General features: G+C 50.1%; 1 protein-coding gene across 1 annotated transcript; it reads right to left on the reverse strand.

Annotated features, from left to right (window-relative positions):
* Nucleotides 1-59,022: 59,022 nt before the first annotated feature.
* Nucleotides 59,023-121,310, reverse strand: LOC147109398 (uncharacterized). The gene is made up of 6 exons (XM_086002309.1): nt 121,257-121,310; nt 118,838-119,013; nt 111,948-112,409; nt 111,339-111,461; nt 110,601-111,086; nt 59,023-59,050 (listed from the first exon to the last, which is right to left on the reverse strand). The coding sequence occupies exons 1-6, from the start codon at nt 121,308-121,310 to the stop codon at nt 59,023-59,025; spliced, it is 1,329 nt and encodes a 442-aa protein (XP_085858435.1).
* Between the last annotated feature and the right edge of the window lie 20,309 nt (nt 121,311-141,619).

Consider the following 141,619-nt stretch of genomic DNA (forward strand, 5'->3'; position numbering starts at 1 on the left):
AATCTATCAATATCCCTTTGTAATTTTATGCTTTCATCTATACTGCCTACAATGCTGCTTAACTTTGTGTCATCGGCAAATTTGGATATATGACTTTTTATGCCATCATCTAAGTCATTAATAAATACTGTGAATAGTTGAGGCCCCAAAACAGATCCCCGCAGGACACCACTAGTCACATCCTGCCAATTTGAGTACCTGCCCATTATCCCTACTCTCTGTCTCCTGCCGCTCAGCCAATTTCCTAACCAGGTCAATAATTTGCCCTCAATTCCGTGGGCTTCTACCTTAGATAACAGTCTCTTATGTGGGATTTTAAGAAATGCCTTCTGGAAGTCCATATAAATAACATCCATAAGCATTCCCCTGTCCACTACTTTAGTCAAAAAATTCAATCAGGTTTGTCAGGCATGGCCTACCCTTTACAAATCCATGCTGGCTCTCTCTGATCAACTGAAAATTTTCAAGGTGTTCAGTCACCCTATCCTTAATTATAGACACTAGGAATTTCTCGGTAACAGATGTTAGGCTAACTGGTCTATAATTCCGTAGTTTCCCCCTCTCGCCATTCTTAAAAAGTGGCATGACATGTGCAATTTCCTAATCTAAAGGGACAGTTCCTGAATCAAGAGAACTTTGGAAGATTATCATTAGGGCATCTGCAATGTGCTCACCTACTTCCTTTAATGCCCTGGGATGGAAACCATCTGGCCCTGGGGATTTGTCACTCTTTAGTGCCATTATTTTCTTCATTACTGTTATTTTATTTACGTTAATTTTATTTCGTCCCTGTGCCTGATTCAGTATTAGTTTCCTTGGGATTTCCGGCATGCTATCCTCTTCTACTGTAAATACTGACGCAAAGTAATTATTCAACATGTCCACCATTTCCCCATTATCATTGACAGTATCATCACTTTACGTTTTTAAGGGGCCAACATTGCTCCTGACTGAAGGGATAATTACAAGTCCTAGCCCCTTTAGGGCTACCCTGCATCAAGCATATTTCTCAAGGCTTTTACTTTCAACTAAAGTTTGAGGTAGCTGAACCCTAAAGTCGCTTAATTGGGTCTAAAGGTCTGGACTATCTGTTCCTAAAGGAAAGGAACAGACTGAAAATGTTACCATCCTCCAGATAGCACTTTTAATAAGTTTAGCTAGACTGTAACATTCCAGATATTATGAGGGTCTGGAAAACTCCCCCAGAATTCTGCAACTCCTCACCAAAGAGTGTACAGAGATTGAGTTTGCGAGCTTTTGATACAGAAGTCTTATGTGAGACAATTCTAAAAATATATAGATTTATTAAAGAACCGATATGTAATTTACAGTTGGTGAGTCAATCGTAACATTAACAGTTTCAAAAAGAGAAAACTTATAATCTTATTATCAGAGAACCTTACTTTCAAATCTTAACTTCGCTACAGATTTACAGTTCTTAAAGTCTACAGGATATCCACCAAAATCAAATACCTTTGATCCCTGAGGTACAAAGAGTGGTAGACTACAGAGATGCCTCTGAAGCCAAGAATCGCTTTGCCCGATTAAAGCGAGTCTACTATCCCATTTGAGAGTTCAATATTTATACCCTTTTCCAGTGGTATTTCCTTTAAGGTTTTCTGCTGATGCAAGCTAATTATCTGTAGTCATTTTTCTTCTGACCTCTGCAATTCTTACTGCCAACTCAGCCAGACTCTGTTTCATCTCGAGGTGTTCTAAGTTTACCATATAAAAAAACGGTGTGACAGCAGGTGTTTCTTGCTTGATGTCATCTTTACGAGGGCAGATGTTCCTTACTTTATGTGTTTCTTTATGAAGGGTAAATTAGAACACCTTATCCAGGGTGAACCATTGTTTCATTCCAAATGTTCAACCTTTCGGAGCACTTAACCTTCTGTTTCAATAAGGTTATTTACTCAGGGTCAACAACTACCTTATCTCAATAGCCAGAATGCTTTCATAGCTATTTCATAGTTAGGTTTCTAGATTTCCAAACCCAGTTTGTCATGTTTTAATAAGGCCAGAATTCTTTCAAAAGATAGTGTATTTTTCTGAATAGGTTTTATGGCTTATTCCTTCACACACCCCCCCCCCCTTGACCAAAAAATGAGCTCGAACATCAGGGCAGAGTTTGGTCAATGTTACAAATAAGGTTACAATAGTACATTAATTTCACGAGATTCACAAGAGCCTAATCATGTGCTACATGGAAATTCCTTTAAGTCATCCCAGGACAATGTTTTGCCTTATTTGAAATTGAACACAAATTAAAAGAATGATAGGTACATTGTCATGCAATTAGTGAAACAATATGTAATTAGAATGTCCATTTGACAGATGTACATTCCGTAGAGGTGAGTTATTCATACGAGTCAAGGAGACGTCATTTGGAACTGGCTGAAGCTTGACACGCTGCTCCATTGATCCAGCGTGAGGACAGATTCTTGTTTTCACAAAGGCCTTGCCAGATGCTCAGTTGATTTCTTTTCCATCTGCATTGTTTTCCTCCTTCATTGAAGTAACTTGTTGATCTTTACTTGTTTTGGTTGTGGCTTTTTGCGAATCATTGTGGCTTTTTGCGAATCCAATTCCTGAGGCGTTGCCAAGTATCGTGTGGAGGAGTCGGCGACACTGTCTGGCTGACCATCATCAGTAGTTCGATCACATCCATTTCCTGTGTTGTGCTCCAAGCTGGGTCTTGAAAGACAGTGTATGACTGCACCTTGTATTGTTCCTCCATTTCGGTGTCCTGCAGGACATCTTTTGAGATTGGCTATGGAGACAGTTTTAAGAATATACTTGCCATTCAGCTGATTAATATGTATTTTAACTGTTCTTTCATTAATAACAGAATGTATTTGAACAGGTTTTTTCCACTTCGGTCTTAAACCAGGTTTTTGCTCGAACCTCTTTTCCTGTACCCATTCTCCTGCTAGGGGCTGCCATGCTTTGTTCATCAATTTTTCCTGCTTATTTGCCTCCCTTATCCTTTGATCAATTTGATGAATCTCCTCTGTTACTTCTTTTTAAAAATCTAATTGTCTCTGTCGGGTCAAGGACTCAGAGTGTGTAGAGGCAATAAAAGAACCATGGGTAAGCGGTGTATGCATCTCAAACCCATACATTAGATAATATGGAGTTTTTGGGGACACTGTCCCTGATGCAGATGCGGGCACATTATTAAGTGATAGCTGCACCTCCGGAATGATGGTGGTCCACTTATTTTCCCTGATTCTCAACAGTTTGACCAATAGCTTTTTTACTTCTTGGTTTTCACATTCCACCAGCCCTGCTGATTGCGGATGACGTGGCGTGCTGTGTTCTAACCCAATCCCCCTTTGTTCGCAGTACTCTTTGAAGGCCTTGGAGACAAAGGCTCCGCCTTGATTGGAGTGTAAGATTTTGGATGCACCAGCTACAGTAATTATATCAGAAATAGCCCTGGTGAGTGCGTTTTCCAAAACAGTTTTTGTGGGGACCAGCCAGCAGAAGGAAGTGCATCCATCTACACAAACGAGAACATGTCTCTATCCCAAAGATGGGGGAAGTGGTCCAATGAAGTCAATAAAGAATTTTCCCATTAGTTCATCAGCCTTCACAGGAGCCAATGGTGGCGGCTTAATTAGTGATGACTTATTGGTTAAATTGCATGGCTCACAATTTGCCACGTATGTTTTACAGGCCTTAAGCATGCCTGGCCACCAATATAAGGGAGTCAATTTGCAGAATGTTGTTCTGGCACCAGAACATGCTTGACCTATGCCGCCGTGAGCTTCTTTTACAAGCTGTTCTCGTTTGTGTCTCGGGGGTTCTTCTCGGTTTCCCTTGGGCAACTTAAGTAACACAATACCAGTAGGGGTTTCTGAGTAAAAGTACTTTGATGGATATTCTGGTGGATTCTCTTTTGTTGGGTGTAATAGCTGAATCAGTTCCTCATCCTGATTAGCTGCCCATTCTGCCCTAGTGATAACACTAATATTGGCAGGCCCCTCTCAAGGGGGTGTCATGCAGACTGAATGTTTCGCTTGTTCATCTGCAAGACTGTTTCCTTTTGAGTGTACTGTCCCAGTGGTATGCCATTTACATGAATCACCTGACAATTCTGTTTCTCCATTCTTGAACGGAGAATGTCTTCCCACAATGACTTATGTTTTATGGGTTTACCCTTATGATTGGTAAAGTTTGTTTGTTCCCAGAAAACTAGATCTTAGTTATATCCTCTTTTACAATAGTCATTATCTGTACAGAGTAATGTGGGTTTAATAGGGCCTGCCTTTTCTAAAGCATACCGTAGTGCTGCGGCTTCAACATATTGTGCTGTCTTATAGCCAAGGGGTATGGACAGCAATTATTCTGGATAAAAAGAATAGGAATCTCGAAAAGTCCCTACTACTATCCCCATCCCAGCTGAGGATTGTTGGAATGTCCCTTTTTTAATCATCATTGACGATTCATCACAGTAAATGACTTGATGGTAGCAAACATTTAAATTTCCTAATAAAAAGACTTGGCCAATTCCAACAGGGTTTGCCATTTCATCAGGACCTAACCTCGGTTAGGATTTAATCTGAACTTAAAAAGAAATTCCTAGGCCTCAGTGGTATATTGAGGGAGTACTGATTTAAGTTCTACAAGGCCTGATCAGGGACTTGTCGTCTCTAGAGACTTAAATCTGGGTCTTAGTACCACTGTCAGTAAAACACTCCTTCTATAATTAACAATCTATGAGATGGATATAGATATAAATATAAGTATAGGGTTCTGTATCAACTCTTAAAACACACGTTGGCAGCCAACTGAAGGGATAATTACTAGTCTTAGCCCCTTTAGGGCTACCCTGGATCAGACGTATTTCTCAAGACATTCACTTTCAACTAAAGTTTGAGGTAGCCGAATCCTAAAGACGCTTAATTGGGTCTAAAGGTCCGAACTATCTCTTCCTAAAGGAAAGGAACAACCTGAAAATGCTACCATCCTCCAGATAACACTTTTAATAAGTTTAGCTAGACTGTAATGTTCCGGATATTATGAAGGTCCGGAAAACTCCTCCAGAATTCTGCAACTCCTCACCAAAGAGTGTACAGAGATTGAGTTTGCGAGCTTTTGATACAGAAGTCTTATGTGAGACAATTCTAAAAATATATAGATTTATTAAAGAACCGACATGTAATTTACAGTTGGTGAGTCAATCGTAACATTAACAGTTCCAAAAAGAGAAAACTTACAATCTTATTATCAGAGAACCTTACTTTCAAATCTTAACTTTGCTACAGTTTTACAGTTCTTAAAGTCTACAGGATATCCACCAAAATCAAGTACCTTTGATCCCCGAGGTACAAAGAGTGGTAGACTACAGAGCTGCCTCTGAAGCCGAGAATCACTTTGCCCGATTAAAGCGAGTCTACTATCCCATTTGAGAGTTCAATATCTATAACCTTTTTCAGTGGCATTTCCTTTAAGGTTTTTTACTGATGCAAGCTAATTATCTCTAGTCATTTTTCTGCTGACCTCTGCAATTCTTACTGCCAACTCAGCCAGGCTCATGTCTTATCACGAGGTGTTCTAAGTTTACCATATAAAAAATGGTGTGACAGCAGGTGTTCCTTACTTGATGTCATCTTTACGAGGGCAGATGTTACTTATTTTATGTGTTTCTTTACGAAGTGTAAATTGGAACACCTTATCCAGGGTGAACCATTGTTTAGTTCCAAAAAGTTCGACCTGTCGGAGCCTTTAACCTTCTGTTTCCATAAGGTTATGTACTCAGGGTCAACAACTACCTTATCTCAATAGCCAGAATGCTTTCATAACCATTTCCTCGTTAGGTTTCTAGATTTCCAAACCCAGTTTGTCTTGTTTTAATTAGGCCAGAATTCTTTCATAAGATAGAGTGTTTTAATGAATAGGTTCTATGGCTGATTCCTTCACCCCCTCCCCCCTTTATCAGAATGTAACTGTAAAAATTCTTCATATTGATTTTGATATTCCCTTGCAAGTTTCTTTTCATACTCCCTTTTTGTAGCTCTTACTCTGTTTTGTTACCCTTTGTCTGTTGTTTGTATCTTTCCCATTCACGAGGATCTGTGCTATTTTTGCATTTTTGTTTGCCCTTTCCTTTAGTTCTATGCTGTCCCTTGCCTCTTTCGTTGTACATGGCTGTTTTTTGGCAAGCAGTGCTCTTGCTCCTCAGGGGCATAAACTGGTTCTGTATCACATTTAACATCTCCCACTGATCTTCTGACATTCTACCCATTAACAGATTTGTCCAGTTTACTGTGGACAGTCTCTGCCTCATCCCACTGAAGTCAGCCTTACCTAAGTCTAGAATCTTAGGGCGCGATCTTTCCAGCCCTGGGGAGGCGGTTATGGAGGTGGGACTGCCAGGAAAATGGCAGAATTTGTGGGCGGCTGCCCAACCCACCCCCAACCCGCCTCCATGCCATCGTCCCAGGAGGCGGGTAGCTGTCCCACGCTGGGTCCTGTCTCCTTGAAGGCGAGAAGGGATTAAAGCCTATTAACTGCCTGTTAACAGGTAGTTAATAGGCAGAAAATAGGATTATCCCCTTTTTCCTTCACAAGTGCAGGCTTCCTGAAGGCTCCGAAACCCACTAGGTCAGCAAGGTGAGTAGTGGGTCTGCAGGGGTCAACGGTTGCAAAAGTGTGGTGTGAAGGTAAGTGATGGGTGCAAGTGTGGAGAGGTGAGTATCTGAGGTAAGTGTAAAGTGTTAGAAAAAGTGTACTTACCTTTGTTTCTTCCTGCAGACTTCAGTTGATGTGTATGCGGAGAGTGTCGCACCTCCGCATTGGAGATGACAGATGGCCGTTACATTCTCCAATGCAACAACCATTTCATTTCTGTAAAAGAAAGATGTTTGATGAGGTCTTGAATTCAAGACCTCATCAAACTACAGAGAATGTCACTGTTTGGCAGCTTTACAGAGCTGTCAAATGATGACAATTCATCTGTCAAAAAGTTTTGACAGATGAAACGTCATACGTTGACATTCTCTGCAACCGTCTTTCCCTTAATTGGCTTGCTAAGCCTGCTGGGCGGGCTTAACAAGGTCAATCAAGAGAAAATAGCGTGGGTTGGCCAGGAGTTGTTGGAGGCGGGACTGAAACCCGACAAGTGGGAGTCCTGTCTCCAAAAGCTCCCCATTGGCAAAATCACCCCCTTAGTAGCTGTTTCGTGTTTCTCCCTTTCAAACGCTACGTTGAACTTGATCAGGTTATGATCGCAATTGGATAAATGTTCACACACAGTTCGGCTGTTAACTAAATCTGGCTCAGTACTAAATCTCATATGGCTTACTCCCTTGTTTCCTTTAGGACATATTGTAGAAAACTATCCTGCACACACTCAAGAAATTCACTACCTTTCTGGCAGGTGCTAGTCTGCTTTTCCCAATCTATATGAAAGTTAAAATCCCCCATTAAATCCACTCTGCCTTTGTTACACGCTTGTCTAATCTCTGCATTTATACAATCTCGCACTTCACAGCTGCTACCAGGGGGACTATACACAACTCCCACTACAGTCTTAGATCATTTCCTATTTCTTCATTCAACCCATAAAGTCTCCACTGCCTGCTTACTTCTCTTTAAATCCTCTCTTATCATTGAAGTGATTTCATCCTTAATCACTAAGACTGCTCCTCCCCCTCTGCCATTTTCCCGATCTGTCCTGCAGACCTTATAACCTGGCATATTTAGTTCCAAGTCCTGACTGTCTTGCAGCCATGTCTCAGTAATGGCTACCATGTCATACCCTGTAATTTGAATTCGCGCCTGCAGTTCATTCAATTCATTCCTTATACTCCGTGCATTTGTATAAAGAATGCTTATTTGGGCAACACACCCTAGCCTGCCCTTCAGCTCTGATATTTTACTCACATGTTTTTTATTTCTCTTTCCTGGCTTAATCATTTTACATCTTTTAGTGTTCCCCTTACATGTAGTGATTTACAAATGTAAATCTGTTATGTTATATCTGAAGCGATTTTGTAGCTGTTTACAGTCAAGAATGCATAGTTCAGAAAATGGTAGCTGTGAATACCTCATGCACAAAATCAAATGATGACTCAAGTGTAGTCTATGGCCGCGATTTTTTCTCATGATGTGGCTTGGAGGCAGGACAGCTGCCTTCTGGGTTCCAATCCCACCCCCAACGACGTCCGACGTACAGACGTGATTTTGCATCAATTGGCCTTGTTAAGCCCACCCTGCGGGCTTACCAGCCAATTACGAGAAAGCTGGTGTCAGATGACATCAATTGATGACGCGGCATCTGTCGGTTTTCTTAAAGGGGCCACGCACATTTTTTTTTGACAGCTGATTTTTCAGTGTTTGACAGCATTGAGGTGCTGCAAACACTGACAATCACTGTACAAAGGTGAGCCCTTGCACCCAGGCTCTCCAGTGACTCCCACCTTAGGCTAGAACAGATGGCAGCTGCAGGTGAGGTTACAGAAGCGATCTGTCACTGGTGAGAGAGGTTCTCCCAATGAGGTGGGACTACACAAACAATTCCAAACTTGTCACCTACAGAAAAGTCTAAAATCATTAAAAATGAATTTCCCAACATTGTCTTACCTCTGAAACTCACCAGTGTACCATTGGATCCTTCACACCACTTCTGCAGCTGTCATCAATGCAGAAACATTACAGTAGACCCACAGCACACCACACTTACCCTGGCATGGTGTCCAGATGTCGGGAAGTCCACAGTAGACCAGTCAAAATTGCAAAAAGCCTCTTAACTGCCTGTTAACAACCTGTTAACAAGCAGTTAAGTGCCTATAATCCTCTTCCGACCGCTAGGTGTCGCATCCATGCACAAATCGGGGACCCGACACCTGGGAAGATTGTTTGGAGGCGGGATGATAGTGGGTTTCTGACCCGCTGTCAATCTTTGCGATTTTGCCAGATGTCCCACCTCCAAACCCGCCCCCTGAGTGGCAGTAAAATTCTGGCCTATGTCTCAAGTATTGGCCCTCTTAGACGTCACTGAATTAAAAAAAAACGTACAACATGACTCAGAAAACTATTCCATTATGTGTGAACTACAGGAAACTCTATTTTATCTGGCACCGACGGGACCGGCGTGGTGCCGGTTGATCAAAAAGTCCGGATTACAGAGAGGTATAGTTACCAAGGTACGAGAGCCCCATACACGGCCACAGGTGCAGGAGCCCTGGTTACACGGCACTTGTGCAGGATACCCGGGTACACGGCCACAGATCCAGGAGTCCCTGTTGCACGGCCACAGGTGCAGGAACCACGGTTACACGGCCACTAATATATAGTAAAACTTACCTGAACCTACTCCTGAACTTTGCCGGTTAAGTAAGGTTTTTGGATATTTAGGTGCCAGTTAAAAGAGAGTTTCCTGTATTGTGTTATGTGTTGACCAGTAAACAATTAAATGTGGACAAAAATAGATGCAATTCAACATTTTTGTTTCGTGCGAATGGATATTTCGTAGTGGGAGTAAGGAAAAGAGCGCTGCATGTTGTACTTTAGAAATGTTGCAAATATTTAAGTACCATTAATGGGGTGCAACTTTCATGCATTTTTGCAGCACTGCTCTGTCACAGGCCTCGATGTCCCAGCTATTAACTCCAACTCCGCAATCAGCTTCAGGTACTCCAACTACAAAATGACAATGTTACTGATGAGGAATATTTTCCTGCCCAGAATGACAGTCTCCCTGCTGAGATCAATCACGTTTCAGACAAGATGTGAAACATTCTCATTGAAAATATCATTTTACTGCCAAAGATGGACAACTGTTCCCCGATCCAATGAGTGCTTCTTTGCAACCATGGAAATATAAACCATGCTTTCAAAAAGAGAACTGCTTTAGCAATGGAGTGTGTCATCAGAAATGTTCCGGGTGCTGATGAATGCTGATTTTCTCTTCTGACTAACTAATTTAAACTTTAAAACCCTATACTGGAGGATTAATTCCTCACTGTAACTAATGGAATAGGAGAAAGCACAACAGTAAAGAATCAATATGAGAATCAAAAAAAATACGAATCAAAACTGCCTCATGCATTTATCAGGGAGAAGAATTATTCTGATTGCTGTATCTAGTGAAATGATAAACATGTTCTTTTGGAATGTGACGTAAGAAAACTACTAGGCACTTGGCCTAAGTGTTAAACAAAGCTTTAATCAACTGTTTTTCAACATGGAGATCTAGTTGTGTCCTTCACTAGTTCCTGTTAAGAATGTCCTGCGCAAGCTGGGCCTATACCTGGGTATTTATACTCTCCCTGGACAGAGCCACCCACAGGCCATTCAGTATTATTTCATAAGAACATAAGAAATAGGAGCAGGAGTAGGCCAATTGGCCCCTCGAGCCCGCTCCGCCATTCAATAAGATCATGGCTGATCTGATCCTAACCGCCAATCTACTATCACAGAACCATCTCCTGAATCTAACAGAATTAGACACACAAAATAGGAGCAGGATCAGGCTACACGGCCCCTGGGCCCGCTCCGCTACCCACAGGGCCATGTCCGATCCGAACCTAGACTCATGTCCAAATTCCTGCCCGCTCCCCGTAACCCTTAATTCCCTTTACTTCTAGGAAACTGTCTATTTCTGTTTTAAATTTATGTAATGATGTAGCTTCTACAGCTTTTTGGGGCAGCATATTCCATGGACCTACCACCCTCTGAGTGAAGTAGTTCCTCCTCATCTCAGTTTTGAAAGAGCAGCCCCTTATTCTAAGACTATGCCCCCTAGTTCTAGTTTCACCCATCATCGGGAACATCCTCCCCGCATCCACCCGATCCAACCCCTTCACAATCTTATATGTTTCAATAAGATCGCCTCTCATTCTTCTGAACTCCAATGAGTAGAGTCCCAATCTACTCAACCTCTCCTCATATGTCCATCCCCTCATCCCCGGGATTAACCGGGTGAACCTTCTTTGTACTGACTTGAGAGCAAGTATGTCTTTTCTTAAGTATGGACACCAAAACTGTATGCAGTATTCCAGGTGCGGTCTCACCAATACCTTGTACAACTGAAGCAATACCTCCCTATTTTTATATCTATCCCCCTAGCAATGAAAGCCAACATTCCATTGGCTTTCTTAATCACTTGCTGCACCTGCATACTAACCTTTTGAGTTTCGTGCACCAGGACCCCCAGATCCCTTTGTACTTCAGTACTTTCCAGTTTCTTGCCATTATGATAATAACTTGCTCTACGATTTTTCCTGCCAAAGTGCATAACCTCACACTTTCCAGTATTGTATTCCATCTGCCAAATCTCTGCCCACTTACTTAGCCTGTCTATGTCCCCTTGCAGGTTTTTTATGTCCTCCTCACTCACTACTTTCCCTCCCATCTTAGTATCATCTGCAAACTTTGATATGTTACACTCGGTCCCCTCCTCCAAATCGTTAATATAGATTGTAAAGAGTTGGGGACCCAGCACTGACCGTTGCGGAACACCACTAGTTACTGATTGCCAGTCTGAGAATGAACCATTTATCCCAACTCTCTGCCTTCTGTTAGATAGCCAATCCTCTATCCATGCCAGAGTATTACCCCCAATCCCGTGATTTTTTATCTTAAGCAATAATTTTTTGTGTGGCACCTTGTCAAATGCCTTTTGGAAGTCTAAATACACTACGTCCACTGGTTCCCCTTTATCCACCCTATATGTTACTTCCTCAAAGAACTCCAGCAAATTTGTCAAACATGACTTCCCCTTTATAAAACCATGCTGACTTTGTCCTATTAAATTATGATTATCCAAATGTCCTGTTACTGTCTCCTTAATAATGGACTCCAAAATTTTACCTACCACAGATGTTAGGCTAACCGGTCTATAGCTTCCAGCCTTCTGTCTACTGCCCTTTTTAAATAAGGGTGTTACATTAGCAGTTTTCCAGTCTGCCGGGACCTTTGCTGAGTCCAGGGAGTTTTGGAAAATTATTACCAATGCATCCACAATCCCTACCGCCACTTCCCTCAAGACCCTAGGATGTAAGCCATCAGGTCCAGGTGATTTATCCGCCTTGAGTCCCATTACTTTACAGAGTACCACTTCCTTAGTGATTTTGATAGTGTTTAGCTCCTCCCCCCCTATAGCCCCCTGTTTGTCCAGTGTTGGGATATTCTTAGTGTCCTCTACTGTAAAGACTGATACAAAATATTCATTCAGTGTTTTTGCCATCTCCATATTTCCCACCATTAATTTCCCGGTCTCATCCTCTAAGGGACCAACATTTACTTTAGCCACCCTTTTTCTTTTTATATAACTATAAAAACTCTTACTATCTGTTTTTATATTTTTTGCTAATTTACTTTCATAATCTATCTTCCCTTTCTTAATCAATCTTTTAGTTATTTTTTGCTGTCTTTTAAAGTTTTCCCAATCCTCTATCCTCCCACTAGATTTGGCTACCTTATATGCCCTTGTTTTTAGTCGAATACTATCCTTAATTTCTTTACTTAGCCACGGATGGCTGTCTTTTCTTTTACACCCTTTTCTTCTCAGTGGAATATATATTTTTTGGAAGTTGTAAAATAACTCCTTAAATGTACACCACTGATCATGTATCATCTTACCCTTTAATCTATTTTCCCAATCCACTCTACTCAATTCCGCTCTCATACCTTCATAGTCTCCTTTATTCAAGCTTAGCACGCTTGTTTGAGATCCAACCTTCTCACCCTCTAATTGAATATGGAATTCAACCATGTTATGGTCACTCATTCCAAGGGGATCCTTTACTAGGACATTTTTAATTAATCCTGTCTCATTACACAGGACCAGAAAGCCTTTCTTTCATGAATGACTGATTCATGTCAGAATGTATTTACGATGTCACTACACATAGTGACCAGAGTTATTCTTTACCTACTGTGCCCATGTGCTTCATTAATACAGAATTTCATTATATTACAGAAGATTTTCAATATCAGGAGCCAACTAATTTAATGTAATCCAGATCGACAGATTAATGAAATGGAAATGTTGAAATTTGTTTGCAGTACCACTGTCCACTTCATCAAGTCAACACCCTAAAACAAATGGATACTGTTGCTAAAGGAGAAAAAAAGAGGATTTTTTTGCTAACTATGGCTATAATTATAGTTGTCCTTTACTTTAAACCACACCAGACAACAAAGGCCTGAATGAAAAAGGAAATTCAATTATTAAGTCGATTTTAACTCCGCCTGCCCGGCAGGAATGGTATGGCCAGAGGGTTAAGGTGGCATCCCTGACACTTTCCCAATCCCACCATCTTATGTTACCTAGTAAGAGAGGATATTGGTACGGGAAAGCAATCAGTGGAGACTCTATGGTTAGAATTGAGGAATATGAGAGGCCTTAAAACAATAATGGAGTTGTCTACAGGCCTCCTGATAGCAGCAATGAAGTGACAGAATGGAGGGGAAATTCGGTTGGTTAGCACCTCCCGTTAGCACCTCCAGGGGGCGCTAATGACTTACCACCTGGGTACGGCGAAGTTAGCGCCGCCGGCAAAATTCACCTGGTGGTTTGCGGTGGCGTTAACCACTACCGCCACGATCTCCTGCGCCCGGAGATCGTGATGTCATCCAGCCGCACATTGCCCCGGTAGCACCCCGGACCGGAAATTCATTTTCGCCCCCGCCTCAGCGCCTGCCGTTATGAACGACAGGTAGAGGAGGCGGTTTGCAGTCGGCTGGGAGTTGCAGGAGCACTATTTAAAGGCATGTGCTCCCTGTTTTCTTTGTCGGCAAACAATGCTGCCTTGTCACTTTGACAGTAGCAGACAGGCGTTTTGACCCATGTTTTTGTATGTTTTAATCATTTTTAAAAATGTTAATTTAACATTTATTTTAACCCTTATGCTGCTTTTACCAGGCATAAGGGTTTTGTAGGCATTTGCTGGGCAGTAGTTGGGAAAATAGCCCAACTCTGCGCCAGCAGAAGTGTTTTTGGGGCATATGCAGATGATCTGCCCAGGCGAACCTTGACAGATCGCAAGTTCCGGGTTTTCACGTGTGCGCAGCGCATGCGGACACCCGGAACTTGCGGGGCCTTTTACAAGGCTGACGATGGTGTCGTAAATTCAGGCCCAATGTAGATCCAGGGGACCGGTAGAGATGTAAAGAACAGCAAAGGAAGACAAAAAGGATAGTAAGACCTGCAAAAAATAGTACGAAAAGAAACTTGCGAGGTATATCAAGATTAACACAAAAATGGGGTGAAATTTGATAAGGCCCGAAAATGGGTTTGGGCCCTGCATCACATGTGAGACATGCCCGTGCCCGTTCAGAAAGTGCAGGCACCACATCAGTTTGGTGCTGCCTGCTAATTAACATGGTATGAGTTCACAGTCCAGCGACGAATGCACTGCGGACAGGCTGTGCGCTCAGCAGGGGACCCAAGCTCGTGTCACTGGAGTGAGGCTGCCTGTACTTAAAGCTAGCCTGCTCCTTTTCAAGGCAGTCTGCAGCTCTTAAAGCTGAACTGCCTTCTGCACATAAAAAGTGCTAAAAGTGCTTCAGCACTAACACAAATGGCTCAACAGGCCAGGGGAAGGGTCACCCAGGATCTCGGATGCAGCACTTCAGCTTTGTGCAAGGGGTCAACACTGGAAGAGAGGTCCTCTACCCACAGGGGGCCAGGAGGCCCTCCAGAAAGAAGGATGTGGGACCAGATCACTGAGGCCATCACTGCCAGCAGTGTTGGCCCCAGGACCTGGCTCCAGTGCCCAAAGAAGTTTCATAACTTCAGACGAGTGGTCAAGGTCAGTGAATGCACCTTCAAAAGCCGTCTCCTACCAACTGCACCATTAGCCACATACACTGCTCAATGCACGCCCCCCTCCCCCCCCCCCGCAAATCACTCACTTTCCAACAATCTGTACCAAACACAAGGCTCACCTCACATTTCTAGCTTCACTTCACCCCCTTGGAGGAGACTGTGCAGCCTTTCTTGGCAGGGGCATGGCTGAGCCCTTGGCCAGCAGTGGGGCTGAAAGAATACAAGGTGCTGGTATCCTCATACTTTATCCTCCTTCTCACATCCCACTTCCCCCTCATCCCACAATATCTTCTGATTTACAAGCTGCACATGGTGTAAGAATGCACCTCTTGCTTTACATTCATCCCTTCACCACAACCCTACCCTTGTGCCTTCTTCATTTCAGACACCCAAGAATTCCAGACTGACCAGGCAGTAGTTGACCAATAAGAGGGAGAGGAGAATGAAGAAGAAACACCGTCACGCAATTTCACACTCCCAGCCATCAGCTCCTCAAGGTCGTCCTGCAAGACCATCTGTAGTGTCCCCCCACTGAAAGTCAGCAGCCTTTCACCAGCCAAGCTGCAGCCACTGGGGTAGCACGGCATGACATCACTAGGATAGGCAAAGGCACACGGGAACACTAAGGGAATGCACAAGGGTGATGAGTTGATTTTATGATGTAACATTGGATGCATACATGGATAAAGTTGGATTAGAAAGTTTGCTTTGTGGTGGCTTTTATTTCAGCAATGTGGCCAAGCAGATGCTGTGATGGCCAATAACAGAGGGAAGGTAAGGTGCGGGACAAATATTGAAAGGGGATTTGGGGTTGTGTTCAGTAGTACCGCAGGCAGATGATTCGATCCCAGAAAGGGGCTGCCTGGGTTGCCTCCTTCCTTCTGCCTTTTCCTCTTCTGCTTCCTCCTCTTTTGCTTCCTTCTCCCTCTGCGAGCAGCTTGCCCCCTTTGCTGCCTCTGCTTCATCTCCATATGATGTTGCAGCCCAAAGGGGGACTGCAACTAGAGCCGCCAGAACTGGGAGCAAGTGGTCTTCTCAAAGGCCTTCTTTTAAGAGCCAAATCTTGCAAATGTCCAGCAGCACTCCCTGCACACTTTAACAACTTTTTAAATATATTGCACCAAACCACTACTCCAATAAAATGTAAAAAACAAAGTCCAAAAGAAAAAGTCTCAACTTACCTGAAAGATGTGCGTGTCTCTTTGAGAAGCGCTGGCAGCATCTCTGTTGTACTGCTGCACGTGCGTTCTTCCATACATGGTTTGGAGGGCAGTATCAAGAGCGGCGACATCAAAAATCACAGATCAATTGAGGTGTTGCACGCTGATTGACGTCACGAACTGCATCATTTAAATGTGGGCGGCGAGTGCAGGCAACAGCAACGCTGCCGACCTGCCCAAAATGGCAGCCGCCGCGTTCTGCGCTGGAAGTGGGTAGAAGTGAGGCAGCTGCCATTTTTTCCAGCAAAATTGGCCTTAACGGCTGGCAGTAAACCTCCCAATTTCGTGGCCAAAGTTTTTTCAATTATATTATAATTATAAGGCCCTTTAAAAATAGAAGTTGGCAATATTGCAAATGAAAATAAGGAAATGGCAGACATGTTGAATAATTACTTTGAGTCAGTCTTCACAGTAGAGGAAGAGGATAATATACCTGACATTCCAGGGAAATTAATAATGGATCACGGACCGGAACTCACTAAAGCTATCGTAAGCATATTAGAAAAAATAATGCCACTAAAGATCGTCAAATCCCCAGGACCTAATGGTTTGCAACCGAGGGTTTATAATGGAAGTAGGAGAGAAGATTGCAGATGCTTTAGCCATAATCTTCCAAAGCTCTCTCGATTCAGGAATTTTCCATTATATTGGCAAACTGCTAATTAGTTAATTATCCATTATTTAAGGAAGGTAAGAGGGAGAGAAACCAGGAAATTATAAACCTGTTAGTCGAACATCTGTTGTGGGGAATTTATTGGAATCTATAATTAAGGACAGAGTGACTGTGCACTTAGAGAAATTAGAGCTGATTAAAGAGAACCAACATGGATTTGTAAAGACGAGGTCAAGTCTAACAGACGCAATTGAATTTTTGGAGGAAGTAACTAAAGTAGTCGACAGTGGAATGTCTATGGATGTAGTTTATATGCACTTCCAGAAGGCATTCAATAAGGTTCCACATGATAGACGGTTAGCTAAAATTAAACTCATAGAATGGAAGGCAAATTATTGACCTGGTTAAGAGATTGGTTAGGCGGTAGAAGACAGAGTCTAAGATTTTCCGGGGTGTCAGTGGGTGGGATCAGTGGCAGGTTGGGTGGGAAAATGGTTTATTTTGACAACGGGTTGGGAACCCGCTGTCAACCCGCTGCAATGCGCCTTTCCCAATGTTGGGTCTGTCAGTGCTGAGCAGATCCAACAGGCAGGGGTGGGTGATCCAGTTAAACTCATTGGCATCTAGTTGACAGATGATTGACGGGCTTTTTCAACTTATCTTTTGACTTTAACTTTATGGCCACGGGAACCACATTGTTCGGGGACCACGGCTATCAATCTAAGGCGGGAGTTCAGTAACCATTGCTCCAGCTGATTACTTGACAGTTTCAAATGTACAGAGAAAGCTCCCACCTGACAGATTATCACTTTCCTCAGCCACAAGCTGTTTCTCAGTCCATTTCCAGCACAGATTCTGCAGGCTTTCCACTTTCCACTCATTGGAAGAACTCTCTCACCATTGACTGATCGCTTCTGTCATCTCTACTTCACCTGCCATCTATTCCATCAACATGTGTGTCCTTTATACTGTCTCACCTTAGTCCTCAGAATCCCACTATGATCAGCCCCAACACCAGCAGCACCAGGCACACCAGCAGCACCAACAACAACACCAACTTTCACTGTAATCACCTGATGCTGCACAGGACACAGGGCATCAGCACCTGACCACATTGCTGCCCGGGAGGCCAGGGATGGCCTCACCATGGCCAGATTTACTTCACTTGATGCTGTACACCCTGGTTGCCACATGATGTACCAGGTTGGCACCACCCCACACCAAAACCATAAAGCATCCCTACAATGTCCAAGCCAGTACGATTTGGACAGGTTGGGTGATTGGGCAGAAACATGGCAAATGCACTATAATGTGGATAAATGTGAGGTTATCCACTTTGGTGGCAAAAACAGGAAGGCAGATTATTATTTGAATGGCAATAGATTGGGAGAAGGGGAAGTGCAAAGAGACCTGGGTGTTCTTGTGCACCAGTCGCTGAAGGTAAGCATGCAGGTGCAGCAGGCGGTTAAGAAGGCAAATGGTATGTTGGCCTTCGTAGCAAGAGAGTTCGAGTACAGGAACAAGGATGTCTTGCTACAGTTGTACAGGGCCTTGGTGAGACCACACCTTGAGTATTGTGTGCAGTTTTGGTCGCCTTACCTGAGGAAGGATGTTTTTGCCATGGAAGGAGTGCAGCGAAGATTCACCAGGCTGATACCTGGGATGGCAGGGATGACATATGAGGAGAGATTGTGTCGATTGGGCTTATACTCACTGGAGTTTAGAAGATTGAGAGGGGATCTCATCGAAACCTATAAAATTCTGTCAGGTCTGGACAGACTAGATGCAGGAAGGATGTTTTTGATGGCCGGGGAGTCCAGAACCAGGGGTCATAGTCTAAGGATAAGGGGTAAGCCATTTAGGACTGAAATGAGGAGGAATTTCTTCACCCAGAGAGTGGTGAACCTGTGGAATTCTCTGCCACAGAGGGCAGTGGAGGCCAGTTCATTAAATATATTCAAGAAAGAGTTGGATATATTTCTTAAGGCTAAAGGGATCAAGGGATATGGGGAGAAGGCAGGGACAGGGTACTGAATTTGGATGATCAGCCAGGATCTCATTGAATGGCGGAGCAGGCTCGAAGGGCCGAATGGCCTACTCCTGCTCCTATCTTCTATGTTTCTATGTTAAGCCATTCCTTTCACACTCATCACCATTGCGGGGGGTACTGTTATGTCTCACCATTCACTGCAACTCACTAAGCCACTTCCAAAGGTGCACACAAATCTATCCAAAAACACAAAGTGTTGAAAATAAAGGTTTCAATGTTTGACAGCACATTAACAGAAATATTACATGAACATTGGATAAAACAGCCAAGTGGCTACCCTTGTGTGTTATTACTTGGTATGACTGCACTAGGATGAGGGTGAGTGTGTGGCTGAATGGCCTCCTTCTGGGCTGTATTATTCTATGATTCTATGTTAAATGAGATTTCCTGGTGAAAAGATAAAGAACTTTTAGACCTTCTCAAACCTTACATGATAAAAATGTTCAGATATTAATCTCATTAGAGTCATGTTCTGAAAAAAAGAGAGAAATTCTAGTTAAAGCATCTGTTCCTCTTGTATACACGATTAAAACTGGGAGCTAAATGGTTCCCTGATGTGCACATTGTATTTACCCTGCTGTTTCAGATTAATCTGTAATCTGAAATTAATGTTATCCCTCCCAACACACGCCCGACCGCCTGCACACACACATGCCCACACACACATGCCCGTACACACGCCTGCACATACACACAGCCGAACACATGCCCGCGCGCATAGAGCCACACTCGCCCACAGGCCCGCACACACTCACGCATGCCCACACTCACGCATGCCCCCATGCACGCCCGCACACACTCACGCATGCATGCACACTCACGCATGCTCGCCAGCACGCACTCACAGACGCTAGTACAAACGCCGCATACAAACACGCCCACCCACATACACACACATACGCTCGCACACACACACATGCCCGCACGCTTGCCCACAAACACACCCACCTACCCACATCCACATGCCCACATACACACCCAAAGATTAGGCCCATTTATTGATAACAGCGCACCCACATCAGCACAATTAAGATCCAGATGCCCAGGGTCTGTTTCATTGCTCTAAATTCCATATGGCAAAGTTTATAAGTACACTCATATTCTTCCTTCTATTTCTGAAGTGGTTTGTGGCATTAGAATGAAATCCAGCAAGAGATTTACTGCAGAAATACGTCCTCCTGAGAATTTGTGTGATTGTTAAATGTGTTGCAGTCTTTCCAGAGCTCGAAAAGACAGTATCTGTTTTGAAGGACTAAATGGATTCTATTTCAAAACTATCTGAAATTAAATCTATACCTTTTAACTAACTCCTTCCTTCCAAAAAGTTTGAAATAGCATTCTTTAAAAAAAAATCAATTTAACTGTTGAAAGTATCCCCACACAAAAAAATTGCAGTCAATTGCAGTATTACTTTAGTACAGTCATCTTTGATTCGATTTCATGAAACCGCTGCAAAGATTGTGTGTAGAGGCTGAGGTTTTGTGATTTATAAAATCTGATTTTAGATAGACCAATCCCACACATTAACAAAAGGGTCGGTTAGGATGCTGCAGCTGGTGGATAGGCAGCAAGTACCTCTGGATGCCATGTGTTGCAGAACTCATTTTAAAATGTGTAACTAAAAAAATGGAGAATTTCACTGTATAGTAACCTTGCATGAAAGTCATTTTTAGAAAAAAAGGACACAAAAGGTTAGAGATCTGCAAAAACAAGGTTTTTGGGAAAAAAAGTAGATAACCTTTTTGTTATATGACACAATTACTAATGCAATTACACTCATATAAGCAGTCTGGTTATACATCTGTCACTGCACATCATATTAATGAGCTTTAATTTATGAAAAGTAATTTGTTGAAGATCTCGAGCTGAGAATGAATAGCTCAGCCAAGAAAATTGAATAAATGCATTTCATAATATCTCAGTGAAATGCCAGTGAGGAAATAGAATTTCAGTCTGCTTGTAATATTGATTGTTACATTTCCATGCCTTGGCAATGACAGAAGGTTACCTATGCAGTTAGAAGGCCACTGGTGCCAATCATCTTGTTTCCAGCAGCCTGAGTAAGAAATCTGATCTCTTCAAATTGAGAAAACCTCAATCAAACAAACCCTGAGAGAGTAGCACTTTCTTGCTTCCTCTCCCTCTCTCTCTCTCTATCTTGGCTATGTATTGGTTAATGCAATAAGAAACACAGCATGATAACAACTCCTTTCTTCCCAGTATCAGTTGGTAATATAAATCTCTGGGCAGATTTTGTTGAACTGACTGGCAGGACATGTGACGGATGTGTAGACTGCTTTCTAAGGGTTTTTCTATTTTTCCGTTGACAATTCTGATATCTTCTTCTGCACTGTTAGGGTATACTGTAGATCTTTACCAATCTGCATGTGCTGTTTGACTAAGGTCAACATTGACATTTGGCATTCTCTGTTATTGTCAACCATACAACCTAAAATTCTTGACCGCACCAGGGCCCCAAAAGAACCTGGGATAATCTGGGCTACTGTTCAAAGTATTGTGTCACTGGGTACTTATAATAGTTTCACTTCTAATTTATAGCACTGTATTTGATCTTCTCACGAGATTTCCAAATTTGGTCTTTTTCACTGACCATTGGAATTCATGATTTATTGACATACACTCCTAGACCAATAATTATCCTGTCACTAGTGCAGGCAAGTATATTTTTTTAACCTCTTATCAAGTATATGCCTGGTCACAGTCTTTCCCCTCTCTTCATGCCTCTGAACCTCTTCACATTTTTTTGTTCCTCCCACTAGCCTTGTTTCCCCCCCAATTATGTTTGTTCCTGCCCCTGCAGTCTTCTTGATCTTCTTGCCAAATCTGCCCATCTTGCTGCCATTGCTGGGAAATATGACCATTACAGATCCTCTCTTTGATGCATTTAAGGAGAAGCTAGATAAGTACATGAGGGAGAAATGAATAGAAGGACATGCTGATAAGGTGAGATGAAGTAAGGTGGGAGGAGGCTCATGTAGAGCGTAAACACCGGCATAGACCAGTTGAGCTGAACGGCCTATTTCTGTGCTGTAATTTCTATCTAATTCTATGTAAATAAAATTGGAAAAAAATATCTTCCTAGGTTAGAGTTAGAGTTGGGCTGAGGGTAGCGTTGAGGGTTAGAGTAAGCCTATTTCAGAGGGCGACAATTTTCTTGAAAACGAGGGCTTATTTCACATGAATTCACCCAGAACATGGAGGACAAATGGTATGGACAAATGCATATGTTAAATGGAAGAACTCGTAGGTTTGGGCAAGTATTTTATAAAATGACAGGTTGTATTTTCTGAAAAATTTATGAATTGACCTTATTTTGTGACTATGATCAAGTCGTTATGATATCTCAAATGTTGCAAGGATGAGGTCAAGAAGTTTGAGAGGTTGTGTCAACTGTTGTGGGCATGGTTAAATGTTACATGGGTGGGGTGAAAGGTTACACACGCTGGGCTGGGGGTGGGGGGGGGGTGCGCAGAGGTGGGTAGTGAAATGAGTGCCCCTTCTTAAATTCCACTTTAACCATTGAACTACACAAATTTGTTATTGATCCTTTTCCATTCAGATAATGTTTAAAATGAGAGTTTAAGGAGTCCAACCTGGCCTTAGTTCAGGAAGACGAACATTGGTGGGACTCAACAGTATCTATCATGGCTCTTACTCTCGTGACCCACAGTGCATTATTTGGCATTGATCTATATTACCCAAATCTAATCAGGTTTCTAAGGAAGGGTGATGCCATCACATGTCATTACTTTCCTTAATAACTTACTTGAAATAACAAGCCATACAATCTAAATGAGATGAATATTTCCAACAGCATCAATCAGAATTTGTTTCTAAAGTTACGCCTCTCAGTGAGGTTTTGACACTTTCCATTGCTTTCATAAATTATTCATGGTATTGTTCATTTTTTTCATCCTGCTTTTGAGCAGGTAGAGCTCTTATTTTCACTTGAAAGGCATCCTTGCCGACACCCTTGAACAATCTTTCATTATTAACATTATACAGTAATTCAACTCTGTCTGGTAAAGTGGCACTTATAAATAATACAACTGCTTTACAATGTGGCTGAATAAGCTCCACAGAGTACAGTCAATTAATGAGGACCTAAACCAAGGGGGAGTATGGGCTGAATGGTACCAAACGAAGGCAAACGACAGTGGTTACTTACTTATTATTAACAATGTGCCTTTTCTGCAGATGAGAGACAATTGAGTTGAGAACATAATGGATTTGAAAACCATTTCAATGCAGTGTTTCCTGGGCTGAGTGATATTTGGCAAATGGAAGAATGGAGATGAAGTAGTTACATTAGAAAAACTAAAAGAAAGTTTACATTTTATTCAAAATTGCAAAAATACTTTAATGTAGCTGGAGGTACTGGGCAGCATCCGTGGCTTTAGCTGCAGGCAGTTGCATTCCGGAAATAATGTTAGGATGTGTCCGCCCGCACATTTTCGGGCCTTCTACTTTTACTAGATTATAACTGGGGGGCCAATTTTCGGCAGGTGAATTTTAATACCAGTTCAACACACATTCACTGCAGCAAAAATGAGGCGCAGGGCATTTTAATTCCAGGGCCTCATTTAAATGCCACCGGCCAACAACTCACCTGTTCGGGGCGGGAAGTCAATGGGGCAGTGGTACAAATTCGTTTGGCTCAGAGGTTGCCCATCAAGAGCAGGTGGGATCGGCTGCCAGGCCGTCCTGCGAGAGTCCCCCACCACCGGGAGGAGGGGTGCGATCGCGGCAGTGGAGACCTGAAGGGTCATTCCTGGTCCTCCTGGCCCTACAAGGAAATTAAAAAAAATTAACTTAACTTTAGGGTCTGCTTCTGGCTCTGATCCTTTTCCACGCGGCTATTTCCAGCTCAGGCCTATTAGTAATAATTGCAGTCAGGTCCCAATGATATCATCGGGACCCAACATGCTTTGGGTGGGTGTCATAGAGTTATAACGACACAGAAGGAGGCTATTCGGCCCATCGAGTCCGTGCCAGCTCACTGTAGAGCAATCCAGTCAGTCCCAGTCCCCCGCTCTATCCCCGTAGCCCTGCAAGTTTATTTCCCTCAAGTGCCTATCCAGTCTCCCCTTGAAAACATTGATCGAGACCGAGACTCCGTGTCCTTGCCTGCTGCGGTGAAAATCCTGGCAGGTCAACTCGCAGCGACACCAGGGTGGGTAACTGACCTGAAGGATTTTAACTGCCCACCCACCTGGTTTCTGTCGGGTGTGTAGAGTTAAAATCATCCCACAGAATGTTAAAAGCAAGCAATGACCTCAAATTTCCTCAGTATGCTAAACTAGGATCTTGCCCGTCAATGCCCTCCAGCACTAGCCCTGCCGGCGAGCTTGTGCAGTCAATAGTTGGGCACCTCATTTACATGTGACAGGTGGGCGTAAGTGGCGCTTCTTCTGAATTTCCGGCACCTGCCCACCAATGTTCCCGCTAAGCTGTGCGGCTGCGCAATGGTCTGGATGTCCTGCGCAGGCCGCTCTGTGGCTTTTATATGGAAGAAACTGCGTACGTGCAGCCGGTTAAAGGGACCACGCACAAAAAATAAATTAGAGGGCACGTTGCTGCCCACCCATGGCTGCCAGAAACAGTGGTGCTCACCCACCCTTGGGTGGGGTGGGCAAGTTACCTGGGCACCCTCCCCTGATGCCAGCCACATAACCTGAATAAGGGCACCAAAATAATTCTAAAAAAACAAAAAGCTTTCTGTGGGGGTCCAGGCCAGTTACTATAGGGAAATAAGAATGGGAGTAGGCATTCAGTCTCTCGAGTCTGTTCCGCCATTCAATCAAATCATGGACAATCTGTAGCTCAACTCAATTTATCCACCATTGATCCATATCCCTTGATACGCTTACCCAACATAAAACTATCAGTCTTGGTCTTGAAAATTTCAATTGACCCACCCAACAGTTTTGCCCACTCACTTAATCTAAATCCCTTTGTAACTTCCTGCTCCCATCTACACAACTTAGTGTGCCTCTTAACTTGGCCTTATCTGCAAATGTGGATATACAACTCTCTATTTCTTCACCCAAGTCACTGATATATATAAAGAAAAGCTGAAGCCCAGTACATTCCCTTTACTCCAAGATACTGTCTCCTACCTCCCAACCAATTACTAACCCATGACATAAGTTTACCTCCCATACCATGCACTGTCAGTTTTGATAATCTATTGTGCAGAACCTTATAAAATGGCTTCTGGAGGTTCATATAGACAACACCCAGAGATTTTCCCTATCCACCATGTTCGTGACCTCCTCACAAATTTGACTAGGTTAGTCAAACATGACCTATCCTTTACAAATCCATATGGACTCTCTTTGATAAGCTCATACCTGTCCAAGTGCTCAGGCACTTTGTCCCTAATGATAGATTCCAGTAACTTCCCCGCAATTGATATTAAACTGACAGGTTTGTAATTTCCTAATTTCTCCCTCCCTCCCTCCCTTCTTAAATACTTGAGTGTTATTTGCAATTTTCCAATCCAAAGTCACAATTCTAGAGAACTTTGGAAAAATAAGACTAATGCATCTGCAATTTTCTCACTTAGCTCTTTTAATACACTGGGGTAGAAACTATCAGGACCTGGAGATTTGTCTATTTTAAATGCCCTTTATTTCTCCTTTGCCAATTTTTTACATAATAAATCCAAAAAGTTCCTCCCCTTGACTTATTTTTAGGTTCCCTTGTATCGCTGTTATTTTGTCTTCTTCCTCTATTGGGAAAATGGATATGAAGTATTCATTTAACAAGTCTAAAATGTCCTTATTGTCCATTAAAGCCTCGCCTGCATCTGTCTTTAACGAACTCACATTCTAGCTTATCATTCTCTTTCTCTTTAAAATATTTATAATCATTTTTACTGCTTGCATTGATATTCCTTGCAAGTTTTTATTTCATATTCCCTTTTCGTAACTTGTACTACTTTCTTTATATCCCTTTTACAGCTCTCCCAGTCCATTGACTTTCCACTTTTCCTGACCCTGGACGTCACCTTATGCAGCATACCAGCTTCCGTTAGTATGTTGGGCCCCTGTTGTGAATTTGAATTACTTGGGGTGGGGTTTAAGTCATATTAAATGTTAAAATGTACAATTACAGTATACAATTGCAGTGCATTTGTAGAATTTACTTTTCTGATGGATTTCAAAATGTTTAGCTGTGACAGTCAGTAGACACAAAAGTGCATACAATAGCTGACGAGATGGCCACATTTAGGAAAGTGGGCTTTGTTCATTGCAGTCGAAAGTTGTAAACCGTGCTTAACAAAGAGGATTTCAGTATTTTTTAAAGTACTTCCAGTGCACTCCTACAGCTAGAACAGAAATTACAGGAAACTTTGTTATACCCGGCACCGACGGGACCAAGCTGTTGCCGATCTATCAAAACTGCCGGACATACAAAGTTAATGTTGAAGCATACGGAGGTTTTCATCTCCATATCTGACAACAAACACTGTTGCTTAGCAACAGCTTGTAAACAGTCGGCCCATACCTTGGAAGCGTCTCTGTAGCTTAGCAACAGCTTCAGAGAGATTTTCCAGAGCCCGACTGTTGAAAACAAAGCCATGAGAAGAAAAAAATCCTAACAAAACGGCTCCTGATTTCTGCTGATCGAGGTTACCGGACATACAACCTCTGGATAAACTAAAGTTTCCTGTATTGAAATCCAAACATAACACTCTTTTCTGGGAGCTTCTCCAGAGTATATACTCATCCCTTTAGCTATTTTTAGTTAACTTCAGTGAATGCCTTGATAAAGGTTTATTTATTGAATCAGAAAATCATAGAATGGTTACAGCACAGAAGGTGGCCATTTGGCCCATTGAGCCCGTGCCGGTTCTCTGCAAGAGCACTTCAGCTAGTCCCACACCCCCGCCCTTTCGCCGCTGCCCTGTATTTTTTTTTCCTTCAGATACGCATCCAATTCCCTTTTGAAAGCCATGATTGAATCAGCCTCCACTATGCTTTCAGGCAGTGCATTCCAGATCATAACCAATCACTGCGTAAAAAGGTTTTCCCTCATTTCGCCTTTGGTTCTTCTGTCAATCACCTTAAATCTGTGTCCTCTGGTTCTCAACCCTTCTGCCAATGGGAACAGTTTCTCTCTATCTACTCTGTCTAGACCCCTCATGATTTTGAACACCTCTATCAAATCTCCTCTCAACCTTCTCTGCTCTAAGGAGAACAAGCCCGGCTTCTACAGTCTATCCACGTAACTGAAGTCCCGCATTCAGGGTACCATTCTTGTAAATCTTTTCTGCACCTTCTCTAAGGCTTTCACATCCTTCCTAAAATGTGGTGCCCAGAATTGGACACCTTACTCCAGTTGAGGCCGAACCAGTGTTTTATAAAGGTTCATCATAACTTCCTTGCTTTTGTACGCTATGCTTTTATTTATGAAGTCCAGGATCACGTATGTTTTGTTAACCACTTTCCCAACCTGCCCTGCCACCTTCAACGATTTGTGCACATATACCCCTAGGTCTCTCTGTTCATGCACCCTCTTTAAAATCGTACCCTTTTGTTTATATTGCCTCTCCTCATTCTTCCTACCAAAATGTATCACTTGCAATTTTCTGCATTAAATTTCATCTGCCACGTGTCCGCCCATTCCAACAGCCTGTCTATGTCCTCTTGAAGTCTATCACTATCCTCCTCACTGTTCACTATACTTCCAAGTTTTGTGTCACCTGCAAATTTTGAAATTGTTATCTGTACACCCAAATCTAAGTCACTAATATACATCAAGAAAAGCAGTGGTCAAAGTACCGACCCCTGGGGAACACCACTGTATATCTTCCTCCAGTCCCAAAAACAGCCATTCACCACTACTCTGTTTCCTGTCACTTAGCCAATTTTGTATCCATGCTGCCACTGTCCCTTTTATTCCATGGGCTTCAACTTTACTGGCAAGCATATTATGTGGTACTTTAGCAAACGCCTTCTGGAAGTCCATGTACACCATGTCAATTGCATTGCCCTCATCAACCCTCTCTGTTAGCTCATCAAAAAACTCAATCAAGTTAGTTAAACATGATTTGTCTTTAACAAATCCATGCTGGCTTCCCTTAATTAATCTACACCTCTCCAAGTGACTGTTAATTTTGTCCCTAATTATTGTTTCAAAAAGCTTCCCCACTCCCGAGGTTAAACTGACTGGCCTGTGGTCACTGAGTTTATCCTTACACCCTTTTTGGAACAAGGGTGTAACATTTGCAATTCTCCAGTCCTCTGGTACCACCCCTGTATCTAAGGAGAATTGGAAGATTATGGCCAGTACCTCTGCAATTTCCACCTTTACTTCCCTCAGCATCCTAAGATGCATCCCATCCAGTCCTGGTGACTTATCAACTTTAAGTACAACCAGCCTTTTTAGCACCTTCTCTTTATCAATTTTCTATCCCATCCAGTACCTCCACTACCTCCTCTTTCACTATGAATTTGTCAGCACCTTCTTCCTTGGTAAAGACAGATGCAAAGTACTCATTTAGTACCTCAGCTGTGCCCTCTGCCTCCATACGTAGGTCTCCATTTTGGTCCCTAATCAGCCCCATCTCTCCTTTTACTACCCGTTTACTATTTATTTCTTACAGAAGACTTTTGGATTCCCTTTGCTGTACATGGCATATCTACTATGTTCCAATAAACAATCCTCAATTTAGACTTATTGAATATGTAGAAATAACTACGTAAAGGCTATGTGCTCTAACAAAATAAACTGAACATTTCTTTTGCATCAGGACAATGTTTAGAAAAAGAGTTTGTTCTGAAACCATGAAAACACCTGCTGAGCACAACACCACCACCGCCGCCACCGCCGCCACCACCACCACCAGCGCCACCACCACCGCCACTGCCACCGACAATGCCAGAACCGCCGCCAACGCCATTGCCACCACAACCACTGCCACCACCACTGTCACCACCACCACCACCACAACCACCACCACTGCCACCGCCGCCACCACCGCCACTGCCACCATCTCCGCCACCACCAATGCCACCACCAATGCCACCAACAACACCGCCACCACCACCGCCACCACCAATGCCACCAACAACACCACCATCACCGCCACCATCACCGCCACCACCAACGCCACCACCACCACCACCACCGTCACTGCCACCGACAATGCCAGAACTGCCGCCAATGCCATTGCCACCACAACCACCGCCACCACCACTGTCACCACCACCACCACCGCCACCACCACCACCACCGCTGCCGCCGCCGCCACCACTGCCACCGCCACCATCTCCGCCACCACCAATGCCACAACCAATGCCACCAACAACACCGCCACCACCACCGCCACCACCAATGCCACCAACAACACCACCATCACCGCCACCATCACCGCCACCACCAACGCCGCCACCACCGCCACCACCAACGCCACCACCACTGCCACCGCCACCGCCACCACCGCCACCACCATCAACACCACAGCCACCGCCACCACCACCGCCACCACCGCCACAGCCAACACCAGTACCACCATGACCAATGCCACCACCACCACCGCCACGACCAATGCCACCACCACCACTGTTATAAATCTCATCATTCATCAAGAAATTACTCGTGAAATAATGCTGGATGGCCAGCTGGTGGCGCCGTCCAAGGAGTATAAATACTCGGGCGTTGGCCCCAGCTTGTCAGGGACATTTTGTAAGACAAGGAACTAGTGAAGTACAACTAGACCTCCATGTTCTGAAACAAGTTGATTAAAGCCTTGCTTTATGCTCAAACCAAGTACGTAGTGAGTTTTATTATGTCAATTTAATCAACTTGATATCGATTCCATGCTTTGGGTGATTCGGGAACAGCCAGCTATGACTCGAACCGTAGAAGGGAACTCAGACAAGTAATCGATCCATCATGGAGAATCTACTCAGACCCGCCCGTCTCGACTTGGACCCGAATTCACTTACAGCCGCTAAGGTATGGAAACACTGGTATTGTACCTTCAGCAACTTCCTTGAGGAGTGTGGTGAGAATGTTCCTAACAAGTTACGAATGCTTGCTAATTATGTATCCCCTCATGTGTTTGATTATATCAAAGACTGTGTAGACTATGATGCCATATTCCAAATACTACAGCAGCTATATGTCAAGTCTCCAAATGAAATTTTTGCTCGGCATCTACTGGCCACAACTCGACAACAACCCAGGGAACTGTAGTGTAAGTACCTTTAAGGGGAGAACTACTTTTTACAGCTCCTGTATACTGTAATACCGGCAGTGACCACACCTGTATATAAACCCTGAGTAGGGATCTGTACATTTAGTTTTAGAGTAACCCTCATCCAGTAAACACCTGTTGATTGTTCCCTGCATGCTCGTGTCTAGTTATTGAAGGACACACAACATCAAGATACACGGATCTAACATTGGCGACGAGAAGATTCAAACCTACCTGCAACTCTGCATCACCTCCCAGGGATTCGCTCCTGGAGAAAAGAAAAAAAAAAGAAGGCCGAGTCTAGAAGCAGGGGCGTCGACCATCCAGCGGAGACTTGAGCATCGCAGGGGAGGCTGTTGAGTGCTGGGCTTGGTTCTCCAGCCACAGTGGTCCAGCGAAACGGGCTGGCAACAGGTACGGCGCAGACCCTTCCCGGACAGCGGCGGCTAGAGCCGACCGACGGCACAGAAAAAGGCAGAGCAGCATCGACGGGAGAAGAGAGAGTGTAGAGCGCACAGGGCGCAGCTGGTGTTCAGGACTGAGTGGCGTCGACGGGAGAAGAGAGAGGGTAGAGCGCACAGGGCGCAGCCAGTGTTCAGGACCGAGCGGCATCGACGGGAGAAGAGAGAGAGGCATGAAGGAAAATGCGCAGAGAGCAGCCAGTGTTCAAGGGCCGAGCAACGTCAACAAGAAGGGAGAGTGCGGGAAAACGCCATTTTGAGCCGCAGCGGAGAAGAAGGGAGAGCGCGGGAAAATGCCATTTTGAGCCAGTCTAACCACACCCAGGGATGCCGAAGAGTGGCAGTATCACAGCGTTCGACAATGAAGTCGAAGATTGGACGACATATGTGGAACGCATAGAAGTGTACTGCAAGGCGAATGAAGTGCCAGATGAGAGGAAAGCGCTGGTATTGTTGAATTCAATGGGTGCAAAAACATATGGCTTACTGCGAAACCTAGTAACCCCAGAGAAGCCAGTGGAAAAGGATTTTGGAAACATAGTGTCAATCCTACAGAACCACTTAAACCCCACACCGCTGCTGATAGCAGAAAGATTTAAGTTTCACAAAAGGAACCAGCATAAAGATTAAAGTAATGCTGAGTATTTAACGGAACTGCACAAGCTATCGAAACACTGCCAGTTTGGAACGGGACTAGCAGATACTTTAAGGGACAAGTTTGTGTGTGGGCTTCAAAGTGAAGGAACCCAGAAACGGCTTCTATCAGAAAAGGATCTTAAGCTGGACAAGGCTTTCAGCATGACAGTATCACACGAAGCAGCAGCATGGGGCGCTGCAGAGATACAATGGAGACTGCAAGAATATAGCACAAATGAAATGTCGTACGGAACAGTGAAGTGCTATCGCTGCGGTAGAACAACACACGACCATAATGATTGCTGGTTCAAAGACAAAGTGTGCAGACAGTGTGGAAAAATAGGACACATAGCAAGAGTCTGCAGGTCGGGAAAGAAAACCAGCAGCAAGAAATCTCCACAGGAGAAGTACAAGAAGGTACATAAGGTGACATTGAGTAGTTCAGACGAACAGAAAAGTGATACAGACTCCGGAAGCAAGGAGCTGGGTTGTCTGAAACTACATAAGGTGCTCAAAACGGAGGATCACCAAACTATCTGGGTCATGCTCAAGATAGCTGGAGTCCAAGTGAAAATGGAATTGGACACAGGATCAGCCCTAACAGTCACAAACCGAAGGGACTACAAGCGGCTATTCTCACATATAACCTTGAGAGATGCAGAGATTGTCTTCAAGACGTACACGGGGCAAAAAGTCTACCCCAAAGGAAAAATAAGGGTGAACATTATGTATAACGGCAAGGAAACATCAAAAATGGACCTATATATATTGCCAGATGAAGGACCACCACTACTAGGACGTGAATGGATCCGGAAGATACAGCTAGATTGGCATTCCATACAAGCACTGACTGTAGATGCCAAAAAGGATGATGGCATCACACCTGGACGACTGACTACTGCGGAGGAAGCACCAGCAGTGGACCCTGTCGAAATATTTTATTCGACCATAATTGAACGCTTGCCAGTAACTAACGCTGATATAGAGAAGGAGACCTGAAATGACCCGACACTGTCTCAGGTATATGACTTGACAGTGAAGTGATGGCCAACACATGGCGACTCACTGTTCCCAGCATTCCCATCCAGAAGGGAACAGCTGTCAGTATGCCAGGGGACCTTGATGTGTGGATCCCGAGTGGTAATTCCACCCAAGTTAAGGGAGAGAGTGATCAATGAGCTTCACGAAGGCCATCTGGGAGGGGTGAAAATGAAAAGCCTTGCTAGGGCTTATGTGTGGTGGCCGGGGATTGATCAGCAAATCGAGGACCTGAAAAAGAGCTGCTCAGGATGCCAGAAGGTACAAAATGCACCACCACATGCCCCTCTACACCCATGGGAGTGGCCCTCATCTCCATGGCAATGGGTGCATATTGATTTTGCTGGTCCATTCATGGACTCAATGTTTTTAATAGCCGTGGATGCGCACTCGAAATGGCCTGAGGTGATCAAAATGTCGTCCACCACCATGGAGAAAACTATTGCAGTCCTACGGACCATATTTGCCAGGAATGGCTTGCCAGAGCAGATTTGCTCTGATAACGGACCACAGTTTGTCTCCGAAGAGTTTCAAAGATTCATGAAAAGGAATGGGGTAAGGCATTACACATCCGCCCCGTATCATCCAGCCACAAATGGATTGGCTGAGAGGTTCGTACAAACCTTTAAGAAAGCAGTAAGGGCCATGTGCGATGACGACATTCCACTGCAGCATAAGGTGGACAATTTCCTGTTAGCCTACAGAAATGCGACACATGCAGTCACCAACCAGACCCCGGCCATGATGTTCTTTAACCGAAGGTTGAGATCTCGTCTGGATTTGCTCAGACCAAATGTACGAAGAGATGTTGAGAATAAGCAATTCCAGCACATCAATGAGAAGCCGACAAGGAGCTTCAATGTAGGGCAACCAGTCTTGGCCCGCGACTACCGAACAGAGAAATGGCAACCAGGAACGATATGCACACGGCAGGGGCCCATAATTTACACAGTGGATGTTGGGGAGAACATTGTGAGACGCCATGTCGACCAGATCCTAAAGTCACAGGAACGAGTCAACCCCATGTCTCGCGCACCTGGTGATGAACCCGACATATAGGTAGCATCTACCCCAGAAACAGTAGCATTGGAAGCTGATGAACCAACTGATGACAGGGGGCCTCCACACCAAGAGCAAGACACTCAGGAAAGTACTATCCAGAAAGGATCAGGAAGCCGCCCCAAAGACTGAATTTATAAATGGACTATTTTCAGTTAAATGTGCATGTTAAAAGTGTTAATTGTTAAATGAATGTTATGGTACTGTTAATCTAAAAGGGGAGGAATTGTAGTGTATGTACCTTTAAGGGGAGAACTACTTTTTACAGCTCCTGTATACTGTAGTACCGGCAGTGACCACACCTGTATAAAAACCCTGAGTAGGGATCTGTACGTTTAGTTTTAAAGTAACCCTCATCCAGTAAACACCTGTTGATTGTTCCCTGCAGTCTTGTGTCTAGTTATTGAAGGACACACAACATCAAGATACACGGATCTAACAGGAATCACTTGATGAATTCCTTCAGAATCTTTGCAGGCTCAGCAAAGATTGTAATCTTAAAGCTGTTACAGCTGAGCAGTACCAGGAGGAGTTAATTCGTAATTCCTTTATTAATGGGATTGCGTCTCCCTTCACATGTCAGAGTCTGTTGGAGAATAAAACCCTCAAGTTACAGGCTGCCTATGACCAGGCATGTTTTCTGGACTGAGCACAGAGGAATGCAGACACCTATCTTTCACCACATGCACGGGCTGCTGCTATCACTTTTAGTGACTCTTTCGATAGGCCTCAGGCAGAAGCCCTCACAGATGACAACTCCAACCCAGCTGATGACAACCCTACCCTAGAAACCTACACTGATGACGACCCCACCCTAGCGGCTTCTTGGCAATCTGGAAGGAAGTATTTCTTCTGTGGAGGTGCGTTCCATTATAGGAAATTTTGTCCTGCTCGTAACGCGACCTGCAGTCATTGCAGCAAGAAAGGTCACTTTTCTAAGGTATGCCAGTCAAGAGCCGCTGTTAGTAAGAAAGGCCACTTTTCTATGGTATACCAGTCGAGAGCTCCTGTTAGCTTTGCAGCTACTATTTATAAAACTGCTCCTCCCCCAACAACCACTACTAAGGTTACAGCTGCAATCTATAAAACTGCTCCTCCCCCAAGAACCACTACTAAGGTTACAGCTGTCAAGGGTAAAACTGCCTCTCCTCCCATCACAGCTGTTTTTCCCCAAAGCCTGTCCCATGCAGCCACGAAGGTTCCATAAATGTCACATTTTTAGTGCACTAATCAACTCATGCAGCTCTGACAGCTTCATTTGTGAGCGGGCTGTCAGTAAGTTAAAACTGTATATTTACCCCTCGGACAGGGAAATTGCAATGGCTCTGACGACACTGACCACCAATTCTTCTGGCTTTTGTCTTGTTGAACTTATACTCAATGGCCACACTTATTTCTCCACCCGGCTCGGGGTGCTCAAGAACCTATGCAGTGATGTGCTCCTGGGACAGGATTTCCAGAAACAACACAAAAGACTCACTTTCGAGTTTGGAGGGTCAAAGCCGGAGCTTACTATTTCCAAAGTACCGTTTTGTGTGCTTTTGGCAGCTTCGCTCGACAAGCCCTCCTTGTTTGCCAATCTTTCCCCCTGATGTAAGCCCATAGTCACTAAATCACAACGTTTCAGCCAAGATGATCGATCCTTTATCGAGACAGAAATCTCTCGCCTTCTAGCTGACGATATCTTTGAGCCATGTTCATCTTCCTGGCGGGCTCAAGTCATCATTGTTAAAAATCCTCTGAAGCAACACAAGAAACGTCTTTGCATCGATTACTCGCAAACTATTAACCAGTATACCGACCTGGATGCCTACCCATTACCACGCATCGATGACATGGTCAATAACCTTGCCAACTACAAGGTATTTTCAACTTTTGATTTAAAGAGCACATATCATCAAGTGCCGTTAAAGGACTCTGACAAGAAGTATACGGCCTTTCAGGCCAATGGTCGGCTTTACCAGTTTTGTCGCCTTCCATTTGGGGGTCACCAATGGGGTGGCTGTCTTTCAACGGGCAATGGATAGCCTAGTCAAACAGGAGAACTTAACGGACACTTTTCCATATCTGGATAATATCACCATTGCTGGTCATGGCCAGAAGGAGCATGATGCCAACCTCCAGAAATTTTTTGACGTTCTCCGTCATCGCAACTTAACCTTAAATGAGTCCAAATCTGTGAAATCAATACCATCATTCAACACCCTTGGCTACTGGGTGGGCAACGGTGTCATCAAACTGGATCCGGAGCAACTTCGTCCGCTTCAGGAGCTCCCTCCCCCTACGAATCTCGGCTCTCTTCGTCGGGCACTCGACATGTTCACCTATTATGCCAAATGGATACCCCACTTCTCCGACAAGATCCAGCCCCTGCTTCACGCAAAGTCATTTCCATTAGAGGCAATGGCTATTTCAGCTTTCAACCTCCTCAAGCAACAACTGGAAAAAGCCACGCTTCGTTCCATTGATGAAAATCTTCCTTTCGTGGTCGAGTGCGATGCATCGGATGTGGCGATCTCTGCTACCTTGAATCAAGGTGGTCGACCCATTGCATTTCTGTCCAGAACTTTGCAGGGTAGCGAGCTCCATTATCCTCCTGTCAAGAAGGAGGCTACGGCCTTCATCGAAGCAGTATGTAAATGAAGTCATTTTCTCGCCCGTCGCCAGTTCACACTTATAACCGATTAGCGCTCCGTGGCCTTTATGCTGGATAACCGGGAACGCACTAAGATCAAGAATAACAAAATACAACTCTGGAGGATGGAATTGGCTGCCTTTGGATACACCATACATTATCGACCCGGCAAAGAAAATGTGGCCCCGGATACCCTCACGTGAGCATTCTGCTCTTCTATGTCAACTTCTACTCTGGCGGATCTTCATACTGACTTATGCCATCGTGGCGTTATCTGTACGTTGCACTTTGTGTGATCTAAAAATCTCCCATTTTCTACAGAAGATGTGAAAAGAACATCCTCCTCCTGTAGAATTTGTGCGGAATTAAAACTACAAATCTTCCATCCATCGGATGGCTCGCTCATACATGCTATACAGCCTATGCAGCGACTCAGCATTGACTTTAAAGGGCCATTGCCCTCCTCAACGCGAAACACCTACTTACTGACTATGGTGGACGAATATTCACGCTTTCCCTTTGCTTTCCCCTCTCCCAATATGCTTACTTCCACAGTGATCAAATGCCTTGATCAAGTTTTTTCCCTTTGCGGTACGGCCAATTTCATCCACTCTGATCGGGGTCCCTCCTTCATGTCAAGCGAACTCAAAAGTTATCTCTCCCAACGGGGAATCACCACAAGGAAAACAACACCGTACTATCCCATCGGTAATGGACAGGTTGAGAGATACAACGCTATCATTTGGAACGCTGTTCGTCTTGCGTTGAGGTCACGCAACCTACCAGACCAGCAGTGGGAAACTATGCTCCATGAAGTGTTGCATTCCATCAGGTCTCTCCTTTCTACATCTACCAATGTCACATCTCATGAGCGATTCTTCAGCTTCCAGTGTCGCTCCACCCATGGGACGTCTCTACCGTCATGGTTGGCAGCTCCCGGCCCTGTGCTGCTCCGAAGATTCGCCCGATCATCTAAAACCGATCCTCTCATCAACGAGGTAGAACTCACGGACGTCAACCCCATGTACGCACACGTGCGGTACCTGGATGGCTGGGAGTCCACCGTTTTGCTCCGGGACCTGGCTCCCTGTCTGGCTGGTTCCACGGACCCAACCGATAGAGGGACCCAAGGGGATGATGCTGACACTCTGCGCTCCCCCAAAGATGACGCCCTACCTGGGGCATCAAGAGCTGCCCCACTGGATCCACTCGGGGAGCCGAGCACTCCCCATGGGATGGCCACCCGAGGCCAAGATGCCGGTCAATCCCTGGCTATCCAACAGAATGAAGCCAGTTCTGTGCCTGTGGGGACCCGCACCCGGAGTCACGATCTCCCCAGCCTCCCTCGGGTCGATCAGAGCAACATGGGCCCTGTCGATCCACCGGTACAGATCAAACAGCCCAAGGACCAAGACATGGTCCGGGGAGATGTGCCTTCTAGCCATAAACAAAAATCTAAAAGACTGCGGCTATTCATGGTCCGCCTGATCCGCTAAGAGAAAGTCATCGGACTTCCAAATCTTTTAGGCAGGAAGAATGTTATAAATCTCATCATACATCAAGAAACTACTCGTGAAATAACGCTGGACAGCCAGCTGGTGGCACCATCCAAGGATTATAAATACTTGGGCGTTGGCCCCAGCTTTCCAGGGACATTTTGTAAGACAAGGAACTAGTGAAGTACAACTAGAACTCCATGTTCTGAAACAAGTTGATTAAAGCCTTGCTTTAAGCTCAAACCAAGTGCGTAGTGAGTTTAATTATGTCAACCACCACTGCTGCCACCACCGCCACCACCACCACTGCCACCGCCACCAAGGTGACCACCACTGCCACCATCACCACCACCACCACCACCACAGCCACAGCCATCACCGCCACCGTCGCCACTAACGCCACCACCGCCGTCACCAACAATGCCACCGCCACCGCCAATGCCAAAGCCACCGCCGCTGCCAATGCCACCGCCGCTGGCACTGCCACCACCGCCACCACCAAGAGCACCACCACCGCCACTGCCACCACCGCTGCCACCACCGCTGCCACCGCCGCCACCACCAGCACCACCGCCACCACCACCACCAACGTCACCGCTACTGCCACCATCACCGCCGCTGCCACCACCACCACCGCCAACACCGCCACCAGCAATGCCTCCACCGCTGCCACCACCACCAATGCCACTGCCACCACCACTGCTACTGCCAACACCGCCAATGCCACCACCACCGCTGCCACCGCCGCCACCAATACCACCACCACTGCCACCGCCGCCACCGCCATCGCCACCACCAAGACCACCACCACTGCCACCGCCACCACCACCGCCGCCACCACTGCCACTGCCGCCATCGCCATCGCCACCACCAACACCACCACCACTGCCACCAACGCCACCACCAATGCCACCACTGCTGCCACTGCCACCGCCACCACCACCAGCAATGCCACCACCACTGCCACCACCACAACCACCGCCACCACCACTGCCACCAACACCACCACCGCCACCACCACTGCCACTGCCGCCACCGCCATCACCACCACCACCACCACTGCCACCGCCGCCACCGCCATTGCCATCACCAAGACCACCACCACTGCCACCACCACCACCACCGCCACCACCACTGCCACTGCCACCATCGCCATCGTCACCACCAACACCACCGCCACTGCCACCACCACCAATGCCACCACCGCTGCCACGGCCACCGCCACCACCAACGCCACCGCCACCACCAACGCCACCACCGCCACCACTGCCACCAATGCCACCACCACCATTACCGCCATCATCGCCACCACCACCACCACCACCGCCACCACCACCACAATGCCACCACCAATGCCACCACCGCCATCACCACCACCACCACCACTGCCACCGCCGCCACCGCCATCGCCACCACCAAGACCACCACCACTGCCACCGCCACAACCACCGCCGCCACCACTGCCACTGCCGCCATCGCCATCGCCACCACCAACACCACCACCACTGCCACCACCGCCACCACCAATGCCACCACTGCTGCCACTGCCACCGCCACCACCACCACCAATGCCACCACCACTGCCACCACCACCACCACCGCCACCACCACTGCCACCAACACCACCACCGCCACCACCACTGCCACTGCCGCCACCGCCATTGCCATCACCAAGACCACCACCACTGCCACCACCACCACCACCGCCACCACCACTGCCACTGCCACCATCGCCATCGTCACCACCAACACCACCGCCACTACCACCACCACCAATGCCACCACCGCTGCCACGGCCACCGCCACCACCAACGCCACTGCCACCACCAACGCCACCACCGCCGCCACTGCCACCAATGCCACCACCACCATTACCGCCATCATCGCCACCACCACCACCACCACCACCACCGCCACCACCACCGCCACCACCACCACAATGCCACCACCACTGCCACCGCCACCACCACCACCACCTCCACCGCCACCACCAATGCCACCACCACCGTCACCGCTACCATCGCCACCACCACCACCGCTATCACCACCACCGCCGCCAACACCGTCACCACCAACAATGCCACCAGCAATGCCACCATTGCTGACACCACCACCACCAATGCCACTGCCACCGCTACCACCGCCACCACTGCTAATGCCGCCACTGTCACCACTGCCACCACCAATGACACCAACGCCATCACCGCCACCACCAACATCACCGCCACTGCCACAACCAATGCCACCACCGCCACCACCACTGCCACCGCCAATGCCACCATCAACACCACCACCACTGCCAACAACATCACCACCGCCGCTGCCACCACCGCCACCGCCGCTGCCACCATGAACGCCACCACCACCACCGCTGCCACCACCACTGCCACTGCCAGCTCCACCACCTTCACCGCCACCATGACTGCCACTGCCACCACCGCCACCACCACCAGCACCACTGCCGCCACCACCGCCACCAACACCACTGCCAATACCACCACCGCCACTACCACCACCACCGCCAATACCACCACAGTCCACCAACGCAACCACCACCACCGCCACTGCCACCAACACCACCGCCGCCACCACCACCGCCACTGCCACCGCCACGAATGCCACCACCACCACCCTCACTGCCACCACCACCGCCACCACCAACACCGCCACCAGCAATGCCACCACTGCTGCCACCAGCACCAATGCCACCGCCACTGCTACTGCCAACACCGCTAACAGCACCGCCACCGCCGCCACCAACATCACCACCACCACCACCACCATTACCACCAATGCCACCACTGCCACCACCAACACCACTGCCACCACCAGCACCAACACCACCACTGCCACCAACACCAATGCCACCACCACCGCCACTGCCACCACCACCGCCACCACCACTGCTACCGCCGCCGCTGCCACCGCCACTGCCACTGCCACCGCCACCACCAACATCAACACCACCACCACCAACACCACCACCGCCGCCACCACCAGTGCCACCACCACCAATGCCACCACCACCACCACCAATGCCACCACCACCACCACCACCGCCACCACCACTGCCACCACCACCGCCACCACCACCAACGCCAAGACCACCATCTCTGACACCTTCGCCATCACCACCACCGCTACCACCACCACCGCAGCCACCACCACCACCGCCAACATCTCCACCCGTACTACCGCCACCGCTGCAACCATTGCCACCACCGCCACCACCATCACCAATGCCTCCACCGCCATCACTGCCACCGCCAACACCAATGCCACCACCACTGCCACTGCCGCCACCACTGCCACCACCGCCACTGCCACCGCCACCACCAACACCACCACCACCAATGCTACCACTGTCGCCACCGCCGCCAATGCTACCGCCAACGCCACCACCACCATCACTGTCAACACTGCCACCACCACCACCGCCACACCCACCACTGCCACCGCCACCACCACTGCCACCACCACCACTGCCACCACCACCGCCACCACCACTGCCACCACCACCGCACCACCAACACCACCACCACCGCCAACAATGCCACCACCTCCACTGCCATCACTGCCGCCGCCACCACCGCTGCCACCACCACCACCAATGCCACCACCGCCAATGCCACCGTCGCCGCCACCGCCACCACCACCACCACTGCCACCACCACCACTGCCACCATCAACGCCACCACAGCTGCCACCACCACCGCCAATGCCGCTGCCGCCAATGCTACCACCACCACCAATGCCACCACCACCAATGCCACCACCACCATTGCCACATCCATTGCCACCAATGCCGCCACCACCATGACCAACCGCACCACCACCACCACCGCCACCGCCACCACCACCACCAACACCACCATCACCGCCACCGCTGCCACCGCCACCACCAACACCACCGCCATGGCCACCGCCAATGCTGCCGCCACCAATGCCTCCACCACCACCAACACCAAGGTCACCGCCACCACCACCGCCACCACCAATGCCAACTCCACCACCACCACCAAGACCACCACCACCGCCACCACCACCACCACCACCAATGCCACCGCCACCACTATCGCCATGGCCAACACCAACGCCACCGCCGCCACCGCCGCCACTGCCACATCCATCGCCACCACTGCCGCCCCCGCCACCGCCAACGCCACCGCCACCGCCACCACCGCTGCCGCCACCGCCGCTACCACTGCGGCCACCTCCTCTGCCACCACCAGCACTAATGCCACCGCCGCCACCGCCACCACCAATGCCACCACCAACACCGCCGCCAGCAACGCCACCACCACCGTCACCATCAACACCACCGCCACCACCAACACCACCGCCACCGCCACCACCACTGCCACCACCACCTCCAGCACCAACATCACAATCACCACCACCACTGCCACTGCCACTGCCACCACCAGCACCAGTGCCACCACCGCCACCACCACCGCCACCACCGCCATGACCAACGTCGCCGCTGTCACCACAACCACCACCACCACCGCCAACTCCACCACCACTGCCGCCACCGCCAACGCCACCGCCACCACCAATGCCACCACCACTGCCAATGCCACCGCCACCAATGCTACCACCAGCACCAACACCACCAACACCACCACCACCAGCACCAATGCCACCTCCACCGCCACCACCACCGCCACCACCACTGCCACCACCAATGCCACCACCACCACCACACCACCACCGCCACTGCCACCACCGCCACCACCACCGCCAATGCCACCACCACCGCCAATGCCACCACCGCCACCACCACCACCACCACCGCCACCACCGCCACCGCCACCAGCACCACTGCCGCCGCCACCACCGCCACCGTCACCACCACCGCTGCCACCAACACCACCACCACCAGCACCCCAACGCCACTGTCACCACCACCAGCGCCACCATCACCACCACCGCCACCACCATCACCAACGCCACCACCACCAACGCCACCACCAATGCCACCACCACCACCGCCACTGCCTCATCCATTGTCTCCGCCACCATCACCGCCGCTACCACCACCACCACCGCCATCGCCACCACCAATGCCACCACCGCTGCCACCGGCACCACCAACGTCACCATCACCACCACCACCAGCGCCACTGCCACCACCAACACCACCGCCATCGCCACCACCATCACCACCACTGCCGCTACCACCACCACCACCGCCACCACCTCGGCCTCCGCCACCGCCACCACCACCACCATCACCAACACCACCACCGCCACCACCAATGCCACCACAGCCACCACCACCACCGCTACCACCAACGCCACCAGCGCCACCACCAACACCAACGCCACTGCCAACACCAACACCACCACCGCCACCACCCCTGCCACCACCACCACCAACGCCACCACCACCAACGCCACTACCAGCACCACCACCTCCACCGCCACCACTGCCACCACCACCACCACCAACACCACCACCACAGCCAACTTGTATGTTTATAGTACCTTTAACATAGTAAAATGTCCCAAGGGGCTTCACAGGAGCGTTATCAAACAAAATTTGACACCGAGCCACATAACGAAACATTAGGGCAGATGACCAAAAGGTTGGTCAAAGAGATAGGATGAAGGAGCGCCTTAACGGAGGAGAGAGAGTTGGAGAGGTGGAGAGGTGGAGAGGTTTAGGGAGAGAATTCGAGAGCTTAGGGCCTAGGCTTCTGAAAGCAAGATTACCAATGGTGGAGCGATAAAATTGGGAATGCTCAAGAGGCCAGAAATGGAGGAGTGCAGATATCACGGAGGGTTGTAGGGCTGGAGGAGATTACAGAGATAGGGAGGGGCGAGACCATGGAGGGGTTTGAAAATAAGGATTAGAATTTTAAAAACAAGGTGCTGCTTAACCGAAACCAATGTAGGTCAGGGGTGAATGGGACTTAGAGCGAGTTGGGACATGGACAGCAGAGTTTTGGATGACCTCAAGTTTACGGAGGGTGGAAGATGGGAGGCCGGCCAGGAGTAGATTGGACTAGTCAAGTTTAGAAGTAAGAAAGGCATGGATGAGGGTATCAGCAGCAGATGAGCTGAAGCAGTTGCGGTGTCGGGCGATGTTACAGAGGTGGACATAGACAGTCTTAGTGATGGTGCAGACGTGTGGCCGGAAGCTCATCTAGGGGTCAAATATGACGCCAAGGTTGCAAACAGTCTGGTTCAGCCTCAGACAGTTGCCAGGGAGAGGGATGGAGTTGGTGGCTAGGGAACAAAATTTGTGGTGGGGACCGAAGACAATGGCTTCAGTCTTCCCAATATTTCCTCCAAAGAGAAACCATTGCAGGTGAATCTCTGGCTATGACTGGATAGATAAGAATGGAACCAGGCAAGTGCAGTCCCCCCTAGCTGGATGACAGTGGAGAGGCGTTGGAGGAGGATGGTGTGGTCAACCATGTCAAAGGCTGCAGACAGGTCGAGAAGGATGAGGAGGGATAGTTTACCTTTGTCACAGTCACATCAGCAGCAGTCTCAACCATACCCCCCTTCACCAGAATTACCTGAACAAAACCCTGTGAAAAAAGGTGGGGGCAGGGCACCACATGAGAAAAAGGGAGAAACACGTTCCACCCTCCCTTCCCCAAGGTCTTGCAAAGACTCAACACAACAGCATCCAGATGTAGGGAGGTTCTATCATACTCCTTACCTGATCACATACCTCCCCTCTCACTCACAGCCTCTGCTAACAAACTACCTTAATTTTAGAAGCATGAAATATTGCCAAAATATGCCTAACCACACCAACAAACCTAAGGTATCAAAGCATGTCCTGATTGCCTCTATAAATACCATGTGATCAAAATGCACAAAAACCTAACCAAATGTAGGGCGTGATCTTACCAGCCTTGGGGAGGCAGGTATGGAGGCGGGACTGCCGGGAAAATGGCAGAATTTGGGGGCAGGTGCCCAACCCGCCCCCAACCCACCTCCGTGTCATCTTGCCAGGAGGCAGGTAGCCGTTCCGTGCCGCGTCCCGTCTCCTTGGAGGCGGGAAGAGATTGTAGCCACTTAACTGCCTGTTAACAGCAGATAAGAGGATTTTCCCCATTTTGCCCACACAAGTGCGGGCTTCCCGAAGGCTCCAAACCCTGCCAGGGTCACTGAGGCGAGTAGTGGGTCGGAGGGGGTCGGAGGGGTCCAAAAGTGTGGTGTGAATGTAAGTGATGGGTGCAAGTGTGGTGAGGTGAGTATCTGAGGTAAGTGCAAAGTGTTAGAAAAAGTGTACTTACCTTTGTTTCTTCCTGCAGGCTTCAGTTAGTGTGTATGCGGAGAATCTTGCGCCTCCGCGGCAGAGATGACAGATGGCCGTTGCATTCTCCAATGCAACAAACATCTTATTTCTGCAAAAGAAAGAGGTTTGATGAGGTCTTGAATTCAAGACCTCATCAAACTACAGAGAATGTCAGTGTTTGACAGGTTCACAGAGCTGTCAAATGAAGACAATTCAGCTGTCAAAAATTTTTTGACCGATGAAACGTCATACGTTGACGTTCTCTGCAATCGACTTTCCCTTAATTGGCTTGCTAAGCCTGCTGGGTGGGCCTAACAAGGTCAATCAAGAGAAAATAGCGTGGGTTGGCCACAAATTGATGAAGGCGGGACAACGACCCGCTGAGCAGCAGACCCACCTCCAACGCGCCCCCATTGGCAAAATCACCCCATAAACTCTGATAGAAGTCAAGTTAAAGACAAATGAATTCAGTGTATTTCAAGTACAGTGTTTTATTACCATTTTGCTTTGGTCAAACAGCACTGACAAGATCACTGGATGCTGGTGCAGTGAAGGCACCACACTGCAGCTTTCCTTTCCCTTAAAAAGATTGCATTGGACAGCAAAGAGTCCAGAAAGGTATCTGTGCCAGTTTTAGTCCATATCTGTTTGATATCTGGGGAGGAGGAGAGTATAAATGACCATGAACTTGCCAGTATAGTGTGTGGGCGTTCCTTTCCAATGCACAGAGCCAAACATGACAGCACATAAACAAGGCACAAATCAATATAAGTCAACAGAATGTGGTGGACAAGAGGTAAGATTGCATATTTCCAATTCTGTCATAGCGACTAACCTGGTATAAGTGGTGGGAACACACAGTCTCATTGAACATCAGGATAAAAGATGCCACCTCCTCTGCTTGGTTTAGTTTGTGGCTGTGAACTAGGTTGCTTGAAATACCAGGTGAAAAAGCTGCAGTTTAATTTGGAACTGAGAGCTTGTATACAAAGGGGAAGAAAATTAAATAAAGTTTAATATGTGCTGGTGTATGAACTGTTCTTAATACAGTCCTCACTATAACACCGGGCAGAAATCACAATGTGATCATCCAGAAGTTTATGAACAGCATATCATTCTCAATTTGTCTGAAATCTAGGTTACCCATACAACCTAGTAACCTCAAGATTCTCCTGGACTCCCCATTAATTTTCAGGGATCTCATTACAAAGCTTCAAAAGAGGCAAAAGGTGTGCTCAATGAATGTATTATACCCTGGTTATACCCTATCTGGTTGCATGTGCATCAGTTAACATGATGATGGAATGTATAAATTAAAGTATGTGCTAACAAGAGTTCTGGGGGCGATTTTCACCACCTTCTTTAGGCGCTAAAGAGCCTCCGAGGTGTCCAAGATTGGGTCTTGAGCTGAAATACCAGTTTAGCTCACGTTTAGCGCAAGACGCCAACGCCCAAACAGCGTCGGAAACATGTCCAACACCATATTGGTTCAGGGGCTTTAAAGGCATCCTTGGCCGTGGCCTAAAACAGGTGCTGAGTAACCTTAAATATGTTAATAAGGAGCCTAATGCCTATTTTAGGACCCAAACCAGAAACTGGTTCACCCTGATGCAGCAGGCGACTTGCCTGCTGCGTTCAGCATTACTAGGTCTATATGTGGCATAACCAACAATCTTAAAGGGATCTTAATGTTCTGATGAATGGTCATCGACCTGAAACGTTAACTCTGTTTCTCTCTCCACAGACGTTGCCTGACCTGCTGAGTATTTCCAGCATTTTCTGTTTTTATTTCAGATTTCCAGCATCCACAGTGTTTTGCTATTGATTGTAAAGGGACTGTTGGATGCCGCCACCAAACGGGTAAGTTTAAAAAAATATTGACCTGAATGTGAAGCCAGGAGGACCAGGTATGCTGCTCCCGGCTCCATATTAAAACTGCAGGCCGCTGATGGCCACTGCTCGCCCACCTCCTGATTATCTCCCCTCTCCCGCGCCCCCCACCCCCCACCCAACTCACTTGAGGTGCTCGGCTGGCTGGAACGCTGGCCAGCCAATTTCACTTAAATCCGCCACCCCACCCCCATGACCAGAAGGAGGCCATTCGGCCCATCGAGTCTGTGCCGGCTCTCTGTAGTGCAAACCAGTCAGTCCCATTCCCCTGCTCTATCCTCATAGCCCTGCAAGTTTATTTACCTCAAGTGCCTATCCAGTCTTACCTTGAAAACATTGAGTGTCTCCGCTTCCGTCACTTCCATTGGCAGCGAATTCCAGGTCATCAGCACTCAATGCGTTAAAAAGTTTTTCCTCACATCCCCCATGTATCTCTTGCCCAAAACCTTAAATCTGTGTCCCCTAGTCCTTGTACCATCAACTAGTGGGAACAGCCTTTCCCTGTCTAGCCTCCAAACCCGTCATAATCTTGTACACCTCTATCAAATCACCCCTCAATCTCCTTTGCTCTAATGAAAACAAATCCAGCTTTTCCAACCTGTCCTTGTAGCTAAGATCCCCCATCCCCAGAACCATTCTGGTAAATCTCCTCTGCACCTACTCAAGGGCCTTCACATCCTTCCTAAAGTGTGGTGACCAGAATTGGACGCAATACTCCAGTTATACCTAACCAGCACTTTATAAAGGTTCAGCATAACTTCTCTACATTTGTACTCAATACCTCTATTTATGAAGCCCAAGATCTCATATGCTTTGTTAACCGCTCTCTCAATATATCCTGCCACCTTCAGGGACCTATGCACATTAACTCCCAGGTCCCTCTGTCCCTCCACAATCTTTAAAACTGTGCCGTTAAATGTATATTGTCTCTCCCTGTTACTTCTGCCAAAATGCATCACCTCACACTTCTCAGTATTAAATTCCATCTGCCACTTGTCTGCCCAATCGGCTAGTCTTTCTATGTCCTGTTGCAGTCGATTGGTATCATCATCACTGTTTGCCACACCCCCAATTTTGGTGTAATCGGCAAATTTAGAAATTCTACTCTGTATTCCAATATCCAGGTCATTTATATAAATCAAAAAAAGCAGTGGCCCCAGCACTGACCCTTGGGGAACACCACTGTCTACCATCCTTCAGTCTGAAAAACAGCCATTTACCACAACTCGCTGTTTCCTGTAATAAGCCAATTCCTTATCCAAGCATGCCTATTCCATGAGCCTCAATTTTGTTAACCAGCCTTCTATGTGGTACTTTGTCAAACACTTTCTTAAAATCCACGTAGACAACATCCATTGCATTCCCTTCATCAATTCTCTCTGTTACTTCATCAAAAAATTCAATTAGATTAGTCAAACATGATCTACCTTTTACAAATCCATGGTGGCTCTCCTTAATTAACTTAAACCTCTCCAAGTGCCTGTAAATATTTTCCTTGATTATTGTTTCTAAAACTTTACCCACCACTGATGTTAAACTGACCGGCCTGTAGTTATTAGGATTGTCCTTACACCCATTCTTGAACAATGGTGTCACATTTACCACTTTCCAATACTCAGGCACTTCTCCCGCATCTAGGGAAGATTGGAAAATTATGGCAAGCCTTCTGCCATCTCCTCTCCCAATTCGCTTAGGAACCTAGGATGCAAGCCATCTGGACCAGGCAACTTATCCACTCTAAGCATACCCAGCCTTTCTAGTACATCCTGTCTATCAATTTTCACCCCTTTCATTGCTTCTACCTTTTCCACTTTTACCAATATTTTGTCAGCATCCACCTCCTTAGTAAACACCGATACAAAGTACTCTAGCAAAATACTGCAGATGTTGGAAATCCGAAATAACAACAGAAAATGCTGGAAAAACTCAGCAGGTCAGGCAACATCCGTGGAGAGAAATTTGAGTTGACGTTTCGGGTTACTCATTGAGTATTCTAGCCTTGTCCCGCGCCTCTAAGCATATAACACATTCTTTGTCTCTAATAGGCCCTACCCAGCCTCTTACTACCCAATTACTGTTTACATGTCGGTAGAAGATTTTTGGGCTCCCTTTTATGTCAATCGCCATTCTACTCTCATATTCTTTCTTTGCCAATCTTATTTTCATCTTCACATCCCCTCTCAACTGATTGTATTTGCTCTGGTTCTCCCTTGAAGAATTCACCTGACATGCATCATACACCCTCTTTCTTTGTTTCATCATCTTCTCTATCTCCCTCATCATCCAAGGATCCCTTGCTTTGGTTTCCTTACCTTTCCCTCTTGTTGGAATGTATCTAGCCTGTACTTGGAACAGCTCCTCCTTAAAGATCACCCATTGTTCCGTTACTGTTTTTCCTGTCAGTCTTTGGTTCCATTTTACCCCGGCTAGATCCTGTTGCATCCCATTGAAGTTAGCCCCATTCCAGTTTAGAAACTCCATTCTAGATTGTTCCTTGCTCCTCTCCATTGCCAATCTAAATCTTATGATACGACGATCAGTTATACCCAAGTGTTCTCCCACAGACACTTGGTCGACCTGGCCCACCTCATTCCCCAGCACCAGATCCAGCAATGCCTCCTTCCTAGTTGGGCCAAGAACATATTGGTCAAGGAAATTCTCCTGAACATATTTCAGAAATTCCTCCCCCTCCTTTCCCTTTACCCTAGCATTATCCCAATCGATATTTGGGTAATTAAAAACCCCAATATCACCACTCTATAGCACTTGCATAACTCTGTGATTTCCATACAGATTTGCTCCTCTACCTCCCTCTCACTATTTGGAGGCCTATAGAATATCCCAATAGCATGATCATACCCTTTTTGCTCCTCAACTCTAACCAAATGGACTTGATGTACAGATCACCCATGGCGGAACATGCTCAAGGGGCTGAATGGTCTACTTCTGTTCTGATGTTCCTATGGCTTTGGGGCTACAACTGGCACCCTCAGCTCGCTAGTAGTATAATGATGCCTGCAGATCAGTTTGCCATGGTCTGGCCATGGGTCTCACTGGGTGCATGCAGTGTGGCACCAATTTCCAGGCCCATGTCCCACTGTGTATTTAACCTCCATTTAGAAAGGGATAAGAACATAAGAAATAGGAGCAGAAGTAGGCCATACGACCCCTTGAACCTGCTCTGCCGATCAATAAGACCATGGCTGAACTTTTACATCAACTCCACTTTCCCGCCCTATCCCCATATCCCTTGATTGGCTTAGTGCTCAAAAATCTCAGTCTTGAATATACTAATCTACTGGGCATCCACAGATGATTTTACATGGACTGCATCTGCCACAACCCAAGGCCTAAGGAATAAATTAAATAGGATACTCATATCAGTGGGTCAGGTGGTTTCAGAGCATAGTCATCACGTTTTATTATAGTTCAAGTTGCCAGTATTGGCCCAGAAATTCAGGTCGGAGGCTTCCCACGGGTGCAAGCCTCCGACCTGCACTTACCTAGCGTGCCGGCCGTTGAGCTGTGGGCACGCATGGGATTCCAATCCTGGGCCTCCTCCAACTGCCGGCGAGCAGTTCTTGCGTATCCCAGGGGCGCAGTTAGTTCGATGCGTCCCCTGGGATCACTTGGGCCATGGAGAGCCAATGGTAGCAGGGAAATGCCTATTCATAAAATTGACAGGAAGAGCTATAAACACTATAAGCCCCAAAAACATCACTAAAACTTCAAATAAATTAAAATAAAAACATCACATTTTTAAAATAACTATAAATTACATAAAATAACTATTTTAAACAATAATTTAAATTTTTGAAAAAATTTATTACATTTTCTAACAGGGCTAAAAATACACTTACCTTTCTTTAAAGTATTTAAAAATAATAAACCTGTGGAAAAAATGTTTTAATTTTAATTAATTCACCACTTACCTTGTTAAAAGCAGGCCTTGCACCTGCTTTTTATATGTGTAACTCCTGGAGACTTACCCTCCCGGAGAAACCTGCAAATAAAATGTAAGTTCCATGCGCACGCGCTGCCTCTCCAGCGTACGCGTTCGACCTCTGAACCCTTTCCTTTATGGGAACAGAAGTTCCGGTTTCCCGTGCATGCGCAGTGCATGCATGAAACCGGCACTTCCATTGGGCCTACGGGTGAGTACCCCATGCGTACTCATCCGTGGAGACCCGAATTTCTGGGCCATAATCTATTGTTTGATCACTCACTCTATATCAGGCTCAGTGGCTAGCACACTTGCCTCTGAGTCAGAAGGTTGTGGGTTCAAGTCCCACTCCAGGGACTTGAGCACATAAAGCTAGGCTGACAATCCAGTACAGTGCTGAGGGAGTGCTGCATTGTTAGAGGTGCTGTCTTTTGGATGAGACGTTAAACTGAGGCCCTGTCTGCTGTCTCAGGTAAGTGTGAAAGATCCCATGGCACTGTTTCAAAGAAGAGCAGGGGAGTTATCCCTGGTGTCCTAGCCAATATTTATCCCTCAACCAACATCACAAACAGAGTATTTGGTCATTATCACATTGCTGTTAGAAAACATAAACATAGAGATAGGAACAGGAGTAGGCCATTCGGCCCTTCGAGCCTGCTCCGCCATTCAATGAGATCATGGCTGATCTTCGTCTGAGATCATAGCTGATCTTACCAGTTCAGTACCCGGTCCCCGCCTTTTCTCCGTAACCCTTAATCCCCTTAGCCTTCAGAAATATATCCAATTCTCTCTTGAAAATATTTATTGAATTAGCCTTCACAGCCCTCTGTGGCAGGGAATTCCACAGGCTCACCACTCTTTGAGTGAAGAAATTCTTCCTCATCTCTGTTTTAAATGATTTGCCCGCTATTTTTAGACTGTGGCCCCTGGTTCTGTGCTCCCCGGCCATTGGAAACATTCTCTCTGAATTCAGCCTGTCCAGGCCTGCCATAATTTTATATGTTTCGATGAGATCCCCTCTCAATCTTCTAAACTCCAGTGAGTACAAGCCCAAACTATTTAATCTCTCTTCGTAGGTCATTCCCGCCATTCCAGGTATCAGCCTGGTGAATCGCCGTTGCACTCTTTCCATGGCAAGAACATCCTTCCGCAGATGGGGCGACCAAAACTGTACACAATACTCCAGATGCGGTCTCACCAGCACCTTGTACAGCTGTAGTAAGGTATCCCTATTCCTATACTCGAACCCCCTTGATATGAAGGCCAACATACCATTTGCCTTCTTAATCGCCTGTTGCACCTGCATGCTCTCCTTCAGTGACTGGTGCACAAGAACACCCAGGTCCCTCTGCACTTCCCCATCTCCCAATCTATTGCCATTTAGATAATAATCTACCCTCCTGTTTTTACCCCCAAAGTGGATAACCTCGCATTTATCCACATTATAGTGCATCTGCCACGTATCCGCCCATTCCCCCAACCTGTCCAAATCGCACTGTAGCCTCCTGACATCCTCATCAGAGCCCACCCCTCCTCCTAGTTTAGTGTCGTCAGCGAATTTGGAAATATTGCATCCAATTCCCTGATCCAGATCATTTATATATATTGTGAACAGCTGGGGTCCCAGGACAGATCCTTGCGGCACCCCGCTGGTCACTGCCTGCCACTCCGAAAACGAGCCGTTTATTCCAACTCTCTGTTTTCTATCCGCCAGCCAGTTCTCTATCCACGTTAATACTTTGCCCCCAATTCCATGAGCCTTAATTTTGCATGATAATCTTTTGTGTGGAACCTTATCGAAGGCTTTCTGGAAGTCAAGGTACACCACATCCACTGGCTCTCCCCCATCTATTTTACCAGTTACTTCCTCAAAAAATTCCAGCAGATTAGTCAAACACGATTTACCCTTTGTAAATCCATGTTGACTCTGTCCGATCCTTTCCCCATTTGTCAAGTGCTCCGCTATTTTATCCTTAATAATGGACTCTAGCATTTTGCCCACAACCGATGTAAGGCTTACTGGTCTATAATTCCCTGCTTTCTCTCTACCCCCCTTTTTAAATATTGGGGTAACATTAGCTACCCTCCAATCCACGGGTACTGTTCCCGAGTCAATGGAGTTCCGGAAGATGATCCTTAGAGCATCTGCTATCTCCAGGGCCACCTCCTTAAGTACCCTAGGATGTAGTTTATCAGGCCCCGGGGATTTGTCGGCCTTCAGTCCCCTCAACTTACCCAACACCATATCCCTAGAGATACTAATTTCTGTCAGCTCCTCCCTCTCATTAGTCCCTATGTTTGCCGATATTCCTGGGAGGTTATTTGTGTCCTCCTTTGTGAATACAGAACCAAAGTATGAGTTTAATTGGTCTGCCATTTCCTTATTCTCCATTATATATTCTCCCGAATCGGACTGCAAGGGACCGACTTGGGATTTTACCAGTCTTTTCCTCCTGATATACCGATAAAAGCTTTTGCAGTCTGTCTTTATGTTTGCTGCAAGTTTACTTTCGTATTCTATTTTCCCCTTCCTGATTAATCCCTTTGTCCTCTTTTGCTGTATCCTGTACTGCCCCCAATCTTCCGGTCTGGTGCTTTTTTTTGCCAGTTGATATGCCCTTTTTTTGATTTTATGCTGTCCCTAATTTCCCTCGTTATCCACGGTTGAGTCACCTTTTTAGGTTTATTTTTATGCCAAACCGGTATAAACATGTTCTGGAATTCTTCCATTCTATCTTTGAATGCTTGCCATTGTCTCTCCACTGTCAATCCCCCCAGAAACACCACCCAATCAATCTTACCCAATTCCCGTCTCATACCCTCGTAATTCCCTTTATTTAAGTTCTGGACCTTAGTCTCTGATTCAATTTCCTCACTCTCCATCTCGACTGAGAGCTCGATCATATTATGATCGCTCTGACCCAAGGGGCCTCGTACAAGAAGATTGCTGATAAGTCCCTTCTCATTGCACAATACCCAGTCTAAAATGGCCTGATCTCGAGTCGGCTCCTCGACATATTGGTCCAGATAACCGTCCCGAAAACATTCCAGGAATTCCTCCTCCTCAGAATTTTTACTAATTTGGGTAGTCCAATCAATATGTAAATTAAAGTCACCCATGATGACAGCTGTGCTCTTATCACACGCTTCTCTAATTTCCCTTTTTATGCCTTCCCTCACCTCCATATTACTATTTGGAGGCCTATATATCACACCCACTAACGTTTTCCTCCCCTTGCTATTTCTCATTTCTACCCATACAGATTCCGTTTCATCCGAGTTAATATCCTTCCTTTCCATTGCATTAATCCCCTCCTTTACCAGCAATGCTACCCCACCTCCCCTACCTTTTTGCCGATCCTTCCTAAATATTGTATATCCCTGGATGTTAAGTTCCCAGCCTTGCCCACCCTGCAGCCACGTTTCTGTAATCCCAATCAAATCATACTTGTTTACCTCTATTTCCACAACTAATTCATCCACCTTGTTCCTAATGCTTCTAGCATTAAGATACAAAGCCTTCAGGCTTGCTTTTTTCACACTCTCATTATGAATTAGTTTGGCCCTTTGTGTTTCTCTCCTTTGCTTATTGCTTCTCACCTTTCTACCATCTATTTCTGACTTCATATGACTTCCCTCTTTTCCACTATCTAGGTTCCCATCCCCCTGCCAAATTAGTTTAAATCCTCCCGAACCGCCCTAGAAAATATTACCCCGAGGACATCGGCTCCCTCACAGTTCAGGTGTAGACCGTCCCCTTGGTACAGGTCACTCCTCCCCAAGAACTGGTTCCAATGCCTCAAGAATTTAAATCCCTCTCCCTTGCACCACTGCTCAAGCCACGTATTTAGCTTATCTATCTTACTCTCTCTAAACTTATTTGCTCGTGGCACTGGTAGCAATCCAGAGATTACTACCTTTGAGGTCCTACTTTTCAATTTAGCTCCTAACTCCCTAAATTCAGCTTGTAGGACCTCCTCCCTCTTTTTACCTACATCGTTGGTACCTACATGTACCACGACAACTGGCTGATCCCCCTCCCCCTTCAGAATGCTCTGCACCCGCTTGCTGTTTGCAAATTGGCTGCCGCGTTTCCTACATTACAAAAGTGACTCCACTTCAAAAAAGTACTTCATTGGCTGTAAAGCGCTTTGAGACGTCTGGTGGTCATGAAAGATGCTATATAAATGTAAGTCTTTCTTTCTTTCTTTAAAGACTATAGGGTCAGTAGTGGAATGAATGTAGGAGATTTAAGTTGGGTCTTAGTGAAAGTTAGTTCTCAAAAAGTTCTATGCTTTTTTTGCTTGGTAATATTGTTGCAATGGACCCATGTCGTTAGTTCACCTTTCTAGCGACAGGCTTTTACATTGTGAGGAGAATGGCGTGAAATGTTCCTTTGAGACAGAACTGGACACGATTATTGAAGTGATGTAGCACGTAGTAATCCCATGTAGCACAGCAATGCCTCTAGCATCTGGTACAGTTAATAAAGGACTTCTGTGTACTGTCACTTGATAATGGCAGTAGAATGTTCCATTCCTTCATAGAAACCCCAAAGGTATTGATGACTACAACAGTGAAAGAACTTCATATTTGCTGTCAAACACAATACATAAGGATGAACCATTTCATGTACAGAATACTGTATCACTAGCATTGTATCATTATACACCAGCTGCTCGAAAAATAGACAAATATAATTTTACCCCTTGTGCTCAAAGATCTACCTATTTTGGTTATTAGTGCCCATGCTCAATTTCAGATAGAGCAGGTAATCAACAAAAATCAAATTAGTTACTCACATGAACACACGCCACTACACACTACAATACAGCTGGTATAGACAAAGCAAGCATCGCTTAGCAGGATACAGGCCTATACGGAAGATGTTAGAAGCTATTATTAAAGACGTTATAGCAGGGCACTTAGAAAAGTTCAAAGTAATCAATTTGCGTCAACATAGTTTTGTGAAAGGGAAATCATGTTTAACCAATTTATTGGAGTTCTTTGAGGAAGTAATATTTGCTGTGGATAAAGGGGAACCAGTGGACGTACTGTACTTAGATTTCCAGAAGGCATTTGATAAGGTGCCACATCAAAGAAAAATAAAAGCTCATGGTGTATGGGGTAATATATTGGCATGGATAGAAGATTGGCTAGCTAACAGGAAACCGAGAGTAGGCATAAATGGGTCATTTTCTGGTTGGCAAGATGTAATGAGTGGTGTGCCACAGGGATCAGTGCTGGGGCCTCAACTTTTTACAATTTATATAAATGACTTGGATGAAGGGACACAAAGATAGTTAGAAAAGTAAATTGTGAAGATGACATAAGGAGGCTACAAAGAGATATAGATAGGTTAAATGAGTGGGCAAAGATCTGGCAAATGGAGTATAATGTGGGTAAATGTGAAATTGTCCATTTTGGCAGGAAGAATAAAAAAGCATATTATCTAAATGATGAGATGCAGAGGGATCTGGGTGTACTAGTGCATGAATCGCAAAAGGTTAGTATGCAGGTACAGCAAGTAATTAGGAAAGCTAATAGAATGTTATAGTTTATCTCCCGCACCTCTGCCCTCACCCCTGCCCCTCCCTCCCGGAACCACGATAGGGTTCCCCTTGTCCTCACCTTTCACCCCACCAGCCTCCACATTCAACGGATCATCCTCCGGCATTTCCGCTACCTCCAAAGTGATCCCACCACCAAACGTATCTTCCCCTCCCCTCCCCTTTCAGCATTCCGCAGGGACCGCTCTCTCCGAGACACCCTAGTCCACTCCTCTATCACCCCAAACAGCCCTTCCCCTTCGCCTGGCACCTTCCCGTGCAAGCGGAGGAGGTGTAACACCTGCCCCTATACCTCCCCCCTCCCCACTGTCCAGGGCCCCAAACACCCCTTCCAGGTGAAACAGCGATTTACTTGTACTTCTCGCAATCTAGTATACTGTATTCGCTGCTCACGATGCGGTCTCCTCTACATTGGGGAGACCAAACGCAGATTGGGTGACCGCTTTGCGGAACACCTCCGTTCAGTCCGTAAGGGTGACCCCGAGCTTCCGGTCGCCTGTCATTTCAATTCACCGCTCCATTCCCACTTGGACCTCACCGTCCTTGGCCTCTTGTACTGTTCCACGGAAGCTCAACGTAAACTCGAGGAACAGCACCTCATCTTCCGATTAGGCACTCTGCAGCCTTCCGGTCTCAATATCGAGTTCAACAATTTCAGATCATAACCTCGGCCCCTATTTCATTTTTACTTATATTTTTCCACTCCTTTCCTACCCCCCCCCTTTCCTTTTGTTTCTCTCTCACACCTGGCAGCTATCTTCTGCCCTGCCAGTACACTTTACACCTAATCCCAGCCTATTACCATCTCGTCTAGCTTCTAATCTCTTTTACTTCTTTTGGTTCTTTTATTCTTTTGTCCGATCGCAGCCCTGCCTTCGATCTAGTTCCTTTTCTCTCCAGTTTTGAAGAAGGGTCAAACCCGAAACGTCAACTCAAATTTCTCTCCACGGATGTTGCCTGACCTGCTGAGTTTTTCCAGCATTTTCTGTTGTTATTTCGGATTTCCAACATCTGCAGTATTTTGCTATCATAAAAGTAGGGAGGTTGTGCTTCAGTTAACCAGGGCATTGGTGAGACCACATCTGGAGTACTGTGTACAGTATTGGTCTCCATATTCAAGGAAGGATGGAAATGCTTTGGAAGCAGTTCAGAGAAGGTTTACTAGACCTGGAATGGGCGGATTGTCTTATGAGGAAAGGTTGGACAGGCTAGGCTTGTATCCGTTGGAGTTTAGAAGAGTAAGAGCTGACTTGATTGAAACATATAAGATCCTGAGGGGTCTTGCCAGGGTGGATGTGGAGAGGATGTTTCCTCTTGTGGGAGAATCTAGAACTAGGGGTCACTGTTTAAAAATGAGGGCCTAAAAATTCGGTTGCTTTGCGCCTCCCGTTTGCGCCCTCTTAGGGCGCAAATGGGGGGCACAAAGCTACTAGGGCCTGGGCGCGGCGCTGCCAACGCCTCCCGCGAAATTCAGCTGGATGTTAGCGGCGGCAGTAACCGTTAGCGCTTTGTGGCGCTTTGCTACCGGCAATGACATCATCGCCGTGCGCAGCACCCTGCTCGCACCCCGGCCACGATCTTCGGTAGCGCCCCCTGACTTACCGCCGGACACTATGTCCGACAGGGTCAGGGGGGCCTACCTATGGCCAGGGTGGCGCTAATTAAAGGCGAGGTGCCAGGTGGCCATTTTTGTTGCTGTCCACCTGCCAGCACCTGCCCCTGTTGCCGACCCCGGCCTCCTAACCAGCACCCCCCCACCCCACCCCCCCTGTGGAGTGCAGGCTGCGCTCCATGAGCTCGGCACATCTCTTGAGTGCCGGGCTCTTTTGCCGGCACTCTGATCCCTGTTGGCCCAGCTGGGCCCCGGGTCATGCTGCGCAAGGCCCCTCCCCTTTAGAAAGGGGAGGAAGGCCTGCAGTACCGCAGCGCAATGTGCCGCAACACATGGCACTGCGTCACGTAGCACCGTGATATTCACTTGCAGCGTCCCAAGAAGGAGGCAGGGTGCTTCCAGTAGCGACCCCCTCCCTCTTGGGGTGCTACCGATAAATTTCGACTGTGGGGGGCGCTAATTTTTTCAGGAGTAGTGCCCCAGTGAAGTTAGCTCCCCAAAGGGGGCACAACTCAATTTTTCCCCCAAGGGGTCGCCCATTTAAGACAGAGATGAGGAGACATTTTTTCTCACAGGGTTTCGTGAGTCTTTAGAACTCTCTTCCTCAGCGGGCAGTGGAAGCAGAGTCTTTGAATATTTTTAAGGCAGAGGTAGATAGATTATTGGTAAGCAAGGGGGTGAAAGGTTATCAGGGGTAGGTGGGACTATGGAGTAATCAGATCAGCCATGATCTTATTGATTGCCAAAGCAGGCTCGAGGGGCTGAGTGGCCTTCTCCTGCTCCTAATTCGTATGTTCGTATGTATTGTTGTATTTGGCAGGCCATCCACAGGGCCTCTTACCTTAAGCTCTGTTTGTTTTTTAATTTCCTGAGCCAAGCCTGTCCATAAAGAGAGATAGAACTTATAACACTTCTGCTGGAACTTTTACCTTAGGCAGAGATGTAAAATGGGCAATATCTGACTGGCCTCCCATTATACACCCTGCCCAATTTTCCATACCATCCAATCAAACAGGATTTATAACAGACAGCCAATTTGATTATCGTGCGTTTTACATCCCTGCTGAAGTTGAAAGTTTCACCCTTCATCTTTTTGTCTCCTATGATGCTTTTCATAAAGCAGAAACCTTTCTTCAGCAATACACAGGAATCAGAGATAATTAGATAAGTGACATCATTTCCTGTGCTTCCATACTCACAGGTGGATCATTTCAAATAAACCTTCAGTCTTCCGGTTCCCATAGCAACCAGGGTTCCAAAATATATAGAGGTCAAATATCCATACATATGTACAGTACATAGAATTAATATCCAACATTAAAGGAACAGTTTAAAAACCAACATTCAACTAACATTGAAACTGATGTTAAGCCTCATAAATTCATTCCCTTCTGATTCATAAGCTTTAGACAAAGATATCAAAAGGCAGACAGCACTGACCACCTGAACTGTAATAACAAGGTTGTTATAAAATCAATTCTTTCTAAATAAAAGTTAACTGGACATGAATGCATAAGTCTAAGTTATGCAAGAATAGTCACAAAGTCATTTCTGTAAAATTTGGTAGACAATAAGAATTAACTCATAAGTGAGCATTTTACTACTAATATTAAACATATTGCAAACAGATATATTAAACATATTGCAACTCATTTAATATGCTAAAGATGTAATTTAAGATTAAGAATAAAGGAATAATCTAAAAGTACAAAATCCTCTCGACAAGTTAGTACATTTTATTCTGGCCAATACATTTTCTGTTTCAAAAAGAATAGGAAGAATTATAGGGAACATCGGGTTCCCAACAAACCAAATTTCCCATCAAACGCACTTAATCTCATCTCAACTCAACTTTCTTCTTTGCTCAGCCAAGGATTCCCTCAACTGAGGTACACAGGACTCTCGACTGGGTCCATCTGGTTTTCTGTGCTTCAGCCCTCACTTATTCCCTCTACCCTCCAAAACCATGACAGAGTTCCCCTTGTTCTCAACTTCCACCCCACCAGTCTTTGCATTTGGCAGATCATGTTCCGCCATCTCCAGCAGAATCCCACCATCAAACACATCTTCCCTTCCCCTTTCTGCTTTCCAAAGGGACTGTTCCTTCATTAACACCCTGTTTCACTCTTCCACCATCCCTACCAATGTGTGGAGATGCCGGAGTTGGACTGGGGTGGACAAATGTAAGAAGTCACACAACACCAGGTTATAGTCCAACAGCTTTATTTGAAGTCACAAGCTTTCGGAGTGCTGCTCCTTCGTCAGGTGAAGTAGAGAGATGCATAAAGACACAACTTATATAGTCAGAGAATAATGTCAGATGATTACAGGTAATCTTTCTAACTGCCATTTATCACACCTTGGCAGAGAGATAATCACAGCAATCAAAGGTGTGAATGGTGTCCAAACAGGTCGGTCAGGAAAACATTACATCAAAGAAGCTTTTTGGACACCATTCTACAAGGCACATGGGAGCCCTTATATCTCCTACTTTTCCTTCAGTATCAGCTGTGGCTCAGTGGGTAGCACACTCACCTCTGAGTCAGAATGGTTGTGGGTTCAAGTCCCACTCCAGGGCTTGTTTTGTGCTATCACCCAAGGTCCCCCTCCAGGGACTTGAGCACATAAATCTAGGCTGACACTCCAGTGCAGTGCTGAGGGAGTGCTGCACTGTCGGAGGTGCTGCCTTTCAGATGAGACGTTAAACCAAGGCCCTGTCTGCTTTCTCAGGTGGTCGTAAAAGATCCCAAGGCACTATTTCGAAAAAGAGCAGGAGAGTTATCCCCAGTGTCCTGGCTAATATTTCTCCCTCAATCAACATCACAACAACAGATTACCTAATCATTATCACATTGCTGTTTGTGGGAGCTTGTTGTGTGCAAATTGGCTGCCGTATTTCCCACATTACAACAGTGACAATGTGGCGGTACCACCGGGTGTCCCTTACTTATAATGTACATAATTCACTTTAACTTAACTATGTATATATGTATATAACTTACCTGTTCGGGCCGTTGCCCCTTTAAGAACGCACTGACGTCACATTGCGCATCATGTGACTCACCCAGATGCGAGCCGGCCCAGCGCAGCCTTCCACTCCCGCGACAGTCGCCGGCACAACTCGGCCTCCCGCTGCTGCGGTGGCCACCGGCCTGGTTCGGCCTCCCGCGCTCGCGATGGCCGCCGGCCCAGTTCGGCCTCCCGCTCTCGTGACTTCAGCCACAATGGCCAGCCTCAGTGCCGGGTAGACATGCCGACGTCACAACGCGGGTCACGTGACCACACAAGCGCGGGAAAACGCGGCCGAGCGTGATGTCGTCATCACGCAATCCACAGGATTGCGGACTCAGTCCTCGCGGCGTCCCCGCTGGGTTAAGACCTACCTACTGGCTCTCCTGCATCCATCTATATTGTCGCTGTATTTCATCTGTTTCCTGCATTAAAGAACATCTTGATTGTTCTCCTGAAGTCGAACTCAATCATTTAGTAGGCATTCGTCCAATACCTGTTCAGGTGAACCCGAATACCTACAATTGGTGACCCAACGACGTGAGTACACGAGCTCATCAATACCTACAATTGGTGACCCCATATCCGTGAACGTTTTTCACGGAAAAAACGCGCAGCCTGAACCTCGTCTTCACAGAAGATGACCGATGAACAACCGACGAACACCGATTCCTACATTGGCAACCCCACCTTTGCGAACGTATTCGCAAAGGAAGCGCAGCCTGGAGGTGAGCCCGTTTTTCACGAACGAAACGCAGCCGGACCCCGATTTTTGTGAACGATTTTCACAAAGGAAGCGCGCCATGGAAGCATCAGCCGTTTCGCTGTCGCTACCGCAATTCAGGGTGCAGCAACCGCCCTCGTGCTTTCTTCAGGTAGAAGCCCCGTTCGCCAAGAACATCGATGCGGTGCAGACCAACGTGATCTCCGTATTCGACATTTCTACCGCCACACGGATTGTCCACCTCCGCGACATCTTGCAATGCAACAGCAAGTATACATCCCTCCAAGCGCGGGTTCCGCAGGTTTTCGGGCCCACAAGATCAGAGCGCGCCCCCGCGGAGATGCCACGAGGACTCGCTCCTCATGAACCACGAGGACTCGCTCCTCACGAACCACGAGGATGCATTCCTCGCGAACCACGAGGACCATCCCTTGCGAACCACGAGGACCCATCCCTCGCGACCCACGAGGACCCATTCCTCGCGAACCACGAGGCCCCATCCCTCGCAAACCACGAGGACCCATCCCTCATGAAACACGAAGACTCATTCCCCGCCAATGATGCACCAGCCCATCAGCCTGCTGGTTGTGTTTTCTACAACTCTTTTCGGCGCGAAAGCGAAGCGTTGCCGCCCTCCCGGCAGTTTTCTACTTAAATCAACAACAACTCGAAGCGTTGCCGCCCTCCCGACGCAGTCACGTGACCACACAAGCGCGAGAAAACACAGCCGAGCGTGATGACGTCATCACGCAATCCACAGGACTGCGGACTCAGTCCTCGTGGCGTCCCCGCTGGGTTAAGACCTACCTACTGGCTCTCCTGCATCCATCTATATTGTCGCTGTATTTCATTTGTTTCCTGCATTAAAGAACTTCTTGATTGTTCTCCTGAAGTCGAACTCGATTATTTAGTAGGCATTCGTCCAATACCTGTTTAGGTGAACCCGAATACCTACAACTACACTCCAAAAGTACTTCATTGGCTGTAAAGCGCTTTGAGACATCCGGTGGTCATGAAAGGCGCTATATAAATGCAAGTCTTTTTTTTCGGAAGGAAATGCTGGCAATGTGGGGTGGGTGTGGTGGTGGGGCTGAGGGAAGAGTGGGTTGATGCTTTGGCTGGGGGACCCTCTGTCGGAACACTGTACTGGCGAGGCAGTTTTCACACTTGAGATCAACCTGCTTTTTTTCTCATTGATGTCAATGGAAAAGAAAATTAGGTGTTGTGCAAAACGGGCTGCAGATTCGCTGTCGCCTGTTTTGCGCTATCACCCAAGGTGAATTTATATTTCGATGACTGTGTGTATGTATGTTTGTTTTCCCTTTGTTCTGTTCTTTTATAAACTTTGACAAAGGGTCAACATCCTGAGACATTAATTCCTCTTTTCTCTCCACAGTTTCTCCAATGTTTCCAGCATTTTTGATTTCTGTTTCAGATTTTCAGCATCTGTAGTTTTTTCTCCCCCTGCAATGCAATTCCTCGATCACTGTTTTTGTCAACTTCCATTATCCATGACTTCTCAAATCCAATGCATTGAATTCAAAATCTTCATTGTGTACAAATCCCTCCACAGCCTCACCCTTCCCTATCTCTGAATCTCCAGCTGTTCTATGTATTTGTACATAATGTCCACTTTTCTGATTCTGGCCTCTTTGGCATGCTCCACTCCCTCTGCTCCACTTTCAGTGGCAGGGCCTTCAGCCTCTAGGCCCCACATCCTGGAATGCCACCCTTAAACCCCCTCTGCATTGCTACCTCCTCCAAAAGGCTTCTTAAAATCTACCTTTTTAACAATGTTGCCTCCCCTAATTGTTTACAACAGCTTATTATTTCTGCTCACTTCTCAATAAGCATCTTGGATGTTTTACTACATTAAAGTAGCTATGGGAGGAGGCTCCTGTGGAGCATAAACACTGGTATGGACCAGTTGGGCCGAATGGCCTGTTTCTGTGTTGTACATTCTGTGTAATTCTATGTAATATAAATGTAAGTCATCATAATCTTTGATTATTTTCCTGCTACAAGAACAGCATTGTTACTTTGATATTTGATTTAATCAAGCTTGACAATGATCCATCAGGCAGACAGAAAGCTGTTAGGTGAAAGTAGAGAGCTCCTACAGTGCTACCTGAAGCTTGTTTGGAGCTGCTACAAAAATAGATGATGACGCAGTGCATCATGAAGCTAAGAAAGCAATTAGGGAGATGAAGCAGGATCAATGGGATGCATTCATCCACAATGGTTTGCAATTATACAAAAGTGATTCTGAATTGTTTCTCTGTTGGCTAAAGTCTGTTGTCAATCATGGTTGAAAGGGTTTCTCTAGGCCAGTGCCAATTACTGACAAGTCTGGTGCTCTCCTGCAAACCTGTGAGAACATCCTCAGAGTCAGAAGACAGCACAGAGTTGGCCTCTGACCCAACAGGCTGTATTAAGGATTCAACTGCATGGGGGTTGGAAAAGCTATGGAAATGCACTCTGCAGATAGAAGGCCTTAATGAATCACTTTGGTGCAAGAGAGTGGACTCTACAGTGTTGACAGCTTGCCTCGACAGGCAAGGATGGAATTTCTGCTGAATTCCTAAAAGCCTCTTTAGTGGAGCGGGGGGAAGAACAGTTGTGGTCTTGGAAATCAGTGTCAGAAATCATAGAATAGCCTTAGAGCTGCCCTTCAGAGGCTGAAGCATAGCTATTGTTTGAGGCAAGTATACCCTTGTTGTTCCAGAGCACAGTTGTAGTTTCTATCCCAAAAAGCAAAAACCGACTGAAAGCAAAAACTGAGTGAAAACGAAAAACAGTCACAAAACTCACTCATATGAACAGATGTTACCGTGATTCTTTGAGTTGTAGCATCTATAACAGACGTTTCAAAGGCCTGTAGATTAATCAAAAGTGAAGAGGTTAGATTTCTGTCTTGCGAAGAATGTGTTGGGCAGGTTGTGGGCAGGTTGTCAAATATCATAAGCCTCATGCAGCCCTCCTGAAACAGTTGAAGCTATGGAATATCTTGCTAAATCTTAAGAGTTTACCTGGGATGTCTACTCCAGCTCCAAGATCCCAGAAAGGGTAGATGGGAGAATCCACTGGAGCAATTCCTCTCAAAAAAAGAGTGAAGCAAAAGTGTTCATGGACGTGTAATCTATTAGATAGTTTCCTAGACGCGCAAGAGAATGATGTGACAAAAATGGCGTATTTTTGTTCGTAGTTTATGGATTTTCTCTTTTACTGTGTTTCTTAGTTTAAAAGTAGGTGTCCTGAATTTCTGTGGGGTTCTCCTGATCTCCCACCATTTTTAGTAATTTTCGCCATTTCTCAGGGGGTTCCACCAACCTCCCACTGGAGAAGCCCATGGGGATTCCAGGCATGGTTGTTTTAGGAAAGGTACTATCCTCAAAATGGCTTCTGCAAATGGATGCTAGAAGAGTGTCCTTTATTCTTTTAGCTCTGCATGAAGTACATAAAAATGTAGTTGATTACTGTATTGATTTCTTTGTGGGTTCAATGATGAGACATTTATGAAAGAGAATGTCTTTTAATCTAAAGTCTGTTCAACTCTTTATACAGCATTTCAGGAGACACCATGCTAGTGATGTATCTAGAATGAAACTGAAACTAAACCCAAACTGCTTGTCTCTGTCACATGACCTCTGCTGGTCAGGCATAAGTAATCAATCAGGCAACTATGCTGGTAAGACATGATAATCAAACAGGCAAATAACATCACTATTTGCTGATATCATTACAATTACTAACAGAAATTTGTGTCTGGAAAAACAAGTCACCAGGCACCTAAGTGCTAGAAACAATTAATGTGCTTTACCGAGCTTAAAGTGACCACAGAATCTAATCAAAATAGCCTTATCAATCACTAAAGGTACCTTTATTATATGTTGTGGAGCTGTTTGATTAAAGAGCCTCTTTCTTCCAGACTGGCTTTTTAAAGCAAGAGGGTATTTCAACAGGATACTCAGGGCCAATTTTAACCCGGGAACGGTGAGGACAGATGGTTAAAATGCGGCCAGGCAAACACATACATGGTGCAGACCAGGTGCAATGGGTCACTGCCCCTTTTTGACCCCTGTCCATTAACCCTGGGAATTAGATACACTGATATTTATGGGCAGATGGGGAGGATGCGGAGGAGGCTGTAATCAGCGAAGAATCCAGTATGGCCGGGGACATGGAGGCCCTGTCGATTTCAATGTAGGGCCTCATTTAAATACAGTGATAAAGTCTCCCGTCCGACAGTTGGCCAGATTGACAACTTGGCTGGCGAGCAGGTGGCAAGAGGCCGCAGCCGGAGACTGTGGGGACCCCAGCAGTTAGTGGGCATCAGAGCCATGATCAGGAGGGGGGGGGGACGGTAGAGCGGGGAGAGCTATGAATGTAGCTGTGATCGGGTATCGGTGGTGGTGGGGGGGGTAGGGCTGTGAATGGGGCCGCAATCAGTGGGAGGGCGGGTCTGGTCACGATCGGGTGGAGGGCCAGTCTGGCCATGACTGGGGGTGGGTGTCTGGCCTGGTTGAAGGCAGTCCCAAGGCTTCCTTTTAGGGCCCAGAGGAGCAACAGAATCATCTTCTGGCCCAGGATTTTGCCAGAAGGTAAAGCCGTCACTGCCCCTCCACTGAGGCCTCTGGTTGATGTTGTGGATAGGGTCCTGATGACATCATCGGACTCGATCTGCATATTTAAAACAGGACCCTGCTTCCTTCCTGCGAGTGTCCTGCTTGCCTGTTGAAAAAAGCAGGTTAATATGGTATCATGCTGGGAAGGAAGCAGGATTGGTGGGGTTAACTGATCCCCGTTATTTTAATTGTCCCTCCTGACCGGTTTCCAGCAGATGGGGGGCGTTAAAATCAGGGTCAGAGGCTCTGTAGTGTCAGGTTGGGATAAGATTTTGGGTAGTGTCCAACATGAGTCAATGCTTAAACCACTGTTGGCTCTAATTCACAAAGGATTCACAATTATACATTTGCCAATTCGTAACCAAAACTAAAATAGGGAGAGCAAAAAAGACAGAGCATGTTGTTGCTCCTGCCATAGCACCAAAATAGCCCAAACCAAAGTCACAAGCAACGTTCTCTGTTACTGTAAAATTCTCATCCTCATATTTAATTTCCTCATGGCTTTGCCCTCCCTATATCTAACCTTCTCCAGCCCTACAACCACACCCCCAAACTCTCTCTTTCTTTAACTCTGGCCTCTTGTACACCACTGATGGCCATGCCTTCAGCCACCGAGACCCCGCGTTCTTTAATTCCTTCCCTAAACCCCTCCTCCTCATTTTAGAGGCTCCTTAAAACCCAGCTCATTATCCAAGTGTTTGGTTACCCCTCCTAATAGCTCCTTCTTTGGCTCAGCTTCCATTTCTGATTATGCTTCTGAACAATCTTGGGACATTGTTCAGGGTATTAACCAGATAAAAACATCGGCAGTTATTCAAAATTTTATTGGATGCAATGATGGGACATTTAGGGTACGAGCTTTGAAGGGGTTAATGACCTTTTCTTGTCACTATGTTCTTTCCCTTATGTTTCAATTGTGCTTATACTATGTATTAAAACAGTTTTACTAATAAACTTTAATATATCACATGGATTCTATACACTGCTCCAACCTTATGTGCTGTATCTGGGATCCTGCAACACTATCCTTATTATATTCCACACTGTTAATTCATGGTTAATTATCCTACCCCCCCCCCCCCCCACCCAGTTAGTGCCTCCACTGGGCATGAATCCTATTCTCAACCTTTCATCACTCACATGAAACATTTTGTAAAATTCGTTTTTGAGAATGGGAAATATATTGCCTATCCCAAGTTGCCATAGTAACACAGTAATAGTTTCAGACAGGGGAAGACCATTGGTCCGTCTCACCCACCTATCGATAGCATTACCTTGGTAGCTTTTTAATAACCCTCCATCCCATTTGTTGACAAGAGCCTGTCTAGTTCCTTCTTGAAACCCATTAAGGTTTCTTGTTCCACCACCTGTACTGGGAACCTGTTCTACATTAGGGTTGCCAATTCTGGTTGGATGTAGGCCTGGATAGTTCATCACATGACCGCCTGCCTCCAACTGCCATGCCCACTTAACCATCTATTTTCCCCCATCTCCAATTATTTTATAACTAAAAAACAAAAGTGTTCAAAGAAAATGAAAAAAACCCAAATTATTTTAATGTCCCAATGATTTTTCACCTGGGCTGCTCACAGCAGTGTCCAGGAGATTAATCTGTCATTTCTGCAACTTCGAGACAATCCTGGTTGGTTGGCAACCCTACCATTCTTTTCATAAAAAAAGTTCCTTCTGCATTTCCTATTTTCTTCTGTTGTCCTTAGTTTGTACATCTGACCTGTTGTGCTTAAATTCTGTACATAGCAGAAAACTTACTTGGATCCAATTTGTTCATAGTTAATGTTTTGTTGTTGGGCCACCTCAGAGGACATCAAGGACTGGAGTCACGATAAAGCCAGACTGAGTAAGGGTTGCAGATTCCCTTCTCTGAAGGGCAATAAGGAGCCAGTTGGATTTTTATGACAATCTGGCAGCTTTATCACCAGTAAGATAAACATTATTATACTAATGTATCTGATGAAAACTTCTTCCACCAAATGCTCTGCACCAAGCCCCTGCAGATCTGAGACACTAGCCCAGGACTGCAGAGGAGTGGAGCTGACAACATTACCTCCCACCTACAGCCAAGCACATAGCAGTACTAGGGCTCTCTGCTGATTCTAAACAGTTCATGCTGTGTGTGTGACAGTGACGCATGTAATTTTAAGTGCGTATCTGTTGATTTTCTTAGGTCGATTTTGGGCTCTCTTCTCTGTTGTACCTCAGGCACATGTCTAGGTGGCCTGTGTGTCAATCTGGCTCTGGTTCAGGACAATGCTTATCTCCAGTTAAAAATAATGAGTAAGCCAAAGGCTCTTGCCAGAGCTACAGCAGTGTTGACAGACAGTCTGAAGTAGTGACCTATTTTTGTGCAGGCTGTCCTGATCTGGTGTTTAAAGAATAAACAGAAATTTCAGCATACCGCCCACCAGTCATTTTACAATCAAAATACAACACATTCTTCTAGCCGTCAGGGCACCTAAACAGGAAATTAGTCGAATATCAGTCATATGCTTTGTAATATGTGTACTGCTGAAAAATACATCAAAATCTATAGAGACCCAGACATACTGAATATAATGACAGTGTCTCATTAATAGGTTAACATGTTTTATTAATTGATGCATCATTTATGAACCTTTTCTCATACATAGCCAAAGTACTAACAAGAATATCAGTAATACAGCAATGTGAATTATTAACTCTTTATAAATTGAAAGTATATCTAGTCTATGTTATTAGTTGTTACATGGCTTGTAAAAAAAGAGTCACACACATTCTGTAATGCAATCATAGCATTTTACACGTAAATGCATTTACAGGCAAAGTTATTTAATCTAATTAAAAATAAAAATGAATATGCATTTATATAGTGCCTTCCATATCCTCAGGACATCCCAAGGAGCTTCACAGCCAATGTCGTACTTCTGAAGTGTAATCACTGTTGTAATGTAAAGACATGCAGCAGCCAATTTGTGCATAGCAAGGTCCCACAAACAGCACCAAGATGAAAATGACCAGATAATCTGTTTTAGTGATGGTGGTTGTGAGATATGTGTTGGCCAGGGCACTAGTAGAACTCCCCTGTTCTTCAATTAGTGCTATGGAACCTTTTACATCCATCTGAACAAGCAGGTGGAGGTCTCCATTTAATGTCTCATCCAAAACACGGCAGCTCCTACAGTACAGCAGTCCCTCATTACTGCACTCAAGTGCTATGCTGGATGACATGTTCAAGTACCTGGAGTGCAAATTAAACTCAGGACCTTCTGACTCAGTATTGAGTGCTACGATTGAGTCAAGGCTGAAGCAGTATTCAAGGATTTTTTGGGTCAAAATCCTGGAACTCCCTCCCTAACAGCGCTGTAGGAGTACCTTCACCAGATGGGCTGCAGCGGTTCAAGAAGGTGGCTCACCACCATCATCTCAAGGGCAGTTAGGGATGGGCAATACATGCTGGCCTTGCCAGCGATGGCCACATCCCGTGAACAAATAAAAGAAAAATTGACTGATCTTTCCTGTGGCTACATTAACAGAAGAGAGGGATAAGGATATGCAACTGCATTCACACCACCATTTCAAAATTAGAAGAGTATACTTAGTAGAAAAGAAAATAATCAGGTAATTGGCTTATTCACATTGTGTCAATAACATGGTATGAAGAAACTGTTGGCTTGGTTACTTTGATATTTATGTCCAATTGCTTCAAGTTGAAAATATCACTAATTCTACCAACACATGGCAACACCATACTTTTCAAATAAAAGCACGCTAGTGCTGGTTCTGAAATAAAGTCATACTCACAATGTTTAATCAGACTATCTAATAACACAATCTTACTTTCACTCAGAAGACATGTCAGTTATCAGAGCAGGGAGATAAGAATAATTTTCTTGAGGGCACGATCTCAGGGTATTAATTACGTTCACTTTGTACAGCATTTGGTAACTACATCTGAAGGTTGTCAAAAAGGAGGCAATCACAAGGATGCTATACATATAAGACTGAAATATACTTTAAATTTATGAACCAAATTAAATGTAGTTTGAATCTATGTGCTTTCTCATTTTTCACTTTCTGTTAGCTCGTGACAGCTAATACACTAAAATATGCAACATCCTACCAGAAGTAACCAATGTGATGGTAATTGCTGCTGAAGTCCTGACTTAGCTCTACTTCAACCTTAGCTGGGGTGGGTTTTTAATATATCAATGTATTTTCCAGAGGATATTCCAAAGCAATCAGAAAATCATGAAAAATGTAAAATGTTACATATTATTTCAAATTAAAGAAATTTAATGACATTTTAAATTATTCCAGTCAATTTCGTACAACTTAGTATGGCGAGTTCATCTTTTTACTGATCGCTGTGGCAATTCATAGGTTTAACTAAATTTCTGTTAAAAAGGGAAGCATGAGAAAATAACGTCAACCTGTTATGCACACAATTGCTGCCTCTTCAGAAAAATAAATATTCTTGATCATGATTCTTTTTCCTCACTTTCCTCCCCTTGTCCTTGTCCTGATAGCAGTCACACGTAACCTGCATCATTCCACAGGTACTGGTAGGCCTCTAGTACCTCACCCAAGTATACTCATCATATGTGAATCTGGATAGTGACTGGTGACATACTATTGAATTATGAGGAGCATCGTATTCACCTCCAATCCTGTCCTCACCTGACAGTCACACTCATGCACTTCAGGTACGGTGACCCAGAGGAAGAATCATGGTTATTTTCACCTCCCAGCCTGGGAATGTTGAGAGTATTGGGTGACCACTTTGCTGAACACTTCCGTTCAGTCCGCAAGCGTGACCCCCGAACTTCCGGTTGCCTGTCATTTTAATTCTCTGCTCCACTCCCACGCTGACCTCTCTGTCCTCAGCCATGTACACAGTTCCAATGAAGCTCAATGTAACCTTGAAGCACAGCACTTCATCTTTCTATTAGGCACTTTACAGCCTTCTGGACTCAACATCGAGTTCAACAATTTCAGACCATAACCTCTGCCCCCATTTTTTCAGATGGCAGCTGCTGTTCATGATTCTGATATTCCCATTTACAGCTGCTCTAGAGCCATCTTTTGTTTCTTTACTTGTCCCATTACCATCTCCCTTCACCTTACACCATCATCCCTTTTGTCATTTAATTACTCCTGCCTTCCGCCCTATCACAGACCTTCCCTTTTGTTCTTTCCTCGCCACCCCCACCCCACCCCACCCACCTTTCCCTGCCTCTGTACTTGCTTAAACCTGGTACATCTCTAAACTTTTCCAGTTCTGACAAAAGGTCATTGACCTGAAACATTAACTCTATTTCTCCACAGATGCTGCCTGACCTGCTGAGATTTCCAGCATTTTCTGTTTTTATTTCCGATTTCCAGCATCTGCAGTATTTTGCTTTTGTAGCAATACTGAGAGCAATCGTTGGAGTCTCAACACTTCATCAGCAGAGATTGTTTAACTCAGCACAAACTATCATTTAAACCTAGGACTTTCCTGGTCCGTATGGATCAGTACAAAGACACACTGTACAATTTCCTACTTAGTAAACAGTGGTAACCTTCACTACAATTCTAAATATCTTCAACACGTGCAATAGTTCATTATGAAAGCTATACATCAAATTAATTTCAATCACTGTGTAAGCCTATTACTGATCTTCCAGTAAAATAGCATTGTTGAAAATGCAAAAACTTAATCTTCCTGTGATCAACACATCAAAATATGAAGTCCATAAAATGCTATCAGAGGCATTAAATTTCATTATTATAGTAGAGACAGAAGTAGGCAGTCTTTGCAATGAAGATGATATGAAGTTGAAAGTTCAACTCAAGGCCGAACAGGATGCTGAGATTGCAAACAGTCTTCCCAATATTTAGCTGGGGGAAATTGTGGCCCCTCCAAGCAACCTGAAAACAGAGGTAGTGGAGGGAAGAGAGGTGGTGGAGAGGTAGAGCCAAGTGTCATCAGCATACAGGTGGAAGATGACTCCATGTCCACGGATAACACAGCCTGCCGATGTAAAAGAAGGGTACCGAGGATGGATACCTGGAGACACTCAAGGTGATGGTGCAGGGATGGGAAGAGGAGTCATTGGTAGAGATGATCTGGCTACAATCAGATAGGCAAGAGTGGGACTGAGAGAGGGCAGTACCATCAAGCTGGACAATTGAGGTAAAGCACTGGTGGATGTTGTTGTGATCAACATTGTAAAAGGCTGCTGAGAGGTCAACGTCACAGTCAGAGAAAGACATTTATGAAGTAACAACAGAAAATGCTGGAAAAACTCAGCTAGATGGTAAGGAGACCTACATCAGAATGTTGTTTATAGACTACAGCTCAGCATTCAACACTATCGTCCCCAACAAGCTGGCCACCAAACTCCAAACTCTTGGCCTGAACACTTCCCTCTGCAACTGGACCCTGGACTTCCTAACAAACAGACCCCAGTCTGTCAAATTAGGTAACCACACCTCCACCCCCCTGACCCTGAACACGGGGGCCCCACAAGGATGTGTGCTGAGCCCCCTCCTCTACTCCCTCTTCACCCACGACTGTGTGGCTGTTAATGGTTCCAACACCATCATCAAGTTTGCAGATGACACCACGGTAGTAGGCTAGATCACCAACAACGATGAGTCAGCCTACAGGGAGGAGGTCCAGCATCTCGTGAAGTGGTGCGCCGACAACAACCTGGCCCTTAACACCAAGAAAACAAAGGAAATAATCGTGGACTTCAGGAAGTCCAAAGGCGGAAGTCACACCCCCATCCACATCAATGGGGCGGAGGTGGAAAGGGTGGCCAGCTTTAAGTTCCTCGGAGTCCACATCACGGAAGACCTCTCCTGGTCCCTCAACACCTCCTCTCTGGTGAAGAAGGCCCAGCAGCGCCTATATTTCTTGAGGAGGCTGAAGGGATGTAATCTGTCACCCCCGATCCTCTCTAACTTCTACCGCTGCACTATAGAGAGCATCCTGACAAACTGTATCACGGTATGGTACGGCAGCTGTAGCTCCCATGACCGGAAAGCCCTGCAGCGGGTAGTCAAAACTGCCCAACGCATTACCGGCACCCGGCTACCGACCATAGAACATATATATCAGAAACGCTGCCTACGGAGGGCACGGTCCATCATCAAAGACCCTACCCACCCCAGCCACAGTCTGTTTGCCCTCCTACCATCTGGAAGACGCTACAGATGCATTCGCACCCGTACGACCAGATTTAGGAACAGCTTCTTTCCCAGGGCTGTCATCCTACTGAACTCCACAAATAAACACTAAAGCCTGCACATCTGCCGATGCACTTTATTATGGTCATATTTATGCTAATATATATGTACAAATGTATGTTGAAATGTTTAAGTGTCCTAATCCAAATTGTACACTCTCGGGAGCCGCAAGCCTACATTTCGTTGTACTGCACTTGTGCACTAACAATGACAATAAAAGTTGATTTGATTTGATTTGAACATCCATGGAGAGAAATTAGAGTCGACGCTTCGGGTGAACCCTTTTCAAAACTGGAAAGGAAATGAAATAGATTGAAGGCAGGGCTGCGAGAGAACAAAAGAAGTAAAGAGACATTAAGAGGTATTCAAAACCAGACGAGATGGTAATAGGACTAGTGGAGACAAAAGACGGCTCAGATTAGGTGTGAAGTGTACTGGCAGAATGAGAGACAGCTGCCATGTGGGAGAGAGAAAAAAAAGAAAAGGCGGGGGGTGGGGGGGAAACCCCAAAACAAAGGGGTGGAAAAAAAATATAACTAAAAATGTAATAGGGTCCGAGGTTATGATCTGAAATTGTTGAACTCGATATTGAGTCCGAAATGCTGCAGAGTGCCTAATCGGAAGATGAGGTGCTGTTCCTCGAGTTTACGTTGAGCTTCCGTGGAACAATGCAAGAGGCCAAGGATGGTGAGGTCTGAGTGGGAATGGAGCGGTGAATTAAAATGACAGGCGACCGGAAGCTCGGGGCCACCCTTACGGACTGAACGGAGGTGCTCCACAAAGCGGTCACCCAATCTGCGTTTGGTCTCCCCAATGTAGAGGAGATCACATCGTGAGCAGCGAATACAGTATACTAGATTGCAAGAAGTACAAGTAAATCGCTGTTTCACCTGGAAGGGGTGTTTGGGGCCCTGGACAGTGGGAAGGGGGGAGGTATAGGGGCAGGTGTTACATCTCCTGCGCTTGCACGGGAAGGTGCCAGGCGAAGGGGAAGGGCTGTTGGGGGTGATAAAGGAGTGGATTGGGTGTCTCAGAGGGAGCGGTCCCTACAGAATGCTGAAAGGGGAGGGGAGGGGAAGATGCGTTTGGTGGTGGGATCACTTTGGAGGTAGCGGAAATGGCGAAGGATGATCCGTTGAATGTGGAGGCTGGTGGGGTGAAAGGTGAGGACAAGGGGAACCCTATCGTGGTTCCGGGAGGGAGGGGCAGGGGTGAGGGCAGAAGTGCGGGAGATAGAACGGACACGGTCGAGGGCCATGTCAACCATGGTAGAGGGGAATCCTCGGTTGAGGAAAAAGGAAGACATGTAGACATGTCGGAAGCACTGTTGTGGAAGGTGGCATCGTCGGAGTGGATGCGACGGAGACGGAGAAACTGGGAGAATGGAATAGAGTCCTTACAGGAGGCGGGGTGGGAGGAAGTGTAGTCCAGGTAGCTGTGGGAGTCAGTGGGCTTGTAGTGAATATTGGTCGATAACCTATCCCCAGAGATGGAGAGGGAGAAGTCGAGGAAGGGAAGGGAAGAGTCAGAGATGGACCATGTGAAGGTGAGGGAAGGGTGGAAATTGGAGGCAAAGTTCAATCATAATCTCGGCCCCTATTACATTATTACTTATATTTTTTTCCACCCCTTTGTTTTGGGTTTTCCCTTCCCCCCCCTTTCCATTTTTTTTTCTGTCTCCCACATGGCAGCTGTCTCTCATTCTGCCAGTACACTTTACACCTAATCTGAGCCGTCTTTTGTCTCCACTGTCCTATTACCATCTCGTCTGGTTTTGAATACCTCTTAATGTCTCTTTACTTCTTTTGTTCTATCGCAGCCCTGCCTTCGATCTATTTAATTTCCTTTCCAGTTTTGAAAAAGGGTTTACCCGAAACGTCGACTCTAATTTCTCTCCACGGATGTTGCCTGGCCTGCTGAGTTTTTCCAGCATTTTCTGTTGTTATTTCGGATTTCCAGCATCTGCAGTATTTTGCTAAAGACATTTATGACTTTGGTTAGCACCGTTTTGATGCTGTGAAGGAATGGAAATCTGATTGAAGAGATTCAAATAGGGAGTCGTGAGAGATGGCCACAGATCTTGGAGGCAACTCATTTAAGGTCTTGAGAGGAAACAAAAGTTGGAGTGGTATTTTGTAATGGGAGTTTGAGGCTAAAGCTTTTGATGAGGTAATGATGCCATTTTTGAAAAGGAGGAGTAACTAATTATAATGCCTGTTAGCTAGAAAGGAAAGTTGGGTAGCCAGCGGTTTAGTGGGAATAGGGTGAAGGGAACAGGAAGTGGATCATATGGACAAGATGAGTTCAGAAAGGACTTAGGAGGGGAAAGGAGAGAAACTAGAGATAAATGAGGGTTCAGAGAGGAATGCATGAAGTGCTCGGGCATATCTTATTGCTGAGAATCTAAATATATCATGATATTTCAGCATTAGCTGGTTTTTGCTTTACAACTATATAACAATGTTATGAACAATATATTAAATGTTTAAAATTGCAGTACAGTTGAGCAAGTTTTGCTGACAGTTTGTGTGTAATGTATCACTGCTTATCTCCAGCTTTGAACGTATAGGCTGTTTTTTTTGTTATTACTACAGATATACAACTTGTCCTTCACAGGAATTGGTGTAGTAGCATGAATAGTCCTGCTTCACCTTTGGGATGCCTAAGGCTACTTTTGGTCATTGTCTTATTTCTTATATGTTTCTTGTATGTTTCTTGTCTTAAGTTTAACAAACCTCACATATTTTCTCTCTCTATTGTTGTACTTTCCACTTTTTATTCAGAGACTTGGGCCTAGAAATTCAGTTAAGGCCCGCCAGCAGGCTAACGCCCAAAAGTTAGCGCTGCGCGCGGAGCCAGGTGCGCCCATCAGATATTCGGCTTTTGCACCCCAAGTCGGAACCGGACGCTATTCCAGGGTATGCCCGCCCCCGCTTGGGGCGCTGAAACTGAATTTCAGTGCTCTAAGTGCCGCTGCGCCACCCGATGCGGTGCGGCAGGCTGCGGTACTGCAGGCCTCCTCCTTCTCTTAAGGTGGAGGTGCCTGCAACAGCGAGATCGCCGCTGGATTGTGCCGGCAAATGAGCCCGGCACCAAGCAGAAGTGCCGGGCTCGCGGAAAGCAGCCGGCAATGCCGCGGGGGGGGGTGGAGGAGGCCGGGGAAGGAGGTGCGGGCAGGCGGCCGCTGAAAAAGCGGCCGGCCGCACCTCCACCTTAAAGCGCCCCAGTAGCGCAGCAGTACGGCCCCGTTTTTCAATCGCTGTTTGCGGCCGCTGCAGAAGAGGCGGCCGCAACTAAATATGGGGTTTGGGCCGGAAGCGGGGCGAAACCGGGGCACTGCGCACACCGATGACGTCATCGGTGTCGGCGCAGCGCTACCGGCTACCGCCGCCATTACCGCAGCGCTGAATATCAGCGCACCCTCTTACACTTGCGCAGAAGCCCTCTTTGGGTGGTAACTGGGCGCAAAGCCCACTGAATTTCTGGCCCTTGAGCTATTAAACAAAACAGCCTACAAGATTAAATACTTGGGGGGAAAATTGAGTCGCGCCCCCTTTGGGGCGCTAACCAAAACACTAAGCGCCCCTGCGGCTGAAATTCATCAGTAGTGCCCCAAGAGGGAAGCGGGGCGCTACTAGAAGTGTCCCACCTCCCTCTTAGGACGCTGAGAGGGAATATTGCGGTGCTACGGGCACTGCGCACGTCGCGTCATGGTACTGCAGGCCTTCCTCCCCTTCTTAAAGGGGAGGGGCCTTGTGCAGCATGACTGGGGGCCCAGCTGGGCCACCAGGGATCGGAGTGCTGGCAAAATAGCCCAGCACTCAAGAGAAGTGCCGGGCTCACGGAGCGCAGCCGGCACTCCGCAGGGGCGCTGCAGAGGAGGCCGGGGATGGCAACGCGGGCAGGTGCTGGCAGGCGGCCAGCAACAAAAATAGTCACCCGGCACTCGCCTTTAATTAGCACCACCCCGGCCGCAGGTAGGATCCCCTGACCCCGTCGGACATAGTGTCCAGCGGTAAGTCAGGGAGCGCTAATGAAGACCGCAGCCGGGGCGCGAGCAGGGCGCTGTGCATGGCAATGACGTCACCGCTGACAGTGCAGCACCACGGGGCGCTAACGGTTACCGCCGCCGCTAACCTCCCGCTGAATTTCACGGGAGGCATTGGCGGCGCCGCGCTCAGGCGCTAGTTGCTTTGCGCCCTGTTAGCGCCCTCTTTGGGCTCTAACGGGAGGCGCAAAGCAACCAAATTTTTCCCCCTTGATCTTTGTTAATCTTCCAATTTTCACTCTTTAACATTTCCTCAGTTGAGAATACCTACTTCCAAAACACTTCATAACATTTTACTACTTTCCAAATCTTTCTCAATTAGTTGGGCACAGAATGACTTTTTTATACCGTTAACTTAGTTAAGTAAATCTCCTTTCAAACTACATCATTATTAGTGACCAACCAAGGGATTCATTCAGTCACATGGATCCATTCTAATATGTCAATTAGACAGACACATGTCAGGGTTTATATTGGTCAGAATTTAATTAACCTGATCAAAGCCAAACTTCTGATTAGGTTCTCAACTCCATGACTTTTCTCAGTAGCTAAATCAAACCAAAGGGGTACCCCTGCCTGACATCAACTGTATGCAAGGAAACTCTTCGTGATTCTTATCTATTCATCCGATGTATCTCATTCATTCGTTTAAAAGGTTAATAACTTTAACACTTCTATACTCACCTGTCACCAATTCTTTAATGAGGAACTTCTGGTGATTCCGAATTACTCCTTTGTTTGCCTCAGTTTGCTATGAAGTCTTGGTCAGCTATCCCAGAATTCCAGTATTAATTTTTTAGTTTTCCCAGAATTCAGTAGTGTGATTTAAAAGGGCCATTTGACCTCCAGCACCATGAACAAAAAATACAATACACTAGATTGGAGGAAGGGCATGTAAAGTGTTGTCTCATTTCGATAGAGTGTTTGGAGCCCTGAACAATAGTATAAGAAGTGCTGAAAGTGGAGTCATCAGAAGCAGATATTAGGAAGAGTAAGTTTTTCTGCATCCACATCCCTGTAAGGTTCACAAAATTTCGGCAGCCCCCGAAGATTATTTGATTAAAGAAAACCTGGTTGGAATGTACTTTAAAAACCCAAGACATCAAAGATGGCTGTAGCTGGCCCTGTGGCAAAAGAGAAAGACAGCCTGTATGAATATGAAAGGAGGCTCTCCCAGCACTGGCTGACAAAAGGATTGAAAAAAAACCCCAGCTTCTGAGTACTTAAGTACTTGAAGCTGTCAATCAACTGCGGTTAGGAAGTTTCAACACAGAACAAAGGACTCTGCTTACACAAGCCCTCAGCAGTGTTGACTCAAGGGCTTAAGTGGTTGCTGTCAATCAAGTTGCGGTTGGGCTGTAACCACAGGACCAAGGATTGTTTACCTCACACTCAAGAAACCAGCGGGACATTTCAAACTGGGACAGCTCCATTCACAAACCAGTTAAACGAATGGGAAACGCATTATAGCCGCATTCAAACCCATTACGGTCAATGGGGCCAGATCGGTCCCTTTTGTGTAACCCAGATACGTCCAGATTTGGGCTTGAAGTTAAGGGCTCCCAATGGGGTATAAAGGTAGCCTCTCAGGAAGCCTCTCTCTCTCTCTACCGCCTCGCCTCTGGTGCCCTGCCTCCAAGAGGATTGTCACAGCCCGCCCAAAGAAGTGGAATACCCGCAGTTACTTTTCAATTACTGGGGTATCTCTACTTCGGGCGGTGAAAAGGCCAAGGCAGACTGCAGGGCACAGAGCAGGCATTTCAACATCGTAGACTGGTGAGCATAAACTTTCTGGCCTATTACAAGGCAACCTAGATAGGTATAAGGGATGGGAACTAAAGGGGAATTTTGTTAAATTGTCATTTTAGTCAATTTTCCCTCGATGTGTCCGTCTTTTCTCCTCCCTGTTAAGTAAAAGTGTGCTGTATTCATAATTATTTTCACTGTATAGCAATTTATTCTTTATTTCAATAAAACATTGGTTTTCTTTGCACCAAACCACTGGTCTCATTTTGTCTATATTGCTACTGAAATAAGTCCGGTGGTCAGAACCAAAGGGGAAGCGATTCGAACCGCACCGTGCTGGAACAGCTCAGACACACGGCTGACTGACCATACAAAAACCCCAAACCAAAACCCCCCTTACATCCCCTTGCTCTAGAATTGGTGGCAGAGCCTTAAGCCATTTTAGCCCTAAAGTCTTTTCACTTGTTAACTCACGTAGCCCATTTAAAAGCCTCCTCAAAACAACCACGGACAACCACGTTTGCCGTAAGTGCCTGCATCTTGAGGAACTTCAGCTCAGAGTTTTTGAGCTCGAGTCTGAGTGCAGACATTACGGGGCATCAGGGAGGGGGAGAGTTACCTGGACACTTAAGGGGCAGTCACACCCCTTAGGTTAGGTAGCGGTCAGGGACAGGACGGTGTGAGTGCAACTCAGGCAGGTAAGGGGACCCCAGGTGCAATGCTGGAGGATAGAAACATAGAAAAGTAGGAGCAGGAGTTGGCCATTTGGCCCTTCGAGCCTGCTCCACCATTCAATATGATCATGGCTGATCCTCTATCTCAATACCATATCCTCGCTCTCTCCCCATACCCCTTGATGCCTTTTGTGCCTCAACCTTTGTCCTTGTCCAACAGGTATGAGGTTCTTGCTGCCTGTGTGGATAAGGGAAAAGCCTGTAGAACGGATGAGCAAGCTGACCGTGGCACCATGGTGCAGGATGCCACTCAAGTGGGGGGAGTGAAAGGGAATGTAGTTGTGGTAGGGGGTAGTATAGTCAGGGGGATAGACACTGTTCTCTGCAGCCACGGCCGAGAGTTCCGAAGGTTGTGTTGCCTGCCTGGTGTCAGGGTTAAAGACATCTCTTCGCGGCTGGAGAAGAACTTGGAGTGGGAGAGGGAGGATCCAGTTGTTGTGGTCCACGTAGGAACCAATGACATAGGTGGAACTGGGAATGATGTTCTGCTGAGGGAGTTTGAGGAGCTAGGTACAAATTAAAAAGCAGAATCTCAAAGGTAATAATCTCTGGATTGTTACCTGAGCCACATGCAAATTGGCAAAGGGAGAAACAGGTTAGAGGTTTAAATGCGGGGCTCAAAGAGTGGTGTGGGAGGAAGGGGTTTTGGTTCATGGGGAACTGGCATCAGTACTGGGGAAAGAGGGAACTGTTCCGGTGGGACGAGCTCCACTTAAATCGGGCTGGGACCAGTGTCCTGGCGAACCGAAAAACTAGGGCAGTAGACAGGGCTTTAAACTAATGGCAGGAAGGTTCAGGAAAGAGTCAATTTAAAATCAGCGAGAGATATGTCAAGGCTCCAAAGCAGAGTAGAGTTTTGGGTAAAAATAAGCAGAGTGGGTCAGGAAGGGACAGAGAGAGTGACAAAGGTAATAAGGCATCAGTAACTAAGGTGACATGAGAGAAAAATAGAAATGAGTCAAAGCTAAAGGCACTATATCTGAATGCATGAAGCATTCGCAACAACATAGATGAATTAATAGCGCAGTTAGAAATTAACAGGTTTGATCTAATAGCCATAACAGAGACATAGTTGCAAAGTGGCCAAGGTTGGAACTAAATATTCCAGTATACATAACTTTTAGAAGGGATAGACAAAATGGAAAAGGAGGAGGGGTAGCCCTGATAATAAAGTATGGGATAAAGACAGTAGAGAGAATGGATCTCAGCTCTGAAAATCAAGAAGTAGAATCAGTTTGGGTGGAGCTAAGAAACAGCAAGGGGCAGAAAACATTGGTGGGAGTTGTTTATAGGCCTCCAAACAGTAGTTGTAATGTAGGGCAGAGTATAAATCAGGAAATTAGAGGCGCATGTAACAAGGTAATCTTCTTCTTAGGCAGTCCCTCGGAACCAAGGATGACTTGCTTCTATAGTGTCCGTGTGTTGATAAAGACACTGAAGACAGGAGTTGGTTCATAGGTATTTACTAAGCAAAGTCTGGGGGGGGGGGTTCTAATGGATATACACAATACACAGGCTTATATAGCCCGAGTGGCAATCACCAGCACCACAGCACACCTGGGGCTCTTAAAGGCACATACACTACAATTCCTCCCCTTTTAGCCAACCAGTACATCATATTTTAAGTAATTATTAATTACATGTTATAAGCAAAATAATATACATTGCTGTAGTTAATTAATTATAAGTCAGTCTCTCAGGAGGCTTCCTGACTCGGTCCGGATAACGCCTCGGGGGTGTAGTAGTTTCTGGTGGTGTAGTAGGTTCTTCTGGCAAGGCTGATTCGGCTTGAATGCCAGTGTCGGGTTCATCGGGTTCTAGTATCACCGGATCGGAGGTAGATATGGGTATCTCTACTTCATCGTTAGATGTATAGAGTTGTGGTGTAGGTTGTCCCTTTTCAGATGACTTTATGATTTGGTCAGCATGGCGCCTTATTATGCTTTCTCCGATGTCCACGGTATACATCAGTGGTCCTAGTCGTGTGCAGATAGTTCCAGGCTGCCATTTCGCGGTACGGTAGTCCCGGGACAAAACTTGTTGACCTATCTGGAAGGTTCTAGTTGGCCTTTCATTCATGCCTTGAAACTGCCAGTTCTCCACGTCCCTTCTGATGTTGGGCTTGACCAAATCCAGCCGGCATCTTAGGTTTCTATTGAAGAACATCATGGCGGGAGTTTGGTTGGAAACCATATGTGTTGCATTCCTGTATGCGAATAAGAAGTTATCCACCTTGTGCTGAAGTTTTATGTCTTCATTACCCATGGCCTTTATGGCCTTCTTGAAGGTCTGGACAAACCTTTCAGCTAATCCATTGGTGGCGGGATGGTATGGGGTGGACGTGTAGTGCTTAACCCCATTGTTTTTTAAGAACTTTCTGAATTCTTCGGACACAAATTGCGGTCCATTATTAGAACAGATCTGTTCCAGCAGCCCATTCCTGGCAAATATGGTCCTTAATACTGTGATGGTTTTTTCCGTGGTGGTGGAGGACATCTTTATTACCTCCGGCCACTTGGAGTGTGCATCAACCGCGATTAAGAACATTGAGTCCATAAATGGAGCAGCAAAGTCGATGTGTACCCTTTGCCAGGGAGATGAGGGCCACTCCCATGGATGTAGAGGGGCTTGTGGTGGAGCGTTTTGGACCTTCTGGCATCCTAGGCAGCTCTTGGTCATTTCTTCGATGTCTCCATCGATACCTGGCCACCATACAAATGCCCTGGCTAGGTTCTTCATTTTCACTCCACCCAGATGCCCCTCGTGAAGCTCCTTTAGCACTTTATCCTGGAGTTTGGGTGGAATCACCACTCTGGATCCACACATCAAGGTTCCTCGGCACACTGGCAGCTGTTCTCTTCTTTGCGAGAATGGTGGCAACAGTCGTTTGCCATGTGCTGGCCATCCCTTCACTGTTAAATCGTAGACCCGTGAAAGAGTCGGGTCATTTCTCGTTTCCCTTTCAATGGCAGAATTTGTTACTGGTAGACATTCCACTATGGTAGAGTGGAACATCTCCATTGGGTCTACTGTAGGTGCCTCTTCTACCATTGGCAACGGTAGGCGCGATAAACCGTCAGCATTCCCATGCTGTTTTGACCCTTTGTATTCTATGTTGTATTGGTGTGCCCCTAGAAAAAGGGACCACCTCTGTAGCCTTTGCGCTGTCATAATGGGAACACCCTTTTTAGGGTTGAATATGGAGATGAGGGGTTGATGGTAAGTCAACAAGGTAAATTTTTGTCCGTGTAGGTAATGGTTGAATTTCTTCACTCCCCATACCAGGCTGAGTGCTTCCCTGTCGATTTGGGCATAGTTACGCTCAGCTGAGTTCAATGAGCGTGACGCAAAAGCTATCGGCCGTTCCGAGCCATCAGGGAATTTATGCGATAATACTGCTCCTATGCCATAAGGGGATGCATCGTACGCCAGTCTGATTGGCAGTGATGGGTTGTAATGAGCCAAAACTTCTTTGGATTTGATTAAGTCTTTGCATTTATGGAAGGCACTTTTGCAGTCTTCGTTCCATTTCCAAATTACTCCTGTTTGTAGCAGTTCATTAAGAGGGTGTAGAAGAGTTGATAAGTTCGGTAAAAATTTATGATAGTAATTTATTAATCCCAGGAACGGCCTTAATTGTGAAACATTTTCAGGTGCCGGGGCTTTTATGACCGCCTCAATTTTTTCAGGTGACTTATGCAACCCTTCCTTATTTATTATGTGGCCACAATATGATATTTGATTTCGGAAAAATTTGCACTTGGGGCGATTTGCTCGTAGGCCCCGTTCTCTCAGCCTAGTGAGCACTTGCTCTAAATTGGCAAGGTGCTCGTTGTCGTTTTCTCCTGTTACAAGGATGTCGTCTAGGTAGCATTGAGTCCCCGGAATCCCTTGGAGGACTTGCTCCATAGCTCTTTGCCAGATAGCTGGAGCGGATGCTACTCCGAAAACCAGTCGATTGTACTGGTACAGACCTTTGTGTGTATTTATCGTGAAATATTTTTTAGAGGCCTCTTCAACCTCCACCTGTAGATATGCCTGTGCCAAGTCAATTTTGGTGAAACGTTTCCCTCCGGATAGTGAGGCGAAAATATCTTCTATCCTCGGAAGAGGATACTGTACCATGTGAAGGACTAGGTTTACAGTCACTTTGAAGTCTCCACAGATGCAAATTTTTCTCTGTTCTTCAGATTTATCATTCTTCAATGCTTTCTTCATTACTGGGACGATGGGTGTTGCCCACTCGCTCCAATCTATTTTAGATAATACGCCTGCCTTTTCCAAATTCTCCAGCTCTGCCTCGACTGCTGGACGAATTGCGTATGGCACCGGTCTTGCCTTAAAAAATTTGGGAATTGCTGCATCTTCCACTTTTATTGAGGCGGTGATGCCTTTCAAGATTCCTAGTTTCTCTTGAAACACTTCCTTAGCGTTGGCCAAGATGTCTTTTAATCGTTCAGGTATGACGTCATCATCATTTTTTTCCTTACTGGTCACCGTCAGTGCCTGAATGGAGTGCCAGTCTAAATGTATTTTTCTGATCCATTCACGTCCCAACAGCGGTGGACCACCATCTTGTAGAACGTATAAATACAACTTCTGTATTTCCTTGCCGTTGTATACAACAGGCACCCTTATTTTTCCTTTGGGGTATACTTTCTGCCCCGTATATGTTTTCAAGATAATGGATGTGTCTTTTAAAGGTATATGCGGAAATAGCTGCTCGTAATCCCGTCGATTTATGACGGTCAGAGCTGATCCTGTATCTAGCTCCATTTTAACTGGGGACCCTGCTATTGTGAGGGTAACCCAAATGGTCTGGTAATCTTCTTTGGCAATTACATTATGTAATTTGAGAGAGCTTAGTCTCTTGTTTCCGGAGTCGCTATCGCTCTTCTGGCCTTCGGAGCTACTGTCCGTCATCATTTGTACCTTTCTGTGCTTTTCCTTATTGATTCTTTTCCTGTTAGTGGATTTTTTGTTTTCAGATCGGCACACACGTGGAATGTGTCGCATCTTTCCGCATCGCCTGCATGCTTTTTCCTTGAACCAGCAGTCCCTCTAGTCATGGGTGGATCTGCCGCAGCGATAACATCTCTTGAAACCCCATGTCATTTCATGGGTGCCGAAGTCCTGTGGCCTTTGCTGTATCTCTGCAGCTCCTATTGCACTGAAAGCCTTGTCCAGTGTTAAATTTTTCTCAGAAGGTAGCTTTTTTTGTGTTTCTACACTTAGGGGATCGCAGATGAATTTGTCTCGCAGAGAATCTGCCAGTCCTGCCTCGAATTGGCAGTGTAGGGTATCAACAATCTCCTTAAAATTCTTGTCCATCGGTTCGGCTGGAGTGATTAAGTTTCGTAACAGCTTGTATTTCTTTGCACCCATTAGATCCAGAGGTACTGAAGCTTTTTTTTCATCTTCTATTCCATTTGCGGTGCAATATACCTCCACTCTTTCCACATATGTGGTCCAATCCTCTATCTCGTTATCAAAAACATCAATATTGCCAGAATTAGGCATCTTAGAAAAGATATGGCGCTTCCCACGCTTTTCTTTCTTTACTGTAGAAAAGATATGGTGCTTCCCGCGCTTTCCCGCCGCTCCTGCCGATGACAACGCTGTTTACTGCGGTTTCCGTTTGTTTTATTTTTTTATTTACTGTTGGAGACTCGTTCCCGCCGGAGTTTCTCTCCAGGTTCTGAACGCTGACCTGCTTGCCGCACCGGCCGTCTCCCGAGTGCTCCCTCCCAGTCCGTTATTGCTTGCCTCCGATTTCGCTGCCTGTCTCAGCTGCAGAGCCAGCCGCTGGAGCCCTAGCCTGACGCCCAGGAAGGATCAGCGCAGTACCTGCCACCAGCTTGGCCAGCTGGTGAAACCACAGCTTCTCTCACTTCCTTAAGTCTTCAGGACGCCCGAGGAATCGATGTCCTTGAGGTGCTGCCGAATTGCAGGTAAGTCCGTTTCCACTTCGTCGCCACTGTAGTGTCCGTGTGTTGATAAAGACACTGAAGACAGGAGTTGGTTCATAGGTATTTACTAAGCAAAGTCTGGGGGGGCGGTTCTAACGGATATACACAATACACAGGCTTATATAGCCCGAGTGGCAATCACTGGCACCACAGCACACCTGGGGCTCTTAAAGGCACATACACTACAGCTTCCACATTAAAAATGAGTTCTCAGGTGACTGATGAGTCCAATGCGGGACCTACAGTCTCTGTCACAGGTGGGGCAGACAGTGGATGAAGGGGCGGGTGGGTGAGGTGCTTGGGTTGAGGTGCGCTCCTTGCGATGCCTGCGCTTGGCTTCCGCTTGCTCCCGGCGAAGAGACTCAAGGTGTTCGGCGCCTTCCCGGATGCTTCTCTTCCACTTTGTGCGGTCTTGGACCAGGGATTCCCAGGTGTCAGTGGGGATGTTGCACTTCTTCAAGGAGGCTTTGAGGGTGTCCTTGAAGCATTTCCTCTGCCCACCTGGGTCTCTCTTGCCGTGTCGGAGCTCCGAGTAGAGCGCTTGTTTTGGGAGTCTCGTATCGGGCATGCGGACAATGTGACCCGCCCATCGGAGCTGATCGAGCGTGGTCAAAGCTTCGATGCTGGGGATGTTGGCCTGAGCAAGAACATCGACGTTGGTGCGCCTATCCTGCCAATGGATTTGCAGGATCTTGCGGAGGCAGCATTGGTGGTACCTCTCCAGTGCTTTGAGGTGCCTGCTGTACATGATCCATGTCTCTGAGGCATACAGCAGGGTGGGTATCACTGCTGCTCTGTAGACCATGAGCTTAGTGCCAGGTTTGAGGTCCTGGTCTTCAAACACTCTCTTCCTCAGGCGACCGAAGGCTGCACTGGCACACTGAAGGCGGTGTTGGAATTCGTCGTCGATGTCTGCCCTTGTTGACAGTAGGCTCCCAAGGTATGGAAAGTGGTCCACCTTGTCCAAGGTCTTGTCATGGATTTTTATACTCGGGGGGCAGTACTGTGTGGCGGGGGCAGGTTGGTAGAGGACCTTTGTCTTACGGATGTTTGGTGTAAGGCCCATGCTCTCGTACGCTTCGGTGAAGGTGTTGACGATGGTTTGGAGTTCGACCTCCGAGTGAGCGCAGATGCAAACGTCGTCTGCATACTGTAATTCGACGACAGAGGATGGAACAACCTTGGATCTGGACTGGAGGCGACGGAGGTTGAACAGTTTCCCGTTTGTTCTGTAAATTAGCTCCACTCCAGCGGGGAGCTTACTGAGGGTGAGATGGAGCATTGCAGCAAGGAAGATCGAGAAGAGCGTTGGTGCAATGACACAGCCTTGCTTGACCCTGGTTCATATGTGAATTGGGTAATACAGTAATTATGGGGGACTTTAATCTACATATAGACTGGGCAAACCAAATTTGCAATAATTGTGTGGAGGACGAATTCATGGAATGTATGCAAGATAGTTTTCTCGATCAATATTTTGAGGAACCAACTAGGGAACAGGCTATTTTAGATCTAGTCTTGTGCAACGAGAAAGGGTTCATTAATAACCTTGTAGTAAAGGGGTTTTTAGAGAAGAGTCATAGGGGAAAAATTCAGTTGCATTGTGCCTCCCGTTAGTGCCCTTAGGGTGCTAATGGGGCACAAAGCAACTAGCGCCCGGGCGCGGCGATGTTTGCACCACTCGTGAAATTGACCAGACATTTTGCTGCAGCGCTAAACACTATCGCCATGATCTCCTGCGCCCGCAGATCATGACGTCAGTCGAACATGCAATGCCCTGGTAGTGCCCCAGACTGGATATTGAGTGGCGCCCCCTGCCTTTCCGCCTGCCGCTAGCAATGACAGGTACAGGGGAACGTTTTGCAGTCGGGAAGGGACTGGGGGAACGCTATTTAAATGCGGCCGCTTCCTGCCTTTTTTTGTCGGTGAAATTTTTGCACCACGCATTCGGAGAGAGAGAGAGAGACTTCTGGAGAGATTCAAGACTGTGTGAAGGAGTTTTGGGTACTGAGCAGCACCTTGCAGGTTCATTTTGATTTGACCTTCCTTGCATTAATTTAGAAGAGACTATGGGGGCTGCACTCTGAGCTCTATCCCTGGGCTTCTCCATTGTTCTTTCCAGCAGATTTGATGTACTGGTCTCTCCAGGCTGAGATTCAAGGTTGCAATGAGCAGGGTGTGGATGGAGAGCAAGATCGACCCTCCCCTTTAAGAACTGGCTGGCACCAGTATGTCTGTGTTCCATTGCTGACTGACATCACATGAGCTTTGCCAACGCTCTGAGGTAGCACCTCGCTCCTCGGCGTTGGCGCCTTAAGACAGATGTGTAGCGCCTGATTTAGCGCTCCAATCACCTCCAGGGGTGATAGAAGCCAAGTTTGCAGTCGGAGGCGATAATTAGCGCCAGGCGCTAAACTTTGCGCCTGGCCGATAATTGCGCCCCAAACGGGGCGATACCGAATTTCTCCCCCTTAGAGTAGAGTTATACGTCACAGAAGGAGACCATTCAGCCCATCGAGTCCATGCCGGCTCAATCAAAAAGACTGGATACTAGAGCCCCGATTTTAACCTAAGCCACCTGAAGGGAACAGGATAGATTGGGTTGGAAGCCCGTTGTTCAACCCCACCTGATTTTACGCACCATTGACTTCAAGGATTATAATATCAGGCGAGATGTAATATGGGCATCTGACCTGAACCCGCCCAATTCCGTTTCTGGTGGCAGGTTAGGTTAAATTTGGGGCTTAAGTTTCTCAAGTGTCCAATGGAATCCCTGAGCACTTTTGAAACCTGGGTTTGCACCTGACTGGGGTCTTGCCCTGGTGCTAGACAGAGACAGGACATCTAATTTGTGTTACTCCTGCCCAGGACCTGAATCAGTGGGATTTCCTATATTAAGTCATTTACAAGGCCCGGGGCACCTTCAATACAGACTCACTAACTGGCAAGAACTATCACCGGCAGAAGGGGCAGGACAGCTGTCTCAGGTCTACAGCTGGATATTGAGCCTCTGAGTTTAACAGCCAGAAAGCCTTAATTAACTCCAAAAGCCCTGAGAGTTCCAATCATTAAAAACTGCCACACTCCCAAATGTCTTTGGCCTACTGCCGAGACCTCAGGGATCCTGAGCCAGGCACAGAGACCGGTTTCACTGAACACCCCTGCACTGGGGCACCAAGCAAAATTTTCAGGAAGAAAATGAGATGAGTGGCCAGGATTGCCCCTCCCACCTCATTGCAATCTCAGCAACTGGCATTTACTTAATGTAAGCACAGGTCTTGCTCCATTCACCCAGGGAAGCCCTGGAACTCCTGGGGCAATGTATAAGGGATAGACAGCTGGCAAAATGGGTCTCTGGCCCTTGTTTCTGACCTTTGCACGTGGGGAAATAGGTGTTCCCTGGCGGGGGAAAGGGTCAGGAAGATTGCACCAAAACACCTTTTGGGTAGGGTTGTCAACTCTGGTTTGATGTATTCCTGGAGATTTGATCATGTGACATTTGATTACATGGCATTCGATCATGTGACACTTCCTGGTGCTTAATCACATGACATTTGATCACAACATAAATACAAGTTTATAAACACAAGTTGTTGTTATTGTTGACATTTGATCACATGATGTTTTCCCACTGTTTGCAAATATTATTCCATTTACCTTAGTTGATTATCACCAAGACCCAAATAAAACATTCGACTTTTTGTTTTCTAGTGAGATGAATAAAATAATTTATAAATCAAAGGAACAACACAAAATAGAAAGATTTAAGGATAAGTAATGTTTAAATAAAAACAACTTCTGTGATGTTTCTACAGTATCGACCGCAATGAGAAACACCAAGTAAATTCCACTGAATCAACAAAAACATCATCGATGTAAGTAACTTCTAACTAAAGTTTTCATACAATTTTATGACATTTTACAATACACAGCAAGTTATAAAAATAATGGCACGGAATTTGCGTTCGCCATCATTCCGCCTTTGAAACTGACTGCAAATTCGGGATTTGGCGCATGCATAATTCAATTCCCTGACTCCCACACCCCAGCTTCAGGGAGGTGAGGCTCAGTCCTCAGAGAGTAGTGGCAAAGTTGCCTAACTCCAGTATTTGTGGTGGGTAGTAACAGCGAATGATATTACCCCTTTGAAACCGACCGCAACTTCAGGATTTAGTGCATATGCATCCTAACGCGGAGCTCCTGAGGTTGCAGTCGGTCATTCTCTGCTCCAACACTGGCTGCACACTGGCCCGCCTGCCTCACATCCCCACAACCGGCAATCAGTGTAATCAGTGAAATCAGGGAAACTGACGAAAACTTTGGTTCTTCTGCGGTAATACCGCAGTTAAAAAGCCCATTAAAAGTTGGACCCTTTTGGATCAGGTGTAACTGGGGTTTTAACAGTGTATTGACTGCTAAACAAAGGATTTGACCCTGAAAAATGTATTTTAATTTTGTGGCGTGTCAAATAATAAATTTTAATAAAAATGTAAATTTTTAAGAAACTTAAAAAAATTTGTTCATCTTTATTTCAGGCTTGTCTTTTCCCCATGTGAGAGCCCCAATCTTTGTTTTGCTCTCTCTAACATTTGTTAAAAAGTTAGTATCAAAGGCGCTTACCCAATTCTTGGTTTGTTGTCTTTGCGAATTCTGCATTGTGATTGGCTGCTTAGACGCTTGTTGATGTCACAGCAGCTCACACTAGGGATTTCCCATTAATTTGCGTTGAGTTCAATTGCACGTCGGAAAAGCCGAACATCTCGCCACAGAGATCGCGAGATCTTTGTGGGAGGCTTACTTCTGGGCCAAATTATGGGCCATTATACAACACAGTGCACATCACAGGCCAACATGAACTCTCCCTCCCTCCAGTTTCTGTTTCTCCCCCCCTCCTCCCCAGTTTGCGCTCTCAGGACTCATGGAGTTTCCATGCGAGTTTATGTGGCCCTGATCCTTCTTCTTAGGCAGTCCCTCGGAACCGAGGATGACTTAATGCCGTCATCCTCACAACCAGTAATGAAGTGATGTTTCCGAATAGCAGGGGGACCAGCAGGGCTCAGACAACATGGGGTTTGGTTGCAAGCCGCGACAACTGGGGTACTGCGCATGTGTGAACCACGCATACCAGGACCGTTTCTCTGGAGTCGCCAGCAGCAGCGCTCGGGAGACAAATCGGCCATTCCGGTAGACTCCCACTTTTGGGAACTACATTGCTTTAATAAAAAAGTGGTAGTTTAACTGCAACTTTAAACTGGATGAGAAAATTCTACTTCAGTCTTCATCAGGTGCAGCTTTTACCTTGTTACTATCAGAGCAGTCATCCTTGATCACAGTGAGGGTTTTCAAATAATACAAAAGGCAGACACTTTTAGTTTTCAGTTTTTCAACTTTAGATGGTCAACTATTATTTGGGAATACAATAGCAAAATACTGCGGATGCTGGAAATCTGAAATAACAATAGAAAATGCTGGAAGCACTCAGCAGGCCAGGCAGCATCTGTGGCGACAGAAACAGAGTTAATGTTTCAGGTCTGTGACCCTTCATCAGAACTGGAAAAAGTTAGAGATGTAACAGGTTTTAAGCAGGTGCAGAGGCAGGGAAAGGGGGAGGGGAGGAAGGAATTGAAGGAACAATCTGTGCTAAGGTAGGATGCAGGAGAGATTAAATGTTGCAAATGGGGATGGCAGAATAATCAACAGCCGCCTGAAAAATGGGGGCAGGGGTTATAATCTGAAATTGTTGAGCTCAATGTTGAGTCCAGAAGGCTGTCAAGTGCCTAATCGAAAGATGAGGTGCTGTTCCTCAAGCTTACATTGAGCTTCATTGGAACAGTGTAAGAGGTTGAGGATAGAGAGGTCAGAGTGGGAGTGGAACGGAGAATTAAAGTGACAGGCGACCGGAAGCTCGGGGTCACCCTTACGGACTGAACGGAGGTGTTCTGCAAAGGTGTTATTTGGGAAGCCTGAAACTACCAAGATAATTACTTCAAATTATGCATCCCATCAACCTATACCATTGGCAAAAGATCTAGAGGGGAAATGAGGAGAGATTTTTTCACTCAGAGAGTTGTCAGGATCTGGAACGCTCTACCTGAAAAGGTGGCAAAAGCTGATTCCATAAATAATTTTAAAAGGGAGTTGGGCAGATACTTGAGGATGGGGAACTTCCAGTTTTGGGACTAAGTACGACTGCTCTTTCAAAGGGCCAGGACAGGCACGATGGGGTGAATGGCCTCCTTCTGTGCTGTAAGTATCTATGATTCTATGATTCGAGATAATATACATGGCTTCTACAATAGACAGGTCTGGCCATCTCATATTTTGATGTTTATGGATTACTGTGCCCCCTGGTCACTGTCTCATCGATCTTTGTCTTTAGTTATTGTCAGGTTGGCATGGCAAAAGCATTACAACTTCTTTTTTCATATCAAAAATGGATTTGGTCTTACAACCTACGCTGTACATTCCATGTGAATTAATCACTGTTGTGCTGCTTAATCCTTAGAATTTATAGCTAGCAGACAGCCAGAGTCACTTCTGGCTGTGACCTCTTCAATCTGGTTTTGCTGTACTGCTTTTTTTTTGCACTTTCTTTTAGGTTGCAATTTTTCTACATTTGTCATATATATATTTGTTCTCAGAATGTGGGTAATGCTGGCAAGGCTGTAATTATTGCCCATCCCTAGTTGCCCTGAAAAAGTAGTGATGGGCATTCTCCTCAAACTGCTGCATTCCTTGTGGTGATGGTGATCCCACTGTTCTTTTAGATAGAGAATTCTAGGCGAATGAACCAGCAACAATGAAGAAACAGTATTATATGTTCAAGTCAGGATGATGTGTAACTTGGAAGATTGATGATGATATTCCGATGACATTGCTGCTCTTGCCCTTTTTGGTGTTAGAGGTCGTAGGAAAGAGAGGTGCTGCCGACAAAGTCTTGGTGATCTAGTGCAGTGTTACTATTTTATTTTCAGTTACTTCACTCCAGGAAAAGTATTTTGGGAGGAGGATTAGTGGAGAGAGTTGAACACTGTGGTAAAATGGACTTTTGCCTATGTTGGATTTCTGTTCTACTATAATTAGCCAGTAAGGGGATAAATCAGTAACACCCTAGGTATTTCTCATCATTTCAGTCCAGACATATAGGCTACAATATTCCTTACATTTGCGGATTGATAAAATTGAGAATAATAGAGAATAATAGGAAGCTGCAATTAACTGGAATGGTCGCATTCATTAACAACCCCGTCGGGTCATTAATAGACATTGCTTCCATTTAATGCTGATGAATGGCCATTTTGGTTGAATTAAATCTTGAGAGGTGTATCTGCTACCTTTGTTTCAGAGGTTGAAGGGGATGTTCACAAGCTTCTCCTCACAGTTTTTGATTGACAGTTATTTCTGAGTCCTTTACAAAGAGAGCAGTGGGCCTGATAGGTTGGAGCACTCAGTGATTGACAGCTTGGTGGAGAGACGTTTCATCTCACCGACTGATACTGGCAGTTTTCAGTCAGGGAGAGAGTGAGTAAAAAGGCAGTGTGTTTGTAACATGCAGACATCAGCTGTAAGGCTGAGTTGTTCAAAGTTCAATGTCAGTCTGGCAAGTCAAATCAGGCTAGTTTAAAGTTGCAGTAAGAAAACATATGGTTGAAGATCCATGTTTTGACAGATAGCAAGTTTTTTTTATTCGTTCCTGGGATGTGGGCGACACTGGCAATGCCAGCAGTTATTGCCCATCCCTAATTACCCTTGAGAAGGTGGTGGTGAGTCACCTTCTTGAACCGCTGTTAATGCCGTTGAATGTCAAGGGGTGGTGGTTAGACCCTCTCTTGTTGGAGATAGTCATTGCCTGGCACTTGTGTGGCACGAGTGTTACCTGCCACTTATCAGCCCAAACCTGAATGTCGTCCAGGTCTTGCTGCATGGGGTATGCACTGCATTTGCAGATGACACAAAGCTTGGAAGTATAGTGAACAGTGAGGAGGATAATGATAAACTTCAAGAGGACATAGACAGGCTGGTGGAATGGGTGGACACGTGGCAGATGAAATTTAATGCAGAAAAGTGTGAAGTGATACATTTTGGTAGAAAGAATGAAGAGAGGAAATATAAACTAAAGGGTACTGATGTAAAAAAACTACTAGGCACTTGGTCTGAGTATTAAACAAGGCTTTAATCAACTGTTTTTCAACATGGAGACCTAGTTGTGTCCTTCACTAGTTGCTGTTAAAGAATGTCCTGAGCAAGCTGGGCCCATGCCCGAGTATTTATACTCTCCCTGGACAGCGCCACCAGCAGGCTGTCCAGTATTACTTCATAAGTCATTTCCACATGAATGACAAGATTCATGTCAGGTACAATCCTAAAGAGGGTGCATGAACAGAGAGACCTAGGGGTACATGTGCACAAATCATTGAAGGTGACAGGGCAGGTTGAGAAAGCAGTTAATAAAGCTTATGGGATCCTGGGCTTCATGAATAGAGGTATAGAGTACAAAAGCATGTAAATTATGATGAACCTGTATAAAACACTGGTTCGGCCTCAACTGGAGTATTGTGTTCAATTCTGGGCACCACACTTTAGGAAGGATGTGGAGGCCTTAGAGAGGGTGCAGAAAAGATTTACGAGAATGACTCCAGGGATGAGTTACATGGATAGACTGGGGAAGCAGGGATTGTTCTCCTTAGAGCAGAGGAGATTTGATAGAGATATTCAAAATCATAAGGGGTCTGGACAGGGTAGATAGCGAGAAACTGTTCCCATTGGCAGAAGGGCCAAGAACCAGAGGACACAGATTTAAGGTGATTGACAAAAGAGCCAAAGGCAATGAAGCATTGATGAAGCAGGTTGTGGTGGTTGGAGGTCAATCATCACAGCCCCAGGACAACACTGCAGGAGTTCCTCAGGGCAGTGTCCGAGACCCAACCATCTTCAGCTGCTTCATCAATGACTTGCCCTCCAACATAAGGTCAGAAATGGGGATGTTCGCTGATGACTGCACAGTGTTCAGTGCCATTCGCAGCTCCTCAGATAATGAAGCAGTCTATACCCGCATGCAACAAGACCTGGATGACATTCAGGCTTGGGCTGATAAGTGGCAGGTAACATTCGTGCCACAGAAGTGCCAGACAATGACTATCTCCAACAAGCGAGAATCTAACTACCACCCCTTGACCTTCAACGGCATTACCATCGCTGAATCCCCCACCATCAACATCCTGGAAGTCACCATTGACCAGAAACATAAATACTGTGGCAACAAGAGCAGGTCAGATGCTAGGTATTCTGTGCTAGGCGAGTGTCTTACCTCCTGGCTACCCAAAGCCTTTCCACCATCTACAAGGCACAAGTAAGGAGTGAGATGGAATACTCTCCACTTGCCTTGATGAGTGCAGCTCCAACAACACTCAAGATGCTCGACACCAGCCAAGACAAAGCAGCACGCTTGATTGGCACCGCATCGACCACCTCAAACATTCACTCCCTCCACCATCAGCATACCATGGCTGCCGTGTGTACCATCTACAGGATGCACTGCAGCAACTCGCCAAGGCTTCTTCGGCAGCACCTCCCAAACCCGCGACCTCTACCACCTAGAAGGACAAGGGCAGCAGGCGCATGGGAATACCACCACCTCCAAGTTCCCCTCCAAGTCACACACCATCCTGACTTGGAAGTATATCGCCGTTCCTTCATCGTCGCTGGGTCAAAATCCTGGAATTCCCTTCCTAACAGCTCAATACCACCTTCTCAAGGTCAACTAGGGATGGGCAATAAATACTGGCATTACTAGCGATGTCCACATCCCATGAACGAATAAAAAATAAGCTAAAGATGGTTGGGCCGAGGACACTGCCATGAGGAACTCCTGCAGCAATGTCCTGGGACTGAGATGATTGGCTTTCAACAACTACAACCATTTTCCTTTGTGCTAGGTATGATTCCAGCCAATGGAGAGTTTTCAACCTGACTTCAATTTTAGGGCTCCTAGATCCACACTCGGTCAAATGCTGTCTTGATATCAAGGGCAGTCACTCTCAGCTCACCTCTGGAATTCAGCTCTTTTGTCCATGTTTGGACCAAGGCTGTAATGAGGTCTGCAACCGAGTGGTCTTGGCAGAACCCAAACTGAGCATCAGTGAGCAGGTCATTGGTAAGTGTCGCTTGATAGCACTGTTGACAACACCTTCCATCACGTTGCTGATGATTGAGAGTAGACTGATGGGATTGGATTTGTCCTGCTTTGTGGACAGGGCATACCTGGGCAGTTTTTCACATTGTCGGATAGATGCCAGTGTTGTAGCTGTACTGGAACAGCTTGGCTAGAGGTGCAGCTAGTTCTGGAGCACAAGTCTTCAGCACGATAGCCGGGATATTGTCAGGGCCCATAGCCTTTGTTGTATCCAGTGCGCTCAGCCGTTTCTTGATATCACGTGGAGTGAATCGAATTAGCTGAAGACTGGCTTCTGTGATCTTGCGGACCTCAGGAGGAGGCCGATATGAATCATCCACTCGGCACTTCTGGCTGAAGATGGTTGCAAACGCTTCTGCCTTGTCTTTTGCACTCGCGAGCTGGGCTTCAACATCATTGAGGATGGGGATGTTCATGGAGCCTCCTCCTCCATTGGTTGTTTAATTGTCTACCACCATTCATGACTGGATGTGGCAGGACTGCAGAGCTTTGATCTGATCCGTTGATTGTGGGATCACTTAGCCCTGTCTATAGCATGCTGCTTCTGCTTTTTAGCATGCATGTAGTCCTGTGTTGCAGCTTCTGCAGCTTAGCACCTCATTTTTAGGCACGCCTGGTGCTGCTCCTGGCATGCTCTTCTACACTCCTCATTGAACCATGGTTGGTCCTCTGGCTTGATGGTAATGGTAGAGTGAGGGATATGCCGGGCCATGAGGTTACAGATTGTGGTGGAATACAATTCTGCTGCTGCTGATGGCCCACAGCACCTCATGGATGCTCAGTTTTGTGCTGCTAGACCTGTTCTGAATCTATCCCATTTAACATGGTGGTGGTACCACACAACACAATGGAGGGTGTCCTCAATGTGAAGACGGGACCTTGTCTCCACAAGGTCTGTGTGGTTGTCACTGCTACCAATACTGACAGATTAATCTGTGACAGGTAGATTGGTGAGGATGAGGTCAAGTAGGTTTTTCCCTCGTGTTGGTTCTCGCACCACCTGTTGCAGGCCCAGTCTAGCAGCTATGTCCTTCAGGACTCGGCCAGCTTGGTCAGCATTGGTGCTACCGAGCCACTCTTGGTGATGGATACTGACGTCCCCCACCCAGAGTACATTCTGTGCCTTTGTTACCCTCAGTGTTTCTTCCAAATGATATTCAAAATGGAGGAGTACTGATTCATCAGCTGAGAGAGGGCAGTAGGTGGTAATCAGCAGGAGGTTTCCTTGCCCATGTTTGACCTGAAGCCATGAGACTTCATGGGGTCTGGAGTCAATGTTGAGGACTCCCAGGACCACTCCCTCCTGACTGTATACAACTGTGATGCCACCCTTGGTGGGTCTGTCCTGCCTGTGGGACAGGACATACCCAGGTGATGGAGGAGTCTGGGACATTGGCTGAAAGGTATGATTCTGTGAGTATGACTATGTCAGGCTGTTGCTTGACTAGTCTGTGGGACAGCTCTCCCAATTTTGGCACAAATCCCCAGAAGTTAATGAGGAGGACTTTGCAGGGTCCAGTGGCCTAGGTGTGTCGTTGCCGTGTCCATAGCCGATGCCAAGGTCGATGCCGGGTGGTCCGCCCAGTTTATTCTTATTATTGTTTTTCGTAGCGGTTTTGTACAACTGAGTGGCTTGCTAGGGCAGTTAAGAGTCAACCACATTGCAGTGGGTGTGGAGTTACATATAGGCCAGACCAGGTAAGGATGGCAGATTTCCTTCTCTAAAGGATATTAGTGAACCAGAAGGGTTTTTATGACAATCGGATAGTTTCATAGTCACCATTACTGATACTAGCTTTTAATTCCAGATTTATTTAATTAACTGAAGTTAAATTCCACAGCTGCTGTGGTGGGATTTGAACTCACATCTGTGGATCATTAGTCCAGGCCTCTGGATTACTCATCCAGTAACAACCACTATGCTGCGATACCCATAAGTTACACCATTCTTATTTTGTATGCTGAAGTGTGTAGAGAAATCTATATTCCCACGTGTTAAACTGTGTACTATTTATTCACCTAGTTTAAAAAATACAATACACTTATTGGTTGAAGCCTGCATCTCAAATTGATAATTGTGTTTCACTGGTATGCCATCTGTAAAGAGAGAACAGTCATGTGGTGATGCACAGAGTAAGGGTACTGTGTTACAATCTCTGTTTTTCTAGATATTGGGGAGAAATAAGGTGAATTGCAATGTGTAGGAGATATAAGGTCTGCTTATGGGAGTGACTGGTGACACTGAACATTAGAACATGCCTAGTGTAAATACCCTAAAACTGTGAAAAACACTCATCGTAAGGGAGCTGACGCAGAGCCAAGAAAAGGAAAATCAGGCTAATACCTTTGGCCCCAAAATATCAAGTTTCGTGACCAGCCACAATAAGTCTGAAAGAGAGAGACTTCTGGCTGCCCAATCATCCATTAGAAATCCTGGGCTCAGTTAATTTTAGTATCACTGGCCCACCAACAATTGATTATTTATTCAAGAGGCCCAGAAAATATGTGCTGGGAGAGGGGGGAGGGAGGGAGATGGAGCAAGTACTTAATGGTTCATTTCAGATTTAAAGCTGGACTATTCTTAAAGCAGAACTAGCAGGCAACAAGCTAAAAGCATGGATCCAAATAGGATCAGCAAGAAGAGAGTCATAAACTTCTCAGAGTGACGTAAATATTCTTCGAACTGAATATTCTTCCCCCTCCCCGATCACTGCCTCAGGTTGAAGCCGATTATTCACAACACCGCCGCTCTAATTGACCTGAGCTGAGCTTCTAACGCTGCATCCTCTTCATCACAAAGACCGCCTACTTTCACCAGCCTTCGCCCCTGCCTCAATCCATCTGTAATCGTACCTGAACATGTTGGAAGAAGGCTGCACGTAGAAATTACAATTCCCCACAGACCTGAAAACTCCTTCAGTAACAGGGATGGGCCAGCCTTGAACTTTTTCACTACTGGCTCTTTCCATATGACAGGGGAGATACCTGACAACTCTCCTAACTTGCTGTGCACAGTTCCATCATTCAGGTTACAGATGTCTTGCTTGGCCTGGCCTCTCAGTTCATTTATTTCACCCTGGAGAAGGGCCAGCACTCAGCAGTCTGTCTTTTCTGTGCCGCATTTCATCCAGGAGTGTCTGAAGGTCGGCCTCATTAAAATTGTGCCCTCTTCTGTTCGGGCTCCTTCCTGTGCCCTGCTCCATTTTTTGTCGCCTCTGCACATTCCTCCAGTGGAAGACATACTTTAAAAATGCCACAAAATCTGAAATGAACCATGCATTACAGCTACCTGACAGTCTACATAGTTTTATAAAAAAAGTTTATGATTGCTGCTTCCCCAGCCTGCCACTGGAATCTTCAACCTTTCTAGACTTTTTAAAGGTTGCACTCTAAATTACCAAATGCCACCTCCCCCGCATCTCCCGCCCCCACTCTTAAATCCCATGTTGTACGGGAGTTGCTTTCAGCCAATGCCTGTAAGCGGTTTTTGATCCTAGCTCAATTGCTAGACGGACGGTTCGAATCGCCCCCGCCTTACGAAAGTTCTATGCCCGGGAATTATTATTCAGAGTATAAATGAAATAAGTCACGGACAGGAATGCTTCGGTGAAAAATCAAACTTATATTTATTTGATCTAACATACACTGGCTAAAACATGCACTACTAAACAAAATCACTGTCCCTGTGGAGAATAAAATCCAGGTTACAAACAACATACATACAGTACAAAACTGGGGACTATAACAAGCAGTAATTCCCTTGTTGCTATGATGGACTCTAATTCCACGCCTACCAACGAATTACCCAGTCGCATTATCCCCTTGGCCTGGCTGAACCAAACGAAGCTCCCACCCTCGGAATAGCCCAAAAACTTAACTTCTGAGAAAAACCCTGAGCCCCTTACACCTCACCCAGCTTGCCTGGAATATCTGGTTACCGGCTTGGCTCGATCACTTTGCTCGGCGGTTTCTTCCTCTGGTACTTCTTGTTAAGTCAATCTTGGTGGAGCGAGGAAACGAGAGAGAGAGAGAGAATGGTGGAAAAGAATCTATCTTTATAGGAGTCTGGCTACCCCTATCTTTCCCGCCAAACTTTAAAATCCTTTTGTTTCTAAGCACTGCGGTGCTTAATCAGTGATGGGTTGTCCTCGGACCCATGAGTATTGGATTAATGGCCCTAAGTCTGGGACATATCTTTCGGTCTTTGTGTTGGGAAAAAAACTGGCTCCTTTTCGGCTGGCTGAGGCCAGTGGGTTCATTATTCTGCTTCTCTTCTGAGATGGAGGTGAGAAGTGCTTTTGCATATTAGAGTGGCCTTTTAATAAGTTCAAGTTCAATGGCCCCGTTCCTTTTTCCAGGACTGTCGGGCAAACCCATACATTCTGGATGACTGACAGTTCTTTTGTCACAGCCAACTGCCATGCGTTCTCTGGAGTTTTAACAAACCAGTTCCCCATGCATTTGCACAGGGCAATCCCACCACAGGAAAAACACCCTTAGCCCATAAAGTCCACAAAAATATTCCCGACTGGTCAATTCTTCAAACAGAGACTTTGCGATCTCTTCATGCCAGTGAGTATGTAAATAAGCTGACCCTGCGACTTACAGCGGGATCAGTGCTTGGGTGGGGCAGTGGTGGAAACCCAAGTTCAGCAGCATATCATCAAGGCAAATGGCAACCTGACCAATACTGTTATAATACTTACCATTGTGAATAGGATGAGTATGTCTTACTGGGCCCCTTACCTGAGAACCCACTGCAGCTGGATGGAGTTCATCCCTCTGGAGCTGATTTTGGTAACTTCCTCACTTGTGCATTACTTAAGCGATGCACTTTGGAAACCCTGAGTTGTGCGAGGCAATAAATTGAACAAACATAAAGGTCATGGCTGAGACATTTATTGGTGCTTGAAAGCTGCTCTGTTTTTGCACTGAGTAAATGCGAGGATTCTGAAGGTGAAATGACACTGAATAGCAAATAAAGGCCAATGCCCCGATAGGGCTAAAAATGGCCTGTGATCCCTGGGCACACCTGCACTGATAATTAGACTGACCCTGGAATCTGTGGGAACTGCTCACTAAATAATTCAAATATGCTTCCTGCATGTATTTCCTGTGTGCACTGAGTGCTGTGGGGTGGGAGATGAGGCAGGAATGCTGCACTGGCAGCTGTGAATAAAACAAAACTAAAATATTTAAAAAAAATAATCAGTGCAGTGGGATGACTTCACTCACCTTGGCCCTGGGAATGGTGTAAAGATTCACCCGGGACCAGATAACATCATAGGGCATCGCAAACTTAGATGAGAAACCACAGCCTGAGGAAATTCAAAACTTACCCACCGGGGTTCCACGTAGATCCCTCTGATGTGCCTCAATAATTCCGAGACTCGAAGGTAGCAGAACAAAACAAGGCTTTTATTAACTTAGAACGAAACACGTAAGTGAGAGAGATGTCGTCCTTCTGGAGACTGGGGCTAGACTGAAGCTAGCTTACAAACGGGGCCAGGTATGGGCGGAGCCCGACACACAGCACATTCCAGTACACAATACAGCACATTCCAGTACACAATACAATGAGGTCTGGGGGAAGGGAAATGACACTGAAACCGATCTCAGTCACAGGCAGTGATGAATGGAAATATTTCATCACATTCACCCCTTCTATAGATTTAGTCTGTTCGGGGGTTTGATAGTCCTCTGCGACCGACGTGGCTGTTGCGGTGCCGTGGGTGTCGGCTGGGTGTCCCCGGTAGCCTCCTGGGTCTCTGCCGGGGGTGCCGCCAGGGTTGTTGAAGGGGTAGTTGGTGGGGGTGCCGTTGGTCGGTGTTCTTCCGGGGGTGATGAAAGAGTAGTGGGTGGGTAAGAGTTGCTGTGATCGTCGTTGCCGCTATTGCCGTGGTTGTTGTCGATGCCGGCTGGGGCGACGTCTTTTATGGACACGGTGTCCTCCCTTCCGTCGGCGTGCCGGACATATGCGTATTGGGGGTTGGCGTGGAGTAGGTGTACTGGCTCCACGAGAGGGTCCGTCTTGTGGCCCCTCACATGCCTTCGCACGAGTACCGGACCTGGGGTGGAGAGCCATGACGGCATGGATACGCCTGAGGTGGATTTCCGGGGAAAGACAAACATTCGTTCATGAGGCGTGGTATTAGTGGCCGTACACAATAGCGACCGTATCGAATGGAGCACATCCGAGAGGACTTCCTGCCAGCGGGAGATAGGGAGGCCCTTGGTCCTTAGAGCTAGAGTGACTGCTTTCCATACTGTCCCGTTCTCTCGCTCCACTTGGCCGTTACCCCGGGGGTTGTAGCTGGTGGTATGAATCGTGGCGATCTCCTTGGACAGCATGTACTGGCGTAGCTCTTCACTCATGAAGGACGCCCCCCTATCCGTATGGATGTAGCTCGGCATACCGAACAGGCAGAACAGGCTGTTGAGGCATTTAATGACCATGGCGCTGGTCATGTCTGGGCAGGGGAAGGCGAATGGGAACTGGGAGTATTCGTCCACAATGTTCAGGAAGTAAACATTGCGGTCGACGGACGGGAGGGGGCCCTTGAAATCTAAGCTGAGCCGCTCAAAGGGCCGTGTAGCTTTGATTAAGTGGGCTCTATCTGGGCGGTAGAACCGAGGTTTGCACTCAGCGCAAGTGCGGCAGTTCCTGGTCAGGGACCGAACTTCCTCAATCGAGTAGGGTAAGTTACGGGACTTTATGAAGTGGAACAGCCGCGTGACCCCTGGGTGGCAGAGGTCGTTGTGGAGGGTCTGTAGCCGATCCCCGGTGGCGCTGGCACACATCCCTCGTGAGAGGGCGTCAGGGGATTCGTTAAGGGCCCCTGGCCGGTAAATGATGTCGTACTCGAAGGTGGAGAGCTCGATCCGCCACCTAAGAATCTTATCATTTTTAATCTTCCCCCTCTGTTTATTATTGAACATAAACGCTACCGACTGCTGGTCGGTAAGTAGGGTGAAGCGTTTGCCGGCTAGGTAGTGGCGCCAGTGGCGCACTGCCTCCACGATGGCTTGGGCCTCCTTTTCCACGGAGGAGTGTCTGATCTCGGGCCCTTGGAGGGTCCTCGAGAAGAAAGCTACGGGCCGCCCCGCCTGATTGAGGGTGGCCGCCAAGGCGAAGTCAGACGCATCACTTTCCACTTGAAATGGAGTGTTCTCGTCCACTGCCTGTAGCGTGGCCCGCTCAATATCCTGCTTAATGCTTTTGAAGGCGGCGTGGGCCTCAGCAGAGAGCGGGAAAGAGGATGCTTTCAAGAGGGGGCGGGCTTTGTCGGAGTAGTTGGGGACCCATTGGGAATAATAAGAAAATAACCCCAGGCACCTTTTCAGGGCTTTGGGAGTGTTGGGCAGGGGCAGCTCCCGTAGGGGGCGCAATCGGTCGGGGTCTGGTCCGATTTCCCCATTCTCCACCACGCTGCCTAGTATGCAGAGGCGCGTGGTGTTGTAAACGCACTTGTCCTCGTTGTAGGTGAGGTTGAGTTTTTGTGCGGTTTTCAGGAACCTCTCGAGGTTCGAGTCGTGATCCTGCTGGTTGTGACCGCAGATGGTGACGTTGTCGAGGTAGGGGAAGGTTGCCTGCAAGTGGTGGTCATCGACCATGCGGTCCATCTCCCTCTGGAAGACCGAGACCCCATTCGTCACCCCAAAGGGGACTCTGAGGAATTGGTAGAGGCGCCCGTTCGCCTCGAAGGCGGTGTACGGGCGGTCCTCTGGTCTGATAGGGAGCTGGTGGTACGCTGACTTGAGGTCGATGGTGGAGAACACCCGATATTGGGCGATTTGGTTCACCATTTCTGATATGCGGGGTAGCGGGTAGGCGTCTAGTAGGGTGTACCTGTTGATCGTTTGACTATAGTCGATCACCATCCGTTTCTTCTCGCTACCCCTTACCACTACCACTTGGGCGCGCCACGGGCTGTTGCTGCGTTCAATAATGCGCTCTTTCAGGAGCCTGTCTACCTCGGTCGCGATAAACCGCCTGTCCTCCCAGCTGTACCTCCTGCTTTTGGTCGCTATTGGCCAGCAGTTAGGGGTAAGGTTCGCGAATAGCGAAGGCGGCTTTACCTTCAGGGTAGCCAGACCGCACACTGTGAGGGGCGGCTGGGACCCACCGTACATGAGCGTGATGCTTTGGTGGTTGCACTGGAAATCCAGGCCCAAGATCACGCTCGCACATAGGTTCTTCATGATTAATACTTTAAAATTATCATATACAGTTCCGTTAACGCACAATTGTACCGTGCAGTAACCCAGAATGGTCGATGTCTGGGTTTTGTCAGCCATAGAGATGGTACCCTGAGTAGGGACCACCTTTAGGGAGAGTTGTTGTGCCAGTTCTGGGTGGATAAAGCTCTCCGTGCTTCCACTGTCAATTAAGCATTTAACCCGGCACCCGTTTACCTCGATGTCCACCATTGATCTGGATAGCGGGTGCGGTCTGGTCTGGTCCACTGTGACCGATGCCACTGTAGGGCCCTGATCGATACAAGATGGCGTCCACGCTGTCTGCTCACAAGATGGCGGACCCCACGAGGTCGGGCAAGATGGCGTCCAAGATGGCCGCTCCCACGGCGCACACGCGGCGGTGGCGGGTTTTCCGGCGGTTGGTTTTCCGGCGGGGTTCCCTCTGCACACCTTCCCGAAGTGCCCCTTCTTACCGCACTTAAAGCAGGTGGTGCCTTTCGCCGGGCACAGGTTTCTGGTGTGCTTTGTCTGCCCGCAGAAGTAGCAGTTGGGTCCCTGACGCGTCGCGGCTGTCGTAGGGCTTCTGGGGGGAGAGCGGGGCCCAGCCGGTGTCGGGCTGTCGGGCGGGGAAGATGCCTTCCAAGATGGCGGCGCCCTCGGTGCACACGTGGCGGCATGGACGGCGCGGGCTGAAGAGTAGGCGTCCGAGTTTCTCTGGGCCACATCCAGGGATCGCGCGGTGTCCGCAGCCTGTTTCAGGTCCAACCCCGTTTTTTCCAGCAGTCTTTGCCGGATGTAAGTGGAGCTGAGGCCTGTGATGAAGGCATCGCGAACAAGCTCGTCAGTGTACACTGCGGCTTTTACATCTCGGCACTTGCAGTCTTTGCCAAGCATTTTCAGGGTGCTTAGGAACTCCTCCACCGATTCCCCAGGTCGCTGTGCGCGGGTGGCGAGCAGGTGCCTAGCATACACCTCATTCGTAGGCTGCTGGTAATGCGCCTTTAAGATGTCGCAGGCGGCCAGGTACATCTCGGCGTCTTGGATGAGGGGGTAAACCCGGTGGCTTACCCAATTCCGCAGAATTCCGAGTCTCATTCTTGCAGCGTCCGTAGCGTCTTTGACGGCTGCGGAATTGTCCAGGAAGAATTCCATACACTCAAACCAGTGTCCGAAGCGTGCTGATGCGTCCGGAGCATGTTGATCCAAATCCAAACGTTCGGGTTTCAGGAGTTGATCCATAGTGTTGAAAATAAGTTAATAAAATTGATGTGCCTCAATAATTCCGAGACTCGAAGGTAGCAGAACAAAACAAGGCTTTTATTAACTTAGAACGAAACACGTAAGCGAGAGAGATGTCGTCCTTCTGGAGACTGGGGCTAGACTGAAGCTAGCTTACAAACGGGGCCAGGTATGGGTGGAGCCCTACACACAGCACATTCCAGTATACAATACAGCACATTCCAGTACACAATACAATGAGGTCTGGGGGAAGGGAAATGACACTGAAACCGATCTCAGTCACAGGCAGTGATGAATGGAAATATTTCATCACACCCTCTGTTGCCAATTTTAACCTACTCTGCTTAACAGGTGGCACGGGTACTGGCCTGGAACCGGTGGAGTCCTCCTGACCAGTGTTAGCTGTGGCTCAGTGGGAAGCACTCTGGCCTTCTATTCAGAAAGTTGGGGGTTCAAGCCCCACTCCAGACACTTGAGCAGAACAAATCTAGGCTGACACTCCAGTGTAATATCAAGGGAGTGCTGCATTGTCGGAGGTGCTGTCTTTTGGATGAGGCATTAAACCAAGGCCCTGTCTGACCTATCAGGTGGATGTAAAAGATCCTGTGGTACTATTTCGAAGAAGAGCAGGGCAGTTCTCCCCAGTGTCCTGGCCAACATTTATCCCTCATCCAATATCACTAAAAAAAAACAGATTATCTGGTCATTATCACATTGCTGTGCACAAATTGGCTGCCGCATTTCCTTCATTACAACAGTGACTACACGTCAAAAGTACTTCATTGGCTCTAAAGAGCTTTGGGATGTCGTGATATCGTGAAAGGTGCCACATAAATGCAAGTTTTTCTTTCTTTAAACATGCAGATTGAGGTACAACGATGTCATTGGGCCCCGACTACAATTTTCACTCAGGCTTGAAGGGTGAAGCCATTGTGGCATCCCACCAGGTGAAACCAGTGGGAAGAGGATCTGGGACCAGAAGAGTTCATTTAAGGTAAGTTTTTTTTTAACTTTCTTTGTGGGGCCAGGAGGAGCAGGAGTTCTTCTCCATGCCCCACAAGGCATGTTTCTGCCTCCCCTGTCCCAAGTTCCCCCCTCTTCCTTCCCACAAAACTCTCCTGAAACCTGTAGGGTTCTCAAAATTCCCACATTCCCCAAAGTTATTAATAAAGGGACCCTGAAGGACAACTTATTAATAAGTGTACCCTAAAGGAAATGGCTTTTGGACCTTGTGGCAAAAAACCTGCAAGATTGAAAGCAGGACCCTGCAAAACAGCAGGTCAAGTTCAAAAAGGCTTTGAAAAACTTGACATGCCTGGGCCTGTGGGAGACTTGGTATTTTGAAACCAGACAAATAGATGATACAGAATACGCATTCTTCATTTTGAAACAAATCAACTCAGGAAAGACTTAATCTTGAACCCATCAAACCTTTGCATAAATAATCGGTTACAGTCCAAAGAAGCTACCAAGCCAGGAAGACAACGATTAACATTATGAATAACAAACACCCAAGATATTAAAGCCATTTAGCCACGAGACAACCGCCCCAAAGCCAGTTAAAGTGAATGGCCATAATCACTTTAACGAGCCCGCCAAAATCGGACAAAGAACTAACCCTGATTTGGCGCGCAGATAACAAACCTCAGAAAGAGTATAATTGTAGGCCCACCGGTAACCAGACGGACGACTGCTACGGAGAAGACACAGCGAGAAGAACGGGCATTGGGGACAAGCAGGCACACGCTCAGGTCCAGGTTACTCGAAACTCAAAGAAGCAGCACGGAACATCGCGGCGAGGAGGCACGGTGGGGCAGGCTCGACCGAAGATGACTAGGCCGCAACTGCAGCCTTACACGAGGAATGACCACGAGCAACGTGGTAAAAAAAGGGCTGGGTAAACCATACCGTCAGATCATTACCACTGCAGAGGTAATGATCTAGGCCACCGCGACTGAGCCGACATCGAAGACCGCCAACCGAACCCCAACCGCAAAAAAAACTCGGTGACCAGACCACCACCAGAAGAACAAAACCCGAAGTTGTCCACTCTACAAGATAAAGTACCCAACAAAGACTTTACTCTCTATCTCTAACGGAGAAAAGAAGGTACTTACTCAGACAAATCTACCACCGCGTCCTGGGACCATGTGGCGATGGCAGGCCCCAAAGGACACAAAGAGCAAACCCCAAAACCGCAACCGGTTTAATCGACAGGATTCGACCTGTCAAGAAACCCTTATTGGTGAGCATAATCCCTGGCCCGTTATAGCACAATTTAGTTAGATATTGGGGGTGGGACAAGGGTAGGGGGATTATTAATGTGATTTTCCCTCGTTGTGCCATTTGTTCCCCATTCTTAATTAAGTGTACTTTGTATGCCTGTAACTATTCCAGTAATTTTCAGTGTAGTAATTTTATTGTCCCTTTAATAAAATACAGTTATCTTGTACCAAACCAGTTGTCTACTCCAATTTGTATCGCAGCCTGTACCTAAGTCCGGAGTCTAGAACCACAGGGGTGTGGGAGCGATTTGTACCGCTCAAAACAGTCAGGGGCAAGCTGACTGCGCGCAACAACCCCCTACAAACCCCTTCCCTGCAACTTACCTTTTTACTGGCGAGCCTCTCTTTGATACCTGTTGGTGGTGTCCTGCCGCCTGATCTTCTGCTCCTCCCGCCTGATCTTCCGCTCCTGCCACCTGATCTTCCGCTCCTGCCACCTGATCGTCCGCTCCTCCCGCCTGATCTTCTGCTCCTCCCACCTGATCTTCTGCTCCTCCTGCCTGATCTTCTGCTCCTCCCGCCTGATCTTCTGCTCCTCCCGCCTGATCGTCCGCTCCTGCCACCTGATCGTCCGCTCCTGCCGCCTGATCTTCTGCTGCTCCCGTCTGATCTTCTGCTCCTGCCGCCTGATCTTCTGCTCCTCCCGCCAGATCTTCTGCTCCTGCCTCCTGATCGTCCGCTCCTGCCACCTGATCTTCTGCTCCTGCCTCCTGATCATCCGCTCCTGCCGCCTGATCTTCTGCTCCTCCTGCCTGATCTTCTGCTCCTCCCGCCTGATCGTCCGCTCCTGCCGCCTGATCTTCTGCTCCTGCCGCCTGATCTTCTGCTCCTCCCGCCTGATCTTCTGCTCCTCCCGCCTGATCGTCCGCTCCTGCCGCCTGATCTTCTGCTCCTCCCGACTGACCTTCTGCTCCTGCCCCCTGATCGTCCGCTGCTGCCGCCTGATCTTCTGCTCCTCCTGCCTGATCTTCTGCTCCTCCCGCCTGATCGTCCGCTCCTGCCGCCTGATCTTCTGCTCCTGCCGCCTGATCTTCTGCTCCTGCCGCCTGATCTTCTGCTCCTCCCGCCTGATCTTCTGCTCCTCCCGCCTGATCGTCCGCTCCTGCCGCCTGATCTTCTGCTCCTCCCGACTGACCTTCTGCTCCTGCCCCCTGATCGTCCGCTGCTGCCGCCTGATCTTCTGCTCCTGCCTCCTGATCGTCCGCTCATGCCGCCTGATCTTCTGCTCCTGCCGCCTGATCTTCTGCTCCTCCCGCCTGATCTTCTGCTCCTGCCTCCTGATCTTCTGCTCCTCCCGCCTGATCTTCCGCTCCTCCCGCCTGATCTTCTGCTCCTCCCGCCTGATCTTCTGCTCCTGCCGCCTGATCTTCTGCTCCTCCCGCCTGATCTTCTGCTCCTGCCTCCTGATCGTCCGCTCCTGCCGCCTGATCTTCTGCTCCTCCTGCCTGATCTTCTGCTCCTGCCGCCTGATCTTCTGCTCCTGCCTCCTGATCTTCTGCTCCTGCCGCCTGATCTTCTGCTCCTCCTGCCTGATCTTCTGCTCCTGCCTCCTGATCTTCTGCTCCTCCTGGCTGATCTTCTGCTCCTGCCTCCTGATCGTCCGCTCCTCCCGCCTGATCTTCTGCTCCTGCCGCCTGATCTTCTGCTCCTCCTGCCTGATCTTCTGCTCCTGCCTCCTGATCTTCTGCTCCTCCTGCCTGATCTTCTGCTCCTGCCTCCTGATCGACCGCTCCTCCCGCCTGATCTTCTGCTCCTGCCTCCTGATCGTCCGCTCCTGCCGCCTGATCTTCTGCTCCTGCCTCCTGATCGTCCGCTCCTGCCGCCTGATCTTCTGCTCCTGCCGCCTGATCTTCTGCTCCTGCCGCCTGATCTTCTGCTCCTCCCGCCTGATCTTCTGCTCCTGCCTCCTGATCGTCTGCTCCTGCCGCCTTATCTTCTGCTCCTGCCGCCTGATCATCCGCTCCTGCCGCCTGATCGTCCGCTCCTGCCGCCTGATCTTCTGCTCCTGCCTCCTGATCGTCCGCTCCTGCCGCCTGATCTTCTGCTCCTCCCGCCTGATCTTCTGCTCCTCCCGCCTGATCTTCTGCTCCTCCCGCCTGATCGTCTGCTCCTCCCACCTGATCTTCTGCTCCTGCCGCCTGATCTTCTGCTCCTCCTGCCTGATCTTCTGCTCCTGCCGCCTGATCTTCTGCTCCTGCCGCCTGATCTTCTGCTCCTCCTGCCTGATCTTCTGCTCCTGCCTCCTGATCGTCCGCTCCTGCCGCCTGATCTTCTGCTCCTCCTGCCTGACCTTCTGCTCCTGCCGCCTGATCTTCTGCTCCTGCCTCCTGATCGTCCGCTCCTGCCGCCTGATCTTCTGCTCCTGCCGCCTGATCTTCTGCTCCTCCTGCCTGACCTTCTGCTCCTGCCTCCTAATCGTCCGCTCCTGCCGCCTTATCTTCTGCTCCTGCCGCCTGATCGTCCGCTCCTGCCGCCTGATCTTCTGCTCCTGCCTCCTGATCGTCCGCTCCTGCCGCCTGATCGTCCGCTCCTGCCGCCTGATCTTCTGCTCCTGCCTCCTGATCGTCCGCTCCTGCCGCCTGATCGTCCGCTCCTGCCGCCTGATCTTCTGCTCCTGCCTCCTGATCGTCCGCTCCTGCCGCCTGATCTTCTGCTCCTCCCGCCTGATCTTCTGCTCCTGCCGCCTGATCTTCTGCTCCTGCCGCCTGATCTTCTGCTCCTCCCGCCTGATCGTCCGCTCCTCCCGCCTGATCTTCTGCTCCTCCCGCCTGATCTTCTGCTCCTGCCGCCTGATCTTCTGCTCCTGCCGCCTGATCGTCCGCTCCTCCCGCCTGATCTTCTGCTCCTCCCGCCTGATCTTCTGCTCCTCCCGCCTGATCTTCTGCTCCTCCCACCTGATCTTCTGCTCCTGCCGCCTGATCTTCTGCTCCTCCTGCCTGATCTTCTGCTCCTGCCGCCTGATCTTCTGCTACTCCCGCCTGATCTTCTGCTCCTGCCGCCTGATCTTCTGCTCCTCCCGCCTGATCTTCTGCTCCTGCCGCCTGATCTTCTGCTCCTCCCGCCTGATCTTCTGCTCCTCCCGCCTGATCTTCTGCTCCTGCCGCCTGATCTTCTGCTCCTCCCGCCTGATCTTCTGCTCCTCCCGCCTGATCTTCTGCTCCTCCCGCCTGATCTTCTGCTCCTCCCGCCTGATCTTCTGCTCCTCCCGCCTGATCTTCTGCTCCTCCCGCCTGATCTTCTGCTCCTCCTGCCTGATCTTCTGCTCCTGCCTCCTGATCTTCTGCTCCTCCTGGCTGATCTTCTGCTCCTGCCTCCTGATCGTCCGCTCCTCCCGCCTGATCTTCTGCTCCTGCCGCCTGATCTTCTGCTCCTCCTGCCTGATCTTCTGCTCCTGCCTCCTGATCTTCTGCTCCTCCTGCCTGATCTTCTGCTCCTGCCTCCTGATCGTCCGCTCCTCCCGCCTGATCTTCTGCTCCTGCCTCCTGATCGTCCGCTCCTGCCGCCTGATCGTCTGCTCCTGCCGCCTGATCTTCTGCTCCTGCCGCCTGATCTTCTGCTCCTCCCGCCTGATCTTCTGCTCCTGCCTCCTGATCGTCCGCTCCTGCCGCCTTATCTTCTGCTCCTGCCGCCTGATCATCCGCTCCTGCCGCCTGATCGTCCGCTCCTGCCGCCTGATCTTCTGCTCCTGCCTCCTGATCGTCTGCTCCTGCCGCCTGATCTTCTGCTCCTCCCGCCTGATCTTCTGCTCCTCCCGCCTGATCTTCTGCTCCTCCCGCCTGATCTTCTGCTCCTCCCGCCTGATCTTCTGCTCCTCCCGCCTGATCGTCTGCTCCTCCCACCTGATCTTCTGCTCCTGCCGCCTGATCTTCTGCTCCTCCTGCCTGATCTTCTGCTCCTGCCGCCTGATCTTCTGCTCCTGCCGCCTGATCTTCTGCTCCTCCTGCCTGATCTTCTGCTCCTGCCTCCTGATCGTCCGCTCCTGCCGCCTGATCTTCTGCTCCTCCTGCCTGACCTTCTGCTCCTGCCGCCTGATCGTCCGCTCCTGCCGCCTGATCTTCTGCTCCTGCCTCCTGATCGTCCGCTCCTGCCGCCTGATCTTCTGCTCCTGCCGCCTGATCTTCTGCTCCTCCTGCCTGACCTTCTGCTCCTGCCTCCTAATCGTCCGCTCCTGCCGCCTTATCTTCTGCTCCTGCCGCCTGATCGTCCGCTCCTGCCGCCTGATCTTCTGCTCCTGCCTCCTGATCGTCCGCTCCTGCCGCCTGATCGTCCGCTCCTGCCGCCTGATCTTCTGCTCCTGCCTCCTGATCGTCCGCTCCTGCCGCCTGATCGTCCGCTCCTGCCGCCTGATCTTCTGCTCCTGCCTCCTGATCGTCCGCTCCTGCCGCCTGATCTTCTGCTCCTCCCGCCTGATCTTCTGCTCCTCCCGCCTGATCTTCTGCTCCTCCCGCCTGATCTTCTGCTCCTCCCGCCTGATCTTCTGCTCCTGCCGCCTGATCTTCTGCTCCTGCCGCCTGATCTTCTGCTCCTCCCGCCTGATCGTCCGCTCCTCCCGCCTGATCTTCTGCTCCTCCCGCCTGATCTTCTGCTCCTGCCGCCTGATCTTCTGCTCCTGCCGCCTGATCTTCTGCTCCTGCCGCCTGATCTTCTGCTCCTGCCGCCTGATCTTCTGCTCCTCCCGCCTGATCTTCTGCTCCTGCCGCCTGATCTTCTGCTCCTCCCGCCTGATCTTCTGCTCCTCCCGCCTGATCTTCTGCTCCTGCCGCCTGATCTTCTGCTCCTCCCGCCTGATCTTCTGCTCCTCCCGCCTGATCTTCTGCTCCTCCCGCCTGATCTTCTGCTCCTCCCGCCTGATCTTCTGCTCCTCCCGCCTGATCTTCTGCTCCTCCTGCCTGATCTTCTGCTCCTGCCTCCTGATCTTCTGCTCCTCCTGGCTGATCTTCTGCTCCTGCCTCCTGATCGTCCGCTCCTCCCGCCTGATCTTCTGCTCCTGCCTCCTGATCGTCCGCTCCTGCCGCCTGATCTTCTGCTCCTGCCTCCTGATCGTCCGCTCCTGCCGCCTGATCTTCTGCTCCTGCCGCCTGATCTTCTGCTCCTGCCGCCTGATCTTCTGCTGCTCCCGCCTGATCTTCTGCTCCTGCCTCCTGATCGTCCGCTCCTGCCGCCTTATCTTCTGCTCCTGCCGCCTGATCATCCGCTCCTGCCGCCTGATCGTCCGCTCCTGCCGCCTGATCTTCTGCTCCTGCCTCCTGATCGTCCGCTCCTGCCGCCTGATCTTCTGCTCCTCCCGCCTGATCTTCTGCTCCTCCCGCCTGATCTTCTGCTCCTGCCGCCTGATCTTCTGCTCCTCCTGCCTGATCTTCTGCTCCTGCCGCCTGATCTTCTGCTCCTCCTGCCTGATCTTCTGCTCCTGCCGCCTGATCTTCTGCTCCTCCTGCCTGACCTTCTGCTCCTGCCGCCTGATCGTCCGCTCCTGCCGCCTGATCTTCTGCTCCTGCCTCCTGATCGTCCGCTCCTGCCGCCTGATCTTCTGCTCCTGCCGCCTGATCTTCTGCTCCTCCTGCCTGACCTTCTGCTCCTGCCTCCTAATCGTCCGCTCCTGCCGCCTTATCTTCTGCTCCTGCCGCCTGATCGTCCGCTCCTGCAGCCTGATCTTCTGCTCCTGCCTCCTGATCGTCCGCTCCTGCCGCCTGATCGTCCGCTCCTGCCGCCTGATCTTCTGCTCCTGCCTCCTGATCGTCCGCTCCTGCCGCCTGATCGTCCGCTCCTGCCGCCTGATCTTCTGCTCCTGCCTCCTGATCGTCCGCTCCTGCCGCCTGATCTTCTGCTCCTCCCGCCTGATCTTCTGCTCCTCCCGCCTGATCTTCTGCTCCTCCCGCCTGATCTTCTGCTCCTCCCACCTGATCTTCTGCTCCTGCCGCCTGATCTTCTGCTCCTGCCGCCTGATCTTCTGCTCCTCCCGCCTGATCGTCCGCTCCTCCCGCCTGATCTTCTGCTCCTCCCGCCTGATCTTCTGCTCCTGCCGCCTGATCTTCTGCTCCTGCCGCCTGATCGTCCGCTCCTCCCGCCTGATCTTCTGCTCCTCCCGCCTGATCTTCTGCTCCTCCCACCTGATCTTCTGCTCCTGCCGCCTGATCTTCTGCTCCTCCTGCCTGATCTTCTGCTCCTGCCGCCTGATCTTCTGCTCCTCCCGCCTGATCTTCTGCTCCTGCCGCTTGATCTTCTGCTCCTCCCGCCTGATCTTCTGCTCCTGCCGCCTGATCTTCTGCTCCTCCCGCCTGATCTTCTGCTCCTCCCGCCTGATCTTCTGCTCCTGCCGCCTGATCTTCTGCTCCTCCCGCCTGATCTTCTGCTCCTCCCGCCTGATCTTCTGCTCCTCCCGCCTGATCTTCTGCTCCTCCCGCCTGATCTTCTGCTCCTCCCGCCTGATCTTCTGCTCCTCCCGCCTGATCTTCTGCTCCTCCCGCCTGATCTTCTGCTGCTGCCGCCTGATCTTCGGCTCCTCCCGCCTGATCTTCTGCTCCTCCCGCCTGATCTTCTGCTCCTCCCGCCTGATCTTCTGCTCCTGCCGCCTGATCGTCCACTCCTCCCGCCTGATCTTCTGCTCCTCCCGCCTTATCTTCTGCTCCTCCCGCCTGATGATCTGCTTCTCGCGCCTGATCTTCTGCAGTTGCCGCTGCCGCCTGATCGTCCCCTCCTGCCACCTGATCTTCTGCTCCTGCCGCCTGATCTTCTGCTCCTCCCGCCTGTTCTTCTGCTCCTCCCGCCTGATCTTCTGCTCCTGCCGCCTGATCTTCTGCTCCTGCCGCCTGATCTACTGCTCCTCCCGAATGATCGTCTGCTCCTGCCACCTGATCTTCTGCTCCTCCCGAATAATCTTCTGCTCCTGCCGCCTGATCTACTGCTCCTCCCGAATGATCTTCTGCTAATGCCGCCTGATCTACTGCTCCTCCCGAATGATCGTCTGCTCCTGCCACCTGATCTTCTGCTCCTCCCGAATAATCTTCTGCTCCTGCCGCCTGATTGTCCGCTGCTGCCGCCTGATCTTCTGCTCTTGCCACCTGATCATCTGCTCCTGCCGCCTGATCTTCTGCCCCTCCCGCCTGATCTTCTGCCCCTCCCGCCTGATCTTCTGCTCCTCCCGCCTGATCTTCTGCTCCTCCCGCCTGATCTTCTGCTCCTGCCGCCTGATCTTCTGCTCCTGCCGCCTGATCTTCTGCTCCTGCCACCTGATCTTCTGCTCCTCCTGCCTGATCCTCTGCTCCTCCTGCCTGATCACCTGCTCCTGCCTCCTGATCGTCCGCTCCTGCCGCCTGATCTTCTGCTCCTCCCGCCTGATCTTCTGCTCCTCCCGCCTGATCTTCTGCTCCTGTCGCCTGATCTTCTGCTCCTGTCGCCTGATCGTCCGCTCCTGCCGCCTGATCGTCCGCTCCTGCCGCCTGATCTTTTGCTCCTCCCGACTGACCTTCTGCTCCTGCCACTTGATCGTCCGCTACTGCCACCTGATCTTCTGCTCCTCCCGCCTGATCTTCTGCTCCTGCCGCCTGATCGTCCGCTCCTGCCGCCTGATCGTCCGCTCCTGCCGCCTGATCTTCTGCTTCTCCCGCCTGATTTCTGCTCCTCCCGCCTGATTTTCTGCTCGTCCCGCCTGATCTTCTGCTCCTCCCGCCTGATTTCTGCTTCACCCGCCTGATCTTCTGCTCCTCCCGCCTGATCTTCTGCTCCTGCCGCCTGATCTCCTGCTCCTGCCGCCTGATCTTCTGCTCCTACCGCCTGATCCTCTGCTCCTCCCGCCTGATCGTCCGCTCCTGCCGCCTGATCTTCTGCTCCTGCCGCCTGATCTTCTGCTCCTCCCGCCTGATCTTCCGCTCCTGCCGCCTGATCTTCTGCACCTCCCGCCTGATCTTCCGCTCCTCCCGCCTGATCATCCGCTCCTGCCGCCTGATCTTCTGCTCCTGCCACCTGATCTTCTGCTCCTCCCGCCTGATCTTCTGCTCCTGCCACCTGATCTTCTGCTCCTCCCGCCTGATCTTCCGCTCCTGCCGCCTGATCTTCTGCTCCTGCCACCTGATCTTCCGCTCCTGCCGCCTGATCTTCTGCTCCTGCCACCTGATCTTCGGCTCCTCCCGCCTGATCATCCGCTCCTGCCGCCTGATCTTCCGCTCCTGCCGCCTGATCTTCTGCTCCTCCCGCCTGATCTTCTGCTCCTCCCGCCTGATCTTCTGCTCCTGTCTCCTGATCGTCCGCTCCTGACGCCTGATCGTCCGCTCCTGCCGCCTGATCTTCTGCTCCTCCCGACTGACCTTCTGCTCCTCCCGCCTGATCTTCTGCCCCTCCCGCCTGATCTTCTGCTCCTCCTGCCTGATCTTCTGCTCCTCCCGCCTGATCGTCCGCTCCTGCCACCTGATCTTCTGCTCCTCCCGCCTGATCTTCTGCTCCTGCCGCCTGATCTTCTGCTCTTGCCACCTGATCGTCCATTCCTCCCGCCTGATCTTCTGCTCCTCCCGCCAGATCTTCTGCTCCTGCCGCTTGATCTTCTGCTCCTCCCGCCTGATCTTCTGCTTCTCCTGCCTGATCTTCTGCTTCTGCCGCTTGATCTTCTGCTCCTGCCGCCTGGTCTTCTGCTCCTGCCACCTGATCTTCTGCTCCTCCCGCCTGATCTTCTGCTCCTCCCGCCTGATCTTCTGCTCCTCCCGCCTGATCTTCTGCTCCTGCCGCCTGATCTTCTGCTCCTCCCGCCTGATCTTCTGCTCCTGCCTCCTGATCGTCCGCTCCTGCTGCCTGATCTTCTGCTCCTCGTGCCTGATCTTCTGCTCCTCCCGCCTGATCGTCCGCTCCTGCCGCCTGATGTTCTGCTCCTGCCGCCTGATCTTCTGCTCCTGCCGCCTGATCTTCTGCTCCTGCCGCCTGATCGTCCGCTCCTGCCGCCTGATCGTCCGCTCCTGCCGCCTGATCTTCTGCTTCTCCCGCCTGATTTCTGCTCCTCCCGCCTGATTTTCTGCTCGTCCCGCCTGATCTTCTGCTCCTCCCGCCTGATTTCTGCTCCTCCCGCCTGATCTTCTGCTCCTGCCGCCTGATCTCCTGCTCCTGCCGCCTGATCTTCTGCTCCTACCGCCTGATCCTCTGCTCCTCCCGCCTGATCGTCCGCTCCTGCCGCCTGATCTTCTGCTCCTGCCGCCTGATCTTCTGCTCCTCCCGCCTGATCTTCCGCTCCTGCCGCCTGATCTTCTGCACCTCCCGCCTGATCTTCCGCTCCTCCCGCCTGATCATCCGCTCCTGCCGCCTGATCTTCTGCTCCTGCCACCTGATCTTCTGCTCCTCCCGCCTGATCTTCTGCTCCTGCCACCTGATCTTCTACTCCTCCCGCCTGATCTTCCGCTCCTGCCGCCTGATCTTCTGCTCCTGCCACCTGATCTTCCGCTCCTGCCGCCTGATCTTCTGCTCCTGCCACCTGATCTTCTGCTCCTCCCGCCTGATCATCCGCTCCTGCCGCCTGATCTTCCGCTCCTGCCGCCTGATCTTCTGCTCCTCCCGCCTGATCTTCTGCTCCTCCCGCCTGATCTTCTGCTCCTGTCTCCTGATCGTCCGCTCCTGACGCCTGATCGTCCGCTCCTGCCGCCTGATCTTCTGCCCCTCCCGCCTGATCTTCTGCTCCTCCTGCCTGATCTTCTGCTCCTCCCGCCTGATCGTCCGCTCCTGCCACCTGATCTTCTGCTCCTCCCGCCTGATCTTCTGCTCCTGCCGCCTGATCTTCTGCTCTTGCCACCTGATCGTCCATTCCTCCCGCCTGATCTTCTGCTCCTCCCGCCAGATCTTCTGCTCCTGCCGCTTGATCTTCTGCTCCTCCCGCCTGATCTTCTGCTTCTCCTGCCTGATCTTCTGCTTCTGCCGCTTGATCTTCTGCTCCTGCCGCCTGGTCTTCTGCTCCTGCCACCTGATCTTCTGCTCCTCCCGCCTGATCTTCTGCTCCTCCCGCCTGATCTTCTGCTCCTCCCGCCTGATCTTCTGCTCCTGCCGCCTGATCTTCTGCTCCTCCCGCCTGATCTTCTGCTCCTGCCTCCTGATCGTCCGCTCCTGCTGCCTGATCTTCTGCTCCTCGTGCCTGATCTTCTGCTCCTCCCGCCTGATCGTCCGCTCCTGCCGCCTGATCTTCTGCTCCTGCCGCCTGATCTTCTGCTCCTGCCGCCTGATCTTCTGCTCCTCCCGCCTGATCTTCTGCTCCTCCCGCCTGATCTTCTGCTCCTGCCGCCTGATCGTCCGCTCCTGCCGCCTAATCTTCTGCTCCTCCCGCCTGATCTTCTGCTCCTGCCGCCTGATCTTCTGCTCCCCCCGCCTGATCGTCTGCTGCTCCCGCCTGATCTTCTGCTCCTGCCTCCTGATCGTCCGCTCCTGCCGCCTTATCTTCTGCTCCTGCCGCCTGATCATCCGCTCCTGCCGCCTGATCGTCCGCTCCTGCCGCCTGATCTTCTGCTCCTGCCTCCTGATCGTCCGCTCCTGCCGCCTGATCTTCTGCTCCTCCCGCCTGATCTTCTGCTCCTCCCGCCTGATCTTCTGCTCCTGCCGCCTGATCTTCTGCTCCTCCTGCCTGATCTTCTGCTCCTGCCGCCTGATCTTCTGCTCCTCCTGCCTGATCTTCTGCTCCTGCCGCCTGATCTTCTGCTCCTCCTGCCTGACCTTCTGCTCCTGCCGCCTGATCGTCCGCTCCTGCCGCCTGATCTTCTGCTCCTGCCTCCTGATCGTCCGCTCCTGCCGCCTGATCTTCTGCTCCTGCCGCCTGATCTTCTGCTCCTCCTGCCTGACCTTCTGCTCCTGCCTCCTAATCGTCCGCTCCTGCCGCCTTATCTTCTGCTCCTGCCGCCTGATCGTCCGCTCCTGCAGCCTGATCTTCTGCTCCTGCCTCCTGATCGTCCGCTCCTGCCGCCTGATCGTCCGCTCCTGCCGCCTGATCTTCTGCTCCTGCCTCCTGATCGTCCGCTCCTGCCGCCTGATCGTCCGCTCCTGCCGCCTGATCTTCTGCTCCTGCCTCCTGATCGTCCGCTCCTGCCGCCTGATCTTCTGCTCCTCCCGCCTGATCTTCTGCTCCTCCCGCCTGATCTTCTGCTCCTCCCGCCTGATCTTCTGCTCCTCCCACCTGATCTTCTGCTCCTGCCGCCTGATCTTCTGCTCCTGCCGCCTGATCTTCTGCTCCTCCCGCCTGATCGTCCGCTCCTCCCGCCTGATCTTCTGCTCCTCCCGCCTGATCTTCTGCTCCTGCCGCCTGATCTTCTGCTCCTGCCGCCTGATCGTCCGCTCCTCCCGCCTGATCTTCTGCTCCTCCCGCCTGATCTTCTGCTCCTCCCACCTGATCTTCTGCTCCTGCCGCCTGATCTTCTGCTCCTCCTGCCTGATCTTCTGCTCCTGCCGCCTGATCTTCTGCTCCTCCCGCCTGATCTTCTGCTCCTGCCGCTTGATCTTCTGCTCCTCCCGCCTGATCTTCTGCTCCTGCCGCCTGATCTTCTGCTCCTCCCGCCTGATCTTCTGCTCCTCCCGCCTGATCTTCTGCTCCTGCCGCCTGATCTTCTGCTCCTCCCGCCTGATCTTCTGCTCCTCCCGCCTGATCTTCTGCTCCTCCCGCCTGATCTTCTGCTCCTCCCGCCTGATCTTCTGCTCCTCCCGCCTGATCTTCTGCTCCTCCCGCCTGATCTTCTGCTCCTCCCGCCTGATCTTCTGCTGCTGCCGCCTGATCTTCGGCTCCTCCCGCCTGATCTTCTGCTCCTCCCGCCTGATCTTCTGCTCCTCCCGCCTGATCTTCTGCTCCTGCCGCCTGATCGTCCACTCCTCCCGCCTGATCTTCTGCTCCTCCCGCCTTATCTTCTGCTCCTCCCGCCTGATGATCTGCTTCTCGCGCCTGATCTTCTGCAGTTGCCGCTGCCGCCTGATCGTCCCCTCCTGCCACCTGATCTTCTGCTCCTGCCGCCTGATCTTCTGCTCCTCCCGCCTGTTCTTCTGCTCCTCCCGCCTGATCTTCTGCTCCTGCCGCCTGATCGTCCACTCCTCCCGCCTGATATTCTGCTCCTCCCGCCTGATCTTCTGCTCCTGCCGCCTGATCTTCTGCTCCTGCCGCCTGATCTACTGCTCCTCCCGAATGATCGTCTGCTCCTGCCACCTGATCTTCTGCTCCTCCCGAATAATCTTCTGCTCCTGCCGCCTGATTGTCCGCTGCTGCCGCCTGATCTTCTGCTCTTGCCACCTGATCATCTGCTCCTGCCGCCTGATCTTCTGCCCCTCCCGCCTGATCTTCTGCTCCTCCCGCCTGATCTTCTGCCCCTCCCGCCTGATCTTCTGCTCCTCCCGCCTGATCTTCTGCTCCTCCCGCCTGATCTTCTGCTCCTGCCGCCTGATCTTCTGCTCCTGCCGCCTGATCTTCTGCTCCTGCCACCTGATCTTCTGCTCCTCCTGCCTGATCCTCTGCTCCTCCTGCCTGATCACCTGCTCCTGCCTCCTGATCGTCCGCTCCTGCCGCCTGATCTTCTGCTCCTCCCGCCTGATCTTCTGCTCCTCCCGCCTGATCTTCTGCTCCTGTCGCCTGATCTTCTGCTCCTGTCGCCTGATCGTCCGCTCCTGCCGCCTGATCGTCCGCTCCTGCCGCCTGATCTTTTGCTCCTCCCGACTGACCTTCTGCTCCTGCCACTTGATCGTCCGCTACTGCCACCTGATCTTCTGCTCCTCCCGCCTGATCTTCTGCTCCTGCCGCCTGATCGTCCGCTCCTGCCGCCTGATCGTCCGCTCCTGCCGCCTGATCTTCTGCTTCTCCCGCCTGATTTCTGCTCCTCCCGCCTGATTTTCTGCTCGTCCCGCCTGATCTTCTGCTCCTCCCGCCTGATTTCTGCTCCTCCCGCCTGATCTTCTGCTCCTCCCGCCTGATCTTCTGCTCCTGCCGCCTGATCTCCTGCTCCTGCCGCCTGATCTTCTGCTCCTACCGCCTGATCCTCTGCTCCTCCCGCCTGATCGTCCGCTCCTGCCGCCTGATCTTCTGCTCCTGCCGCCTGATCTTCTGCTCCTCCCGCCTGATCTTCCGCTCCTGCCGCCTGATCTTCTGCACCTCCCGCCTGATCTTCCGCTCCTCCCGCCTGATCTTCCGCTCCTGCCGCCTGATCTTCTGCTCCTGCCACCTGATCTTCTGCTCCTCCCGCCTGATCTTCTGCTCCTGCCACCTGATCTTCTGCTCCTCCCGCCTGATCTTCCGCTCCTGCCGCCTGATCTTCTGCTCCTGCCACCTGATCTTCCGCTCCTGCCGCCTGATCTTCTGCTCCTGCCACCTGATCTTCGGCTCCTCCCGCCTGATCATCCGCTCCTGCCGCCTGATCTTCCGCTCCTGCCGCCTGATCTTCTGCTCCTCCCGCCTGATCTTCTGCTCCTCCCGCCTGATCTTCTGCTCCTGTCTCCTGATCGTCCGCTCCTGACGCCTGATCGTCCGCTCCTGCCGCCTGATCTTCTGCTCCTCCCGACTGACCTTCTGCTCCTCCCGCCTGATCTTCTGCCCCTCCCGCCTGATCTTCTGCTCCTCCTGCCTGATCTTCTGCTCCTCCCGCCTGATCGTCCGCTCCTGCCACCTGATCTTCTGCTCCTCCCGCCTGATCTTCTGCTCCTGCCGCCTGATCTTCTGCTCTTGCCACCTGATCGTCCATTCCTCCCGCCTGATCTTCTGCTCCTCCCGCCAGATCTTCTGCTCCTGCCGCTTGATCTTCTGCTCCTCCCGCCTGATCTTCTGCTTCTCCTGCCTGATCTTCTGCTTCTGCCGCTTGATCTTCTGCTCTTGCCACCTGATCGTCCATTCCTCCCGCCTGATCTTCTGCTCCTGCCGCCTTATCTTCTGCTCCTGCCGCCTGATCATCCGCTCCTGCCGCCTGATCGTCCGCTCCTGCCGCCTGATCTTCTGCTCCTGCCTCCTGATCGTCCGCTCCTGCCGCCTGATCTTCTGCTCCTCCCGCCTGATCTTCTGCTCCTCCCGCCTGATCTTCTGCTCCTGCCGCCTGATCTTCTGCTCCTCCTGCCTGATCTTCTGCTCCTGCCGCCTGATCTTCTGCTCCTCCTGCCTGATCTTCTGCTCCTGCCGCCTGATCTTCTGCTCCTCCTGCCTGACCTTCTGCTCCTGCCGCCTGATCGTCCGCTCCTGCCGCCTGATCTTCTGCTCCTGCCTCCTGATCGTCCGCTCCTGCCGCCTGATCTTCTGCTCCTGCCGCCTGATCTTCTGCTCCTCCTGCCTGACCTTCTGCTCCTGCCTCCTAATCGTCCGCTCCTGCCGCCTTATCTTCTGCTCCTGCCGCCTGATCGTCCGCTCCTGCAGCCTGATCTTCTGCTCCTGCCTCCTGATCGTCCGCTCCTGCCGCCTGATCGTCCGCTCCTGCCGCCTGATCTTCTGCTCCTGCCTCCTGATCGTCCGCTCCTGCCGCCTGATCGTCCGCTCCTGCCGCCTGATCTTCTGCTCCTGCCTCCTGATCGTCCGCTCCTGCCGCCTGATCTTCTGCTCCTCCCGCCTGATCTTCTGCTCCTCCCGCCTGATCTTCTGCTCCTCCCGCCTGATCTTCTGCTCCTCCCACCTGATCTTCTGCTCCTGCCGCCTGATCTTCTGCTCCTGCCGCCTGATCTTCTGCTCCTCCCGCCTGATCGTCCGCTCCTCCCGCCTGATCTTCTGCTCCTCCCGCCTGATCTTCTGCTCCTGCCGCCTGATCTTCTGCTCCTGCCGCCTGATCGTCCGCTCCTCCCGCCTGATCTTCTGCTCCTCCCGCCTGATCTTCTGCTCCTCCCACCTGATCTTCTGCTCCTGCCGCCTGATCTTCTGCTCCTCCTGCCTGATCTTCTGCTCCTGCCGCCTGATCTTCTGCTCCTCCCGCCTGATCTTCTGCTCCTGCCGCTTGATCTTCTGCTCCTCCCGCCTGATCTTCTGCTCCTGCCGCCTGATCTTCTGCTCCTCCCGCCTGATCTTCTGCTCCTCCCGCCTGATCTTCTGCTCCTGCCGCCTGATCTTCTGCTCCTCCCGCCTGATCTTCTGCTCCTCCCGCCTGATCTTCTGCTCCTCCCGCCTGATCTTCTGCTCCTCCCGCCTGATCTTCTGCTCCTCCCGCCTGATCTTCTGCTCCTCCCGCCTGATCTTCTGCTCCTCCCGCCTGATCTTCTGCTGCTGCCGCCTGATCTTCGGCTCCTCCCGCCTGATCTTCTGCTCCTCCCGCCTGATCTTCTGCTCCTCCCGCCTGATCTTCTGCTCCTGCCGCCTGATCGTCCACTCCTCCCGCCTGATCTTCTGCTCCTCCCGCCTTATCTTCTGCTCCTCCCGCCTGATGATCTGCTTCTCGCGCCTGATCTTCTGCAGTTGCCGCTGCCGCCTGATCGTCCCCTCCTGCCACCTGATCTTCTGCTCCTGCCGCCTGATCTTCTGCTCCTCCCGCCTGTTCTTCTGCTCCTCCCGCCTGATCTTCTGCTCCTGCCGCCTGATCGTCCACTCCTCCCGCCTGATCTTCTGCTCCTCCCGCCTGATCTTCTGCTCCTGCCGCCTGATCTTCTGCTCCTGCCGCCTGATCTACTGCTCCTCCCGAATGATCGTCTGCTCCTGCCACCTGATCTTCTGCTCCTCCCGAATAATCTTCTGCTCCTGCCGCCTGATCTACTGCTCCTCCCGAATGATCTTCTGCTAATGCCGCCTGATCTACTGCTCCTCCCGAATGATCGTCTGCTCCTGCCACCTGATCTTCTGCTCCTCCCGAATAATCTTCTGCTCCTGCCGCCTGATTGTCCGCTGCTGCCGCCTGATCTTCTGCTCTTGCCACCTGATCATCTGCTCCTGCCGCCTGATCTTCTGCCCCTCCCGCCTGATCTTCTGCTCCTCCCGCCTGATCTTCTGCCCCTCCCGCCTGATCTTCTGCTCCTCCCGCCTGATCTTCTGCTCCTCCCGCCTGATCTTCTGCTCCTGCCGCCTGATCTTCTGCTCCTGCCGCCTGATCTTCTGCTCCTGCCACCTGATCTTCTGCTCCTCCTGCCTGATCCTCTGCTCCTCCTGCCTGATCACCTGCTCCTGCCTCCTGATCGTCCGCTCCTGCCGCCTGATCTTCTGCTCCTCCCGCCTGATCTTCTGCTCCTCCCGCCTGATCTTCTGCTCCTGTCGCCTGATCTTCTGCTCCTGTCGCCTGATCGTCCGCTCCTGCCGCCTGATCGTCCGCTCCTGCCGCCTGATCTTTTGCTCCTCCCGACTGACCTTCTGCTCCTGCCACTTGATCGTCCGCTACTGCCACCTGATCTTCTGCTCCTCCCGCCTGATCTTCTGCTCCTGCCGCCTGATCGTCCGCTCCTGCCGCCTGATCGTCCGCTCCTGCCGCCTGATCTTCTGCTTCTCCCGCCTGATTTCTGCTCCTCCCGCCTGATTTTCTGCTCGTCCCGCCTGATCTTCTGCTCCTCCCGCCTGATTTCTGCTCCTCCCGCCTGATCTTCTGCTCCTCCCGCCTGATCTTCTGCTCCTGCCGCCTGATCTCCTGCTCCTGCCGCCTGATCTTCTGCTCCTACCGCCTGATCCTCTGCTCCTCCCGCCTGATCGTCCGCTCCTGCCGCCTGATCTTCTGCTCCTGCCGCCTGATCTTCTGCTCCTCCCGCCTGATCTTCCGCTCCTGCCGCCTGATCTTCTGCACCTCCCGCCTGATCTTCCGCTCCTCCCGCCTGATCATCCGCTCCTGCCGCCTGATCTTCTGCTCCTGCCACCTGATCTTCTGCTCCTCCCGCCTGATCTTCTGCTCCTGCCACCTGATCTTCTGCTCCTCCCGCCTGATCTTCCGCTCCTGCCGCCTGATCTTCTGCTCCTGCCACCTGATCTTCCGCTCCTGCCGCCTGATCTTCTGCTCCTGCCACCTGATCTTCGGCTCCTCCCGCCTGATCATCCGCTCCTGCCGCCTGATCTTCCGCTCCTGCCGCCTGATCTTCTGCTCCTCCCGCCTGATCTTCTGCTCCTCCCGCCTGATCTTCTGCTCCTGTCTCCTGATCATCCGCTCCTGACGCCTGATCGTCCGCTCCTGCCGCCTGATCTTCTGCTCCTCCCGACTGACCTTCTGCTCCTCCCGCCTGATCTTCTGCCCCTCCCGCCTGATCTTCTGCTCCTCCTGCCTGATCTTCTGCTCCTCCCGCCTGATCGTCCGCTCCTGCCACCTGATCTTCTGCTCCTCCCGCCTGATCTTCTGCTCCTGCCGCCTGATCTTCTGCTCTTGCCACCTGATCGTCCATTCCTCCCGCCTGATCTTCTGCTCCTCCCGCCAGATCTTCTGCTCCTGCCGCTTGATCTTCTGCTCCTCCCGCCTGATCTTCTGCTTCTCCTGCCTGATCTTCTGCTTCTGCCGCTTGATCTTCTGCTCCTGCCGCCTGGTCTTCTGCTCCTGCCACCTGATCTTCTGCTCCTCCCGCCTGATCTTCTGCTCCTCCCGCCTGATCTTCTGCTCCTCCCGCCTGATCTTCTGCTCCTGCCGCCTGATCTTCTGCTCCTCCCGCCTGATCTTCTGCTCCTGCCTCCTGATCGTCCGCTCCTGCTGCCTGATCTTCTGCTCCTCGTGCCTGATCTTCTGCTCCTCCCGCCTGATCGTCCGCTCCTGCCGCCTGATGTTCTGCTCCTGCCGCCTGATCTTCTGCTCCTGCCGCCTGATCTTCTGCTCCTGCCGCCTGATCGTCCGCTCCTGCCGCCTGATCGTCCGCTCCTGCCGCCTGATCTTCTGCTTCTCCCGCCTGATTTCTGCTCCTCCCGCCTGATTTTCTGCTCGTCCCGCCTGATCTTCTGCTCCTCCCGCCTGATTTCTGCTTCTCCCGCCTGATCTTCTGCTCCTCCCGCCTGATCTTCTGCTCCTGCCGCCTGATCTCCTGCTCCTGCCGCCTGATCTTCTGCTCCTACCGCCTGATCCTCTGCTCCTCCCGCCTGATCGTCCGCTCCTGCCGCCTGATCTTCTGCTCCTGCCGCCTGATCTTCTGCTCCTCCCGCCTGATCTTCCGCTCCTGCCGCCTGATCTTCTGCACCTCCCGCCTGATCTTCCGCTCCTCCCGCCTGATCATCCGCTCCTGCCGCCTGATCTTCTGCTCCTGCCACCTGATCTTCTGCTCCTCCCGCCTGATCTTCTGCTCCTGCCACCTGATCTTCTGCTCCTCCCGCCTGATCTTCCGCTCCTGCCGCCTGATCTTCTGCTCCTGCCACCTGATCTTCCGCTCCTGCCGCCTGATCTTCTGCTCCTGCCACCTGATCTTCTGCTCCTCCCGCCTGATCATCCGCTCCTGCCGCCTGATCTTCCGCTCCTGCCGCCTGATCTTCTGCTCCTCCCGCCTGATCTTCTGCTCCTCCCGCCTGATCTTCTGCTCCTGTCTCCTGATCGTCCGCTCCTGACGCCTGATCGTCCGCTCCTGCCGCCTGATCTTCTGCCCCTCCCGCCTGATCTTCTGCTCCTCCTGCCTGATCTTCTGCTCCTCCCGCCTGATCGTCCGCTCCTGCCACCTGATCTTCTGCTCCTCCCGCCTGATCTTCTGCTCCTGCCGCCTGATCTTCTGCTCTTGCCACCTGATCGTCCATTCCTCCCGCCTGATCTTCTGCTCCTCCCGCCAGATCTTCTGCTCCTGCCGCTTGATCTTCTGCTCCTCCCGCCTGATCTTCTGCTTCTCCTGCCTGATCTTCTGCTTCTGCCGCTTGATCTTCTGCTCCTGCCGCCTGGTCTTCTGCTCCTGCCACCTGATCTTCTGCTCCTCCCGCCTGATCTTCTGCTCCTCCCGCCTGATCTTCTGCTCCTCCCGCCTGATCTTCTGCTCCTGCCGCCTGATCTTCTGCTCCTCCCGCCTGATCTTCTGCTCCTGCCTCCTGATCGTCCGCTCCTGCTGCCTGATCTTCTGCTCCTCGTGCCTGATCTTCTGCTCCTCCCGCCTGATCGTCCGCTCCTGCCGCCTGATGTTCTGCTCCTGCCGCCTGATCTTCTGCTCCTGCCGCCTGATCTTCTGCTCCTCCCGCCTGATCTTCTGCTCCTCCCGCCTGATCTTCTGCTCCTGCCGCCTGATCGTCCGCTCCTGCCGCCTAATCTTCTGCTCCTCCCGCCTGATCTTCTGCTCCTGCCGCCTGATCTTCTGCTCCCCCCGCCTGATCGTCCGCTCCTGCCGCCTGATCTTCTGCTCCTGCCGCCTGATCTTCTGCTCCTCCCGCCTGATCTTCTGCTCCTCCCGCCTGATCTTCTGCTCCTGCCGCCTGATCTTCTGCTCCTCCCGCCTGACCTTCTGCTCCTCCCGCCTGATCTTCTGCTCCTCCCGCCTGATCTTCTGCTCCTGCCGCCTGATCGTCCGCTCCTGCCGCCTAATCTTCTGCTCCTCCCGCCTGATCTTCTGCTCCTGCCGCCTGATCTTCTGCTCCTCCCGCCTGATCGTCCGCTCCTGCCGCCTGATCTTCTGCTCCTGCCGCCTGATCTTCTGCTCCTCCCGCCTGATCTTCTGCTCCTCCCGCCTGATCTTCTGCTCCTGCCGCCTGATCTTCTGCTCCTCCCGCCTGATCTTCTGCTCTTGCCGCCTGATCTTCTGCTCCTCCCGCCTGATCTTCTGCTCCTGCCGCCTGATCTTCTGATCCTCCTGCCTGATCTTCTGCTCCTCCCGCCTGATTTCTGCTCCTGCCGCCTGATCTTCTGCTCCTCCCGCCTGATCATCCGCTCCTGCCGCCTGATCTTCTGCTCCTGCCGCCTGACCTTCTGCTCCTCCCGCCTGATCTTCTGCTTCTCGCGCCTGATCTTCTGCTCCTCCCGCCTGATCTTCTGCTCCTCGCGCCTGATCTTATGCTCCTGCCGCTGCCGCCTGATCGTCCGCTCCTGCCGCCTGATCTTCTGCTCCTCGTGCCTGATCTTCTGCTCCTCCCGCCTGATCTTCTGCTCCTCCCGCCTGATCTTCTGCTCCTGCCTCCTGATCGTCCGCTCCTGCCGCCTGATCTTCTGATCCTCCTGCCTGATCTTCTGCTCCTCCCGCCTGATTTCTGCTCCTGCCGCCTGATCTTCTGCTCCTCCCGCCTGATCATCCGCTCCTGCCGCCTGATCTTCTGCTCCTGCCGCCTGACCTTCTGCTCCTCCCGCCTGATCTTCTGCTTCTCGCGCCTGATCTTATGCTCCTCCCGCCTGATCTTCTGCTCCTCGCGCCTGATCTTATGCTCCTGCCGCTGCCGCCTGATCGTCCGCTCCTGCCGCCTGATCTTCTGCTCCTCGTGCCTGATCTTCTGCTCCTCCCGCCTGATCTTCTGCTCCTCCCGCCTGATCTTCTGCTCCTCCCGCCTGATCGTCCGCTCCTGCCACCTGATCTTCTGCTCCTCCCGCCTGATCTTCTGCTCCTGCCTCCTGATCGTCCGCTCCTGCCACCTGATCTTCTGCTCCTCCTGCCTGAACTTCTGCTCCTGCCTCCTGATCGTCCGCTCCTGCCGCCTGATCTTCTGCTCCTCCTGCCTGATCTTCTGCTCCTGCCACCTGATCGTCCGCTCCTGCCGCCTGATCTTCTGCTCCTCCCGCCTGATCTTTTGCTCCTGCCGCCTGATCTTCTGCTCCTCCCGCCTGATCGTCCGCTCCTGCCACCTGATCGTCCGCTCCTGCCGCCTGATCTTCTGCTCCTCCCGCCTGATCTTCTGCTCCTGCCTCCTGATCGTCCGCTCCTGCCGCCTGATCTTCTGATCCTCCTGCCTGATCTTCTGCTCCTCCCGCCTGATTTCTGCTCCTGCCGCCTGATCTTCTGCTCCTCCCGCCTGATCATCCGCTCCTGCCGCCTGATCTTCTGCTCCTGCCGCCTGACCTTCTGCTCCTCCCGCCTGATCTTCTGCTTCTCGCGCCTGATCTTCTGCTCCTCCCGCCTGATCTTCTGCTCCTCGCGCCTGATCTTATGCTCCTGCCGCTGCCGCCTGATCGTCCGCTCCTGCCGCCTGATCTTCTGCTCCTCGTGCCTGATCTTCTGCTCCTCCCGCCTGATCTTCTGCTCCTCCCGCCTGATCTTCTGCTCCTCCCGCCTGATCGTCCGCTCCTGCCACCTGATCTTCTGCTCCTCCCGCCTGATCTTCTGCTCCTGCCTCCTGATCGTCCGCTCCTGCCGCCTGATCTTCTGCTCCTCCTGCCTGATCTTCTGCTCCTGCCACCTGATCGTCCGCTCCTGCCGCCTGATCTTCTGCTCCTCCCGCCTGATCTTTTGCTCCTGCCGCCTGATCTTCTGCTCCTCCCGCCTGATCGTCCGCTCCTGCCACCTGATCGTCCGCTCCTGCCGCCTGATCTTCTGCTCCTCCCGCCTGATCTTTTGCTCCTGCCGCCTGATCGTCCGCTCCTCCCGCCTGATCGTCCGCTCCTGCCACCTGATCGTCCGCTCCTGCCGCCTGATCTTCTGCTCCTCCCGCCTGATCTTCTGCTCCTGCCTCCTGATCGTCCGCTCCTCCCGCCTGATCTTCTGCTCCTCCCGCCTGATCTTCTGCTCCTCCCGCCTGATCTTCTGCTCCTGCCTCCTGATCGTCCGCTCCTGCCGCCTGATCTTCTGCTCCTCCTGCCTGATCTTCTGCTCCTCCCGCCTGATCTTCTGCTCCTCCCGCCTGATCTTCTGCTCCTGCCGCCTGATCTTCTGCTCCTGCCACCTGATCTTCAGCTCCTGCCTCCTGATCGTCCGCTCCTGCCGCCTCATCTTCTGCTCCTCCCGCCTGATCTTCCGCTCCTGCCGCCTGATCTTCTGCTCCTGCCTCCTGATCCTCCGCTCCTGCCGCCTGATCTTCTGCTCCTCCCGCCTTATCTTCCGCTCCTGCCGCCTGATCTTCTGCTCCTGCCTCCTGATCCTCCGCTCCTGCCGCCTGATCTTCTGCTCCTCCCGCCTGATCGTCCGCTCCTGCCGCCTGATCGTCCGCTCCTGCCGCCTGATCTTCTGCTCCTCCCGCCTGATCTTCTGTTCCTGCCGCCTGATCTTCTGCTCCTCCCGCCTGATCTTCTGCTCCTGCCGCCTGATCTTCTGCTCCTCCCGCTTGATCTTCTGCTCCTCCCGCCTGATCTTCTGCTCCTCCCGCCTGATCTTCTGCTCCTCCCGCCTGATCTTCTGCTCCTCCCGCTTGATCTTCTGCTCCTCCCGCCTGATCTTCTGCTCCTCCCGTCTGATCTTCTGCTCCTGCCGCCTGATCTTCTGCCCCTCCCGCCTGATTTCTGCTCCTCCCGCCTGATCTTCAGCTCATCCCGCCTGATCTTCTGCTACTCCCGCTTGACCTTCTGCTCCTGCCCCCTGATCGTACGCTCCTGCCGCCTGATCTTCTCCTCCTGCCGAGTGATCTTCTGCTCCTCCCGCCTGATCTTCTGCTCCTGCCACCTGATCTTCTGCTCCTCCCGCCTGATCTTCTGCTCCTCCCGCCTGATCTTCTGCTCCTCCCGCCTGATCTTCTGCTCCTCCCGCCTGATCTTCTGCTCCTCCCGCCTGATCTTCTGCTCGTCCCGCCTGATCTTCTGCTCCTGCCACCTGATCTTCTGCTCCTCCCGCCTGATCTTCTGCTCCTGCCGCCTGATCTTCTGCTCCTCCCGCCTGATCTTCTGCTCCTCCCGCCTGATCTTCTGCTCCTCCCGCCTGATCTTCTGCTCCTCCCGCCTGATCTTCTGCTCGTCCCGCCTGATCTTCTGCTCCTCCCGCCTGATCTTCTGCTCCTCCCGCCTGATCTTCTGCTCCTCCCGGCTGATCTTCTGGTCCTGCCACCTGATCTTCTGCTCCTCCCGCCTGATCTTCTGCTCCTCCCGCCTGATCTTCTGCTCCTGCTGCCTGATCTTCCGCTCCTGCCGCCTGATCTTCTGCTCCTCCCGCCTGATCTTCTGCTCCTCCCGCCTGATCTTCTGCTCCTGTCGCCTGATCGTCCGCTCCTGCCGCCTGATCTTCTGCTCCTCCCGACTGACCTTCTGCTCCTCCCGCCTGATCTTCTGCCCCTCCCGCCTGATCTTCTGCTCCTCCTGCCTGATCTTCTGCTCCTCCCGCCTGATCGTCCGCTCCTGCCGCCTGATCTTCTGCTCCTCGTGCCTGATCTTCTGCTCCTCCCGCCTGATCTTCTGCTCCTCCCGCCTGATCGTCCGCTCCTGCCACCTGATCTTCTGCTCCTCCCGCCTGATCTTCTGCTCCTGCCTCCTGATCGTCCGCTCCTGCCACCTGATCTTCTGCTCCTCCTGCCTGAACTTCTGCTCCTGCCTCCTGATCGTCCGCTCCTGCCGCCTGATCTTCTGCTCCTCCTGCCTGATCTTCTGCTCCTGCCACCTGATCGTCCGCTCCTGCCGCCTGATCTTCTGCTCCTCCCGCCTGATCTTTTGCTCCTGCCGCCTGATCTTCTGCTCCTCCCGCCTGATCGTCCGCTCCTGCCACCTGATCGTCCGCTCCTGCCGCCTGATCTTCTGCTCCTCCCGCCTGATCTTCTGCTCCTGCCTCCTGATCGTCCGCTCCTGCCGCCTGATCTTCTGATCCTCCTGCCTGATCTTCTGCTCCTCCCGCCTGATTTCTGCTCCTGCCGCCTGATCTTCTGCTCCTCCCGCCTGATCATCCGCTCCTGCCGCCTGATCTTCTGCTCCTGCCGCCTGACCTTCTGCTCCTCCCGCCTGATCTTCTGCTTCTCGCGCCTGATCTTCTGCTCCTCCCGCCTGATCTTCTGCTCCTCGCGCCTGATCTTATGCTCCTGCCGCTGCCGCCTGATCGTCCGCTCCTGCCGCCTGATCTTCTGCTCCTCGTGCCTGATCTTCTGCTCCTCCCGCCTGATCTTCTGCTCCTCCCGCCTGATCTTCTGCTCCTCCCGCCTGATCGTCCGCTCCTGCCACCTGATCTTCTGCTCCTCCCGCCTGATCTTCTGCTCCTGCCTCCTGATCGTCCGCTCCTGCCGCCTGATCTTCTGCTCCTCCTGCCTGATCTTCTGCTCCTGCCACCTGATCGTCCGCTCCTGCCGCCTGATCTTCTGCTCCTCCCGCCTGATCTTTTGCTCCTGCCGCCTGATCGTCCGCTCCTCCCGCCTGATCTTCTGCTCCTCCCGCCTGATCGTCCGCTCCTGCCACCTGATCGTCCGCTCCTGCCGCCTGATCTTCTGCTCCTCCCGCCTGATCTTCTGCTCCTGCCTCCTGATCGTCCGCTCCTCCCGCCTGATCTTCTGCTCCTCCCGCCTGATCTTCTGCTCCTCCCGCCTGATCTTCTGCTCCTGCCTCCTGATCGTCCGCTCCTGCCGCCTGATCTTCTGCTCCTCCTGCCTGATCTTCTGCTCCTCCCGCCTGATCTTCTGCTCCTCCCGCCTGATCTTCTGCTCCTGCCGCCTGATCTTCTGCTCCTGCCACCTGATCTTCAGCTCCTGCCTCCTGATCGTCCGCTCCTGCCGCCTCATCTTCTGCTCCTCCCGCCTGATCTTCCGCTCCTGCCGCCTGATCTTCTGCTCCTGCCTCCTGATCCTCCGCTCCTGCCGCCTGATCTTCTGCTCCTCCCGCCTTATCTTCCGCTCCTGCCGCCTGATCTTCTGCTCCTGCCTCCTGATCCTCCGCTCCTGCCGCCTGATCTTCTGCTCCTCCCGCCTGATCGTCCGCTCCTGCCGCCTGATCGTCCGCTCCTGCCGCCTGATCTTCTGCTCCTCCCGCCTGATCTTCTGTTCCTGCCGCCTGATCTTCTGCTCCTCCCGCCTGATCTTCTGCTCCTGCCGCCTGATCTTCTGCTCCTCCCGCTTGATCTTCTGCTCCTCCCGCCTGATCTTCTGCTCCTCCCGCCTGATCTTCTGCTCCTCCCGCCTGATCTTCTGCTCCTCCCGCTTGATCTTCTGCTCCTCCCGCCTGATCTTCTGCTCCTCCCGTCTGATCTTCTGCTCCTGCCGCCTGATCTTCTGCCCCTCCCGCCTGATTTCTGCTCCTCCCGCCTGATCTTCAGCTCATCCCGCCTGATCTTCTGCTACTCCCGCTTGACCTTCTGCTCCTGCCCCCTGATCGTACGCTCCTGCCGCCTGATCTTCTCCTCCTGCCGAGTGATCTTCTGCTCCTCCCGCCTGATCTTCTGCTCCTGCCACCTGATCTTCTGCTCCTCCCGCCTGATCTTCTGCTCCTCCCGCCTGATCTTCTGCTCCTCCCGCCTGATCTTCTGCTCCTCCCGCCTGATCTTCTGCTCCTCCCGCCTGATCTTCTGCTCGTCCCGCCTGATCTTCTGCTCCTGCCACCTGATCTTCTGCTCCTCCCGCCTGATCTTCTGCTCCTGCCGCCTGATCTTCTGCTCCTCCCGCCTGATCTTCTGCTCCTCCCGCCTGATCTTCTGCTCCTCCCGCCTGATCTTCTGCTCCTCCCGCCTGATCTTCTGCTCGTCCCGCCTGATCTTCTGCTCCTCCCGCCTGATCTTCTGCTCCTCCCGCCTGATCTTCTGCTCCTCCCGGCTGATCTTCTGGTCCTGCCACCTGATCTTCTGCTCCTCCCGCCTGATCTTCTGCTCCTCCCGCCTGATCTTCTGCTCCTGCTGCCTGATCTTCCGCTCCTGCCGCCTGATCTTCTGCTCCTCCCGCCTGATCTTCTGCTCCTCCCGCCTGATCTTCTGCTCCTGTCGCCTGATCGTCCGCTCCTGCCGCCTGATCTTCTGCTCCTCCCGACTGACCTTCTGCTCCTCCCGCCTGATCTTCTGCCCCTCCCGCCTGATCTTCTGCTCCTCCTGCCTGATCTTCTGCTCCTCCCGCCTGATCGTCCGCTCCTCCCGCCTGATCTTCTGCTCCTCCTGCCTGATATTCTGCTCCTCCCGCCTGATCTTCTGCTCCTCCCGCCTGATCTTCTGCTCCTCCCGCCTGATCTTCTGCTCCTCCCGCCTGATCTTCTGCTCCTGCCGCTAGATCTTCTGCTCCTCCCGCCTGATCTTCTGCTCCTGCCGCCTGATCTTCTGCTCCTCCCGCCTGATCTTCTGCTCCTCCCGCCTGATCTTCTGCTCCTCCCGCCTGATCTTCTGCTCCTGCTGCCTGATCTTCTGCTCCTGCCGCCTGATCGTCCGCTCCTGCCGCCTGATCTTCTGCTCCTCCCGCCTGATCTTCTGCTCCTGCCGCCTGATCTTCTGCTCCTCCCGCCTCATCTTCTGCTCCTGCCTCCTGATCGTCCGCTCCTGCTGCCTGATCTTCTGCTCCTCGTGCCTGATCTTCTGCTCCACCCGCCTGATCTTCTGCTCCTCCCGCTTGATCTTCTGATCCTCCCGCCTGATCTTCTGCTCCTCCCGCCTGATTTCTGCTCCTCCCACCTGATCTTCTGCTCCTGCCGCCTAATCTTCTGCTCATCGTGCCTGATCTTCTGCTCCTCCTGCCTGATCTTCTGCTCCTGCCGCCTAATCTTCTGCTCATCGTGCCTGATCTTCTGCTCCTCCCGCCTGATCTTCTGCTCCTCCCGCCTGATCTTCTGCTCCTGCCGCCTGATCTTCTGCTCCTCCCGCCTGATCGTCCGCTCCTGCCGCCTGATCTTCTGCTCCTCCCGCCTGATCTTCTGCTCCTGCCTCCTGATCGTCCGATCCTGCCGCCTGATCTTCTGCTCCTCCCGCCTGATCTTCTGCTCCCCCCGCCTGATCATCCGCTCCTGCCGCCTGATCTTCTGCTCCTGCCACCTGACCTTCTGCTCCTCCCGCCTGATCTTCTGCTTCTCGCGCCTGATCTTCTGCTCCTCCCACCTGATCTTCTGCTCCTCGCGCCTGATCTTCTGCTCCAGCCACCTGATCTTCTGATCCTGCCACCTGATCTTCGGCTCCTCCCGACTGATCTTATGCTCCTGCCTCCTGATCGTCCGCTCCTGCTGCCTGATCTTCTGCTCCTGCCACCTGATCTTCTGCTCCTGCCGCCTGATCTTCTGCTCCTCCTGCCTGATCTTCTGCTCCTGCCTCCTGATCGTCCGCTCCTCCCGCCTGATCTTCTGCTCCTGCCGCCTGATCTTCTGCTCCTGCCTCCTGATCGTCCGCTCCTCCCGCCTGATCTTCTGCTCCTGCCGCCTGATCTTCTGCTCCTGCCTCCTGATCGTCCGCTCCTCCCGCCTGATCTTCTGCTCCTCCCGCCTGATCGTCCGCTCCTGCCACCTGATCTTCTGATCCTGCCAGCTGATCTTCTGCTCCTCCCGCCTGATCTTCTGCTCCTCCCGCCTGATCTTCTGCTCCTGCCTCCTGATCGTCCGCTCCAGCCGCCTGATCATCTGCTCCTCCTGCCTGATCTTCTGCTCCTCCTGCCTGATCTTCTGCTCCTGCCGCCTGATCTTCTGCCCCTCCCGCCTTATCTTCTGCTCCTCCCGCCTGATCTTCTGCTCCTCCCGCCTGATCTTCTGCTCCTCCCGCCTGATCTTCTGCTCCTGCCACCTGATCTTCTGCTCCTGCCGCCTGATCTTCTGCTCCTGCCACCTGATCTTCTGCTCCTGCCACCTGATCTTCAGCTCCTGCCTCCTGATCGCCCGCTCCTGCCGCCTGATCTTCTGCTCCTGCCGCCTGATCTTCTGCTCCTGCCGCCTCATCTTCTGCTCCTCCCGCCTGATCTTCCGCTCCTGCCGCCTGATCTTCTGCTCCTGCCGCCTCATCTTCTGCTCCTCCCGCCTGATCCTCCACTTCTGCCGCCTGATCTTCTGCTCCTCCCGCCTTATCTTCCGCTCCTGCCGCCTGATCTTCTACTCCTGCCTCCTGATCGTCCGCTCCTGCCGCCTGATCGTCCGCTCCTGCCGCCTGATCTTCTGCTCCTCCCGCCTGATCTTCTGCTCCTGCCGCCTGATCTTCTGCTCCTCCCGCCTGATCTTCTGCTCCTCCCGCCTGATCTTCTGCTCCTCCCGCCTGATCTTCTGCTCCTCCCGCCTGATCTTCCGCTCCTGCCTCCTGATCTCCTGCTCCTCCTGCCTGATCTTCTGCTCCTCCCTCCTGATCTTCTGCTCCTCCTGCCTGATCTTCTGCTCCTCCCTCCTGATCTTCTGCTCCTCCCGCCTGATCTCCTGCTCCTCCTGCCTGATCTTCTGCTCCTCCCTCCTGATCTTCTGCTCCTGCCTCCTGATCTCCTGCTCCTCCTGCCTGATCTTCTGCTCCTCCCTCCTGATCTTCTGCTCCTCCCGCCTGATCTTCTGCTCCTCCCGCCTGATCTTCTGCTCCTCCCGCCTGATCTTCTGCTCCTCCCTCCTGATCTTCTGCTCCTGCCGCCTGATCTTCTGCTCCTCCCGCCTGATCTTCTGCTCCTCCCGCCTGATCTTCTGCTCCTCCCGCCTGATCTTCTGCTCCTCCCACCTGATCATCCGCTCCTCCCACCTGATCATCCGCACCTCCCGCCTGATCTTCTGCTCCTGCCGCCTGATCTTCTGCTCCTCCCGCCTGATCTTCTGCCCCTCCCGCCTTATCTTCTGCTCCTCCCGCCTGATCTTCTGCTCCTCCCGCCTGATCTTCTGCTCCTCCCGCCTGATCTTCTGCTCCTGCCACCTGATCTTCTGCTCCTGCCGCCTGATCTTCTGCTCCTGCCACCTGACCTTCTGCTCCTGCCACCTGATCTTCAGCTCCTGCCTCCTGATCGCCCGCTCCTGCCGCCTGATCTTCTGCTCCTGCCGCCTGATCTTCTGCTCCTGCCGCCTCATCTTCTGCTCCTCCCGCCTGATCTTCCGCTCCTGCCGCCTGATCTTCTGCTCCTGCCGCCTCATCTTCTGCTCCTCCCGCCTGATCCTCCACTTCTGCCGCCTGATCTTCTGCTCCTCCCGCCTTATCTTCCGCTCCTGCCGCCTGATCTTCTACTCCTGCCTCCTGATCGTCCGCTCCTGCCGCCTGATCGTCCGCTCCTGCCGCCTGATCTTCTGCTCCTCCCGCCTGATCTTCTGCTCCTGCCGCCTGATCTTCTGCTCCTCCCGCCTGATCTTCTGCTCCTCCCGCCTGATCTTCTGCTCCTCCCGCCTGATCTTCTGCTCCTCCCGCCTGATCTTCCGCTCCTGCCTCCTGATCTCCTGCTCCTCCTGCCTGATCTTCTGCTCCTCCCTCCTGATCTTCTGCTCCTCCTGCCTGATCTTCTGCTCCTCCCTCCTGATCTTCTGCTCCTCCCGCCTGATCTCCTGCTCCTCCTGCCTGATCTTCTGCTCCTCCCGCCTGATCTTCTGCTCCTCCTGCCTGATCTTCTGCTCCTCCCTCCTGATCTTCTGCTCCTCCCGCCTGATCTCCTGCTCCTCCTGCCTGATCTTCTGCTCCTCCCTCCTGATCGTCCGCTCCTGCCGCCTGATCTTCTGCTCCTCCCGCCTGATCTTCTGCTCCTCCCGCCTGATCTTCTGCTCCTCCCGCCTGATCTTCTGCTCCTCCCACCTGATCATCCGCTCCTCCCACCTGATCATCCGCACCTCCCGCCTGATCTTCTGCTCCTGCCGCCTGATCTTCTGCTCCTCCCGCCTGATCTTCTGCTCCTCCCGCCTGATCTTCTGCTCCTCCCGCCTGATCTTCTGCTCCTCCCGCTTGATCTTCTGCTCCTCCCGCCTGATCTTCTGCTCCTCCCGCCTGATCTTCTGCTCCTCCCACCTGATCTTCTGCTCCTCCCCCTTGATCTTCTGCTCCTCCCGCCTGATCTTCTGCTCCTCCCACCTGATCTTCTGCTCCTCCCGCCTGATCTTCTGCTCCTGCCACCTGATCTTCTGCTCCTCCCGCCTGATCTTCTGCTCCTCCCGCCTGATCTTCTGCTCCTCCCGCCTGATCTTCTGCTCCTCCCGCCTGATCTTCTGCTCCTCCCGCCTGATCTTCTGCTCCTCCCGACTGATCTTCTGCTCCTCCCGCCTGATCTTCTGCTCCTCCCGCTTGATCTTCTGCTCCTCCCGCCTGATCTTCTGCTCCTCCCGCCTGACCTTCTGCTCCTGCCGCCTGATCTTCTGCTCCTCCCGCCTGATTTCTGCTCCTGCCGCCTGATCTTCTGCTCCTCCCGCCTGATGTTCTGGTCCTGCCGGCTGATCTTCTGCTCCTCCCGCCTGATCTTCTGGTCCTGCCGCCTGATCTTCTGCTCCTCCCGCCTGATCTTCTGCTCCTGCCGCCTGATCTTCTGCTCCTGCCTGATCTTCTGCTCCTCCAGCCTGATCTTCTGCTCCTCCCGCCTGATCTTCTGCTCCTCCCGCCTGATCTTCTGCTCCTCCCGCCTGATCTTCTGCTCCTCCCGCCTGATCTTCTGCTCCTCCCGCCTGATCTTCTGCTCCTGCTACCTGATCTTCTGCTCCTGCTACCTAATCTTCTGCTCCTGCCTGCTGGCCAGTCGCCGCTATCTGCCTCTTTTGGATGAACCACTGACCGGTGGCATGCAAATGAGGCCCGAGAGTTAAAATTGCCTGGGCCTCACATTGCTGAGGTCAGGCAGGGTGGGAGTTTTACGACTGTTCTTACCCCACCCAACTGACTCCCGCTCCATTTTAAAACGGGCTCAGCTCTTTTTTTCCCTTTTGGCAGGTGTACCACAGAACAGTGACTGTGGCCATGATTGACATGATTTAAACAGAAGTGGTGCTGTGTCATGGTTCTGAACTGCAGCAATATCAAATTTTATTTCACTATACATCAAGAAAAAATAAATGCCAAACTAAAGGAGATATCAGCAGGGTTGACCAAAAGCTTGGCCAAAGAGATAGGTTCAAAAGAGGAGAAGGGTTTAGGATATAAGGAGAGATTTCCAGACTATGGAATTTACGTGGTTGAAGGCTTTGCTGCCAATGGTGGGGCAAAGAGTAGGCGGGGGTTAGGGCTGGTGGGGGGTGGGGCTGGTGGCTGGTGGCGTGGGGGGAGGTGCGCATGATGCCGGAGGCAGAGGACAGGAGAGTTCAAGGGAAGGAGGGGTTGTAATGCTGAATATTCTCTAGTTATAATCTCTGGAAATGTCTAGATGTAGCAGGATAATGTGGGTATTGGAGAGATGGTGCGTTAGTGATGGAAATGAAAGAAACCGTTAAAGGTGACTAGAATCCATTCGGTCAGAAGATGTCATGATGATTAGCCAGTATGCCATTCATCAAAGCATATGCAACAATGATACAAGGCACCATTGGTTGCACTCATGTCACTATTCATGCACCTATAAGCACAGTGCTCCCTTTTATTCCCTTTATTAATAGTCACTATATGGATAAAAACTTGATGGGGGGGAAATTGCAGGCCTATGGGGAAAGAGAGAATGAGCAAGGGAGTGGGACTAATTGGATAACTCTATCAAAGAGCTGGCACTGGCATCCTTCTGTGCTGTAAGATTCTATTGGAACTTATAACAGTATATATATATCTATATATATAAAGCGGCTCTTCTGTCTGTCCTGATGTCTGTCTGTCTGTCCGTGTTCTATACGTTTGAAAGTTACAGAGCGTACCGACGCGCCCGTCGCTTCAAAAGAAAGCTTGCGATTCCGGACCGGTCATAGGCGTATTTACGTTTCGGCCGGACAAAAATCCCGCCCGAGGTAGCCGAAAAACGTTCAGCGTTCCGCTCATTAGCATCTCATTAGCGACCGTGTGACGTCGAGGTTGACCAATCGGACGGCGGCATCCTGGCGCGGGCCATCCTACAGTTGAGTGTCGAGTGACTCGACGATTGACCAATCCTACGCTTCGGTGACCTGACCGGTCGACCAATCGGTGCGTGTGTGGGCGGGCCTTATCCTTCTGAACCGAGGTGAGTGGCCGCCATCTTGCTTCCATTCTTTTTCCTGCTTTCTGCGTCTTTCTCTTCAAATATACATTTCCAGCAAAATAAAATTGAATTTATTAAATTGTTTTAAAAAAAACTTCATTCATTTGTAAATACTTTTTTCTAAACTGAATATTCTTTTTCCTACCTTTTCCCGTTTTTTTGTTAGCCTGAAAGCCTGGGACTTTCTTGCCCAGCCAGGCCCGAGCTAGGGCTTCTGCTAAGCTCCTCATCCAACCCCCCCCCCGTCACGTTACCCGGGGCAACGGCCTCAGCCACGAGGGTCAGGGTGCGTGCGCAGCAGGAGCAGGTAAGACGCGGTGTCGGATCCCGGCAACCAGAGCCGCAATCGGCGGACTTCAAGCCGGCTCGGCCGGGGGTGGGGCGGGGCTCGGAGAGCGGGGTGGGGCAGTTGGTGCTTGGAGAGCGGGGCTCTCGGCCGGGAGGGGGCGGGGCTCGGAGAGCGCGGCTCTCGGCCGGGGGGGGCCGGGGCTCGGAGAGCGCGTCTCTCGGCCGGGGGGGGCGGGGCTCGGAGAGAAGAGGCCGCCAGTTGCGAAGCCGCCTTGACGCCGGCACGCATGCGCACGGCCCCCATGACGCCAGCACTCATGCGCACGGCACGCCACTGCGTCTAGGCTTTTGGTCTGCGCAGTGGCGTCGGTGAGAAGTTGTTGGCTGGAGAGGGAAGAGATGCTTTGAGGAGATGTAGTGAAAGTCAAATCGGGTCCTGGCGTCTGCAGGAATTAAAGATTAATCTGGACACTACTGTGAGCAAACTGGGGGGGGTGAAGAGAGAGCGACTGGGGGGGGAAGAGAGAGAGCGACTGGGGGGAAGAGAGAGAGCGACTGGGGGGAAGAGAGAGAGCGGCTGGGGGGAAGAGAGAGAGCGACTGGGGGGAAGAGAGAGAGCGACTGGGGGGAAGAGAGAGAGCGACGGGGGGGAAGAGAGAGAGCGACTGGGGGGAAGAGAGAGAGCGACTGGGGGGAAGAGAGAGAGCGACTGGGGGGAAGAGGGGGGGAAGATGGGGGGAAGAGAGCGTGACTGGGGGAGGAAGAGAGAGAGCGACTGGGGAAGAAGAGAGAGAGCGACTGGGGAAGAAGAGAGAGAGCGACTGGGGAAGAAGAGAGAGAGCGACTGGGGGGGAAGAGAGAGAGTGACTGGGGGGGAAGAGAGGCTAATGAGGCTATTTAGTCAGTTTTTATTGAACATTTTTACACACACTCCCACCCCCTCCCTCACACACACACTCCCCCCCTCACACTCACACTCCCCCCCTCCCTCACACACACACTCCCCCCTCCCTCACACACACTCCCCCCCTCCCTCACACACACTCCCCCCCTCCCTCACACACACTCCCCCCCTCACACACACTCCCCCCTTCCCCCTCTCTCTCTCTCCTTCCCCCTCTCTCTCTCTCCTTCCCCCTCTCTCTTTCTCCTTCCCCCTCTCTCTTTCTCCTTCCCCCCTCTCTCTCCTTCCCCCCCTCTATCTCTCTCCTTCCCTCTCTCTCTCTCTCTCTCCTTCCCTCTCTCTCTCTCCTTCCCTCTCTCTCTCTCTCTCTCCTTCTCTCTCTCTCATTCTCTCTCTCTCCTTCCCCCTCTCTCTTCCCCCCAGTCGCTCCCTCTCTTTCTTCCAACAACAACATGCCCTCGAAAAAGCCTCGGCAACGCCGGGCTCACCCCAGCTAGTATCTATATATATAAAAGAGCTCTTCTATCTGTCTTTCTGTCTGTCTGTCTGTCTGTCTGTCTGTCCGTTCTCTATACATTCGAAAGTTATAGAGCGTACCTACACACGCGTCACATCAAAAGAAAGCTTACGATTACGGACCGGTCCTAGGTGTATTTACGTTTCGGCCGGACAAAAATTGCGCCCGCGGTATCCAAAAAACTTTCAAAATTCCGCTCATTAGCATCTCATTATCCGCTCATTAGCGATAGAATGACGTCGAGGTCGACCAATCGTACACCGGGTTCCTGGCGCATGCGGGCGGGCCCTCCTACAGTCAAGTGACGGGACGATTGACCAATCCTACGCTTCGGTGACCTGACGGTCGACCAATCAGTGCGTGTGTGGGCGGGCCTTATCGTTCTGAACCGAGGTGAGTGTCAGCCATCTTGATTCCATTCTTTTTCCCACTTTCTGCGTTTTTCTTTTCAAACCTACATTTCCAGCAAAAAAAAATTGCTTTTATTAAATTGTTTTAAAAAAAACTAAATTCATTGTAAATAATTTCTCTAACCTGAAGATTCTATTTCCTACCTTTCCCCGTTTTTGTAAGGCCTCAGAACCTAGGCCTCAAAGCCTGGGCCTCTCCTGCCCAGCCACGCCCGAGCTAGGTACTTGTCCCACGGCTTCTGCTAAGCTCCCCCGCCCCTCCCTCACGCGCCCCCCCCGCCGGCCGCCCCGTCGTCACGTTACCCGGGGCAACGGCGTCAGCCACGAGGGTCACGGGACATACACAGGGTACGCGTGCAGCAGCTGAGACGCGGCGTCTCTCTCTGCTCCCCGCTCGGCTC

Source organism: Somniosus microcephalus, chromosome 12 (assembly GCF_052327205.1).
Source record: "Somniosus microcephalus isolate GS21.2 chromosome 12, FLI_Smic_1.0, whole genome shotgun sequence".
Taxonomy (NCBI): Eukaryota; Metazoa; Chordata; class Chondrichthyes; order Squaliformes; family Somniosidae; genus Somniosus; species Somniosus microcephalus.

Bases quoted from the DNA above. Each gene is read 5' to 3' on its own strand.
- LOC147109398 (XM_086002309.1), bottom strand. From the start codon at position 121,310: ATGGACGATCAGGTGGCAAGAGCAGAAGATCAAGCGGCAGAAGCAGAA. The intron at 111,462-111,947 runs GCGGGAGGAGCA...GACGATCAGGAG, and splicing joins CGGGAGGAGCAGAAGATCAG to GCAGGAGCAGAAGATCAGGC. The intron at 111,087-111,338 runs GTGGGAGGAGCA...GCGGACGATCAG, and splicing joins CGGCAGGAGCAGAAGATCAG to GAGGCAGGAGCAGAAGATCA.